The 144,179-nt window shown below is 34.6% G+C and overlaps 1 long non-coding RNA gene across 1 annotated transcript; it reads left to right on the top strand.

Annotated features, from left to right (window-relative positions):
* Positions 1-50,397: 50,397 nt before the first annotated feature.
* Positions 50,398-120,766, top strand: LOC140153417 (uncharacterized). Its single transcript, XR_011859106.1, has 3 exons — positions 50,398-50,612; positions 79,304-79,356; positions 117,650-120,766. It is a non-coding gene; the product is annotated as an uncharacterized lncRNA (long non-coding RNA).
* Positions 120,767-144,179: the final 23,413 nt, after the last annotated feature.

Genomic DNA, 144,179 nt, shown 5'->3' with positions numbered 1-144,179 from the left:
GTGTTCCAAATGTGTCCAATAACGCTTTTCTCTATGAGAATATTATATATTTTGTTAATTTTATTTCGGCAGAGATCAAAGGTAATTGGTGTGAATTCTGAAACAAATTCAAACGCTCAATAAAAGGCAACTTGATGGAGTGCCATCCATGATTAGCAAAATCTTTGTGTCCTTGTCCTTTTTGGCTTTCTCGGTCTGAGGGTAATGGGGCTATACAAAAGCATAAATATATATATGTGTATGTATCGCATGACCTTCCCACTTCTATACAGATTTCCAAGATAATTTTTGTCTTGTTTCATACAGACTACTTTTAATTTTATCATGTAAAGTAATATGTAGCATCTTTCTATAAATCTTTAAAAGTTTTCATTTCAGTATTCTCACTCTGGTTGTTCCCTACCTTATCAATGAGCACAAAAATATAACAGTACATTAGTATTAATAAGTTAAATGTGTGTTAATTAACTTACCAGTTAAAAGTCATAGATTGAAAAACAGGAAATATATGCTATAAATATACCAATAAAAAGTATTTTTGTTGAAAATGTGATACATAACCTAGAAAATGTAGGTTTCATGTCATACGAATCTAATGATCTGACTGATCAATTTATACTTAATATGAAGAAGACTACCACCTCAAAATGCATAATTAGATCTGCTTGAATTGATCAGCGCTGTGCTGTAATGTAATGAAAATGATGAAAACCATAAATTTTGCTATATCATGTGGAACGAATGTGCATTTACCAGAGACAGTGTATCAATAAACACTAAAAGATGATGCGTACCAATCATTTAGATATAGATTAAGGTATACTAATGTATACAAATTGGGACAAACTTATTACTTGTGCAGACAAACAAACACACAACTTTGGCTACACAACTGTCACCTTTTCACCTCTTCACTAATACACATTTTCCAAAAACATTAATTAATTCTATCTTAATGACTTCTTAGAACGCTGCAAAGAATGTTCAAATATTCATTAGATATAGTACCTTCAGGTTACAGTACAGTACCATGCTCAACAAGCATTCCCAAAGAATGTCCAACCTTCAAACAAAATTGATATGCTCATCTTCACTGAAAGTGTAAATTATATGTATACAACTCTTCTAGCTGCTGCCAATGAATAACTTTACTATTTGTAGTTGCAATTTTAACAGTAAAAAGCCATTTATTCAAGAATACAAATACATGTAACAGCTTCATACTCAATAAACATCCCTTTGTCTGTCAATATCTATCACTGCTAATGAATTTTACCATTGATTTATTACATTTCAATGTATTTACATCATTGAACATTATACCTTAGGAATTAAATGCATTTAATGTACAGAGAATGGACTGAGATATATTAATAGCTATGTAACAATGACTAACCCCTATTAGTATCGCATTGACAATGAAGTGATGTCTACATTACAGGTGACACTTAGACGACAGGTACACCATGTTTATCACATCAACAAAATATACAGATTTAATTTAGAGTTTAAATGTGTTGAGAAATTAATGACAACAGGAGCTGTATAAAATCTGAAATATAAAATGGAAATGTTCCACCTACACTGCTCTAGAACTTTGTATCAAATAATTCAAATCCTACAACATGAAAGTTCATTATAGACGATGTATGAGATGTGACACCACATTGTAGATATTTTCAATTTGGTTTTAAAAAAATGGGAATTGTTAAATATATACACTGACAAAATAGCCCCCAAAGGCAAAGAAATAATATGAATGCAATATTTTTTTCACAAAGATAAAGATTCATTTCTAAGGCTAAAAGGTGGTAACAAAAAATGTAACTTGCAGAAAGAAAGCACATATCATCTCTGAGAAAAAAAATCAAAATGTATCAAAAAGTGGCGGGAATAGCCCCAGTTTACGGTACCCTATTCACGATACATACGTACAGTGTCTGATGATGAAAATATACCCTTTTACGTGAATCTTTCGTCACGCCTGATACCCCTGGTCAATGACCAGTAGCCCCCCTGGGCCTTATGGACAGGTTCTCCAATGGTTCTACACTGTAACGAATCAAGCAAGTTGCCATGCATGGACCAATAGTTGGTATCTAATTTCTGTAAATTATCCTGATACATTTATTGATTCTACTCAGAAGCTGAGCAGAGCAGTAAGCACTAATTGACACCAATAGTCTCACTTACATCTGCCGGCTTACTGCTGATCAGGGACAAAATGTCATAGCCAATCACAAGTCCATTCCATTTATTCTATTTTTCATTTGTATCTATATCCTTATACTTGTATTTGCTCTCTTATCGAGCAAGCAATCAAGTAAGCATGCAACATAAAATACATTCTTTTAAAGGATGAATTCTGATGACTCTAAAAAAGACAGCAAAATAACTTGAATGAATATGAAGTTCTAAATGTCATGGCAACTTTACAACTTCATCAACTGAACTGATTACCTTTTGCAGGTTTCCCTTATAATTGGCAACTTATGCGCCCTTAAAGAAAGCATCACTGACAAAAATAAACAAACAAAAAAGCAAGCAAAACATAATTGAACATGAGAGATGAAGTATCAATGCATAACTATTTTTGGAAATTGAGAATCATAGGCTGTTCTCTAGAGATCGGTACATGTGACAGTCATAAACCAACTCAATATTGACTTTCTATTGTAGAAAAAGACATAAATCTGATGATGTTTACCATCACAGGGCACTGAATATAACACAAAGATGTGGGTAGATGATTACTGACATCAACCCTGCAGGAAGTTAATTACTTTTACATTTAAATATAAAGCCATTTTATTAAAGAACATTTGAGCAACATATTTGCAATAAATCTCATAGCAGAAGCATTCATGATCAAAAACTGTGTGAAGTTTATCTTGCTAATTCTGCTACCATCTTGCACAAACCAACTATGACCCAACACTGTAACAGATGTCAATGTCAGAAACAAGGGTCTTTTTAAGACCAGTATTAACACAATTATGAACATCAAAGGCTTCTCCATGGTGAAACAAGAACTGAATTTATGCATGGATACACAATGTGATCTCCTCTGCCTACAAGAAACAAGAAACACCCGGCAACCTCAGAACATATTCCTGGTATGACCATGGCAACTGAACAACCCCACAAGCAATAATATGAAAGTAAATGTTTGTTGACAAAACAGCCAACTCTAACAAAGACTGCTGTAGAGGAACCTACAAAGAAAAGGAGCTCCAGTGGCATTAATGTAGGAACCTGGAATGTCAGGGCCGCTTAGGACGGAAGGTCATTGGCAAATCCTCCTTGATGAGGTTAGAAGATTTGGTCTTGACATCCTTGGCCTCTGCGAAACACACCTGATAGAATCCGAGACACCCATCAACAAAGATGAATACACCATCCTTCTAGCATGTAGGAAAGATGGCATTGGAAGAGAAGGTGTGGCTTCTAATATCACAGCAAAGAGGTTGTTCCCTACCTTATCAATAAGCAAAAAATATAACAGTACATTAGTTTTAATAAGTTAAATGTGTGTTAATTAACTTACCAGTTAAAAGTCATAGATTGAAAAACAGGAAATATATGCTATAAATATACCAATAAGAAGTATTTTTGTTGAAAATGTGAAATGTAACCTAGAAAATGTAGGTTTCATGTCATACGAATCTAATGATCATGGCTGATCAATTTATATTTGATAAGAAGACTACCACCTGAAAATTCATAATTAGATCTGTTTGAATTGATCAGCGCTGTGCGGCAATGTAATAAAAATTATGAAAACCATAAATTTTGCTAATAAAATCATGTGGAACGAATGTGCATTTACCTGAGACAGTGTATCAATAAACACTAAAAGATGATGCGTACCAATCATTTAGATACAGATTAATGTATACTGATGTATACAAATGGGGACAAACTTATTACTTGTGCAGACAAACAGACATACAACTTTGGCTACACAACCTTCACCTTTTCACACATTTTTCAAAAACATTAATTCTGTCAATATCTATCACTGCTAATGAATTACCAGCAGTTGCCTCCAACAAATGTTCTTGTTTGTTATATAAAGGAAGCATTCCCCGATGCAGACATTTCTTATGTGGCCAATTTGCAGACAAATGCATTTCTCTTCTATTTTTCTATTAGTCAAGTAACAACTAATAAGCCACGATTAAGATTACATCACAATACCAAGTATTGACAATTCTGTACATTTCTGCATTATAATTAAATCACAAATTATGTAAAAGTTCGGGTCAAAATGCTCACTAGATCTTGAGTCAACAGTCAAACACAAGGTAAAACCCGTCACCTGGGTGTAACAACCTTGAATCAACGTACCATTGCACACATGGCTGTTCTTCAAAATATTAAATCTCATTTACAATAAATCCCTTAGTATTTCAAATCAAATGTAATGTAACTCTAAAGTATAGTTTGAGCTGTACTTTGCTTTTACTCTTGCTATAACCTTATATGTGCCACTTCCTTGTTTTGGGAAAGTCTGAAAGAGCTTTTTTTATTGAGTTGGGCTGTCCCATTTGAATCGGTTAACTCAATGATAGATGAGTAAATATGCTGCTTTTGTTTCTTATATTTCAGGTCAATGGCACTCAAACACAGAGTAGAAAGTACAGGTGTGGTGTATATGTGACTGGACGCGGCGAATCAGCCGTAAAGTCGGCCCCGGTCAATTTTGTTTTATTTCGTGTTTAGAAAATATATACCATAAGCTTTCAAATGGTATATCATTTGACTTCAAACGATATCCAAAAGCGGGGTTATGATTTGTTGAACTCTGTTCCTTCGACAAAATTGTATTTTTTATCGGTTCTATATGTGTCTCTTTTTCTACATTTCTGGTAATAAATATCCAACAGTCATAATTGGCGGTCATTTCAAATCATCCCCAAGTCAACGAGGTTCAGAAGTATCCTCTCATTGTTCATTGTTGATTATGCATACCTAGACAAAATACAATGCTTTGTTATCTACCACTTGAACAGGATTTAGCCAAAGCAAACAAAGACAAGAACTATTCTATAGAAATAGGTAGAAGCTTATTATCCTCTTCAGCAGTAGTATTATTGATTGATTTAAACAGCGTTTGATAAGATACTTGTTGCAACGAATTGATACACCTATGAATACGACCTTCACATACATTTTACACTTTAACTCAGAATACAATTTGCCGAGTTTACGGCTGATTCGCCGCGTCCACTCACATATATGCTGGAAGACAAAATGCACCAGAACAAATTGCTGTTTCAAATTGAATAGTTTCAGCATTTTTCAATTTTCATCTGCTCTTCTTTCTATACCTAATTTTCATTTCATACTTTTTTCCATTTCATACTTTCATAAATTGAATAGTTTCAGCATTTTTCAATTTTCATCTGCTCTTCTTTCTATACATAATTTTCATTTCATACTTTTTTCCTTTTCATACTTTTTTTAAAATTTCTGTGGATGTTTTTTAATCTTCTATATTCATCTTTAGATGTTAATTTCCCACTTGTTACCCTACAGCTATTACACTAAATTGGGGAGCTATTAATAAACAGACATGCGTTGTCACGAACTGAAGTAATTGCTGCTATGAGGAACAGATGTAAGTATTGTCAATTTTGTGACATAACAACCTTTAACTTTATCACAGGAATTTTTAAGTAGAGTTATTTAATATAGGATACCAGAAAATGTGAAGTTTGTGCTCATTATACATTTGTGTTATAGATTAACATATTGCTATTGTCATTCCTTTTGATAAGTATTTTCTTATTTTATGTCATTAAGACACATCATGAATTCCACTTTGAGTCGAATATGCAGTTCTTACTTTAACTCATTTAGATCAAACCAATCTGAATAAGAAAATAAAATTGTTTATTCTTATGCCTGCTTGATGCTAATACCACTGCTTGTTTAATATGTATTTTCCTCATTTATTCATCTTTTTCTAGAAACCTGCACTCAGATTGAGGCCATATTGGTAATAAAGATTTCAGCAATACAAATTTCTGAGAAGAAATCCAATACTAATATTAACACCATGGAGTAGTGACCATACATCAAATTATACCGAGAGTAGCACGGATGTTTCCCTTGAGTTTCATAGCTATTCTAACCATTTTTGCTAACATCAAATATCTGCATTGTAACTTGATCTGATCCGCTTTGCGACATCCAACAGGGATTTTATCTAAACTTAAAGCACAACCCTCAGGAAACAAATATGCCACCTGGAAAGGGAAAAAAGTTGATGTGATATGCAAAATCTTACTATAAACAAATGTTATTTTCAAATATTTATTTTTAATTGTGAAAAATTCATTCAAATGGGTACAACCAAGCCGACCATACCTAGTGTTGACCCATAGACCCTGAAAAAGCAATAAAATATAAAACTTAAAATACTTCAGTAAAAGAATGTTTTAAGCAAAATAAGGCATGCATACAGGAGGACTGCAGTCAGTCACAGTACATTGAACATCTTGGTGCTTAAATCTGCAGTGATTTACAATTTCAAATAATATCTCCTTTTGAAGCAACTCAGTGGCATGTACCATCATCCTATTATACTGCAGTCACTGAGGCAGGCACAAAGGTATTGCCAAATGGCATGAACCATATCCACATTAAACACACAAGTCACAAAGGCAGATGTGTTCAGGGAGTATTGCAGATACCTGTTTCATTCCATAATTCACACCAGTCACTGAAGCAGGCACTTTCATCCGATTACACACACCAAAATATGCCAGGTATTGCAAGAAATGTCAATATTCCAAATGACACATATCATTGAGGCAGGCCAGGTATTGTAACAAAGTGGCATGCACCTTCATCCCATTACACAAACGTCACTAAGGCAGGCCAGGTATTGCAAGAAATACCAATATAGCAGCCAATTGGCATATACCTTCATCCAAATTGCACAGACATGTCACTAAGATGGACCAGGTATTGCAAGAAATTATATATATGGCAGCCAATGTACCTTCCCCAGGTACTTTCATCCCATTGCACACACATGTCACTAAGACAGGCCAGGTATTGCAAAAATATACCAATATGGTGGCCAAGTGGCATGAACCTTCATCCCATTACAAACACATGTCACTCAGGCAGGCCAGGTATTGCAAGAAATGCCAATATATTAGCCAAGTCACATGTACCTTCGTCCCATACATACACATGTCACTGTAGGCAGGCCTGGTATTGCACAAGATCCCAATATGGTAGCCAAGTGGCAAGTACCTTTATCCCATTACAAACATGCTACCAGGACAGACCAGTTATTACAAGAAATGTCAATATGGTAGCCAAGTGGCATGCACCTTCCTCCCATTGAACACACATGTCACTAAGGCATGCCAGGAATTGCAAGAAATACCAATATGGCAACCAAGTGGCATTTACCGTAACTTCGTCCCATTGCACACAAATGTCACTAAGACAGACCAGGTATTGCAAGAAATTCCTATATGGCAGCCAAGTGGCATGCACCTTCATCGCATTGCACACACATGTTATTAGGGCAGGCCAGAAAGTGCAAGAAATGTCAGTATGTCAGCCAAATGGCATGTACCTTTGTCCCATTAAACACACATTTTACTTAGGCAGGCCAGGTATTGCACAAAATGCCAATAAGGTAGTGGCAAGTACCTTCACCCCATTACACATAAGTCACTAAGGTAGGGTATTGCACAACGTGCCAGTAAGGTAGCCAAGTGGCTTGTACCTTTAACCTAGTCCACACAAATGTCAGGGCAGGCCAGGTATTGCAAGAAATGCCAATATGTCATTCCGTTGTACACATCAGTCACTAAGGCAGTCAATATGCTCAGGGAATTTACTGCAGGTATCTTCACACCAGTCACTGAGGCAGGCAACTGCATCTCAATAAACACACAAATGACTGGGCCAGGCAAGCAAGGTATGGTCAAGTGATATTCTATCCAATTATCAAAACATGTAACATATATTCATCTTATTAGTCATAATACACTGAAAATTTTAATCATTAATGTAGCCCGCTACAATATAAAAATAACTCAAATATGATTTGAAATGTTTGCTGTGGTCACTGAGATGCTATACACCATTGACATAGTTATTGTCTGTTAGAGTCTGTCCACCTTTCATCTCCTATGAAGTCAGGAAACCAAACAATTGGGATGTTCCTATTCTATAATGTCAAAATAACAAAAGCAAAGATTAATGGTGTTTTCTATTAACAAATCATGAATTATGAATTCTTCAATTTTCATCATCCTAATGCCAACACAAATTGCTGCAAAAGAGACAATTTTCAGCACGTTTTGGGCCCTAGACACACAAATAATTTAATCATTAAAATGTCTAAGGCCGGATCATACACCCTCAGGTCTTCTGAATTCTGGATAAACTCTTTACAAAATCTGTTTTAAATGAATGGAAATTTGTTTTGCAACATATGGTCTACATGGAAACTATCCTCATCCTGTCACATTTTATGATTTTAACACATTCATTTTGTTTCAAATATACATATAATGTACAATTGATATCAAATCAACCTGGGTCAGTCCATGTCGAAACAGATTGAGTGTACACCCACCCTCTTGGATTTTGCTCTCCTCTGACTCAGGGTACCTTTCATGGATCCCTAGGTGAGGTCACAAGAAAAAAATTCAAATTCCATTTCGTTTGCGAATGGCAGGCAATCAAAGTTTGGCGACCTCGACCAAAATTGTGAATTTAAGGGTCCAAATGACAAAGTGCTCTCTTTGAGGGCACTTTCTTCTTAATTGAATCAGTTGATATCCTCTTTTGAATGTGGTCACTCACTGGCTGTGTCTGAAATACCTAATGCCAAAAAAGATAGATTTGAATTTCGTTGGGATTTCAGAGGGGTCAAAATCAGCACTGCGTACTGTTCAATCAAATTATCTTGATTTTGAAGGACCCATGATAATGTCACAGTGCACTTATAGGTCCTAATTATGTTCAGAATGGATTAACCATATGCCAATGTCTATGAGCAATTAAAAAAAAAGAGAAATTTCTGGACCCCTACAGAATTTTAGGCCACCCTAAAGTGGTTCAGCCACAAATGGCACTTAAAGTCGGCAAATTTTGACCCCTAATAACTTTAGGTGTACACCAGATATGAATTTCTAGTCTTTTGCATCTGAAAGAATGTAGTTTAATGTTACTAGGAACATAAGATTTGTTTTGTATTTTTTGTGTTTTAGTATTAAGTTGACGCTTTCAAAATAGTCATTTTTGCCTAACATACCATGCATACAGGATACGGTACAAAATGCCAATTTTAGTATGATATTTTTTATATTTTGATCACTTTATAGCCATTTGTATTATTTATCCTGATATTTCAAGTTGCTCTTGAGTCAAGTAATAAGAAAAAACTACTTTCTAATCCTCTGTATGGATTTTTAAGGGGTCAAAATGCACTTCCTGGCAACGATGCACATGCAAAGTACAGGTTATGGGGGTCAAATTGTCAGAATGCTCCCAATTATGTCAAGTAATATATCAAATTACTCGTATGGTCATGAGGATTCCAAAATGTATAGTTTGTTATGTGTCAGACCTTTCAGGAGGGCGCTATGACAAAAAATGTTCATAAATCAACGACCTTTTTGAAAGTATCAAAACACAAAAAATACAAAACAAATCTTATGTTCCTAGTAACATTAGACTACATTCTTTCAGATGCAAAAGACTAGAAATTCATATCTGGTGTACACCTTAAGTTATTAGGTGTCAAAATTTGCCGATTTTAAGCGCCATTTGTGGCTGAACCACTTTAGGGGGCCTAAAATTCTGTAGGGGGTCTAGAAACTTCTCTTTTTGAATTGCTCATAGACATTGGCACATGGTTAATCCATTCTGAACATAATTAGGACCTATAAGTGCACTGTGGCATTATCATGGGTCCTTCAAAATCAAAGATAATTTGATTGAACAGTATGAAGTGCTGATTTTGACCCCTCTGAAATCCCAACGAAATTCAAATCAATCTTTTTTGGCATTAGGCATTTCAGACACAGCCAGTGAGTGACCACATTCAAAAAGAGGGTCACAACTGATTTAATTAAGAAGAAAATGCCTCTCAAAGAGAGCGCTTTGTCATTTGGACACCTTAAATTCCCAATTTTGGTCAAGGTCGCCAAACTTAGATGGCCCGCCATTCGAAACGAATTGAATTTGAATTTTTTCTTGTGACCTCACCTAGGGGTCCATGAAAGGTACCCCTGAGCCAAAGGAGAGCATAATCCAAGAGGGTGGGTGTACACTCAGTCTGTTTTGACATGGACTGCGCCACCTGTTTTCAAGGTAAAACCATTAACTCTAATAGAAAATCCACTAGGAGGTGCAAAATTAATAGACATTTTATATTCAATGCAGTAATAATCTTATTCAGATGACAGAAACCACCAATTAGAGAATATATTCTAGCTGTAGATATGAATATATTTGATACAAATTTATATTTGAAGCATGTCAAGAGTATAATAGCTAGACATAGTGGCTAGCTTCCACTTAAGAACAACATCTGAATTAATAGCCTCTTTCAGACATATAAATAATTAAACCAATATAAAACCACAGTTACACTCCAACAGGTTTGTAAAATTGGTGATTCTGGAAAAAAACATAATGGTCAGTTCTTTCCTGCAATTCAAGTAGTGCAGTATCAACTTTGTTACTGAGTCAAGATTTAAAAAATAAAAAAATGACCACAGGTTACTGTGTGTTACATATGTGTATGTTTGAAGAATATTAGGTCTGATTTTGATATGTGGTCTTTTTTGGTCAATTAAAAAGGCGCTTACATGTACGTCTAAATAGATAGTTGCCATTGAAAATGCTATAACCTAAATTTACAATCAATTAAATGCTTGTAGCCAAAAAAGTGCACCTACTTATTTATTTGTGATGAATATTTCTATATTCACTGAAGTATTGTTGTGTTGTCCAAAACACTTTGGGGTCAAAATCATATTATTTGTTAAATTTTCTCCAAAACTGAGCATTTCTGCATCAATCTGACATCATAGCTGGATTCCTTAAATCATGCCATATTTATTTTTAGTATTTAGATTCTGGTAACATCAGCAGTATTTCTCGCTATTGTTATTTTGAAGCATTTGTAGCATTTTCACCTAAATACTAGTTTCCTAAGTAAACACAATAATAATTTCTGAATGAGTCTCAATGGCACCAAATTCAAATGTTATCAAGCAATCACCATGATGCCTCAATGCAATATTCAATCCATAAAACTGGTTTGGGACTGATTTTTATTCTGCAGAGAAATCATCAGTAACACAATCAAGTGTTGAATGCTTAAGAATTATAATTGCAAAAATGGCTAAACAAAATTACCTTTCACTCCCAATTAACCGTGGAAATAATTTTAAAAAAACAAAAAACAAACAAAAAAACCCATCAGTATTGACCTGGCAGTATTGACTAGGATTTGAACCTGGGATCTTTACTTGGAACTCTACACCAATGTAAATCTGCCTAGGCATCAAGCACTAATGATATTATTGATCTGTAAGATTTGACTCTATGAGCCCAAGGCTCTTTATCAATTTTCCCTATCTTTCTACTGATAAGCATATTTCAAAGAAATAATATTTTCAATCTCAGCAAATCTATTTTTTGTAAATAAACATGAGTGTATGTAACCGGAGAAGTCCAACAAATTAAGAGTAAGCAAGTAGCCAGCGGGTGTAATCATGGATATCTATTATAAGGCTGGGTGGGAGTGCATAAATCATGCCTACTGCTTACATCACCATTTTTTGTCTAGAAAATGCAAGACCATCATATAATGGAAATGTAAAGGCATTTATAACCTTCTTGCAGTTTGCAAGTAGATGAGATGCCCTGTTTGAACTTATATTAAGGCAACTATGTGAGGCAATTTACCATAGATTTAAACGTAATGACATGCTATGAGAATATTACAATCATCCGACATTATTTGACTTTGTTGTTGTTGTTTTAGAGGGACTAACCATAACCACAGTGCTATATAAAAGTTAACGGCACACCTATGGAAATTTTGATAGCTTCCATCCCGCCAATCAATGTTGGGCAATAGAAGAAGTCGTGCACGAGCAAAATTCGACATGGAGAAATTTAGGTGACTTTCATAGTGCCACATAGGAATTTACAGTCAATTTGTGCCTGCTTCCATGAAGGTGTGACCCAATTAACATGAGAACATTAAAAGTACCTTATAAAGATCAGGGACAAAAATACACCATTTGACTAGGTTGCCTATTAGCCATTCCAAGAAATAATCATTGCCACCAACATCCAGCTGATGACTCAGAAGGTATGTGAAATTTTGAGGGGAGGGCAGTGATATATTACCAGTAGCATTATATTTGAATTAAAAATTTAAAAAAAAATGGTCATAAATGTATTTGGCCACATAAAAAAGCAGGTGAAAACTAAACTCAATGTAATTTTCAAATAAATTAGAAAAGGTATAAATATACATTTCCATCAGTTTGTCATCACCATTTGTGATATCTCAAATGAGTTTGAGTACTTGTGGCATTACCTTTAGGTGACAAAAACCCCTGTTCTACAGGCAGGCAGACCTTTCAAGTAAGGTCGGTCAATTGAAAGTTTTTTTTTTTTGTTTTTTAGCAAATGACTCTAAAAATCACAAAACTCACCCACTGAGACATTATGTTATCTGACTAGGTTACCTATTTAGCCATTCCAAGAAATCATCATAGCCACCAACATCCGGCTGATGACTCAGAAGGTATGTGAAATTTTTTGGGGAGGGCAGTGATATATTATCAGTAGCATTATATTTGAATTAAAAATTTGTCATTTGTGATATCTCAAATGCGGAAGTTTGAGTCCTTGTGGCATTACCTTCAGGTGACAAAAAAACCCTGTTCTACAGACCTTTCAAGTAAGGTCGGTCGGTTGAAAGTTTTTTTGGTTTTTTTAGCAAATGACTCTTAAAATCACAAAAATCTGTAAATAAATTGAAATTTTTCCCCTCGCTTGCCTTTTTCAGTCAAAATAAACAGCAGATTTTAAATGCATTCATCAATTAAACTCTTACTCAATCTACTTTTGGCCACAAAACAGCTGATTTTAAATGCATACATTAAAAAAATTCAAAATGGAAAATCTGGGACCCACTGAACAGGGTTTTTTTTAAATAAGTCACCTTATGTACTATTTATCTTTATTACTTTACAGTATATAGTGAAAATACAGTTTTATCTTTTTCAGTTAAAGCATCTTTAATAAACATGGCAATTTGTTTTTTATTTATTTTTGTGGAAAATTTACAATAGAACTCTTGAACATAAACTTAGTATAGTATAAACAATTTTATGGTTATGTTGAGTGGCTTAAACTGATCATTTGCACAACATACTACTGATGTGATCATAACACCTGAGCTGTTACTACAACATAGTATATAATGCTACAATTGAAGGCATGATGAGTGAAGCAAGTTGCAACCAATGTGACAAATGGTCCATGGAGATAGCTTATTGATAGCTTAATGAAAAGTGACAGCAATCATTTGCTCTGGTTGTGACTATTGCGTTTAGATACCAATGTACGGGCACATCTGCAAATAGGTCTATTTTAATACTAGGTTAGTGATGTAGTGGTTACATTGAATGTGTGTCACATGAAGGAACATTTCTGGGTAAAATGTCACTCTTGGGGTTTGGAGGGCACATAGTATGCACAAGTAAATGTCATATCCCTACTAAAAATATTCATGATGATCAATATTTGAATTTGGGCAAACTCATATTTTAGTATAAATTTAATTTCCTACTAAATTTGTCCTGAAAATGTCAAATTTGTGCCAGTAACTTAGCATTTCCTAGACTGAGTCATACCCTACAGTATGGTGCCCTCTTTACCATTTCCAATTTACTTCTTGTGCCTTCCTGTTTATGTGGTACCCCTGTAAGATTTTGTAATCCCATCTACCTGCTTCCACTTTCCTTCCTCCTTATTCAAGTTCTTGGCAGTGTTTTATACTCAGAAGTCATATGTCCAGATTTTGGTCCAGTGAAAATTGGAATTGCGTAAAAGGGTGTGCAATTCTGCATTACAGTTAGTCTGTTAATTTGAGGATTTTTTTAAGCCAAAATTAGGCTTAAGCCAAAATTAGGCCAATTTGGGGAAATTTGACACACCCAATTTCCAGAAAGGGTAAACACAGCTTCTTGGCTTCTTTTTGATGATAAAGAGTAACAAGCCATTTATTCAAGAATACAAATACATGTAACAGCTTCATACTCAACAAACATCCCTTTGTCTGTCAATATCTATCACTGCTAATGAATTTTACCATTGATTTATTACATTTCAATGTATTTACATCATTGAACATTATACCTTAGGAATTAAATGCATTTAATGAACAGAGAATGGACTGAGATATAGTAATAGCTATGTAACAATGACTAACCCATATTACTATTGCATTGACAATGAAGTGATGTCTACATTACAGGTGACACTTCGATGACAGGTACACCATGTTTAACACATCAACAGATTTAATTTAGAGTTTAAATGTGTTGAAAAATTAATGACAACAGGAGCTGTATAAAATCTGAAATGTAAAATGGAAATGTTCCACCTACACTACTCTAGAACTTTTTATCAAATAATTCAAATCCTACAACATGAAAGTTCATTACAGACAATGTTTGAGATGTGACACCACATTGTAGATATTTTTGAATTTGGGTCTTAAAATGGGAATTGTTGAAAATATACACAGACAAAATAGCCCCCAAAGGCAAGAGCTATTTTGGCCACCCATTTATCAAAAGAAACTAGAGCGGTTCTCGGCTTTCGCGGTTCTCGGCATTCGCGGTTCTCGGTAGTGTGGGTTGGTCCGTATGTGACGTTTCTGTTCAGAACCTTGTGTGACCCTTCCCCCAGAAAAAAAAATCATCCGCCACCACTGGTTATAACAAGGACCTTGTAAATGCAACTGGTGAGACAGAGCCTCGAATGACGTTTGTGTTTTCAGTCTGATTTCAGTTCCCTAACAGGTGCAACGTTTACGCATTATCATTAGGCCTACCAAGTATTGTATGTCCTATAATCTCTTATGTATGACATGGATCTTTACCATGATTGTGCAAGCCAAAAAAATATCATTTCAATACCCCAAACATGCGTTAAAAAAAGACCATGTTTTACACATGCAACCTCAAGTTTAGACATATAATTTAATTTTCCCTAAACCCTCATGCACGGGAAAATCATGCCGCCACCATTGGTTATGACAAGGGCCTTTTAGGGTGCACACCAGTAAATAACCCCCACTGACTTTCTGTACAGACAGGGGCCGGGAAAACAACTCAGTTCTTCAAAACTTCCCCTTTCTGCAAGCTGAAAGTCAGATGACGACATCCATTGTAAAAATTAATATAATTATGGATTTCAGGATTTTTTCCAGAAATATTGTAAAAAGTTCAACCTATAACCCATACAGCTAACGCCACCTCACAAACAGCTTGGTGTTTCTGAAATGTAACACATTTTGAAAGTCGTCATAAAAAGTCGGATCCTGCTAAATTTACACAGACAATCTAATTTACAGGCCTAAATGATGATTAAATATGAATCAGGGCCTAATAGTTGCCTTTTAAGCCTTTTCTAATGTATTACATTAAGTCATATTGCACATTTCCTCGTTTCAAATACTGTTTTTTTCCCTTCCAGGGTGTACATGTAGCTAGACTTCTCCGTACTCCACTTGCCAATTGTGCTTCTGGCTATTGCATTTAAGCTTAAAACTCTGATTATTATTTGTGCACAATTGATAGATTTTCACATCTAATCTTTTCAGTCACCGTACGCCCTCTGTTTGTTACACTCTTATTTCGCCAATTAAAAAAGTCTTAAACAATCTTAATCAATCTTAAACTCGTGTTAGTTACGTGGTCCTCTCGTCGAAATATTGGTTAAGGGCCCTTAATTTTCTTGTTGTTTAAGGCTCAAATCAATAGTTGGTTAAAACTTTTAACCAATAAATGCATATAGCACTTTAACCAGCTTCAAGTTTAAGTGCTTAACCAACTAGGTTGTTTAAGGTCTTTTAATCAATATTTGCTTAATAACTCTAAACAGATAATGATTTATATGTTCTATTTTATCTAAGGATTGTTTAAGAAATACAACTGCTTAATCAATGGTTGTATTGGATTTAATTATGATTGGGACTTTCTTTCCTTCTTTTTTTAAAAATTTTATACTGAAACATAATTCATGATAGATTTGAAGTCATCAGATCTTGGTCAACTGTGAGATTCGTTCAAAAATACAATTTCATGCATAAAGTGTTTTTTTATCAGTTCAACCCGCTATGTATCCGGGCAATGTATCCGAGTAAAAATTAAAATCTAGTAAGCCTTTCTCTCTACGCATGCATTACGATACAATGCTAAAATACAATACATCAACGCTAATAAATTCACACACTTTCGATACGGTAGCCTATCCAGCATACCGATACTTCAATGCATCTCGTCTACATTGTAAGCTATAATTGTGCGTATGCCCAAAACTGAACATCGCGGTACACACATCATATACATGTACCGTGCACGTAGAACAGTACAGTACAGTATCGCTAGAATGTCAATCCCAATGACGTTGTTAAATCTAGCAAATGAACGCATCAATATCCATCCTTTATGTCTCAATGATGTCTATGCATAACGTATCAAACGAATCTCGAGTTTGGTGCAACCTGATTGACTCAAACCTACCTATTTGAGCGAAGTTTCAGGATACCATAAGTAGCACGACCAGCATTCACTCGTGGCACGCCATTTGCTTTTGTCATTTTAAACAATAATTGGTTAAAAGTCCGTGGCGCGAGATGTATCGTTAAACAGGTAAAGTACAATTCCACTAAACATTACACAGTTTAACGCCTTTTAACGTAACAAAAAATAACCACCTTTATATACGCTCGAGTTTAACAGTCTTTTATAACATACGTTAAACTTTGCAGATTATGCGCAAAATCACGCCTTTGAACATTAATTGTTTAAAAATCTTAAACTTTTCTTCTTATACTTGGCGACTGTTAACTGCCGGAACAAGAGTGTAGCTTCCCAAGTGGACTACTGACTTTGGATTGCGGATAACTTTTTAACACGGGATTCTATGGAGAGTTAGGCCAATTTCTGGCCTAACTAAAATTGGTCATGATGTAATGCATCTTTAAATGAATCTGGCTTGTGATTGGTCCCCAGATATCGTTATTGATTGAACAAATTCATCAGGATCGGTAGAGTAAACTAGTAAACCAGAGTTCGTAGTATCTGATCCAAGAAAATGCACTTACTGTGTACGTTTCAACAACCACTGTTGTCTTTGTCAACACTTGATGAGGAGTGACTGCAATCTACTGACAACCAACGCTAGAGGATATGTAAAATCAGGCGGTTTTGGCGATTTTAGCCATTAAGCCCCCCCACCGCATAAATCTGAAAGCCCCTCTGAGCCCCCCCTCCTGGAGACGCTTATTGCAAAATCAATGGAGAGAAACTATACTACCTTGTTTCTTAATAAAATGTAACGGGTACATCAGGCAACTATGAGAGCCAAAAAGGCCTCAAATTGAGCAAAGAAAGACATTAATTTTCACGTGCATTTCAACCAAGGCGCTTCATTAGTGGTGTTAGCCCTTAATGTCATATTATCATGACCGTTTTATTTTGTTTTATGTTAAGGGCTGGGGTATGAACGTTTGGACAGTATTTATTGTGGGACATTAGAGCACATCAGACATATCGAATTGCATTCTGAATACTAAGAATGTCCTGATATCAAATAATTTTGATTTTTGAAATTACAATGTAATACACATTTTATGACAAATCATTAAAATTGATATTTTTGATATATAACAGTCCTCGAAGTAAATTTTATAAATTTAATGATACATTCTTTAAGTATATGTAGCTGGGAGGAAAGGCCGACGATCAATTGAAAATTTTGACCTTTTAAGTATTGAAGATATGGATTTCCCCCAAAATAGGTCTTTTTTGGGAAATAAAATCCATATCTTCAATATGAAAGGTCAAAATTTTCAATTGATCGTCGGCTTTTCCTCCCAGCTACATACACTTTAAGAATATGTCATTAGATTTATAAAATTTACTTCGAGGACTGTTATATATCAAAAATTTGAAAAATATCAAATTTTAATAATTTGTCATAAAATTTGCATTATATCGTGAATTTCAAAAATGAAAATTATTTGATATGAGAAAGACATTCTTCAGTATTCAGAATGCAATTCGATATGTCTGATGTGCTCTCATTTCCACAAAAATACTGTCGAAACGCTCAAAACGCTCATTCAGATCCCTTAAGTATATGTCATATTACATGTTTCACATTTGTACGATTTTAAATAATTCTTTATCATGTTTATAGGACATGCTCTGTTATATTTTTATATCCTCTTTTCATTCTTGAAAAGATAGATCATTCTTTTTATTTCACCCATTGGGTATTTCTTTATTAATTTGTGTTTATATGGCGATTTCAAGTGGGATAATAACTCCTGGATGACGTAAGCATAATGTTGATAGATTTAAATATCATTATAAATAGGCACTTAATAATAATGATATTGAAATAAATTGATAAATAGATAAATTAATAGATAAATAAATAAAAGATATATAAGCCTAGATAAATAATAAATAAATGATAAACTAGGAGTAAATTGCAAACATTAAATATCTTAGAGCAAATGAGCATTTAATAAGTTTTTGCGACAAATATTTTGCCCCTTCGTGTACGTTTTATCATTATTTTATCTTTTACTAATTTTTTTTGGTACATGCTCGCTTATTTATTTTTCATGTGTTCCTCTTATCATTTGTGAAGTATTTCTTTATTTTTGTTTTAGTACAAGTGATCACTGAGTATGTTTAACTGTGGAAATATCGGTAGATAAGGTGTTTTTGATTTCACCCTTGAGTATTATTTATAAGTGTATCAACATACATTTCACATGTCATGATTTTTCATTGTTTTATTTTAAAGCAATTCTTTATTGGGGTGCATGCTCTCATATATTAGGTGTTTTTTTTTCATGTTCCTCTTGTCATTCTTGATATGGCTGTTTATTTATGTCGCGTGTTAAGTATTTTTTTAATTTTTGGTCGAAGTGTATAATTATCATCACATGCTGTACGCTGTTTATTTATTTCGCTCTCATTTTCTTTACTTTTGTTTTTAGATCTTTAGTTCTTTATTTTTGTTTCTGTGAATATCATCCGAAAAGTAGGCCTTCTGCACATTATGATTTTTCCTTGCTTTATTTAACTCTTTACTGGGGTGCATGCTCTCTGCTGGTTTTTTCATGTTCCTCTTATCATTATTGACAAGATAGCACCTGCTGTACGCTGTTTATTTATTTCGCCCTAAATTATTTCTTTACTTTTGTTTTTAGATTTTGAAGTTGATATCATGATATCACACGCTATGTTTTATACCAACCGCATTGTCTGGTTAAAGACAGTTCTTGTTTTAAATCCTGAATACAATGTCAACATTCAGTTCGTTCACCTCACAATGCGGTGCGATGTTATATAACTGTATATATTGCAGGGTTGCCAAACCCGCGATGTAATAGGCCTCTAGGTCAATAGGATGAGTTTTGAAGATTTTCCTCGCGACAATTTCCTGTCCTATAGACACCAATTGATGGTTAATAACTGTATATATTGCAGGGTTGCCAAACCCGCGATGTAATAGGCCTCTAGGTCAATAGGATGAGTTTTGAAGATTTTCCTCGCGACAATTTCCTGTCCTATAGACACCAATTGATGGTTAAGAAAAATATTGCATGACTTCTCAACATTGGCTTACGCGACTTCTGGTAGTTTTTATCTCATAGAAACCAACGGTTGATAAAAAAATATTAGGCGACTTTTCAATGATTTGACCCGTGGTTTGCCCTCATTTGGTTGGCAACCGTGTTCTGTGTTAAGTGAATATATTTCGTAAGAAAATAATTATCATAGACCATGTAGACAGAACGGACAATAGTCATAGGCGCTCTCCTCCATTTTGAGAAATATACTTTTACACACACACTACATTTATAATTAAAATGATCAGCCTTAAAGTTTTACCTTTTAGTGGGTTAAGCCAAACCTAAGTGGATGAAATATAAATCAACACTTCTGGCACTGATTGGTTTCCGTAGTTGTTATATGGAATACTGAGCTGTCTGTAGCTACAAAATTGTATGCAAATCGGCTTTTGCCGGGCCTCTCTTTTCAGCGTTTTCTCATTAAATTAGGATCCCGTTCAAATAAAAAATAAACTGGTGTTTAGATGTAATCACAGTTAACACACCAGGAAAATTATAGAATATACAACAACCTAGTTACACCTGTAGACTGCGAACAAACATGCACCTGGCCAGACCTGGCCGTAAAACAAAGTGTTCTCCCTACGGATACCCTTAAGGGTCACACAATAATATGAAGGCAATATTTTTTTCACAAAGATAAAGATTCATTTCTAAGGGGCTAAAAGGTGCTAACAAAAAATGTAACTTGCAGAAAGAAAGCACATGTCATCTCTGTGAAAAAAATAAAAATGTATCAAAACGTGGCAAGAATAGCCCCGGTTTACTGTACCCTATTCACGATACATACGTACAGTGTCTGATGATGAAAATATACCCTTTTACGTGAATCTTTCGTCACGCCTGATACCCCTGGTCAATGACCAGTAGCCCCCTGGGCCTTATGGACAGGTTCTCCAATGGTTCTACACTGTAACGAGTCAAGCAAGTTACCATGCATGGGCCAATAGTTGATATCTAATTTCTGTAAATTATCCTGATACATTTATTGATTCTACTCAGAAGCTGAGCAGAGCAGTAAGCACTAATTGACACCAATAGTCTCACTTACATCTGCCGGCTTACCACTGATCAGGGACGAAATGTCATGGCCAATCACAAGTCCATTCCACTCATTCTTTTTCATTTGTATATATGTCCTTATTCTTGTATTTGCCCTCTAATCAAGCAAGCAATCAAGTAAGCATGCAACATGAAATACATTCTTCTAAAGGATGAATTTTGATGACTGTAAAAAAGACAGCAAAATAACTTGAATGAATATGAAGCTCTAAATGTCAATTGTCATGACAACTTTCTTATTTACAACTTCATCACCTGAACTGATTACCTTTTGCAGGTTTCCCTTACAATTGGCAACATATGTGTCCACTTTAAAGAAATCATCACTGACAAAAATAAACAAAAAAGCAAGCAAAACATAAATGAACATGAGAGATGAAATGTCAATGCACAACTATTCTCGGAACTTGAGAATCATAGGCTGTTCTCTAGAGATCAGTACATGTGACAGTCATAAACCAACTCAATATTGACTTTCTATTGTAGAAAAAGACATAAATCTGATGATGTTTACCATCACAGGGCACTGAATATAACACAAAGATGTGGGTAGATGAATACTGATATCAACCCTGCAGGCAGTTAATTACTTTTACATTTAAATATAAAGCCATTTTATTAAAGAACATTTGAGCAACATATTTGCAATAAATCTCATAGCAGAAGCATTCATGATCAAAAACCGTGTGAAGTTTATCTTGCTAATTCTGCTACCATCTTGCACAAACCAACTATGACCCAACACTGTAACAGATGTCAATGTCAGAAACAAGGGTCTTTTTAAGACCAGTATTAACACAATTATGAACATCAAAGGCTTCTCCATGGTGAAACAAGAACTGAATTTATGCATGGATACACAATGTGATCTCCTCTACCTACAAGAAACAAGAAACACCCGGCAACCTCAGAACATATTCCTGGTATGACCATGGCAACTGAACAACCCCACAAGCAAAAATATGAAAGTAAAAGTTTGTTGACAAAACAGCCAACTCTAACAAAGACTGCTGTAGAGGAACCTACAAAGAAAAGGAGCTCCAGTGGCATTAATGTAGGAACCTGGAATGTCAGGACGCTTAGGACGGAAGGTCATTGGCAAATCCTCCTTGATGAGGTTAGAAGATTTGGTCTTGACATCCTTGGCCTCTGCGAAACACACCTGATAGAATCCGAGACACTCATCAACAAAGATGAATACACCATCCTTCTAGCATGTAGGAAAGATGGCATTGGAAGAGAAGGTGTTGGGCTTCTAATATCACAGCAAAGAGGTTGTTCCCTACCTTATCAATAAGCAAAAAAGTATAACAGTACATTCGTTTTAATAAGTTAAATGTGTGTTAATTAACTTATCAGTTAAAAGGCATAGATTGAAAAACAGGAAATATATGCTATAAATATAGCAATAACAAGTATTTTTGTTGAAAATGTGACATGTAACCTAGAAAATGTAGGTTTCATGTCATATGAATCTAATGATCATGACTGATCAATTTATATTTGATAAGAAGAAGACTACCACCTCAAAATTCATAATTAGATCTGCTTGAATTGATCAGAGCTGTGCCGTAATGTAATGAAAATTATGAAAACCATAAATTTTGCTATATCATGTGGAACGAATGTGCATTTACCAGAGACAGTGTATCAATAAACATTAAAAGATGATGAGTTTAGATCATTTAGATACAGATTAATGTATACTGATGTATACAAATTGGGACAAACTTAGTACTTGCGCAGACAAACAAACATACAACTTTGGCTACACAACCTTCACCTTTTTACCTCTTCACTATTACACATTTTCCAAAAACATTAATTAAATTTTATCTTAATGGCTTCTTAGAGCCATGCAAAGAATGTTCAAATATTCATTAGATATAGTACCTTCAGGTTACAGTACAGTACCATGCTCAACAAGCATTCCCAAGAATGTCCAAAATTATTAGTCCTGTATATACAGTGATAATGTTAACAAAGCAACCTTCAAACAAAATTGATATGCTCATCTTCACTGAAAGTGTAAATTATACGTATATAATTCTTCTAGCTGCTGCCAATGAATAACTTTACTATTTGTAGTTGCAATTTTAACATTATAACAAATAAAAAAACAAAGAGTAACAAGCCATTTCTTCAAGAATACAAATACATGTAACAGCTTCATACTCAACAAACATCCCTTTGTCTGTCAATATCTATCACTGCTAATGAATTTTACCATTGATTTATTACATTTCAATGTATTTACATCATTGAACATTATACCTTAGGAATTAAATGCATTTAATGTACAGAGAATGGACTGAGATATATTAATAGCTATGTAACAATGACTAACCCCTATTACTATTGCATTGACAATGAAGTGATGTCTACATTACAGGTGACACTTAGACGACAGGTACAACATGTTTATCACATCAACAAAATATACAGATTTAATTTAGAGTTTAAATGTGTTGAAAAATTAATGATAACAGGAGCTGTATAAAATCTGAAATAGAAATGTTCCATCTCCATTGATCTAGAACTTTGTATCAAATAATTTGAAACATATAACATAAAAGTTCATTCTAGATGATATTTGAGATGTGACACCACATTGCAGATATTTTCAAATTGGGTCTTAAAATGGGAATTGTTTTAACAATATACACTGTATATATTTAAAAATATATACAGTGTATATTATACACAGACAAAATAGCCCCAAAGGCTGGAGCTATTTTGGCCACCCATTTATCAAAAGAAGTAATATGAAGGCAATATTTTTTCACACATATAAAGATTCATTTCTAAGGGGCTAAATGAAGCTAACAAAAAATGCAACTTGCAGAAAGAAAGCACATGTCATCTCTGTGAAAAAAATAAAAATATATCAAAACGTGGCCAGAGTAGCCCCGGTTTACTGTACCCTATTCACGATACATACGTACAGTGTCTGATGATGAAAATATGCCCTTTTACATGAATCTTTCGTCACGCCTGATACCCCTGGTCAATGACCAGTAGCCCCACTGGGCCTTATGGACAGGTTCCCCTATGGTTCTACACTGTAACGAATCAAGCAAGTTGCCATGCATGGGCCAATAGTTGGTATCTAATTTCTGTAAATTATCCTGATATATTTATTGATTCTACTCAGAAGCTGAGCAGAGCAGTAAGCACTAATTGACACCAATAGTCTCACTTACATCTGCTGGCTTACCACTGATCAGGGATGAAATGTCATGGCCAATCACAAGTCCATTCCACTCATTCTTTTTCATTTGTATCCTTATACTTGTATTTGCCCTCTAATCAAGCAACCAATCAAGTAAGCATGCAACATGAAATACATTCTTTTAAAGGATGAATTTTGATGACTGTAAACAAGACAGCAAAATAACTTGAATGAATATGAAGCTCTAAATGTCATGGCAACTTTCCTATTTACGTATAGGATAATGGCCAAGATTAGAATCGTGAGTGGGTAAGAATGGCTGAGCAGCTGAGCGGCGAAGCCATTCTTACCCACTCACGCTCTAATCCGCTGCCATTAACCGACTTAATACACACCTATGACGTCGGCTATTGTTTTACCGCTCCATTATTTTTCACGAATGGAGTGTTATTGAAATAGGTTGCTCTTTACAAATTGATCAATTACTCATTGATGCCGGACAATACACTAATATAATGATCGTACTAAATTTTAGGTGCGAGTGCAAAAATAGTCCGACTCAGCTTTATGTAAAATTTCTATAGAAATACCCATCATATCACGATCCAGGTGTTTAGTTCAAATCATCCGTAACCACCTTCTTGAATTATAAAGATTTAAAATGTTTGTTACACAAATTGAATAAACGTAGATTCGTAAAATCATTAAAGTGATTAGACCATCAATAGTTCTTTATGCCCACTTCTAATGTATTAACTGTTGAAGTAGTTAAGCGTCATGTTGCGTTTAGGTCTCTATTTTGCATAATAAGGAAAATTGGCAAAAAGGTCACATAGCATGTATAGGCTCATATGAAATGGTCATTACAGTTGTCAACCTCAAGAAAACTACACCTATCGCTATACCTGAGCAATGATACTCTTCTCTGTGAATCGAGTTTACGATTTTGGAACAACCATGCAATTATGGACACTATTGTTTATCTTGGATAATTTTGTGATGGAATCATTCCGAGGATATATATCGTTGATTCGCAGCAGAAGGACCAAAATCAGGTACGAAAAGGTACGAAAATTTTAAATGTACTACAATACATTTTACCTAGGCCTATTATTGTCCTTGAACTTTGTCGGCAAAAAACAAGCCAAACGTCCCCGCCTTCGACGCTAAATAAAAGCCACCTCAACTTCCAGTCCCCTTCCAAATCAAATGGAGCGTCCCTAACATTGTAATATTTAATTACCGTAAAATGGGGGTAACTTCGGTAAGCGGGTAACTTTGGTCGTCAAATATATTTTTAAATGGTCATATTTCCATACAGCAATATTGTTTTTAGTCATATTTGGTCTCAATTTGTTAAGAAATATATTTGGAAGAAGTCGCTCATGTCCAATTTCTTTGAAAGTTACGAAAATATTGGCATTTTGACCAAAATGAGCATTTTTTACATTTTTTCAGACAAAATAAAATCGATATTTGTGAGCAAGGATGCGTGCTTGCTTAATTTTGCATGGGGATAAATGTCACAAAAAACAAAACCTTGCCCATATACAGCGAAGATCAATTTTTTCATTTTCTTTTCTTCATGGAATGTAATACTCTGACCAAAGTTGCCCCAAATGCGGGGAAACTTTGGTCAGGCTATTTTCAACCCCTAGGGCACCCTTTCAAAATTATTCAAAAATCTTTTTCAACTTCAAGGTGTAGAAGGGAACCCTAACGTCATAAAAAAGAGATAATTAGAAATATATTTGGTTTTGTTTGGAAGCAGTGGTTTAAAAACTCTGAAAAGTGCCCAAAGTTACCCGTTTTACGGTATCGGATAGGCCTACTGATCGATGTAAGTAAATATTCAAGCATGCCAAAATACCATCAGATGAAACATCAGATATACTAATGACAAATAAAAATTATACAGAAAATAGACCTACTGTGGCTTTTATCATTATTAAACATGCCCGAAGAGAAGATTTGAAAATAAACAGATTCATAGGCCTAAATACATTGATACAGAATGTGTATTATGTATATGTAGCAATGTTGCCCAAAATTATATGTAGGGCCTAAGCCACTGAAAACGTATAAAAATATAAAGAAGGAAAAAAAATGTTATAAAAAACAGTAAGCGTAGAAAGAAAGGTCCAAATAAATAAAAGTAAAGGCCTACAAGTAAAGCCTAAGTGAGGGTAAAACACATCTTGCATAATAAGTACAACGTGCTTAGCCAACAATTTAACCTGCCCGTTTGATCTTGACTTGCTTTTCACAGATTGCATTGTAAGGGCTCGGATAGCGACGTTTTTACGTATTTTGTTTGTGGCACCTAAGAGCAAATCAGACACATCCTTCTGATATCATATAATTTAGATTTTTATTAAATTCGCGATACAATACACATTTTAAGGCAAATTATTAAAAATTGATATTTTTGAAATTTAACAGTCCTCATGCAGTAAATAGTAGGAAGTTGGGTTGAACAGCCGTCAATCATATGAAAATTGTGACCTTCATTATTAAAGATATAGATTTTTTCCTCAAAACACTAAAAAATGTAGGTCTTTTTGGAAACAAATGTTTAAGTTCTATATGAAAGGTCAAATTTTCAATTGAGTCGGCTTTTCATCCCAGCTACATAGGCCTATAGTTTAATTACATATCATTAGATTTATAAAGTTTACTTGAGGACTGTTACATTTGGAAAAATATAAAAATATGAAATTTTAATAATTTGTATTATATCGCTAATTTCACAAAATCAAAATTATTATTATTATTAGATATAGGGACAATCCTCGTATTCAGCATGCAATTCGATATGTCTGATGTGCTCTCAGGTCCCATGACAATACTGTGCAAATGTTGCTATCCGCTTCCTCAATTTATTGTATTAATGAAAATCATTTTCTTCTTGTTTTTCGTATCATTGTTTTGCATGAATGAAGTGATGATAACAATACCGCACTTTTCGCAAATACTTGCTTTTCAAAAGTGCAATTGATATTAACACTACATTCAGTAAATGCCAGTACTTTTTCCCTGAAAAGTATTTGCTTTTCAGAGAAAAGAGAAAGGCATTTACTGAATGGCGTGTTATTGATCATCGCTCCATTAAATGGAAAATAATGGAGCGTAAAACAATAGCGCCACGTCATAGGTGTGTATTAAAACTTCATCACTTGAACTGATTACAGGTTTCCCTTATAATTGGCAACATATGTGTCCACTTTAAAGAAATAATCACTGACAAAAAAATACAAACACAAAAGCAAGCAAAACATCAATGAACATGAGAGATGAAATGTCAATGCACAACTATTTTTGGAACTTGAGAATCATAGGCTGTTCTCTAGAGATCGGTACACGTGACAGTCATAAACCAACTCAATATTGACTTTCTATTGTAGAAAAAGACATAAATCTAATGATGTTTACCATCACATAGGGTACTGAATATAACACAAAGATGTGGGTAGATGATTACTGAAATCAACCCTGCAGGCAATTATTTACTTTTAGATTTAAATATAAAGCCATTTTATTAAAAAAAACATTGGAGCAACATACTTGCAATAAATCATAGCAGAAGCATTCACGATTGAAAACTGTGTCAAGTTTATCTTGCTAATTCTGCTACCACCTTGCACAAACCAACTATGACCCAACACTGTAACAGATGTCAATGTCAGAAACAAGGGTCTTTTTCAAGACCGGCATTAACACAATTATGTTTGTGAACGTGGAAGGCTTCTCCATGGTGAAACAAGAACTGAATATATGCACAGATATACAATGTGATCTCCTCTGTCTACAAGAAACACCCAGCAACCTCAGAACATCTGCCCCTGCTCATATTCCTGGTATGACCATGGCAACTGAACAACCCCACAAGCAATAATATGATCATCGAGACCACAGCAATGACTGATAAAAAAATCCTCACAATTGATATCAGCAACATCATAGCAATATCTGTGTGTATATATAAAACTCCTGTTATAACCTTTAACTTCCACAACCCACAGTGTATCCCTTCACGGAATACTGGGTGACTTACCAGATATAGAGAGACCAACCCAGATGGTGAAGCAGTAGAAGAATGGATAGATACCAACATACTTAATAGCTCTTAATCTCATCAATGATCCTGAGCTACCTAGCTGATTTAACAGTGGTTGGTGAAAGATCAGGGATACAATCCTGACATCACCATCTTTGTGCAGCTTAGACATCGCTGGCCTATGTAGAAAGATTCTATGGGATCCAATACCAAGAACACAACACCGCCCCATTGTCATCCAGGTCAAGGCAGCAGTAACTCCTACCACAGTAGCATTTTGTCGCAGGTTCGATTTCTGAAAGGCTGACTGGAAAAGCTACTTGGAGGATCTCGATCATACAGTGTCCGACTTGAAACCAACGGCAGAAAACAATAGCCTTTTTGCGATAACTGTCAGAGAAGTATCAAGGAAGCCGTACAAAGTAGATTGCAGATCTGACACAAGAAAGTGCAAGCCTCTATGAGGAATACAAAGATATGTTCCAATCTGACCCTTTTGCTGAAGAAACCATTGCCCTGGGTGAACAGACGGTGGCAGCTATCTCTGCAAAACACTGCATATTATAACAGATTTTGGTGGAATCCAGACATGACCATCCACAGACAAGACCACCAACAGTAAAGCTGACCAACATACTAATGTCACAGCCTATCAGATCAGCTGCTCAAGAATGAAAAAAACTTCAAAGACCATCAGGAAACAACCCTAGCTGAGGATACACTAATGATCCTGGATTCACAAAGGCATTTACTAGGACGAGAGGAGTTGGAATCAGCAATAAGCACACTTAAAACTGGGAAGGCAGCACTGGATGATATATCCATTGACCAAATTAAGCAATATGGACCAGAGACACAAAAATGGCTTCTGCAATTCTTCAACTCATGCTCCTCCACCTCGCAGGATACCTAACAATATCAAACGCTCATAATTGCCCTACTCAAGGACCATTTTTTGGAAGGTCATCCTTTCTTTCATTATTTGACACAAATATACCTTTTGTCACATTAGTTTAATTTATGTGAATTGCAAATGGAAATTGATTTAGGTGTTAGCTTAGGCAGCCATCTTGTGATTGATACACTGAACTCAACCTGCTTATCAAATACATCAAAAACAACAGTCACTTGAGTAAATGGAGGAAGTGACATGTTTGTGTTATCAAATTAAAAGAAATGATGACTACTATTAAACCAGACATTACTATTTGAACTCACAAGCTTCCCAATGTGTTGCTTCAATGCATCCACAAGAATATCATAACATCTTCAAATTTGTACAAGAATGATACTTGAAAGGGAGAAATTGACACAAATTGTATTAATATGATCAAGGTACCCAAGTGATGGTCTGTACATTCTATAGGTTTGGGTTAGCTTCATGAATCTATCAAGTAGTGTACTATTTGGGTGCAAAAGAAAAGATATATAGGTCACTGGTCATATGAACATTGGTGTGTTTGACTTTTGCAGACATTAACTCCCTGCTGATTAGCAAGAAGAAAGATGACTTAAATTAAAATGGTCAGATTATTTTAATAATCTGGTCAGTAAAACTCATGCCACACGAGTACTTTCAGATACTGATTGACAAATAGAAAGTGATGTATCATACAAACCAATCAGTGAAGCTAATATCAATGAAGTGTAGTAAAGATATCACATCAAAGTCAAACCCTATCTGACTGACTGACAATACTTAGTCAACGCATCACAAACAATAATTACCCCCCCCAGACATTTAGTTCTGCAAGTTTTGATACTTCATTTGTCTGGAAAGCTGCATATTTGTGGTGAAAATGGTGATGCCTGGAATGAAAAAAGATGCATATTTGGAAGTTGCACTAAAAAACTACTCAAGTCAGTGTATTATACATTCTCTATATGACTGGTGAAGGATAACCCACAGTGACCAACCAGGCATTCTAACAACATTGGAACTTTTAAATCTACATCTTTTTCATTTAAAAGGTCACCATGGCAACAAATCTTGGCAAAAATAAATGTACCTGATACACATGATGCGGTGATCTCAAAGCATGCATTGTAGGCTATTATATAGCTCCATGCACAATTATCCCCAGACACTGAAATGACGAAAGCACTTACACCAAAATTTGGGCCTCTGGTCAGCCATTCAGAAAGAACGCATAATTTATTCAAGCAATGTTTTTAGAAAATTCCCTGGAATCAGCCAAATAATAATGATTTCTGGACAACTTTTTCGCCCAAAGTAAATACCTGACCGAGCATCCCAACAATTACTGGGAAGCTAGTTGCACCTATAACCCAAGAGTTCCCCTTAACACACTGGGAACTATTTCGCTAGGCACTCATCTAGCGATCAACTCCTTATTGAGGAGGAAAAGCTCCATATACCAATGGACAAATATTTCGCTAGGCAATCCTCTACACGATCATCTCCTCGGAGGAGGAAATAAATAAAGCTCCATAATACCAATGGAGAGAATATAAAATGCAGCGGACTTACATGAATTAAGCTAGGCAGTCATCTAAGCGGCAAAAGAAATTTAATGGCTGATACCTTTCTCATTTTCCTATTATATTCATATTCAGATTACATAGTGGACATCGGTAAATATACCCATGCCAAATACCCAGTAGGTAGATGCCTACGGATATTGGTACTAAATAGAATTTATTAATGTAGTACATGTATAATTCTGTACATTAAATCGATCATTTTAGAAAAATGATCCAAAAACTGCCACCCAAGTTCCTTGTCATAACATGCAAGGAAATTGCCAAACCACCCCCCCCCCTCGAGATTTGTATGCTTTACAAATAAGGCGAGCTCTTGACTGTCTTTCCTTCCTTGTTTAAAATCTCCCTATAGTGTTCTTAAAATAGTTTGTCCCAACTTATAAACCTGCCATTGTTGGTGGTGACGAATGTTGGTGCTAAAAAGTTTAGGATTTAACTTGACTGATTGGATCAACAGTCCTACCTAGTGAGCATTCTTATGCAGTACACGTGGAAAAGAATGCCTGCCAATGCTTTGTTTTGGCCATCTGGTACATTCACGTACGAGAAAACCCCGAAAAGAAAACAACAAAACTACTGACTATTATAACTTCACAAGGATTGTTTTGAATTATTTGAATTTCCTTCCTTCTGAACATGTGAGATGAGATAATTATGCTACTGTCGAGTGAGTGTCTACTTCTTCTCATCTTTTGACCACTGTCAATTATCATGAATGAGTGTTTTAGAAGGCCTACTATTACTTATTAACGAGTTACCATTGTAAAAATTGTGAATTTCCTTCTGCTTCAGGAGTAAAAACTAGGTGATAACCTATTTAAAACACTGACATACATTACTATAATCTATGAATTTCCATCTGTTTCGGACTACACATAGCCTATTTGTACATACCGACTATGACAAATGTTTTGGTGTCCAATTTACCGATAAATGAAACTATAAGGTCAATTTGCCATACATGGTGAACGAATCTGTCCTACAGTACGTTTAAAATCATAACTTTGATTTACCAAAGTTAATAATGATGAAGAATTGTTCTTTGTTTGATAGGTACAAAAAGAAAACCATTTGTTTTACCAAACTTGATAACACTCTTATAGCAATGTACATTAATTATGTTATATGATCTTTTTGCTTCTTTAAATGACTACCCCTGGTCTATCAGTGAATATCTACTAGGACAAAAGGTGCTTAATTTAACTGCAATTTAATAATAATACATGGATTTATAAAAGCGCCCTACGATGTAAAAACATCCTCAAAGGCGCCAAGTAGCTGCATAGAATCTTAAAATACACCTACTAAATAAAAAAAATAAAAAATAGGGCCTACATGCTGAACAAAATAGTATACATAAAAAAATACGCATGATAGAACTCATATACACACCTTAATATACTAAAACCATGAAAACATAATAATAATGTACAAGAGTTCTGGACTTCGTTTGATAGATACGAATAAGAAATCATTTACCATGAATTTGTTTTGATCATTTCATAATAATCACTCTTACAACTCAATGTAGCCATATATGTAATATGTTATATGCATATCCTTAAGCCTCTGTTAGTAACTACCTACAGTCTATAAGCGAAACTTACGAGGCGGTGAAATTATAAGTATGCCATAATAGATGATACTGTAATTCAATTAATGACAAATTATTCTCTTTGTTTGATAGATACAATTATTACAACATTTAATCACACACAACTTGATGATAATGAAGATCCTGTCTTTGTTTGATAGATACAGAAAAAAAAAATTATTTGCCTTTGGTTTGTTTTACCAAGTTTGGTAATAACCGCTCGACTAGCCATTAACAATAGGTAATATATTATATGCATTTCCTTCTGCCTATGTTAACAGACTACCCCCAACCTGCATCGGAGAATAGTTAGGTGACAAAAAGTATAGTGTAAAAGGTAATTTGATTGAAAACATTGCCAATTTGCAATAATTTAATTGATGAATAATTTTTCCCCCAGTAAATAAATTTTATTCGGACTCTGCACCTGCGCACCCCTATCTGCAAATACACACATTTCCCTTGTTTTATTAATATGAACATCTATAAAAGTTTGATATGATGAGCAATATTTCACTTCAATTTGAATTCTACCCCATAGAACTTGGGGTTATTTCTCCAACTAGCAAAAGTTTGCCGTTATTTCTCCAACTAGCAAAAGTCAAGTTGTCTGATGTGCTATGACACCTAAAAGATAATTCATGCAGCAACGAGTTTGGTTAATTAGCTACTCCGAGATAAATCCACTCACTTCAATTGCCTTCAGATCGCTTCAGCATTTAATGTATGACATTTTATCACTAAAATGATCCATTGATGACACCAAGATAATTCTGCAGTTTCCTGCAACCGCTTCCTTCATCTGTTTCTTGTATTATTTGACATGGGACATATTGCCCAAGAATAATATAAGCCCAATCAGTGGTACAAAATAAATTTTGGCATTTCCATCAAGCTATGGAATGATCTTCCTCTATCCTTTCCTGCAACCGCTTCCTTCATCTGTTTCTTGTATTATTTGACATGGACATATTGCCCAAGAATAATATAAGCCCAATCAGTGGTACAAAATAAATTTTTGGCATTTCCATCAAGCTATGGAATGATCTTCCTCTATCCTTTATTGCAGCTCCATTCGTAGAAGCATTTTTGACATGGACTTGTTAGCATACAGCTTCCATAATTGCTTATGCTATTTTTTACTCGCATGAAGAACTGTATAATACATAATCTTCCGTTCACCACTAGCATTTTGGTTCGCCTCCTCGCCATATTAAGGTGCAACAATACTCCATTTGAAGGATACACTGTATCTAATGTAGATGAAGATTCTTCGTTATCTGTACATGCTCTAAATGTAGTTAGCTGTTATACACAATAAAAATTTTCACCATTAGAGAAGTTACCGTTTCCATCATGCTTGTGCTCTAACAAAGATCGTTCCTCCCCATAGAGCCAGGTTACGATTCAAAATATACTCCATCCACTGTCATAGGTTGCGATTGCGATAAATTGACCATGAAATTCACTCATATTATGACTATTATTATAATTTTACCCAGAGAGAGCATCACGTGTCTACGCCCATCATGATTGCGCTAAACGGATTGGAATTAAAATCACTCATATGGTTATTATAATTATACAAAGACAGATTTTCCAATTCAGAACAAAATGTTTGAACCATGTTGCCAAAAGATTGAAATTGACAATTAAATTCACTCATATGGCTTTTATATACCAAGAGTGAGCATCACGTGTCCAATGCCATGATGATTGCAATACAAATTTTGAAAATGACGATTAAATTCACTCATATGACTAGGCCTATTATAATTTTACCAAGACAAAGCATCACGTGTCCATCCCATGATGATAACATGTGCTAAATTCACGCATATGGCTATTAAATACCAAGAGAGATTTTCCAATTCAGAACATAAAAAAATGTCTGCATCCGTTCTTGCTGAAAAACTGACAGAGAATGGCCTTAGCCAACAAAATGGCCACCGACGGCTCCGAGCAAGGATGCCCGTGATTGGCCCGCCTAAAACCAAACAAGGCACCCAATTGGCTCCCCATGGAAACATCGCGTGACATCACGAGGGCGATTCCATTTCAGCAGCAGGGATAATTTTAGGTTTCATTTGATTTACAAATTAAACTGCATTTTGTTGGATGTATTGATTTGTGTTCACTACACCATGATTTATGCCTTTTTGAAAGGGTGCTTTGAACTAAAAATATGTTTATGATCTCAAAATCATTCAAAAATCCAGTATTGGGTACTCTTTTGGGGTTGTTAAAGATTGGGCTACTTGAAGTCATTCACCACGGTCTGGCAATGGCTAGTTTGCCGTACCTTGGTACTGAGACGTTTTGGCAACACTGTAACCAAATGGGACGCATTTGTCCCTCTGCCTGAACCCTTCCCCACTGCTATCCACCCACTATGAGCTATCATTTTTAAAACATTAGTTTGCATCATGATATTGGGCGAGCAATACTATAACTGAGACTACAGTTTATGAATATTCAACCACATGCATAAACTACTCTCATTTAGGTTAACACAATTATAATTCTGAAGTCTGAAAAAGTGAAGTGCAGAACAGAATTTACACTAACACTAAATCTGGACACCTGTATCTAGTGTTCTTCTAAGTAAGTATGGCACTCATGTACAATTTCATCCTAATAACGTTATTAATGTGAACAATAGGGGAGTTTACAAATGTTACAATGACAACAGCATCTATTAGGGGATTAAAAACAACAACCTGTCCTATAGGTGGAAAAACCTTTCAAGTAGGGTTGATTGGTCGGGCATTATTTTTATAAGAATCACCAAAATCTGTTAAGAAATTACTTTTTTTTTGTTATTTTACCCATGTTTATTGCACATAATTTTTCCCTCAAAATAAATCTACTTTTTGGCCCAAACAGCTGATTTTATAGGATCTTTAAAACTTTATTTGTCTGTTTAAAGCTCAGTAAGTACATCAGAATTGTAATAACAGAATAATTAACTTTGTAAATCATTATTTTGATGAACATTTGAGGCAGCCATCTACCTGCCAAGGTATGCTGTGCTAGATTTAGGTCACGGTAAATTGCAGTGTTATAAGTGTGACAAGACAAATTAGCATAAAGCTTTTAAACGCACAATTGGAGATGATAATTCAGGTTAAAGGGGCATTTCGTGATCCACAGCCTCATCCCCCACTTTTCTCAAAAAAGTTGAGATTTTTATATCACTGGAAACCTCTGGCTACATAATGTTTATGTACAAAATATTTCTTGCAGATTAATTCGTTTAGCAAAGATATCGTGAAATTTGAATTTCGTTCTGGTGCACCAGAACGAAATTACAACGTATTGTCTATGGAGCAGTGTAATAATACACATAATCATGCATAACTCGCGAACGCAAAATCCGAATCAACTGAAATTTTGGGAATAGGTTTTTTTCGTGGATATCTAATGAAAAATGACATAAATAGAGGATGCTAGGATCACGAAATACTCCTTTAAGTAAGGGCAACTAAATACATCACATTACAAAAATCAATTAACCATCTTAAATTCAAGAAAATGTTATTGCAGTTCTCCTTTTTTCCTCTAGCCCATGTGGCCTAATTAAGACTTGAAGGACCCCTAATGTTTTGTGAGTTGGCACACTTTTTTTTTTAGAATGCCACTGTTTTTACAAGTTGGTGTAACAAAATCATCTAGTTAATTAATGAAAAGCAAAAGAATGCATAACAAACTTGGCAGACATTTTAGCGATTTGGATCATTTTTACCAAATCTTCCTAACCATTCATATTTCATATTTAACTATTGAATAGACAATGTGGTTGGTGATCAATATTACTTACCCAACCAATATCTAAAGTGCATGTACCCTGTTTTACGCCTAAAGGTTTGATTACCCTTTCCCGACAACCCAGAAAATCAAAAAATCCCAGTTGATTTTTTTTTTCAAATTTTGAGCTGAAAGGGCAAACAAAGCTTTTTTAGCCTTACATGTAGTTCCCAGGTAAAAAAAATGCATAGAATTGATGGAACATTAAAAACGTGCATTGCATTAAATGGGTAACCAAATGATCCTTCTGAGAAATATCTCACAAAAGTGCCATGGTTAGATGCCATCTGCAGGCATGAGATTGTACTTTCCTTTAAAAATTTGAAAAAAAAACCTAGAAATACCCATGAAACTGGGCAAAAAGTACCAAAAACAGGCTTAAATTAAATAAAGTTGCGGAAATTTTGACCAAAAACAACTGAATTCAGTTTTAAAACTGAAAATTCTGATGCCTGCATATTTGACAATTTTCAAACAAATCTTAAACAACATTGTCTCTGAAAATTTGCCCCAGGACCTGCCCCAGGATCAATATGCTGCACACCCATTCGGTACCACTGGACACCCATCTAGCATATGAACAATGAACACCATTTAGTTCTACAGCACATTGATGTAGCACCACTGTACACCGATAGATTGCTAAAAATAGTTCAACAACCACATATCCATCAATTTATGACGTACATCCACACTTCAAAGCATCAAATTACCTCTGCATTCCGTGACTTATTTACATTTATCCAAGTTTCAAACTAACTTTCATTTCATTATTATATTTTACTTAAACTGTTGGTTGTGAAATGGCTTCACACAATCTTGTTTTCTTGATAAATACTTGCCCTGTCTAGGAACACCTGAAAATGTGTAGAGTTGATTTGTATGCATATGCATGTGTGAATGCCATAATGGAAACATTCCATTCCATACACAACATCTTAGGCCAAAAAAAAAAAAATTTGTCTCAAAGCTCGCACGCGCATTTGTAAATTTGTGAGATTTGGAAAAAAAGAAATGCGGAATTTTTTTTATTTCAAAACTCCCCTATTGTTCACATTAATACTCTTGTTTTAGTTTTTCCGGAAAAATTCGGCGAAAATCAGATTTTTTTCTCCAAATACCATGAAAAAAGTCGGGAATAAATAATTTTTTTTTTAATCGCATTTCGCATTTGTTTTCAAACCACTCGTGAGCTTTGAGACAAACCAGTATTTTTTTTTGGCCTTAGTTGAAGCACATCTCTATCATCAAGATATTCAGGTTTTGAAGAATATCAAATGCAGAATTCCAACACAGATGAGAGTTTTGGCAAAAAGAACATATTTTGAGTTATATTGGCAAGTTTAAAATTGTATGTTTACCTGCATGTGTTACATCTAATACTCACTAACTGCAATAATAAAACCATGTTGTACTGTACTAAAACATTACATTTAAAATAGATACATGACCAATTAAAAAAATGTGTGATAAAACAAGTAGATTGATATCATATAGCCTATCTGTTGAAGAGGACACAATTATCATGATTACATTATGTGGTTCATTAATGTGGGGTACCACACCATTTTACTTGCAAGTATACAGCACCAGAACTCATCATGCTCTATAACCCTTCCAACTTTAAAGTTCATGGGTTGTTATATTTTGTTGGTAGAGTTGATTATTACGTATTTAACAACAATAATGATTCAATTCAATATTCATGAATACACAGACACAACTTGGAACAATGCTTTACAGCATCATAAATCACCATGCTCTATCACCCTTTTCAAATCTTATTGGCTACTTCTTTTTGTGGTAGAGCCAATTAAAGCTTCAGCACATATAGCCTATAATTATGGCAACCATCCATTCACCCATAAAACTGACCATGTGAGCAAGTTGGACCAATCAGTCATCTACATGATAACATGGCCCTGAATAACATACAGGTGTGGGACCAAAAATCTTCCAATTGCTTATGCAAAAAAATAAAATAGTATTCCAGAGCTTGTGAAGATTTTAAAATCCAGTGCAGAATGCATCTTCCAACCCCTTCAAAATAAGCTTAAGATACTCAAAACTTTCAAAACTTATATACCTATGTACACATAATGAAATATTTTTAACTAATTTAAAGTGTCAATGAACATTACTTCTTATAAATGCCTTTAAAACATATATGTGACCATCCACCACAACTGAGCCCGGATGTCTCCAGTGCCACTATTGAGATATGCTACAATGAACTTAACAATAAACAATAGGAAACAAAGGATTTATTGACTGTTTTATTGATTTTTCACTACTTAAATGTCAAGTACTATAGACATGATATACATCATTTTAAAGCTAATTTCAAGCAGAATATTTTGGTTGAATATCTCAAAAATGATGATTGGCGACTTCAGGGCTCAGTTGTGCTGGATGGTCACATATTTACAAATATGATATTTGTTTTAAGGAAAAAATTATAAATTGGCCCATTTCTCTGAGCTCAATACACACTGTGAAGCAAACATGTCCAGCAGCTCTTAAACATACCTTTTCTATTTACCTTATATCAACATGGCAAAAGAGTACCTAACATCATAAAGCAAAATCAAATACCTAACTTCATCAATAATGAATTGAATATAGGCGATCATAAACAAAGAAATGATATGATTATCCAAAAAGTATTTTACATGTACTAGGATTACGTACCGATTTGATTTTAAAAACATAAAAGCGCCTCTATAAAAGATCTTACTTGCCATAAAAACTTGTTTTAGGCATTGTGAAGTTTAAATTGTGATTTCTAGGTTGCAGGCTAGATAGTTATTCAAAGGATAAGAGAATAATTTACTAAGATAATTTCCCAGATGTATGATTCAGGATTTTATTCATAAAAACTGCAGTGTTGAGCTCTTGCCTTTTGGCAAACCTGATCCTGGCTAACATTAAAGATAGATTGTGTCCCATGGGCCATTATATGCAGACATGAAACTGATCATATCATAAAACACTTGAGGAAAAATGAAAACATTCATTTTTTAGAACCATTTTCTGTGATTTTGATGTAGAAACACTGACAAGTGAGACAAAAACACTAAATCAGCTGAAAGCAAATGCGGTACAAAAAAGAATACAGACTCTGCCATGTTTGCATGTTAGTCATGAGGGGCAAAGATAGAGTACATCAAAGTGTGTTGTTGGTGCGCTATAAGCGGTGAGAGACCCAAATCTTTGTTACACCCAGTTTCAACATCATAGCACTAACAGATCTCAAGATAACACGTTCACAAGCTTTTCAGTTGAAGCCTTTGGCTAGCATGAAAAGCATTAATTGATAATAATGTCTTTTTGCTGTGACAGTTACATGTATGAGAAAATCATGCTTAAAATTACATATTTTCCATTCAAAACTGTGCTATTAAGAATTAGTGGTATTTAACCAATTAAGACTAACATGTCGTCGGCTGTATTCCATAGTGGCGTATAGTGATTTTTGGTCATTTTTTTGAAAATTGGCACATATGTCTTTAATGATGTTCTCTTTCATTTTTTCTAAGTCTCATCAGTCGTAATTAGCTAATTAATTAGTAATTAATTAATTAAATGTGGCGTATAGTTACAAAGTGACATTTTTCGTATTCCATAGTGGCGTATCGACCATACGCCACTTTTTATACACATTTTATAATTATGAAATATCGGCAAAAATGAAAAAAATCGTATGTCATAGTGGCGTGCAGCGTGTCGGCCTATCGCCACTATGGAATCTGAACGACGAAAATAACGCCATAGGGATTACACGGCGACCGAGGTGGCGTCACGTTAACGTAAGGTTAGGGTATTGCGTTTTGTTCGTTTTCCATAGTGACGTATAGTTTTATTGTCAGTTTGCCAGCAATTGTATGTATTTATTTCTTTTGAAAAATATAAACAATAAAATCTATTTAGTTTACTACAGAAATTTCACATCATTTACAAAATGTAATGAATGTCTGATTTACACAACTCGATTTTAAATTGGCATTTCTTCAAACCCGATTTTCTCGAAAAGTTGTTTATTCGCGGCGCCCCACTATACGCCACTATGGAATACGGACGACGATGTGTTATTTTAAATGTATAAAACACTGACCCAATATTATTAATATTAAATTTTATGTAAAGCATAACAGTGAAAGCACACTAGAGCACAGTGGGTGGAGAAGAAATGAGAAGAGAGCATCAAATAAAATGAAATCAAATGAAATCAAAGAATGGACAGGAATCAAGTTTGCTGACTCTCAAAAGGCATTGGAGAATAACGTGAAGTGGAAAGAAACTGTCACACAGTCATCAATGTTGGCGCCCCTACAACCAGACTGGTGAAGGGAACACTAAGTAAGTAAATAAATCCAGCATTATTTAGTTTAACATAACAAAATATCAAAATGTAGTTAGGTGACCAACATCTTGGAAAGGAAATACACCAAGTATCAAGATACATCATGTCCCCATTAACATTTTGTTAAGAGGCGGATCACATCTGTAAAATACTTTTCCAATATCACACTTTGGTCACCACAGCTTATTACTGTTTCTTTTTGTCTCCAAATAGCAAAACGCTGTACATATATTCTAACTCACTTTGTACTGACTAACACAGAACTAAGTGATTAATTCTAATCACTTTGTTCTGTGATAGTCCTGCACATTAGAAAAGTCAAGCATTTTACCATCAATATTTCCCTGGGCATGTGCTACTCTCTGTCAATGCTGCCTGCACATCCAGCATGTGGTATACACACTTGTACTGACATAAAGGCAGGTTTGTAATTCTGACTAGATAACAAGCCTTCTGGGGTTTTACATTTTGAAGCCTGCCTATAACATACTTCAGAGAAACTCTAAAGTTGTCCAAAATTTGGGTAAAGTTGAAACATTTGCAGGTAATTTTAATCAACTTGCAGTTGTATCAAAGAGAACAAATCTTTTCTAGAAATCCCTTAGACCAATGGAATATTATAAGATTATTAAAATTGGTTGTTTCAGATAATAACTTTGAGCTTTTTCACAATTTTATGCTTTATTTGTTTATCTATTTTGTTTGTAAATTAGTGTTTCAAAATTGTTCATGTCATATATAACCTTTTACCTCATCAGATTGAGAACTCACACAAATCAATACAACTCTCAAAATCAATACATGAATATATTGACATCTTTCTGTTATTTATACTTTCCCTGCAAAGGTAAATGTTTGGGGACCCATCACTAAGAGATTTCTTCAAAATCATATTTGATCTTATTTTACTAAGTGACTATTTATTGTCCCAGGAAGTTACTTTGTATTGATTTATTCACATATCAGGGGTGTCTATTCTTCCAGAAAATCTAAATTATTCCCTCACCCTACCGCGGTGTGTCACATCCTTCCCCAGATTCTTCCCCAACTGGAATCCCACAAAAATGGACCCGAAAGGGAACATTTTTAATATGCTGGTTGCTATCTACATATGTACTTTTCCTCATTTTGTTTGTTACCTCTCATAGGCAGTGTTCTAAATCGGTAAGTAAAATAAACCCCTGGAATTTTGCCCGGTAATTTTCAGTAAAATACTGTAATTTACCATAAAATTTGGTAAAATAAAAGACATCAAAGGAAAAGATATTTTTGAGTACAAGTCTTAAACATGATACATGGTTAGAGAAGTGAAAGGTTTCCTTCAGAAAATTCTGTTTTACTTGGAATGCATATTAATTTATTATACTAAATAAGATTGATCGCTACTAGTTCTTAAAAACACGACGCATGGTTAAAAAATCAAAAGGTTCCCTTCAGACAATGCTGTTTTACTTGGAATACATATTATACTAAATGAGAATTATTGCTACTAGTATTCGGAATATCTTAATGTACCTTTTGTTTTGATCAAAATTAATAGTTTGCAATGCAATATGTGAGGCCAAATGGTTCAAAAAGGTCTCAAAAACATGATGCATGGTTAGAAAATCAAAAGGTTTCCTTCAGGAAAAGGTCTTTACGTAGTACTTTTATTCATTAAGTTTTTACAACAAAAGGTTTTGAGGAATCAGATAGCAACGTTTGCACAGTATTTTTTGTAGGATCTGAGAGCACATCAGACATATCGAATTGTATTCTGAATACGAGGAATTCATGTCCTTCTGATATCAAATAATTTTGATTTGTCGAAATTCGTGATATAATACAAATTATTAAAATTTGATATTTTTGATATTTAACAGTCCTCAAAGACAAAGCAAACTTTATAAATCTAATGACATGTACTTAATGAGCATGTAGCTGGGATGAAAAGCTGTCCATCAATTGAAAATTGTGACCTTTCATATTGAAGATATACATTTTTTTCCCAAAAAGATCAACCTATGGCAAAATCTTTATATTCAATACAAAAGGTCAAAATTTTCATATGATGGACAGCTTTTCATCCCAGCTACATACACTTTGAAGTACATATATCATTAGATTTATACAATTTACTTTGAGGACTGTTAAATTTCAAAAATATCAAAAAATGTGTATTATATCGCGAATTTAAAATAAATTATTTGATTTCTTGTATTCAAAATGCAATTCGATATGTCTGATGTTCTCTCCAAAAATATGTAAAAACATCGCTATGATACATAGCTAGTATGACCACTAGTCGGGGAAGGGAAGCATTACTGACCCATGCTAATGCTATGTATCCATTATAATTCTTCCCCAAATGACACTTGATGAATTTACCTACCCTGTAGACCAGTCACTGCCAGCCAGTGACCATCTATTTCATGCTTCAGTTATACACTTTTTGCCCAAATTAGTTCTTCTTTGAATCCTGTTGATTTCTGTTTTCTTTTGTTCTCTTTTTTTTCTTTTTTTTTCAAAACACAAAATTCTTCCCCAAAGGGGTAAAATTATTCCCTCCCCTTTGGGGGCGAATAATGGAAGAATAGATGCCCCTGTCACATATATATTCAATTGTTTAATTTTTTTATGATATAATGCCATGCTAATGTTAATAAATACAGAAAAAAGTAGGTTTTATTACACTTGTTACATACCAAAATAACTATTAACAACCTAGAACTGGCTCAGTTCCTCGGACTATGAGGCAGCTGGCCGCTTTCAACGAGGCCGCTGGCGGCCGAGAGGGCGTGCTACTGCGCCAGCGAGGCCGCATGGCGGCCGAGAACTGTACTTTGCCTCACCATTTTATTGCCCACCGATTTAGCCTGAAGTTGTGCTCCCTGTCATGCCAATTTGTCATCGTAATTGGCTCGTAAATCGTCTTCCTGCCTGACCAAAACAACAAATCCAGACGTGTACCAGACAGCCCCCACGTGGGCAGTTAAGCCCACCGAGGTCGCATAAGGACAAGAAATGTAAACAAACCTCAGTTGCAGTCAATCCGGGTCAGGAGGTCAATTATCTCACACACTGACTGCATGTACTGTTTTCGTAGTGGGCAAAATGGCAGCGGCTAATCCAAGACGTTGTTGTTCATGCTCCAAGATGTATTAGTGACAAAGAATTGTTGTACGATATCATGGACATCTTCTACGCCTGCGGATACAATAACCAAAAGAAGAGAAACCATCCACACGTTGGAAAAAGTTTTGGATATACAAATTTCAATTGACGTGAACTCTGACTCGCCAATATTCATCTGCCGTAAATGCAAAAGGTTTGTGGACAATATCGTTATGAATACTGCAGGCCTCCGATCTCGCCATGTGCAAGAAAACGAGGAGAATGTAAATTCCAACTTGATGGGCACACCGAAGAAGGCCGGTGCCGGGAGGGCCAAGAGAGTAAACCCAACCACCCCAACAGCTCCGCCATCAGCACAGGGTCGTAGCCCCAGTCAGCGATTGGCAAAGGCTCGACGGACGGCGTTGAACTTCAGACAAGACAGTACCGCCCGAGTTTCTGCCGAGGTAAACTTTTTCATTTTATCTTTCAGTATCGTTAATGTTCCTTTCATGCTTTGCTTGCAATATTCATGATGTTAAAATATCCCGGGAAAATATCAGATATTAAATCTATGTATTAAAAAATGTCATTGTAACTTGTAAGTGGCATGGTGAATTTAGTCATTGTCTGTTGTTGTCAGGCCTCATATGTAATAATATTGTAAAATTATGATTTAAATCAAACGCAAATTGGAAGAACACTGATTTTTATGCCGGGATTTTCTTTAAAGTGCCATTCAGAGGACTACTTCCAGCGGGTACTGGTCACGGCACTGGGTCCAGGGCTATTAACAACCCACAAAAAGGCAAAACCTGTAGCATTATTTGTGTGGTGCCTGACAGTGCTGCTTTGCCTATATTAGCTAGAGTACAAAAATAAAAATTAAACTACAATCAAGTGCAAATTTCCCTGGGACACTTGTTCATATTTGCGCCCTCTGTTCAATAAAACCGGTCATATGAAGTTCACCATGTGATATTTTATTTGTATAGTTTCCAACCTGTTTCGAACCCCCTCCCTCCCCCACCAACCAAAAAAAAAGCAAAAATATAGGCCATTTAAAGAATGAAGCGTTTGGTATACAACATTGAATAAGGGGTGCGGGGGAGGTCATTGAACTATGAAAGTGTCCCAGCAAATTTGCACTTGATTGTATAGGGATGCGAAAAAATAATCTATTAATATCAATAAAATCGCCATAACTCTCGAACGCGTTGCTCGATTTTCATAATTTTTCAGTGATGTCAAGATAATTTCATTATGCATTACATGATTAGCCAATTTTTAATTTTTTTTATTAAAAATAAACATTTTTTTTAAATATCAAACCCTGCAATGCATGCATTTTTCAAGGAATATTTGACACATTGATTGCTTATATTAGAGTGGACATATAAATTCTCCTTTGGAAGAATTTACAAACATAATAAAAGCAAACCAAATAAGAAATTAACAAAATATAGAAATAAATAGAACAGAATCATGATGTTTTTACTCATCATTGATCTTTCAAACTCATTACCATATTTCAAATGCTATTATCGGAATGCACGTTAAACTCTTTAATATAGGCCTTCAACTACCCATCACAGACACGCTAATTCAACGTAACAATGCCATGCCAAAAAGTGTATATACAATTGTATACAATTACACATTTTAAATGTGCTTATTATTGGTATTCAAAAATAAAAAAGAGATAAAGAGCAGGATTTAAAAGTAAACATATCGGCGACAATGAGCTGCGAACCGTAGCCCTCATGTGCAGAAGGCAGTAAGCAAACCACTACACTATGGTTGAGCTGTTGTTATTCATGCGAATTTATTTATAACAAGGATAGCAAAATTAATGGCGCAATAACGGTCTACCAGAATAATATAACTTAAAAAGTAATATATATTTATTTAACATTATGGTAGACCGTGCTCATTTGGCTTAAATGAAGGAATAATTACCAATAAACATATCAAAGTTAGGAAGGTATGTATAATGTGACCGTGTATATTCAAAATATACGTTAGATAAATGCTGAATACGACCAAAACATGAGTTTTAATGAATGATTTCATTGGATCGAAGTTCGATAACACAATACAGTAGCATTGCAATGATAGGATTAAATACGCTGAAATCGAGTGCAGTTGTCATCAGTCTCCCGGTGGCATATAGTTACTGGCCTTGCTTCTCGCCCCCGAGATCTCGAGTTCGAATCCATGTAATGCTATTTTTCTTTCTTTCTTTCTTTCTTTCTTTCTTTCTTTCTTTCTTTCTTTCTTTCTTTCTTTCTTTCTTTCTTTCTTTCTTTCTTTCTTTCTTTCTTTCTTTCTTTCTTTCTTTCTTTCTTTCTTTCTTTCTTTCTTTCTTTCTTTCTTTCTTTCTTTCTTTCTTTCTTTCTTTCTTTCTTTCTTTCTTTCTTTCTTTCTTTCTTTCTTTCTTTCTTTCTTTCTTTCTTTCTTTCTTTCTTTCTTTCTTTCTTTCTTTCTTTCTTTCTTTTTTTTTTTTTCCTTTATGTTGCCAATTTACATTTACATTTACCAATGAACTAAAGGGAAACAATTGTTTTGTTTTATGATTTTTTTTTTTATTTCAGTAGGTATTTGTAACTGATTGTACTCTATATTTCCAATATGATTTAATTTGGATTAATTTTAAATTGTTTTGAAAGTGAATGTTGAGATAATGCGCTTATAATAGCAATCATGTGTCAAATATGCCTTAAATAATGCATATATTACAGCGTTTTGATACCTAAAAATATCTAGTTTGACAAAAAAAGACAATTAAAGTAACCAAAAAATGCGCAATGTTATTTGTTTTAAATTAGTGAAAAAATCATGTCAATCGAAAGCAACGCGTTTCATGAAGTTATGGTAATTTTACTGAAAGTAATAGATTATTTTTGTCTTCTTCAATACAATCAAGTGCAAATTTCCTGGGACACTTGTTCATATTTAGCGCCCTCTGTTCAATCAAACCGGTCATATGAAGTTCACTGTGTGATATTTTATTTGTATAGTTTCCAACCTGTTTCGAATCCCCTCCCTCCCCCACCAACCAATGTTGGAGCAAAAATATAGGCCATTTAAAGAATGAAGCGTTTGGTATACAACATTGAATAAGGGGTGCGGGAGGGTCATTGAACTATGAAAGTGTCCCAGCAAATTTGCACTTGATTGTAGAATAGCCAATTGTAAAATGTCACATCTACAACAGATACAATTTCACATGAAATTTATTTATCAAATATTTGTTTACTTATTTTAAATTAAAATCTGTTTACTTTTAGCCACAGTTACTGTGTTTGAATTGTGAGGTAACCAAAGCAAACTACATCTCAAGAATAAATCTAGAAACTACAGATTATTTGTTCACATATAGTAATTGCTATCTTCAAAAGATAGCAGATAACAGTATGCTATGTATTTTGCAGTGGAGTACTACATAGTAAAGCTCTTCACAAACCCATGCTCTTTATTTTAGTAAACATAGATTTTAACCTTATGATCTGCATTTGAAGTCACTCACATAACTATCACTTCCACAAGTGAGACAAAAACACTAAATCAGCTGAAAGTAAATGCCTGAGTTCACAGTCGGTACTCAGGCAATCTCAACTTAAGTCCCCATGATAACTCTCTCATTGTGTCTCAACGGCCAATTATATATTAAATAATGAAGAAGGAGGTGGCCTATATGCTTCACCCTAGCACACAAGATCAAATTAATGATTCTTAACAGTAATTCTTAATATATCAATTATATACAAGGGAAAGAAGAATCCACTTCGCATATTAGGCTTTAGCACATTTTAACATGAAATTACAATGGAAACATAACATGTATAGGCAGATAAGCCAGAGAAAAACTCCGGACACATCTGTCTGTGCAGGGACTTGAACCAAAAACCTTTGAACGCTACTGCACCCATTTCAACGTTCCACCAAAAGGAGGGTGCACTGCAAATTTATGGTATTTACACTTCAGTGATTTCAAACAAGAACAGTCTCCGGTCATCATAATTATGTTAAATATGTGGTTATTTGGAGATTCAAGCTTTTCCATACAGGTGTTGACTGCAGACGAAAAATTTTAAATGTTTTTCAAAAAATTCAAAAATTGCAGAATTGTTAATTGTCATGACCATATTTGGAATTAGCATGAAAAATGTATTAGAATAAGTGCAAGCACTGAAGCATATCATATAATTGGTTCAGTGGTTCTTAGTATAGCTCTTGATTTTGAGAAGATCAAAGCTTGGTACTCTTTTTATTGAAGCCTATGGCAAGCACACAAAGCTTTAATTGATAATAATGTCTTTCTGCTGTGAAAGTTACATGTATGAGAATTACCTATTTTCCATTGAAAACTGTGTTATAGAGAATTAGCAGTATTTAGCAATTAAGACTAACATGTGTGATTTTTAATGTATAAAACACAGACCCAATATTATTAATATTAAATTTTATGTCAAGCATAACAATGAAAGCACACTAGGGCACAGTGAGTGGATCTGGAAGATGAAGCAGGCAGAAGAAGAAATGGGAAGACAGCATCAAATGAAATTAAATGAAAAAACATCAAGGAATGGACAGGAATCAAGTTTGCTGAATCTTAAAGGGCAGTGGAGAATAACATGAAGTGGAAAGAAACTGTCACACAGTCATCAATGTTGGCGCCCCTACATCCAGACTGGTGAAGGGAACACTAAGTAAGTAAATAAATCCAGCATTATTTAGTTTAACATAAAAAATATCAAAATGTAGTTAGGTGAATAACATCTTGGAAAGGAAATACACCAAGTATCAAGATACATTATGTCCCCATTAATTTTTTTACGAGGGGGATCACACCTGTAAAATACTTTTCCAAGATCACACTTTGGTCACCACAGCTTATTACCGTTTCTTTTTGTCTCCAAATAACAAAACTCTGTACATATATTCTAACTCACTTTGTACTGACTAACACAGCACTAAGTGATTAATTCTAATCACTTTGTTCTGTGATAGTCCTGCACATTAGAAAAGTCAAGCATTTTACCATCAATATTTCCCTGGGCATGTACTACTCTCTGTCAACGCTGCCTGCACATCCAGCATGTGGTATACACACTTGTACTGACATAAAGGCAGGTTTGTAATTCTTACTAGATAACAAGCCTTCTAGGCTTTTACCATTTGAAGCCTGCCTATAACATACTTCAGAGAAACTCTAAAGTTGTCAAAAATTTGGGTAAAGTTGTAACATTTGCAGGTAATTTTAATCAACTTGCAGTTGTATCAAAGAGAACAAATCTATTTCTAGAAATCCCTTAGACCAATGAAATATTATAAGATTATTAAAATTGGTTGTTTCAGATAATAACTTTGAGATTTTTTCACAATTTTATGCTTTATTTGTTTATCTATTTTGTTTGTAAATTATTAAAATTGTTCATGTCATATATAACCTTTTACCTCATCAGATTGAGAACTCACATAAATCAATACAACTCTCAAAATCAATACATGAATATATTGACATCTTTCTGTTATTTATACTTTCCCTGCAAAGGTAAATGTTTGGGGACCCATCGCTAAGAGATTTCTTCAAAATCATATTTGATCTTATTTTACTAAGTGACTATTTATTGTCACAGGAAGTTACTTTGTATTGATTTATTCACATATATATTCATTTTTTTAATGATATAATGCCATGCTAATATTAAATACAGAAAAAAGTAGGTTTTATTACACTTGTTACATACCAAAATAATTATTAATAACCCACAAAAAGGCAAAACCTGTAGCATTATTTGTGTGGTGCCTGACAGTGCTGCTTTGCCTATATTAGCTAGAGTACAAAAATAAAAATTAAACTAGAATAGCAAATGCATGATTAGCCAATTGTAAAATGTCACATCTACAACAGATACAATTTCACATGAAATTTATTTATCAAATATTTGTTTACTTATTTTAAATTAAAATCTGTTTACTTTTAGCCACAGTTACTGTGTTTGAATTGTGAGGTAACCAAAGCAAACTACATCTCAAGAATAAATTTAGAAACTAGAGATTATTTGTTCACATATAGTAATTGCTATCTTCAGAAGATAGCAGATAACAGTATGCTATGTATTTTGCAGTTGAATACTACATAGTACGCTCTACACATACCCAATGCTCTTTATTTTAGTAAACATAGATTTTAACCTTCTGATCTGAATTTGAAGTCACCCACATAACTATCACTTCCCACAGTCTTGCGTAAATGCTTCAGCCATAGGGAGAAACCTGACGTGTGTTTCTTGATGTCTCCCCCAACCAAATGTTAGCTTGATGGCGCAGCCTAATTGGTCGATACCATATATCAATAGATCACTTCAATCTAGTTACACTTCTCAAAATTCACAGGCAAAAGAGACTTGATTAATTCACTATTTTTGAAGGCCAAATGTAACACAATATTGTGGACAACAATTCTATTCAATACACTTTTTTTACAAAACTCATACGTAGGAATCCTTAAGCTATGACGTCATTAATAATTACCCACAATGCATTGCAAACCATAATCCAATTATTGAAAAGCTCTCAAACACTCTTGTCCAATGATTGGCCATGGTTAAGAAATACCCTTGTTAATATTCATAAGCTACCTATGATGTCACTGCATATGATTTCTTTTTCCATTAATGCTTTTAGTTCACAGTGACTTAATCCACACTAGTTCTGTGGGTTACAACCATAGCAATATGCTTGATTGACTGACTGCCCAATGAATAGGTAATGAGCAGAGAAAGAGGCGTCAACCAGTGCTGCCACTTACAGATATATGGTTGGTAAGCGTAACTTACTGTTCACTCACATATCAGGCAAGATAAGAAACACACACGGATACTGACTGGATAGAAAGTACCCCGCTTCACGCTAGTTGGCTCCTTAAACTGATTTATTTTGGATACGCTTTGGACTTTTGCTATAAGTTGTGTAACAAACAAAAAACATAAGGTAAGTCATTTATATCTTTTAATTTCTTTCCATGATACTGGATGATACTTTTATTTCATTTTATTTCATCACTAAAAAGGTTTATATTTGATTTTAACTTAACTAACTAAAAGAAATTTATTGAAGAGGTAGGAAGAATTTTAACCAATCTCAAAGATACATTAATTGATTTTTAACAGTAAAAATTGCTACTAGGATAATGTGTGATATCGGTGTTAATGGTTTAAAATGTCAGTGGCATTAGCAAAGTTGCTTTTAGTTGGCAGATGGTGTTTTTAATTCATTTTTGCAGAAGCATAATATGTTTATAAAAGCAGGGCAGGAAAATGGATGCTCTTTATTAGCCTGTCAGCAAGACAGGAATGCTCTTTATTATTATTAGCCTATTAAAACCATCTAATATGGCAGAAACACATATTTTAAGATTCAATTGGTGATGAAATTTGTAAAGAAAAATACACAAATCTGCCAGCAAATACGAATTCTCAGTCATTAATAAATTTTTGTGGAAGTTAAAATGGTATGAAACAAGAAACCATTTACTTAAAGACCCCTTACTTAGAAATAATTAGAATTGCTGAGACACATTCAGTGGTATTGATCAGATAGACTAATATTCTAATAGATGAAAATGAAGTACTGGTTTCAAAATACTTGAATTTCAATTTGTCACAGAATGCTGATTTTTTTTCTTAGTTCTCGCCTTTCAATAATATGCCTTATGAATAAGAGTGTACTTACACTACATCAACGATATCAAATTCATTACTAATACTGTTGGTTATAATATGATCGTTATAAAGACAACTTTATTGGACTGAAATTGGTTGACAATGTGATTTGTGTTCTTGGGTAGTGCTAGATTATCTTTGTACCATATTCTATGAAAGCATGGACATAATACCAGTTATCCGGTCCTGATGTTGACTATGTTGTTGCAGTATACTGTCCAAGGGCATTAACAGAAGCAAGATGGACAGTACCAAATGTTTAGGAGAACTTGGATAAATATTGCAAAAATCAGGAATATCATACATTGGAATTATTCTTGAGAGGAGTGAATTCATGCACAGTGCAAATAGTGTTCATGGGTAGAGAGGTTGCTTTATTGAAAACTTTTACATGATTATCATTAGATTGAGAAACAGTATGAATAGCAAATGTGCAACGCCATCGTCAACATCAACCATAAGAAGTTCTTGTCATGACAAGAAGACAGTGGCATAGCCAGGGGAAGCCAGGGAGCAAACTGTTCCACTCAGAAATTTCAGTGATGAAAATGGGGATGGCAAAGAGCAAAGTGTCATTCAAATTACTAGAAATGGGATGAAAAATTGACAAATGGGGACGAAAATTTGGCTTTGCTGCAAGAAGAGTAATTTCAACATTAAAAGTACCACCATCACTTGCATTAGAGCACCTGTTAGCGATAACATATGTCAGTGTAAGAATCAAAGTATATCCATTCACACAGGGGAACCCACTATCAAAAAAGCTGGTAAAATGTTAAATTCTAACGATAATATAATGAATTTGTTTAAAGTATTGTTGTCTTCATTGCAAACCGTCTCTGCAATTTTAAATTGGTTGTATAGCATGTAATTGATTACCAACTGCTTGCATTGTTCACCATCATTCACATACATATATTGTAAATACAAGCTATGCTAGCATAAAAAAATTAAAAGTTTATACATTGAATTAATTTCTGTACCTTTAGGAATGAAATAATAGAGGGACACTTGTGTACAATCATGAACAATAGCTCTGGCAATAGTACTGCAAATTACTTGTATTCTTGATTTGATGAAAAAAATGTGATGAATTGATGAAATCCAAGGCTATGAAGATGAATTACAATCACTGCCGCTACCGATATACATCATATCACTAGGTGTGAATTTTTCATTTCAATAAAAGCATGTTTTATGGATTAAATTATAGATTAAGTTTCACAGAAAAGTTCCATTCAAAACATTTGTAACTGTTTTTTGAAATATAAGCAGCGTGACGGGGAAAAAAGACCATGTGGAAAACTAAAACGGCTTATTTGAAAGATCAGAAATATGCAATTTCTTTGGTGATTTGATTGCAACAGGTGCACTTAATCCCACGCAATCTGTTGATAATATGAAACAATTGAAACAGAAAAGACAAAAAGCTTAAATATCTACATCAATTATTTACTGATTCAATTGTTTACATGTTTTTGCTTCTAATAATACCATATAAGGGATTATACACTGTTAGATGATATAGTCAACTTCTGGGCATATAATATCACTTTACTTTTTTTACTACAGCTGATACTAAACTATAAGGCCAAATGAAATGATTTTCTTGAAATATTGATTGCCACTTGCAGTAACGTTATCCAATGTTTTTACTGATATAATCCCAGCATTCCTCATATTACAAAACCTCATGGATTATTCTCTTCAGTCTCACTTTTCTATCATCTCAAATTTGAAAATGCTATGGAAAATGCCACAGCATATTGCGCAACATATTGAAAAGGCTTGCTTTAAAGACTGATTCAAGTACTATTCATCTTATGCTTGGGAGCCTGCAATGCGTGGTACTCACTTGCTATACTGGTGTCTGTTAAATTATCTACAGTACATTTTTGTTCTGGTCAAAAATAATGTAAAACTATTGCACACCCTTGGCCTTCAAACTTAGCACTGGTACTAAATTAAGTTTTAGTCATGAAATATACTTTTTTTTTCATACAGTGCCAGATAAAAATTTATAAATAGGAAAATGCCTTTCTTATAAAAGGCTGGATTTGTCTAAAATGCTAGTAACATTGATCAGTGATAAATTTCTCCATTCAGATGATTCAGTCAATCACTCACTCATTCAAATATGTCATTAGGGAGACCCCGCACACAGATTTTAACGAATAGCGTGTGCCGAGTGAAGCTGCTGTGAGCTGTAACTACTCCAGCACGGCTACACCACAACACCGCAATGCTGCCACCCCACCAGCACTGCAAGATTGTGTGGCCTTATCATGCTTATCACACACATTGCAAGCACAAAGTCACACACTTCCATACGTGATGAACCACTGAGTGATACACAGCTTATTTGCGATACTGCTGGTACATCCTGCAATATTCACAATCACTTCTAAATTAACACCAATTTTTTTTAGTGCCATTCATATGAGTAATAAGCCATTCAAGTGTGCTTGAGCCAATGTACTCTCAAATACTCCCCCATAAAAATATGAAAACTGTTCCGCATTAAGTTTAAAACAGATTACTCTTCATTAATGGTTAACAAGCCGATTAACCTTCTAAATAAAACAAACTTTTAACTGTTTTATTACTTGATAAAGGCCAATTTATTACCGTAACCACCCGGGTATAAGCCCACATTCGGCTAAAAGCCCACCCCTATTTTTCAAAACATTCTGGGAACAAGGGTGCACTCAGGTATAAGCCCAGTACTAAATTTTGGCAAAGTTCCTAAATCAAATCAATGCTTTGCTCTCATATTTATGAACAAATAAAAAAAAATATCAGTTGATAATTAACATTCCACACTTATGATTTTAAGAAATTGACATAGATGATAGAAATTATTGGTACATTGGGCATATTCAAATGGGGGATGATTGTTTTTATTTTTAAATTCATGCACTAGCCCTTCCCCGGTTATAAGCCCACCCCCATTTTTGAAGTGAAATCTGCCATCTAGGGGGGTGGGCTTATACCCGAGTGGTTACGGTAATAGCTAATATCTACCACACTATGTGCATAGGCATAGGTGGTGCATTCTGTTGATAAAACCTCTCTCCTGGATCTATGCAGAATTACATATAATTCTCTCACCCAAATTATTCAGTGATCCCAGAGAAAGTCTATAAGATTGAAATTGTTTATAAATTGCCTACTAAAAGTGCAGGATAAGTCATCAAAATTGTCATTAGGTATTTTTGTATTTTTGAAATGAAACATTTGGCAAAAAACGAGAAAAATAGCAGTGTTGACAATGTTGAAGCCCTATTCAAATACATGTTGCTATTTTCTCTACTGAAGTTCAGAAATTACACAGATTCATGAAAAATGTCTTATTTTATCTTTAATACACAGCCTTAGGCTTAACCACTAGCAATCTATGAAAGCACTTTTATCACACTAACAAAGGTGTCAATATAAGAATTTTTACGATTTTATGATCCTCCAGATGAGCAAATCACCGAATAGGTGGTTCTACTTCAAAGAGATTAGACCCAAAGAGTACCAACTCAAAATCACACCATGCATAATGTTATGATAAATCCGCTATCTTGGTTTGTCATACACGGAGAGCAATTTATCAACAAGAGCTCCAAATTGAACGATAATTTGCATTTTTAAGCTTAAGCGTTACAAAGGTCTTAGCACGTACACTAATAGACAGCATTATTGGCATTATGCATTAGATGCAAAGAAGCAATCAAAGTTTACCAACTATGTGGCAAATTAATTTGGAGATACACGTCCCTCCTTTGGACATACACGTTTGCATGTTCCTCCATGAGTGACAAGCAAACATGGAGGGCGGGTTAGTGTAGTGGTCTTCTCACTCGCTTCTCACCACTGTGGCCCGGGTTCAATTCCCCGCGGTGCCACATGTGAGTTTGGTTGCCGATCCATGCTCGTCCTCGCAGGTTTTTCTCCGGGTGCTCTGGTTTTCCTCCTGCTTCTAAAATCGGACCTCTTCCCATATCCCTGTCCCATCATATCTGGAGGCATCCCTTGAATTTAGTAGCCTCTGAGCACTATTGGGTTTAGCCTGGCTTCGGCCGAATGTTATAAATAAATAAATGGATCTATTTATCAAGGAAACTTCACCCTTTTAGGTACATAATATAATACCCATGTAACCAACTAACACCACCTATTTACTTCCCTCTGCAAGTGCAAGACTCTAAAAAGATCAGCAACTGTTTTTAATTTAAACAACTTGTGCATTATATATACATGACTATACTTGGACAACAGAAAGATGACAACACCCTAACCCACAGTTTGCCGCTCTATTTTCCTGCCTCTCTCAAGTAGAAATAAATGAGAATAACTACTGCTACTATATTACCAAATTCAATGACACACAAAAAATAATATAGAGATCATTACAAAACCAACTATTTATTTTACTGCAAATTGGTAATTATAAGTAATGAAATCAAATACTAATTCAAATCAAAGAAACTGTGATGACTATAGCAGCTTGTAATGCATTAACATTTACCCATAGGATACAAAAACAATCAGCGGAAATTTAATTGTCTAGCTGAAATATGATCCGTACCTGCTCCAGCTCTAGGATATTATTTAGGTGACCACTGTAGCATAGCTTTGTTTATCAAAGAACGCTTTATTAAAGATTAAAATTAAAAGCTAGTCTTTCATATCCAAGTGTAATCAAGCTAGGCCTAAGCAGATAGTAAAAAAAAAAAAAAACACACTCAAATGATGAACCTCGAAAAATTAGTAGACAAATATTTCCATGCTAAATTGAGTAGAAATTCATGAGAAATGCTTGTTTCTGGTTGTTACAATCTACCTACAATGCTGAAGGCACACCTAATTCTATAGATTGCAAATCTGTATCAATGCTAGATGGAAGAAGAGGCGGAAATATTGATTTTACCTATTTAAGACCGTAATACCGAAAGCCGCTTCGTGCACTTGATTTTACTCCTACATTTTCAAATACAGTCAAATTACACTGAAGGCGGGGCACATGCCAGAGTACCTGATATAATTCCTATTTGGAGGTAGTATTTTAAAAACACCAAACTGTCTTTAAAGGATTTTATTTCCATACACACTAGTACCATCTTGCTACTACTTTGTATTTTATGAAGCGCATGTGCACCATTTTCAACCCTCGTAGCTCAAGGAGTTTTATTTTAACACATCTTTTTAAAATGGTATTGAACCAAAACAACTATTAGGTTACACTAAAGAAAATATGTTACTTTAACTGAAGTATAACCTGCGGAAACACCCAGACATCACGTACTGTAAATAGTCACAAGGGTGCAGAAGATAACATCAAACAAAATGATTCACTAAACTATTCTGTTAGGGCATGATGAAGATAAGATTTCATTCCATTCATGCCTACTGCATATACAACATATCATGTTTGTGAGCCAAGGCAATGAGGTGTTACAATTATCATATGTCACATACAAAACATGCAGCTTGTGAATGGGTCTGAAAATGTGGGAAAGTGATGTAATTTTTATTCAAATCTGTAAATTTGCATTTTGAGCCTTTTTATTTGACTATTTTCATCTTAGAGTAAAGATAAAAAGTAAAAGTAAAAACAAAGTGAATTTCCACTTCTTCTTACCCAATTACCCATGCCCAATAATACCTTTCAAAACATGAATCAATATTAACACCAAGCTTTCAAACACAGATCTATAGACACACATGCATATATAGGGTAGAGTGGCTTTTTCAGCCAGCCAGGTGGGATCACAACATACCTCAAAATGGTTCCAAACCAAGCCACCCCTCTGGGGATCACAACATACCTCAAAATGATCCCAAACCAAGCCACCCAAATGTGATCACAATATACCTCAAAATGGTCCCAAACAAAGCCACCCATGTGTGATCACAACATACCTCAAAATGGTCCCAAAGCATGCCACCCAGGTGGGATCACAACATACCTCAAAATGGTCCCAAACCAAGCCACCCAGATGGGATCACAACATACGTCCAAAATGGTCACAAACCAAGCCACCCAGGTGGGATCACAACACATCTCAAAATGGTCCCAAACCAAGCCACCCAAGAGGAATCACAACATACCTCAGAATGGTCCCAAACCAAGCCACTCAGGTGGGATCACAACATACCTCAAAATGGTCCCAACCCAAGCCACCCAGGTGGGATCATAACATATCTCCAAATGGTCCCAAACCAAGCCACCCAGGTAGGATCACAACATACCTCAAAATGGTCAAACCAAGCCACCCAGGTGGGATCACCACATACATCAAAATGGTCCCAAACCAAGCCACCCAGGTGGGGATCACAACATACCTCAAAATGGTTCCATACCAAGCCACCTAGGTAGGATCACAACATATCTCAAAATGGTCCCAAACCAAGCCACCCAGGTGGGATCACAACATAACTCAAAATGGTTCCAAACTAAGCCACCCAGGTGGGATCACCACATACATCAAAATGGTCCCAAACCAAGCCACCCAGGTGGGGATCACAACACCTCAAAATGGTTCCATACCAAGCCACCAAGGTGGTATCACAACATACCTACAGCGTCCAGTTCATAATAATACTAATGTGTACATACTAAATGTAACAACATTTTACTCAAGTTAGACTATCTTTTGAATAAAGTGCCCAATCCCAAAAGGGAGAGCGTATAAAAATTCAAAGAACAGACCTTCCAGAATAGGTAGTCGTTAAATGTATATGTACTATTAGAGAAAGTACTTTACTTTGTGGTCAATACTGAACACCCACTTGTTTTTTTTTAACTGACCTACTCTGTTTTACTAGACTACACTCACAGAATTACACAATGGTGCATTTGGTGTTCTAATTAAATGCTAGCTCGCCGTTGTACCTTTTATTACCTGCCTGTTTTACCTGATAACAGATATCACAACCACCTAACATGACCACTGGTGACTGAATGATGACTCTAATTTAGAGAGGGTTTTGTTGACAGAAACAATACCAAGGTATTTCTTAAGCATTAGCAGTTTCTTCCCCGTACTTCCTATGAAAACAGCCTTCAGGAATATAGCATTTGAAGCAACTCTTCGTGATACTTTTTGCATTCATTGAGACCATCACACTCTATCATAGAGTAGCTAATTTGGACAATTAATATTGCATAGGTATCTTTTTGATCTAGCATGTTTTTGTAAAGCTTTAAACCTGCATTGTTAAGTGTTTTTCATGTCTGATTAATTCACCGCCTACCCAAGGCATTCCGGATCAATATAGTAAAATATGAATACATAAATAGATAAATATAACTAAAAGGGAATGGTGCCTTGGTGTGAACTAAAACTATAGCAAAAATACAACGTAATAATATATCATTTTTACAGAATTCCTGGTGAATATTGGTGTGACTTTTATAATATCCTGAACACACATACAACAAATGCTTTGCCACCATATAAGAAACATACCAAGACAAATGCACAACTGATCAACTATATGCTCCCTCCCGCCTTTTTGACTATTCGCCCATTGCATGGTTCCACCATATGCAAGGAGAGCATCAATTTGGCAGAATATAAGAATGGGAATTGAACCAGTCATATAACATTACATAATGTAAATTAAGTAATTCTTCCTTGCATTTCTATTGCCAGTTTGAGTCTCTTGCATATGGCGGAACCATGCAATGGGCAAATAGATTTACTGGAAAGTCACAAAGATGCCTGAATAGATTGGTCCCACACTACTGGCATGCCATAAACAGATGGAATCAATGCAATATTTCAATTACATAAAGTGACATCTTACCAACTGGAATATCCCATAACCCTACTTTTGATTCAAAGATATAATTTGGTACAAATATGCAGTTTGGTGGAATTGTTACCTACCATTATGTTTTGTTATCTGGAGAGATTTGATCATGTCTCACCTCCTTTTTCAACCAAATCGACGGTAATAACTCTTGTAGTGAGGGATCACGTTTAACCACAAATTGCCTCAGGCAAAACTCACTTCCTGGGAACCAAATACCACACAAGGTCATTTTTATGTAACTCATTAACCATTTGTGTTATAATGACATCCTTGGGATCTGGTCAACTCATTGACAGATACGAACCTCAGGAGGAAATTCAATTTTTGATTAATTCTCTCCAGGTAGTGAAATGTAATGCGTACTCCACAAGGACTATGTATTTACAAGTAAGGTTTGACTATCACCTGATGAAACCACAGACGCTTTTCATATATTAGTGATTCAAATAACTTCCAATATTGTCTAGTGAGTTGCAATTTACTCTAATACATGTTGTATATTTGGCATATTCACATGTCTAAAGCATCTTTATATTCTAGACTTCATGATGCGATGCATCAAAGCAATAAATTGTATTCAATATGGGAAAAAATATTGTATTCAATTAAAAGCTACACCAAATACATTTGCCGTCAGAGTAACAAGAACAGAAAATTACACTGATATGTCATGAACATACAGTAATGTTGTTGACATGACATCACAGTATCTTCTTATCACACAATGTGACTCTACCAAATGTACTTTTTTGGTGTAACTTGGAGTGTCATCCATCATTTCCAAAATCTCAAGGTATTCAACATCATGTGAACAGACACAACTTATCTAATGCACCACTTCTAGATGAAACAAAGCCATCAAGTTGAGTAGTTTTCTCCTAGTTAAGGTCAAGAGGATACCATAATGGGATGGAATTTTTCATTAAAAGGAACTCTTGCTCTGTTCACTTACTGTAAGAAACACATGTTGTTCAGATTCTTGCCATGGATCTACCTTGTGTTAACCTTTTATTACTTCTATTCATATAATTGCAATTTCAAAATGTTTTTTCAAAATTTCAGTTTCCAGTCTATTACATATAAAAGCACGGATACAAAATGATAAAGGAAACATTGTATTAATTGAGGCTATTACAGAAAGGAAAAGAACATTTGTAAATGAAGCAAATAGCTTAATAGTATCTAGCATCTAGTAACAGATAGTCTACATGCTACTGAAGTGAACAGCACCTTTAAGGTTAGATGCCACTAATTAGACCTACAATCTTGGAAAATTCTTGGAATACTTCTGTGTAAAGAATGGAAAACTATCACCCCTCTCTTCCATGCAGTGTTATGAAATGTCAATGTCTTCAGCAGTTTCCAATGTGTTCCAACATTGATTGGCGAGGAAAAGGGGAAGGGTAAATCATTGTTGTAGATGTCATGTTTGTTTCTAAACACAATTCATCTCATTTCCATGATCAAAATTAATTATGCACATAATATTGACAATGTGTGCCAAGTGTTCCAGGTATTTTTTCCAATATTGTAGGTGGTATCAATTGAAAGACTATCTAAGTTACAGGTCATGACTCAAAGAGCCACCTAATAAAATCACATAAAAATACTAAGGTGTTTATAGGCTATGCATCTGCAGGAGCCCAGGAGCCACTTTGAAGAAAAAAAATTACTGGAAAATACTGAGATACAAAAATTGCTCAATTTGGGATTAATGCTTTGAAAAGGTATATTTTATTTGGTATTCATAACCTCATGAATACATGCAGCAATGCACATGCCCACACGATGGATGCTGTTATGTATCTCTGATTGACAACTTTTGTCATGTCGCTAACATCTTATTCCACCTGATTGATTTTTGTGCGGCAAGTTATAATTGAAACTATTTATATTTAGCATTTTATGGCATAAAATGAAATAATATGCTATTTTAATTTGTTTAAAATGTCAGATATGACTGTTACAAATGACAGTAAGTTTGCACCATCTATTTTGAGTTAATTGTTCAAAATTTGTTTTGTTTTGGGCCTTGATATTTTTCTCCTTTAATTTTTTTCCTTTCACCTATATGGTGAAAAACTATTAATTAGGCAATAATAGTTGTGCATCATCTTTTTTGAGGTCATTTTTTTTTAAATCGGAGGGTTTTGATTTGGGCCGTGGTATGTTCCTGAGGGAGCAAGTATTTGTTATAAATTTTGTGTGAAAGAATTGTTTTAACAGAAAATCTGTCCAATGAATATCACAACTTTATATACTGAGTGTACAAGCTCCTGAATATTGATTAGCAAATTAACAAAATTTGCCAATTTGTCAGCCCTCTGTGTCAGAACAATAGCTGAATGGAAAGGTGCGCATCCATTGACCATGTACCTTCTGTGATTCTTTGATTTGATGTCATGTGGTAATTCCTCTCTCTCTCTCTCTCTCTCTTGGTCAAAATACACGGGAAAAGTGATGTAATAATCAGATTAACTACCATAGCAATAGGTGAAAACAAATTTGAATAAATCACACTGCAGTGGTACATTCATGCGGTACCTCTGCATTGAACCATATCATGCTGATCACTCGCACCTGTAAGATTAGTATCTTTGAAAAGACCGGTATTGTATTCAATCTATGATTGCAGACATACACAGGTGATGAGTGCAAACTACTCGTAGTGCAGCATGATGTATTCAAAAATTGGTAGTTAATATATAATAATATGGTAGTTAATTTGATTTATTACGTCACTTCACCAGCGTATACCACATGTGCAGGTGTGACTATCAGTAGGGTACTCCATCTTGTTGCAATGAGCAACAAATCTGGTGGTTACCATGGCTCTTTAACGTCATCTAGCCATCCTTGGCCTATCATGTCTACACCTTCCCTCCGCCATACCTTGCTGCGGTAGCTGTTTCAAGCATGGATGATTAATGATATGGCCTAAGAAACCCAGCTTCTGTTAGAGATTTCAACAATCAAACCCCTTAGACATTTTTCACTACGACACATATTGTTTGCAAGTATCATCTATTTCATAAGCTTCCTTCTCAAACCAGCTGGTTTGTATCAACTCAGCTTTAAAAGGATTCAGTAACAAGATATATTCAGAGCCTACCCAATAATTGATTCCTTGATGTCATCTCAAGCATTTATCATACTTACAACACTGCAAATATACCCTAGACTGTATTTGTAAATTAAAATTTGAACAGGGTATCAATAATTCAGCTTGCATAAAGTAAAGCTATTGAGAATGGAACAAGATAAATGTCAATCTTGAAGGCAACTGTTGCGACTAATATTACATGTATCGGCAGATAATTGCTGAAATAATTTACATACTGATGAATTTCAAAGTAAATCAATCAACTTGATATAAACATTATACAATCACTTGATATTTATGCAGCAGTACTGTAGCATTTAAAATTCATAGAAACAAAGCATCTATTCTAAATTGCATGCATCAACTTCTTATTTTATAGTTGGGTACATATTTATAAAAGACCACTGAACATTATAGTTTTATACAAATACCAGAATTTGTTTTTAGTATCCATTTTCAATAATTACATAGCTTGCCTGGGACTACAATTTTTTTGTGTGATTTTCGCTCTTCTGGAACAAGCAACATGTAATCAGCCATAAAAATGATACATATTCTCTATTTTTAGTATTAATTTTGAGCCACAATAAATCTCCAGGTAGTAAAAGTTTTCTGCTCATCCTGTTTTGATATCGCTTCTGTTTGTAGTGTCTGGATCTATAACATCAGACATTTGTTGTCCATGGCTACATAGCCAAGTATGTTGTGTTCTTTACATTGATTTGCTCATTTCCACCCATGTGGTGATGGTTTAATGCTGGGAAGGTAAGAGAGTAGTTGAGTAGGAGACCTTATAATTCGAGACCAAATTAAAGACTAGTTTGCATCTTTTTTAATTCAGTCTTAAATTAATATAACATTGATGAGTCTGGCCCCAATCCCTTGCAGAGAAGACATGATCACTCCCAGATGCATAGGCGTAGATCCCGGGGGATGGGGGGGGGGATTTATCCCCCTCAATATTTTGCCAGGGGGATGGCCCATACAGTCATCCCCCCCCCCCCGTGTTGACGCCTGTATATGGGTTTCCAATCAAATTAACCCCATATTTGGCCATTTCAACCTAAAAAGTGCTAAATTTTTCGCGCTCCGCGCAAATTTATTCAACTTTTGTACAATATTTCACCAGTTTAGCTTTAATATTGCAAAATTTTTCGCGCGCTTTGCGCGCACTTTTATCAAAACCTTATTTTGTCGCCAAAAGGTGCTGACTTCAAGAAATTTTTTCTAACCCCATCCCCCCCATGGCGAAAAGAAATCTACGCCACTGCCCAGATGTACTGATAAGAGTGATCACCCAATTAACCTAATATTCAATTATTCCATAAATTCTCCAACAAGAAACATTCTATACTCTGATAAGCTCGTAATCGGCAGGACTCATAACATCGTAGACTGGTATAAAGTGGCGTACACACAGCTGGGCGCAGCACCTATGACAACTGAGCTTTACTTATTGCGTGATTGATGCGCGCTTTTATGAATTTATGCAGGCGTAATTTGGGACTTTATTCACTCATGCAGTAACAACACAACATAATTCTTGCCTATTACCAAGGAATAACAAGGAAAAAATATATTTCTGGATGAAAAAAAAATCTCTCCTTGCACATTTCAAAGATGACGAATTAATGAATATCACTATCCAATGTCATTTACCTTACAATATCAAACTTTTGCAATGTGTTCAAAATGTTAAAAAACCTAAGTCTGTAATATACTATTATAATCACAAATCAGCTGACCAGTCACCAGATTGGCAATCCTATTAAACGAGAATGTAATGTGATGATTCCAAGAGAAATCAATGGTACATTTAACTGCTAATCAGGAAGCTTGTGAAGCTACGGCAAGTGTCTCTGCAGCTCATTGAGTGACTGAGTAGCCGTAGTTAGCTTAAGGCACACTCAATAAATGCCATCCTATACTACCCGCCTACTTCCAGTGTTGAGGAAGTTGACTTGAATGAGCAAATAGTTGACATGATATATACATGGAATATAAGCAATCAATTCACAGGTGGGACGTTACCGCCTAGAGCCAACTTTACAGCTATGTAATATCTATATAAAGCATGGTGTGCGCATCTATGTAACCGAGACAAAATCACTCATTTAACATGGTATGATAAATGAAACATAAAATTGTTTCTTTTTCAAACAAAAACAATAATTTGGCATCTATTTCAATACAATTGTTATTAACATGTGAATTGCTGCTAACATAAAACAAACACTGGCAAATGAAGGAGGAAGCTTTGTATCCTTGCTCACTATTTGCTCAAAATATACATGAGAGTGACACAATGCTTACAATAACAATATAACAGGGATTTCTTGAACAACCTTTATTACAATAACAGGGCAATATACACCTTGAAACGAAATACAAATACTGAGGAAATTTGAATCTTACATTTTTCTTTTATGCTCTATATAAATCTCATATTTTGGCAATATTAAATATAAATATTGATAGTAAACCACTCAAAGGTTTCATCTTTATTACAAGTGAATGCTGCAGCATTTGACGTAACAAATACAGCTTATGCCCGTATCATATAGCAGTCGCAACAAGCATGGACCTTTTTTGTCACACATTTCACTTCTACATCTGCCGTTTGATCAACAACAAAAAATGATTGATGATATGTGACTGTACACCACGAATAAGCTGTAAAGTCTGCTCCTGGTCAATTTTGTTTTATTTCATGTTTAGAAAATATATATCATAAGCTTTAAAATGGTATATCATTTGACTTCAAATGATATCCAGAAGCAGGATTATGGTTTGTTGAAACTTTGCTGCTTCAACAAAATGTTATACCTTTTTCGGTTCTACATGTGTCTCTTTTCCCACATTGCTGGTAATAAATATCAAACAGTCATATTTGGCGGTCATTTCAAATCATCCTTAAGTAAACAAGGTTCAGGAATGTCCTCTCATTGTTAATTGTTGGTTATACATACCTAGACAAAAAATACAATGCTTTGTAACCCACCACTTGAACAGGATTTAGCCAACGCAAACAAAGATCGACAAGCGATATTTAAGAATTCTATAGACATAGGTAGAAGCTTATTATCCTATTCAACAATAGGACATTTACTGCTCATTCGTCGTGGTGTACGGTCACATATATAGACAGAAGTTGCAAGCATAGTCTAGCATCAGATCACACCCAATTGACAGTTGCTAGCTACAATTAAAACACTGTTGGCGTTATGCAATCCCTACAGACGTATTTGATCACTAGCGTTTTTTCCGTCACTTGCTATAATAAAGGCATTAGGGTTCTACTAAGAGCAAAGTCAGGAGGTGCAGAATTAACACTCCTAAAATTGACTTTGTTTTGGCTATTTCGAAGAGTTTAACATGAGAACATCATACAGCAAATTACCTGAAGTGAAGTGCTACTACTAGTCTATCAAACAACAGATGACCTATGTAGCCCATATTTTTACAGGCAGTGCTACTACAAACAAATGATGATGTGGCTCATATTTTACAGGCAGTACCGCTATCATACAACAAATGACTTATGCAGGCCATATTTTTACAGGCAGTACCGCTATCATACAACAGATGACGTATGTACCCTTATTGTCTATCATAACACAGATGATCAATGCGTGTAGCCCATACAGTGCCACTATCATATAACAGATGACCTATGTAGCCCATATTTTTACAGGCTGTACCACTATCATATAACAGATGACCTATGTAGCCCATATTTTACAGGCAGTACCACTATCATATAACAGATGACCTATATGTAGCCCATATTTTTATAGGCAGTACCACTATCATACAACAGATGACCTATGTAGCCCATATTTTTACAGGCAGTACCACTATCATACAACAGATGACCTATGTAGCCCATATTTTTACAGGCAGTACCACTATCATACAACAGATGACCTATGTAGCCCATACGTTTGTGAAGATTATCATTCATCCAGGTAGTAAATAATAAATTATTTTGAACTACAATCTAGGCAACTGGACTTACGTTTTTGAGTGGGAAATTTTCACGTTCTATCCTGAACGCATCATCAGCCCGATTGATCTTCTGGCGGTAAAAGTTCATTGACCTGTGAAACGGATGTTGTAGTATCACAGGTCACCTTCGAGTTCAACCTCTAGCGAGAACGCAAAGGAACAGGAACGCGAACACCTACATAAAGCACTGAACCGTTGTGGTTATCGCAATTGGACCTTTAAAAGGCTCTCTCTCAGACCAAATCCACGAAAAAGACTCCGCCGCTTTCGCAAGACCCAAGGTGACGGAGAGGCAAAGCGTGGTAAGAACATCACCATCCCCTCGTCTCTGGACTGTCAGAAAAACTCCGCCGGATTTTTTCGAGACAAAGGGTACCGGTGTCTTTCAAGCCCAAGAACACGCTACGTCAAGCGCTAGTCCACCCTAAAGACAAACAACCCAAGGATAAGCAGAGCAATATTGTTTACGCGATCCAATGTCAAGACAGCGGTTGTGAAGAACTGCATATTGGTGAGACAAAACAAACGCTTGCAAAACGCATGTACCAACATAGACGAGCCAGCACTGGTTGTGGAGACTCGGCCGTCTATACTCACTTGGACAGTTCCAAACATTCCTTTGACAACAAGGATGTTATGATCTTGGACAGAGAAAGCAAATGGTGCGAGAGAGGAGTCAAAGAAGCAATTTATGTGAAACGGGAGGAGCCTTCACTGAACAGGGGAGGCGGCCTACGTCACAACTTGGCCGGGGCCTACAGTTCAGCGATTAGGAAGATCCCTCTCAGGTTGAACTCGAAGGTGACCTGTGATACTACAACATCCGTTTCACAGGTCAATGAACTTTTACCGCCAGAAGATCAGTCGGGCTGATGATGCGTTCAGGATAGAACGTGAAAATTTCCCACTCAAAAACGTAAGTCCAGTTGCCTAGATTGTAGTTCAAAATAATTTATTATGTAGCCCATATTTTTACAGGCTGTACCACTATCATACAACAGATGACCTATGTAGCCCATATTTTTACAGGCAGTACCACTATCATACAACAGATGACCTATGTAGCCCATATTTTTACAGGCTGTACCACTATCATACAACAGATGACCTATGTAGCCCATATTTTTACAGGCAGTACCACTATCATATAACAGATGACCTATGTAGCTCATATTTTTATAGGCAGTACCACTATCATACAACAGATGACCTATGTAGCCTATATTTTTACAGGCAGTACCACTATCATACAACAGATGACCTATGTAGCCCATATTTTTACAGGCAGTACCACTATCATATAACAGATGATCTATGCAGCCCATATTTTACAGGCAGTGCCACTATCATATAAAATATAACCTATGTAGCCCACATTTTCAGAGGCAGCGTCGGCTGCTATCATACAACAAATGACTTATGCAGCCCATATTTTTTACAGGCAGAAATGCTAACATACATGAGATGACCTACCATAAAAACTCTATAGTTAGCAAATATGCTCACTATTGAGGGCTTTTGAAAACATGAAATTGTACCAAAGTCTTTACCAACTGAGGTAATGGGATTGAGACACAAATTTGCAGGTTTACTTAATTGTAGATAACTCTGTGTGTCGATGATTTACTCAAAACTTTTTACACTTTTGTGGATGGGGCTCTTCATGTTTGCATGTTTCAAAAGCGTTCGATAGTAAACACATATGCTAACTATATCGATTTGTAAAAGTATATGTTGCCCAGATTGGTACCGCTAATATACAAGAGATGACCTATGTAGCCTATATTTTTACAGGCAGTGCCACTAACAAACAAGAGATGACCTATGTAGCCCATATTTTTACAGGCAGTACCACTATCATATAACAGATGACCTATGTAGCCCATATTTTTCACTTCACATCTCTCTCTTGATGTTAACAACTACAGGCACATATATCATTTTAAAATTGTTCACACGACTGAAATAAAGTCCCTATTATGCCTATAGCTACAAACTGAAAAAAAAAGAGTAAAAGGAAAAAAACCAGATAACAGAATCATGTTACCGACTTCTATTCCCTGTCCATATAACCCTCCAAACAAGGCTGAATTGTCAGGCATGGCTGAATAACAAGGAAATCTGGTTAATCTAAATCAAGAATGGTGGAATATATAAGAAAACAGCTAGGAATAATGAAAACATAGATCCAGCCAACTCATATTGCAATTTGTTTTGTTCCACCCGGGGGAAAGGTAATGTTATTAGTCCTGCCACAGGTCTGTCAATAGTACAAGATTATGAATCAAACTTGCAGATTACCTGTATCTTCCTTGGGATGATTGGGGTCTTATCTCTGGTTTGTACTGGTTGTATACGGAAGACACCTATTCATAAAAATGTACAACATCTTTTCTGAGATTTTGAGGGTGCAAAAGTGATTACTGGTTCAGGTTTTTATTATGGAAGCGCTATATAACACGCATAGGCAATTCATTATTTTGTGATTTTGTGTACTCTTTTATTTGGAATGGTTTGATGGTAAAGATCACCTGCATGTGTTGGGTAGAGGAAAGAATGGGATGAGAATAGAGTGAGGTGTAGAAGACAGAATTAGAGTTGATGAGAGAGAACATACAGACTGACAGACAAACACACAGACACCCGGCAGATAAAAAAATACAAAAGAGAACAAAAGATAGGAGAGCAAGGTAATCAGCGGCAGCACTGCAGAAAAAGAGAAAGGAAATTGGTAGGAGAACAAGAGAGAGAGAGAGAAAGGAAAAAGAGAAGTGATCAATGAAAAGAGAAAGATTGACACATGTAATATATTTTTAATTAAAAACCTGCGTTCAGTATTCAAAATCTTGCAAACAATACAATCTTATATCAACACAATACATTTTGTATTAAAAATATATGTTCATTCAACATCTTGAATACAATACAAGTTTGTCATTGAATGTATCAAGGAAATGTTAATATTACTTTCATTTACACAATAAAGGAAAATTCAATATTTGTCACATTGCAAAAAAATCTCTTTTATATCAATCTACATACACTACATGAAGAAACCAATCATATTTACTCATATTTCTTTATAATTATATTTTCTACAGATATTTGGAAACCGAATGATCTGCAATATTAGTTATTACCATTATTAAAAACTGCCTACTGGCAAGTAGTGGTTCCAACAAATATTTGGATTTCTAAAAATCTGCCATAGAACTGTGCCTTAAAATGTGTTGCTACTGATCAAGGGGCTGGTGGGTGGTGTGGGGTGATGCATGGTAATGTGTGGCAATAGTGGGTGACAGTCCCAAAAGAAATGGATCAGGTTAACAGTTAACACTGGGTGATTAAGGGTAATATTACCCTCAACTGTCTTGATTACCTGCCTTTTGTAGAGCAGTAGACAAAATGACCCACTTGACAGTGACACACATCAAAAATAAGGGGACTAAAAGCGTGGTGATGCAAGGTGCTCCCCTGCAAACACAAAACGCTTTACAGAAAACGTTTATGTGTCAAGTTATTAAAAGGTATAAAATGTCTTAACAACATTCAGAAAACATTTTTAAAACCTTTTGAAAAACATTTTGACATAATGTTATTAAGTGTTGCCAAATTATTTAGGGAAAATATTTGCTAAATTTTTTGTTGTTGCAATATATACCTAATGGGTTTAGATTAAATGGGTATAGACCAAATGGATATTAGACCAAATGGTATTAGACCAAATGGCAAATCCCCATATGATACTGGTACTTTATAAATCAGAAACTTGAGTCTTCACAGTTATTTAGTCAATACTGTTCAAACTCTCATCAAAAATAGCTAAACCAATTGTTCATTATATTTTGTAACCTAACACTAAAGGGTGGTTTGGATTCAGATGGCATATATGTTGTCAGTTCACATTAAATAAAGATAACAATATGACTTTGCAGACATTAGATATGTAACAGTAGTGTCTGCTAACATACTGTAAATGTCATCTTTGAATACATATAGACCATGGTCTTTACCATTTGTATAATAGCTGTTACATTTGTCAACCAGTCAATGACTTTAACCATGCTTACAGACAAATAAAGCCACAATTTATATGCATGGGCAGGACTATGGTTCACCAACCTGTCTGTTCACCTACCATTGCCTACCTATTTATTATGTGTCTGCAGGTGCTAAGATGACAACTAACAACCAAGAAACATCAACTCATTCAGTATTTCACAAATAAACATCACAAGTCCATGACTAGACCTTCCTTCCTGATGCAGCTTGTCAATGGTCTGTGATGTAGCACATACCATAGATGATATGTTCTAGTCAGTCTATGATCAGATATGTGTGCAACACATTCCAATCAAACTTGTTGTTTGTCCACACATAAAAAGTATCAATTACATTACAAATATTAGAAAATTGCAACTTTGGTGACTTATAATTCAATAATATCAAAAGCTTTTTGTTTACCTATGACCTGATGTGGCAAAGTGCTATTTGGTTGTAAGGGGGTGACATCCCGCTATCTCTAAGGTCCGCTATCTCTAAGGTTCGCTATCTCTAAGGTTCGCTATCACTAACGTGTAAAGTCTATGGAGATCAGAATCCCGCTATCTCTAATAGAGAAAAGGGTTCGCTATACCTAAAAAAAGGTCCGCTACTTCTAAGGTTCAATATCACTAATTTAGAATAAGGTTCGCTAGTTCTAAGGTTTGATATCACTAATTATAAATAAGGTTCGCTATCACTAATTTAAAATAAGGTTTGCTATCACTAATTTTGAATAAGGTCCGCTATCACTAATTTATTGAAGTTTCGCTATCTCTAAGGCTCGTTATCACTAATTCCAATAAAGGTCCGCTATACCTAAGGTTAAGCTATTTTGTTTCAGGTTCGCTATCCTAATTAATTAAGATTAAGCTATCTCTAAGGTTCGTTATCACTAATTTCGATTAAGGTTAAGCTATACCTAAGGTTAAGTTATCACTAATCTTAAATAAGGTCCACTATCTCTAATTTTAAATAAGATTCCGCTATCTCTAATTTCAAATAAGGTCCGCTATCTCTAATTTCAAATAAGGACCGCTATAGAGATAGCGAACCTTATTTAAAATTAGAGATAGCGAACCTTATTTAAAATTAGAGATAGCGAACCTTATTTGAAATTAGTGATAGCGAACCTTAGAGATAGCGAACCTTAGAGATAGCAGACCTTATTTAAAATTAGAGATAGCGAACCTTAGGGATACCGGGATTGTTAAAATTAGAGATAGCGGACCTTATTTTAAATTAGTGATAGCGAACCTTAGAGATAGCGAACCTTCAATAAATTAGTGATAGCGGACCTTATTTAAAATTAGAGATAGCGAACCTTATTTAAAATTAGTGATATCGAACCTTAGCAATACCGAACCTTTTTCAAAATTAGTGATATCGAACCTTAGGTATAGCGAACCTTTTCGTAATTAGTGATAACGAACCTTAGAGATAGCGAACCTTAGAGATAGCGAACCTTAGAGATAGCGAACCTTAGAGATAGCGAACCGTAACCGTCTTGTCACCTTTTTTCTTCCTGAAGGTTTGAGTGTAAGTTGTGTTAAATTACTGACCAGTATTGAAGGATATGAATAGTGGTCTGTGGAAGGAAATAACACACTTGATGGCTCCATTGGAATCTTTCCCTACACTTTTCAAATCAAATTTACAATGTTTGAAAGCTTAAGTTATACAACACATCATATTATGAAAGGTATTTCAGAAAGTTGTCACACAAAATATAATTTTACTTTGGAATGATACATTTAGTTAGAATATAAAGTGCATAGGTTATTTGCCACAATTTGGGGAGAAAAGAGAAAGAGAACAGGAGGTAGGACATGACATCAGAAAAACATTAGAAACAACATTAGCTAACATTGAAAAGAAAGTTAATCTTCACATGACTACAAACTGTTCACATTGAGATTGCAATGCACAAATCAACAACCCTATGTATAGCCGGCCGTAATTGAACAACCACTGCAGACCCTGATTGTCAATACTTGCCAGCATATTACACTAACCTTTCAGAATAAGTTTAAAGCCAATTTGGATCAACAAGTGATTACTTTGGCTGTCGGGGCTATTTCATCTGTAAGTCATCTTTATTTATTGAAATTAATCTCTCCTTCAATGGATAAATGTGCGGGTAATAGGATGATATATTAATGCAGTTTATAAATAAATAGAATCCAAATCTAGGATTAAACACAATAAATTTAAAGTAGAAGATTTGGACAATGGCATTGCTGGTTTTTTATATTCCGTTAAATTTTTCCTTTGGATGCTGCAGGAAAACTATAAAGTGAGCAATACATCACTTGCTCAATGTGTTGTTCCCAGTAGGATGTTGAGATAAAGAGCACTGACGAGAAGGCAATCCAATTCATTATACCCTAATACCTATCAGTAAGACTTCAGGGTAATGTAATCTTACCAATTCCCACATAAACCCAACAGCACTGTCATGTTATAGGTTTATGATGACAAATATCACTCATTCTATTTATATTACCACACTGTTGAGAAACATAAAGATGAAATATTTATATTAATATGAACTTCCAATTCAATAAATTAACAGGATTCTAAAATTGATAAGAAGATAAATAAAAAAGCAATTGATCAGGTTCTCATCTTACACGATAATAAATGCTATTTCCTGACAAATAGTGCAGTAATTCTCCTGATATTTGGCATGCCGTAAGCAGCTTGTTCATTGTCGATTAAGCAATCAAGTTTTCACAGAGAACAACCACAGTGGTTAGGTCTGTAGAGATAGCAAAAACATCGGCCATTTACCTTGTTACTAGGCCTTGTTAACCCGAGTTCAGGGTAAAAATCAATACACACTAGAGAATAGAAGCTAGAAACTTACATCAGCAATGACAAAAAAATATATGTTTTTTCGTGTGCAAATTTGCACTTTTTATGCTATCCTTTTTATATTTAAATTTCCTGCACTCACACATCTTTTAGTTTTGCTATAGGCACAGGAGAACATAAATTTAATTAACAATACACAAACTATGGATCCAATGATAGGACTACATTACCTGTTTTAGCCTTGCTTAGGGTTCAATATACTGGAAGTCATTTACTTCAAAATGACTACCAGATATTGAAGACCCATTCAATGATCCCAGTGTAAGTGTAAAAAAAATAAAAATTTGGTATAAATTACTTGTGAAATTAAGTGATGCAAAAAATTGAGGACAACAGCAGTACTGACAACATAGAAGCCCTATTCAAATACATGTAGCTGATTTCTCTTGTAAAATGTCATATTTTGTCTTTAATATATGGCTTTCGGCTTAACCACTTGTAGGCTATGTTAGCATATCAATGCTACTAACGAAGGTGTAAAACAGATTTTTGAAATTTGTTTACAAATTTCTGAATGAGGAAATCACTGAATAGACCTTTAAGCTCATCTTAAATTCACCTAAATAAGGTTTAGGTAAAACATTACACCATTGTATATGGTCAAATGATTTGGGTTCCAAAGATGTCTCTCTCTTGTGTCTGTCTGTGTACCTAAATGTCCGTCTTTCACTGGTCTGTCATGCTCTCTCTCTCTCTCTCTCTACCTTTCTATTTCTCCCCACCTCTAAGGTTAACAGTTTCTCTCTCCCTCTCGACCATGTGTCTACATTTAATGTGTTTTCTCTCTGGACATTTCTCTCCTGCCAAGGTTACTGGTCAAATCAAGAAACTGTCAGCTGGAATTAAGCCTTGCTTTTGTTCTATAATTTAAAAGACACATCTACTGTTATGCCCATTCTACTTTCTACATTCTAACATGTTTCAGAGACAAGTCTTGTTCATTGCATGTTCCATCAACTATGTCATGCTAGTAGCGTCTATACTAACTGTTAATAAAGTGATGATCCAATCTGTATCTCAGCTAGTAACCCATTAACCAGCCTTTTTGGACAGACAGTTTGAGACGGATAAGTGAAATGAAAATGTGTTAACAGATGCTCAAATACAGGGTGTTTCTCAAAGATTAGTACTGGAGTTTGATTTCCTTTGCAATATCCAAATTGAACTTGGTAACTTAAAGTATGGGGTTTACCAAAAGTATCGTTTTTTAAATCATTGAATTTACTTGCATTATTTAGGAAATACAGCAAATTTCTGCCAAAATTTACAATACTGATTTTTGTCCACATATGCTTAACTATTACACAACTTACTAGTGTCATAGGGGTGGGGTAGGTGGGGGTGTGTGTGTGTGGGGTGTAATGGTTAATCATCCGTGGACACAAATTAGTATCATGAATATGGGAGAAATCACTGTATTTCCCAAAAAAATGTAAGTAAATTTGATGATTTAAAAAGGATGCTATTGGTAAAACCATTTACTTCACATTTCCTTGTTTCAATTTGGATAGCTATCCTTGTAGTAAGCAGTAAGCTAAGGAACCCAAAGTAGCTCCGGGAACAGTCTGTCAGAAACACTCTGTAAAGAGAGTAGCCACCAAATTAATGTTTTGAACATCAAAAAAAAAAAAAAAAAAAAAAAAAAAATGCTAGGCTTTATACCATACATTGAACTTTTGAAACAAAACTTCTGTTAACATGCACCCAAGCTGTTCAAAATATGTACTATATTGATTAAAATTTATAATAGAATTCACTTGTAAAAAGTAGGACAAAACTAAACTCAAGTAAAACTATAAAATAACATGTAACTTCCTACAGAATTGTGTAGAATCATATTCAAATATAAAATATGAATAAAAATACTGTTAAGTGTAAATTATGAATTATGAATGAAAATTATGTCAAGTGTGTATTGGGAATAAATAAAACAAAATAAAATAAATACATAACAAGTGTATTATTTTCATAAACCCTCGTTTTATAGGTAAGGATTTGGTTATTATGGGATAATTTCCATAACTAAATAAGATTGTGGCTTCTTGGAGTAAACATGTTTCCTATATCATTACACTGTCAAATATACATGTATAATATTAAAGCATTGCTCCAAAATGATTCAACAAGAGTTAATATTTTTGTTGCTGACAGCACACATGTAAGAAAACTGCATTTTGCTGATTTGACATTTATATAAAATATGTTATGAGTGTTTCTGCTACTTTGATGATCTACTTTTTAAGGTATGTCCTAATTGGTCCAAAAATATTTTTCATAATGTTGCATACTTGAGTTAAGATATCTTCAGTTGTATGGACACAACTGGACTGGTAGTAACAATGGGCGCATCCAGATATTTTTGGCTCTCCCTCTAAAGAAGACATGGGAAAATCTTAATCTTTTTTAAATCATAAGACAAATGAAATAAGAAAAAACAAAGGAAACATCATAGCCAGCAGTAGTACATAGAGTATCATGTATACGGATTTCATCACAGTCTTACCTTAGCACGCTGGTAAGCAGCGTTTGAGATGGTGTTAATCGATAGTCGATAATCAATGATCAATCAGCTATGAATATTTAATTGGATTCTAAAAATAATGATCACAGACTAGGGTGTTCAAGCGTGTGTGTGTGTGGGGGTGTATACCCCTTCAGCATGTTGGTGCTCATAATTGCTGAGGACGGCTTTTTACCCCTAAAGAAGACATGGGAAAACTCAAACTTATTGGGAATCCCATGTCTTCTTTAGGGTAGGTGCCGTTAATTTCTGGAATAGCCCAATTGAAATGGTAGCCATCTTGAGAGAAATAGGCAATGTTTGATTTTATAATGGACAACTAAATCACCAATTCCAATAATGTCTGATATATAATTTGTTCTCTGGAATCCTTCTGGAAGGAAAGTGCTTTGATGACATACTATCTTATTATGCTATTTACAGCAGGAAGCCCTACACATTGCCATAAGCCATAACAAGAATTTGAATTTGTCTTTAAAATAGATAAGTTCACGTATCAGGTGTATAGTACATGTACTTTGAGCTACTTTGGTCTAACATTTAATATTCATATCTAACATACTCTGCACTTATTCGACAATAAATAAGTGATATTATGAGGCTTAATAATGATACCCGCGTCTTGACCCTGGAAAACAATATTTTTTAAAAACCTCATTTTGCATTTAGTTTTTTGAAGAGACTCTTTGCCGGGTTTAAGGGCTAAATAGTAAGTTGTCATATGGGGCAAGATTAGATAAAGGCATACAAACTAGGGTATGAGATATTAGGAATTATTTCCTAGCCTCTTAACCACAGGGTTGGTGGGCTATATGGCTATTCAAGACACAGGATATGTAAGGGATAAACTGTGCACATGAGATGTGGGGGCAAGTGGCATCATTTCACTGCCGTTATAAAAGTAGCTAATTATATCATATCAAATATCATACTTCCCAGGACCAGCACAGTTTGACGTTTGGTACGCCTTTTTCCACTAGAGTGCATGCTGTACAACATAGAATTAATAATATAGGTTGCATACATACATTAACAAGCACCTGCAGCATAAAAATCACATAAAATGTCAAAATGGCCCTAAAAGGACAAGGACATTAGGTACTTACTGTATATAAACCCCAGGTACCCTATGCCCACAAGGTTCAAAAGGCAGTAAGATGCTTTTAAGAAGATTGTATTTTAATGCAATTTCAATGAGTATGTGGGATCTTATAAAGCTTTATAAATAATCCCCTATGAAATCATCAATGCTGGTATGGTAGTATATGCCAATACAAAACAAAATTACTATATCAGCATCAAACATATGTGAGAATAGACAGCTTTAATTAAAATGATATTTATTTAACCTTCCCTTATAAAATTAAACCCAGAAGGAAATTAAACTTGTCAATAACTGTTATTATTGCTATTTGAGGGGCTTTTTCTCATCTATTGCAGAGAAATCCACTTTCTTAAAATAACACTTAATAGTAGTATGACTACGGTACACTTGAATAACTTGGAATGAATGTCACACAAACCGATGATGAACATCTTAAGGCAACACAATTTTGCTATTCATTTAAGTAAAAACAATTCTGCTCTGACCATTTATACATGTTTCTTGTTTGTGTATTATTTCCGTAATTTCCATGCTTTTTATGTTCATTAGAAAAGAAACTTTGATTTATTTGAAGACTATCCACGCAACTGATTAACTTTAGGTGGACTTTAAATGCTAAAAGTTGTGCATTTCAAACATTAACATGGTTTCAGTCATTTTTTCATAAACCAAATACAAGTAATGCATTGACTAGCAGAAGTAAGAACCTGTCAAGGGCAGTCTGCTGTGACAGATACTGGTATACTCCCGGGGTATAGTTTGTAAAGGTATTTAATAAAATTAAAAGTTAATGGACAAGATAAGGGTGATCAAATGGCCCTTTGCAGCTTTTGCACACACCGCTATCATGTTGTTATCTGTGAGATTTCATGGAGTAGTAATTTTAATGTGGCTATGGTTCAGAGTGGATAGTGGTTTAGATTGCCAACTCAAAGTACTCTTTCGGTGACACAATTCACTACAGAGATCAAGTTTGAATAGGATTCCCAGAATAGACGTAAAATATAAATTGCATAACTTATATCCACCAAAAAGGCAATGTTGTGAAGCCCAATTTAATGTAGCTATAACACAACAAGGGGAACTGGATAAAATGAGACACAGATATGAGAATAGGTCCGATTTTAAAATGCAGGAGGAAAACCAGTGAACTTATTGACTTTGCAATGGAACACATTTTCAATTGAATCACCAAATCACACATTTATTACAAGCTTCTACATAGACCATCACTTATGATATAGGTTAAGGATACGATACATGATTTACCGACAAATGACTCATTTCGGAATGCGATCATGAATTTTGAAGAAAAAAAAAGTTTTCACAGGCTTAGTTGGGATTCGAACCAGCGATTCTAAACTTCCTTTGATTACGGGTCTAGTGCTTTACCACTCGGCCACGGTGGCAGTTGAGCGGAGGAGTGTAATGATAAAAGATAAATCTCATAATACCATCTTTAGCCTTTTGTTTACTAAAAAAAGACGCGTTTTGTAAAGATAGATTAGCCGTTTTATGCATAAATAGCATGAACATTTGGGAAAGGTTTCAAACAAATAATAAAGACACTGATGTGATGATGAAATTGCGTAAGTCGGGAAATATCGCAATGTTGTTTTGGTTTTAGGAATTTGACCTTAAAATTTACGACTTCAAGACATTATCATTTGAAATCAACAAAAGATATTTCAACAGTATATGGCCTCATTCTTTCTCTAGAATGTTTTGCACATGTATGTGAAATAGCTTCAACAATGGTTTGCTGCATAATGGTAAAAACAGTCTCGACCTTAAAAAAAGGCGAGAGGTACCATATTCTGATTCAGGCTAAATTTAAAATTGATATAAAACGTTTGTTTTTTGATCGATTACAAAAATTAATTTTTGTCATATAAAGAAATTGGGTCTGGCGTGAATTACACTACAGTTTTTATTCTTAGGGCTCTTTGACTTCTTCAAATAATTTTTTTTAATGATAGAGTGAATCCCCTGGCCCTCTATAATTACGCACAAAAGATCGAGTCCCCTTAAGAGAGTGTCAAATGCCCACGGTCAGTGTGACCACAGCTCTTGCCACAGCTTCTCTATATGATTGTACTCTGGCATATTAGTGATATCAATAGGAATTCCTCCATCTACCCTTTTTTTTTTTCGACAAAAAAAAAAAAAAGAGTGGGCGAGTGGGCAAGTAGGCAGTGTAATGGCCTATCTCTGAACAAGCAAGGTATATTCAATTACACAAAGGCAAAAGAGAAAAAGGTAATTCTGTCTTCAGTAAGCTGAAAGTGGAAATATGATAGGTGTAAAAGTGGTTTCTATGGATTGCACCTGTACAACAAGAGTATTCAAAGTACAATTTTTAAACTGTTCTATTACACACAAAGTAACATTTAAGTGTTCTATCTATGCTACTTATAAAATAATAATCCCCATCCATCATGCTTCTAAATATAGACTTTGTTCTCAACGCTATATTTGTTTCTTTTTTACTTGCAGATAAGAAGAATTTTATACTGCAAAAAAACCACCCCCTCACACATATTTTTAAGGTAAGTTTTGAAACTCAAGCTGTAATTTCACACAATAGTTCAGCGCGACAAAAGTTGAATCACACAATTTTCCCTCTCCCTAAGCTCATCCTGCAGAGGCCCTGTCATTCTTTTCAATACATTGTGTAATATTGTGACAGTCAGATTCAGTTACCTAAACAACCTTCAAAGAGAACATTTCAAGTTTCAAGTGTTACTTTTATCCCCTTTCCTACTAAAAAAAACCACTTCATTATTCTACCAAATTTCAATTCACTTAATTTCAGTCAAAAAAAATGGCTTCTGGTTACAAGGATACATAATAGATGTGACTCAATGAACTATTGGGATTTGATTGGGATTTTGTTAAGTAGAGCCATAGGAATGTATGGGAATGATTCAATTTACACAATACATACCACATTATGACATTAAGTAAGAACTCAACATATTATTTTCATCAAACCAATAACAAGTCTAAATGTACCTGAACGATCTACAATTTCATGGTATCAAGCATTTCCTTGATTGTTAGCAATCGGATATCTTTGAATAGGAGATTTTTTTCTTTAGGAGAGATTTTGTAAGGAGAGATTTGGTGATACAATATATATTTTGTAGCCTTGATAGATGGAAGTTTAACAAGATTTGCCAATTTAGGGAAACAATATATTTTAATCATTGGGCAAAATGGGTGTTCTCTGCAGCAAATTTTGAGTGAACACATACCAGTATCTTCTATAGTAAAATGGTAACAATACTAAATTGCCAAAGAAAAACCTGAATAAACTGCCTGATTTGGGGACAGTGAAATTAAGTAATAGTGAACAACCAGAATCTGTTAAAAATGTACAAGTGCATTGAGACATGATTAAATAAACTTAATTTGCAATATGAAGGTTTTCTTTCATCCTTCCTGCACACTTTGCTTTTATTCTGTACACCTAATGATCAACATCCGTAAACAGATGCATCAGTAAGATTGTAGATAAGATTAATGCTCTGCGTGCTAGCCATGCACTTCAATGGAAAAAGTTCAAGTTTTGAAATATTTTCTCAAAATATCAAGAGCTATCTTAAGAACTACTGAATCAATACTAGGCTTGTTTGTACTCATTTTATTGCATTTTTCATGCTGATTGCAAATATGGTCATGAAAATTTACATTTCTGAAATTTTTGAATTTTAAAAAAAAATTTGAAACTTGTTGTCTGCAGTCGACACCCGCGTGAAGAGAGTTAATAATCAGTCATGTATATGATACACTGCTAAAGAAAACTTTGATCCAAAGAAGTGTGATTGCATCCAAACACTGCAGGAAATGCAGTGGATGGACCAGATCACTTGTGATCAAGCCATCAGCGTGGATGGCGAAAGCTCCAGTCAGTGAGTAAATTTTTTTGTTTTGAATTGGCAACAAAAAATCAAATTAATGATCAAAATTTTTGTTCACTTTGGTCAACACACATGATAACATAGAAGTTTGACAAGTAAGACACTCCAATCTGAATAACATAGACATTAGGTGTGCTTGATGACCCTCAAGTCCATTAGACAGTTTAAATGGCAGGTTGATAATACACACATTAGTGCGATTATGTGAAATTTTTTTTTGAATATTCACATTCATTTCTGCCATGTAAGATGTAAAATTGACAGAAATTCAAATTAAGATAAAATACAGGGACTTAGCCTTGACAGTGCTTCTGCATTTGATACAGTCATCAAAAATTGTTTTTAATATCAAATTTAGAGAATATATTTCATTTACCTTATGTGGATAGGAATAAAACTTCTCACAAACATACTGTCTAGTATCACTGACATAAAACTTGGTAACATAGTAATATTTAGAAGAGAGAAAAAGAATGGGTTGATATTAAAGAAATACAATCTAATTGTCTTCTAAACCAGTTATTACTTGTGACATCGGGATAGTTACTGTTCTGTTTTAGTATAAAGCTGTCTGTCTGGTACACAGCACGTGATTTAAAAAACAAACGCACTGTGTTAACACTTTAGTAAGAATCACTTCTGGGGACAGGCAAATATCTGTTAGGAGCTCAGTTCATCACTGACAATCCAAAAGACAATGATGATCTTCCCTTGTGGCTATGAGCAAACTGAATAGAATGTGCATTTCATTTTTCTTCAATTAGCCAACATTTGTGCCACATTGAACACAGTAGCTTAATTCTATTAATAGCACATGGTTCCTTGCACCAAATGTCACTGTTTAAATCTTATCGTTAGATATTCATCTCATTATCAATTAATGTTTCTGTTTAATTCTTCAATACGGATGCACCTGTTGTTATCTTCAGGCTCATATCAATTGTATTTATTGTCTTCAAACTAGCTCTATTCTCTTCAAATTGTAAGAGTGCACTACAATTCACAAATACAGTTTCTATCAACCCAAGTGTTGCCTTCATATTAGATTTCCAGTCTTAGTTTGAGCTGACAAATAACATTTGATATGAATTTCTTGGGGACATAACCTGTCACAATTGTTTGGTTGATTTAGATTAAATTGGTGTGCAATTTGAGACAGACTGAAGGGTGGCAAATGAAGCTGTTAATATACAAAATACAAAGGATTAGTTTCATAACCAAAAAATATGGAACAGACAATCGGATCTTATATATGATGCATTATTACAAAAACATTCTACGAGATTTAGAGATATGGTAATAAGGAACGGAAGGAAACTTTCTCAGGACTAGTAGATTTTATTCTCATTAAAATTTCAATCCATGTCTGAAAATTTAGTTTGTCTTTTACTGATGCAAATTTGTATTTATTGAGAGAATTCTGAATTTGGAAGATTCAAAAGGAAATAAAATGCTACGTCCAATTTTATCATTCATAAACATCCATAGAAAGCTATTTTTTTCACAGTACATTACTTTAAATATGCTATTTTTGGACAACAAGCAGAATTAATATTTCTCATACATGAATGGCAATAATTGCTTTTGTATTATGTTTTATATATAGCCATGTTTTATATAGCTTGATAGTACGTAATTGATTGATATAATGCCTCACTAGCAAATAAGTGGAATTTTTAGCACAGGATAATAATAATAATTATTATTATTATTTTATTTGAACAATGCTTTTATCAAAGTAGCCGAAGGTGTGTTCTTGTACAATGATATTACAAAATATAAGAAAACATAAAGATGTTTTGATATGGTATTGATTGATATAATGCCTCACTAGCAAATAAGTGGAATTTTTAGCACAGGATAATAATAATGTAATTTGAACAATGCTTTTATAAACACAGTACTTGTCTCCCCGATGGTGTGTGTCTCACCGATGGTGTGTTCTTGTACAATGATATTAAAAATATACGAAAACATAAAGATGTAAAATCAACCTTAAAATAACAACTAATAAAACGGTATAAATTAATTAAATTAATTTGACCACCATCGACCTTGAGACACTGTGCAAAAGGTATTCCAACATTGGAAAATACCTAAGGCTACCCAGCATGCCAGTTGGTATTTCCACAACCAATTTTGTTTTTCACAATGCAAGAAGAATATAGAATCTAACCACAATTTCTTTGAGTGCATTACAAGATATTAATGTGACTTATTAAAACCATAATATATCTTAGCAGTTAATGATTAACAGTACAAACTTAATCAGGTATAAGTCAATACAATAAGTCAGAGTAGTTTCAGTTCAAATATTGAACTTTACTTTCATTGTTGACTTATTGTCATATACCATGTTACAGTTTAGTGATAATGTGAGTGTTAACACACATTTACTGTCACCCATTTGCCAGCACCGTCACATCAAAGCAAATATTTGACTGTGCATTCAATATGCTGGTTATCAAAACACTAAATACCAATTTTAACATTCCTGGCCTCGTTCTTCTCAGATTTCATTTGGTTTGTAAAGAAATTCTCTCTTCTATCACCCAATGAAGTACATGCTTTGAAAGTTAAAAAGGAATAGCTTTATTTTCAAAAGCAACATCAGCAATATGATGCTCTTGCTTACAAATCTCAGAATCATCTGTTTAATACTAACTACAAATATTCAATCACAGCTAACTTTATTGAGCCACTGAAAATAATGCTTTTTCTACTATTGTACTATTTAAATTATTTTGATGCAAAAAAACTAGTGCAGAATCCAATGATTAAGAAATGTGAGGAATTTGCTAGATGTATTCAAGTAAATTGTATTCAGTGTCATTTCTTTATTGCAACATTAATTTTCGGTAGCAGGTGCAGGCATAGTGTACCACAAAACTTCTATGATCCAATTAAACACATTGAACAAAATCCATCTACGAAACATCAAGAAACAGTATGTGCCATTATGAAGATGAAAATCATTCTCATTTTTGTGTGCAGGTTAGCTCATATTTCCTGACTATATTTCCAAAGACTTTTATCTTTTCACAATAGAGCTATCAAATCGCTTATATATTTGACCCTATGAAAAAGCACTAATCCTGATATTACAAATTAAGCTGGGTTTTTTTTACAAAATAAAATCGCTTATATACTTTTCACTACACATACATAAATTATTCATATTGGTGTTAAGGAGCCTACATTAACAATTTAGCTCACATGTGTATTTGGATAATAACCTCAAAAGAATTATTCTCTCCTTTAATTACCAAATCCCTCAGTACAGTTGAAAACAGCCTGCTCTGTCATACTATACTGGCTTGGTTTCTTTTGAAAATCTTTTCTAGCCTTCAAATTCATTCCAAATGAAGAATCTGGTCTTGGAAAATATTGAATTTAATTTGCTTTTGGCAATGTACCTCAAAGTTGTCCTCTCAAACTCTCAAATATAGTACGCTTATATTATTTGGGTTAATGATGGTGTTGTGAAATGTGTGTGTATATTTGAAGTTTGCATAATTTCTTTAATGTTTGTTTATAGGTAATGATATTTTAATATTACATTAAAGGAACAGAATAGTATATTGGCTTCTACACAAGATGTAATGTAAAATTTCAAGGTTGATTTCATTTTTAATTTACACTTAACGTCAAGCTAAATCTAGAGTAAGTATAATGTTCACACAAAATACTGAAAATCCTTCCTTCATTTCCCTAACCTTATAAATACTCCGCTTCTAATATTTATGAGTCCATATATATTCAATCCATTACAATCTTGTTCGTGTTAATCAAATACATTTAAGTTATACCTCATTTCGATGAGTATTTTTCATGGTTTGACAAGAGCAAACATGAGAATTTAGCAACCTATGGTGATTTAATTGGAGTGACATTTTATTTTGCACACACGCCATGTCATTCCCTTTCCTGATGGTGATCAATAGCTAAAAAACCTACGTCTTGAACCACCAAGATCTGTGGGATGTGCATGGTACTAATAGAATCAATGTTGAGATTAAATAATTTCTCTGGATTTATACTAGCAAATATACTGTCATCAATAATTCAAGTGAAACATAAGTGAAGCAAAGAGAGAGAGTGCCCAACCTTTTAAGCAAAGAATTCAATATTTATGTTTTGAGTTTCAAGTCAAATGACACAAGTGAAGCCTACAATGACAGAATGGTATATCAACTTCACATTGGATATTCTATTATTCATCATTTATATATACAAGGTAGATATGGTACTACTGTGCCTGCTAATGTTAAACAAACAAACCCTCTGATCCTAAGCTTTGACGGTCCACGACATCAAACATTGTCAGTTATCAAAGATCTTTTGTATCATCTACAGCCTGTATGTGGAATACTCTCACTGCACATATCCATGTAATCAGACCTTAGGCCAGCTTCAGCAAGGAGGTTAATAGCTATCTGGGTGCCAACCTCTATGCAATCTCCGTACAAGATAATCATGTTGTGGACCGTCAAAGCTTAGGATGAGAGGGTTTGTTTGTTTAACATTAGCAGGCACAGTAGTACCAGAGCTACCTTGTATATATAAATAAAAGAACACTGTTGATACTGTGATCTTTGAAACATATTCAATATGTAGAACACATGTAAATCACGCAAATACTAATTACCCCAAGACAAGAAAGTGACGATTCAAGCTAACCCGGGAAACAACGTCACAATGCACATACTAAAAGGAGAACGCCCATTGGCTGAAATGAAGAGGCCGATTTGGAGCCGATTTGCAATGAATACAAACCATAACAAACATGACAAAGGGCTCAACCATTCTCTGCTGAGGTAAATTGGTTCTATTTAGACAAGCTAAATAAAACCGTATTTTCTGAATTGTGGGTCTAAATTTGAAAAATCATTACATTTTTCTTGTATCATTAGTAGTAAAATGTGCAACTTAGAAAGTCAGCAAATGTGCAAACATGCTATGGAGACACCATCATTACATCATCACCTGCTCCTCAATCTTGCAAGAAATATGAATTGAAATTGTCTCAAACAGTTTTTAATACACTGCAGCTTCTTTTGTTATCTTACATATACAATACATTGCACTCAAATAAGTGACAGCAAAATAAGAAATGTTTTTGCATTAATATTAATGCAACTTCTGTTTTTGAGTAAATTATTAAACTTTATCTTAAATGTAATGTGTGATGAAAGAAGAAAGTACAACTTTTTATTTAGGTGTACCCAGGTTTTAAGAATCTGGCATACAAAGCAATCTGTGAATATCTAGAAAACAATTACTTCAAAGATGCTACATTAATACTTTTTTATTAATACTGCAGTGAATGGCAATTAGAGCATTTTGCCGTTTTTATGAATGGGGCTCTTTTATGAATGGGGCTCATTCATACAACTGAAAACATGATTGAACACACTGGTCTCTCAAGATCAATAATGGGGCATACATGGTGGAATAGAAAAAACAACCTCAAAGCTATGTGTACCATATGAAAAGCAGTAGAATTTCAATCATCAAGTTTGCCAAATGCAGAAACCAGGGCAAAAGGAAGTGCAATGATTTTATAGTCAATTCAAGATAACCCTATTTCTTTGACCAGAACCAGAGGGAGTACCCTGTACTTGCCTGCCTCTTGGTCAGTGTTAGCCCATGTAACTAAATAGGTACAGAGACCAGGGCAGAAGGAAGTTCAATGAGTGTGAAGTCAATTCTAGATAACACCCTGTACTTGCCTCTTGGTCAGTGTTAGCCCATGTAACTAAATAGGTACAGAGACCAGGGCAGAAGGAAGTTCAATGAGTGTGAAGTCAATTCTAGATAACACCCTGTACTTGCCTCTTGGTCAGTGTTAGCCCATGTAACCAAATAGGTACAGAGACCAGGGCAGAAGGAAGTGCAATGAGTGTGTAGTCAATTCTAGCTAACACCCCGTACTTGCCTCTTGGTCAGTGTTAGCCCATGTAACCAAATAGGTACAGAGACCAGGGCAGAAGGAAGTGCAATGAGTGTGTAGTGAATTCTAGATAACACCCTGTACTTGCCTCTTGGTCAGTGTTAGCCCATGTAACCAAATAGCACAGAGACCAGGGCAGAAGGAAGTGCAATGAGTGTGTAGTCAATTCTAGCTAACACCCTGTACTTGCCTCTTGGTCAGTGTTAGCCCATGTAACCAAATAGCACAGAGACCAGGGCAGAAGGAAGTGCAATGAGTGTGTAGTGAATTCTAGATAACACCCTGTACTTGCCTCTTGGTCAGTGTTAGCCCATGTAACCAAATAGCACAGAGACCAGGGCAGAAGGAAGTGCAATGAGTGTGTAGTCAATTCTAGCTAACACCCTGTACTTGCCTCTTGGTCAGTGTTAGCCCATGTAACCAAATAGCACAGAGACCAGGGCAGAAGGAAGTGCAATGAGTGTGAAGTCAATTCTAGATAACACCCTGTACTACTTGCCTCTTGGTCAGTGTTAGCCCATGTAACCAAATAGGTACAGAGACCAGGGCAGAAGGAAGTGCAATGAGTGTGTAGTCAATTCTAGCTAACACCCTGTACTTGCCTCTTGGTCAGTGTTAGCCCATGTAACCAAATAGTACAGAGACCAGGGCAGAAGGAAGTACAATGAGTGTGTAGTGAATTCTAGATAACACCCTGTACTTGCCATGCCTCTTGGTCTGTGCTAGCCCTTGTAACTAAATAGGTATTGGTTTGTAACAACTAAGGCATGTCAAATCAGTGCGTGCCAGGTTGACCGTATACACCTTTACTTACGCAACACATAATGTAATGTGATTTCAGCGTGATGTAGTAAAACCTCACCGATTGATTTCAACACATTCCTCCGCAATTGCCGATATTGTCAACTAAACTCGGGTGTAATGTTACTTTATTGGCTTTTGGGTCCTTTCAACAATGTTGGTGTAACATGATCAACAACTAAAGCAAAAAAAAGTAGCAGTTTGGCCCTTGCTAGTATTGAACCGAAATGGCTATCGAATGCTGTATATGTTACTGATACCGCGAAATGAAATTAAATCAAGTATATGACGCTTATTTGTTAATCCCCTGAGCTATGTTCCAGATTTTTGCAGTATCGCTATGACTCAATGGCTGACTATATTCAACTTGTTTTCAATGATTTCTGGACAGTTAATGAAAATTCCATCAAAATTCCCCAATGGTGTGATTTATTAGTTCTGAGATTTCACTGTTCCCATTTCAATTTGACGAGTTTTAATTAAGCATATAGCCCTGTAGATGTATGAATACGCACACATATAGAGAGATTTCTTTCACTTTAATGGTCTTACTGAACACAAAAAGGATGCCTTTCTATAGCTACGATGAAAATATTAATTGATTTTAAGCAACAGATCGTTGTAAGTGATCACCATGAAGTGAGCATTTTGCTACCTCTGCAGACACTGAGGGGAAAATATGGCGTGCTCATGCAAAATAACTTGTTTGTCACTACAATTAATGGTAAGGTGTAAAGGCAAAAAGTATTCAATTTCTTTATTATCTGATTACATTCTACAACTTGAAAATGTTCCTATCTAAATAACCCTAGGTCAAATTTAAATAGGATCCACTCTATATTGTAGCCTAATAAATGGGTACAAATATTACTGCTTTTTTTACACAAGTAAGTGGCTCGTTTCCTTTCATCATATTACATCTAGAAGACTGACAAAGCAACAAGTTATATGTAATGCAATCAAGCTTAATGAGTCTGTGTCAACTCAAATTACACATTTCTATATTTATAATATTAGGAAATTTTTAGCTTGATTTCACTGAAAAACTATGTTCCTAGACAACTTTCTTGTTAGAAAGTTATTCAAAGTTTATATTAGTCATTGCAAAAACAGAGGGGTTACATAAGCGATACTAACACATTCTTCCCCACGCTGCAAACTAAAATGTTCACTTTGATTTCTAATAAACTGTTAAAAGGATTAAAATAATTCATATCTTAAGTAAAAATGGTTTTACACATGACCCCTATAAAATTTTATTTGGGAGTTTACAGAATAATCCAACTACATTACTTATTCATGGTTTCAAGGCAAATAAATGCATCACAAAAAGTAATTGCCCCCTTTATTATGAGACAATAACTCAAAATCTATGCATCAAATTAAACTGAAATACCAGAAAAAAACTCTATTTAGTTCTGCAAATTTGGATACCTCATTTGACTGATAGCTCAAAATTTGTAGCCATTGTGACTCTTTCAATTAATAATAATGAGGATTCAAATTGGCTACTAAAGTCAGTAAACCATCACATTCTCTACATGACTAATCAAGGATGACCCACCGTGACCAGTGACAACTAGGCACTCTCAACAAAAACAACATTTTCAATGGGTTTAGGTGCAACTTTTGAATCTGTATCTTTTCTATTCAAAGGGTCACCATAGCAACACATCAATGAGACATTGACATTTACAGGACAAAATTGGGTTTCTTTTTGCTATTTCAGTTGTAAAATGTGATGCATAGATTTTGAGTTATTATCTCGTAATGAAGGGGGTAATTACTTTATGTGATAAGAACCCATGTCCCAACAGGGATAAGGATAGGCTAATCTACTAAAAAAATCTCCAAAACCTGGTGTACCTTTATGTGATAAGATTTCTACATGTATATACATGATGTAAGCAATTCTTTAAATGTCGATTTATCTATCACTTGTGTGTCAAACCTCATATTGTAGCCAATCTAACATAAAATATCAATGTATAGTAGCAACCCTTCAAATGGCAGACTAAATCAAGTATATTTCTCCGGCTTGTACTTAAAAGGGCCCAAAGAAACAAAATATTCTAAGGTTAACTGAATGAGGCATACTCAATATGTTCCTTCCATCTGTTCAGCAACATGTTTGTCTGTGCTCTTTAGAATCCAAGAATTGATGACATGTTACACAGGTATTGACATACAAGTAAGAATGCTTGAAATACAATGTACATTTTCTTAAACTTCATTATACAAAACACGCTGCAAATAGATTTAAATGGGCCATTAGTAGCAACCCCCAAAGTTAACTTTTAATTAAGCTTTTCATACCATGCATTTGCTTTCAAACAGGGTTAGCTTATACAACATTTTTAACACTATGACCTGAACACACTTTTCTAAAATTCGCTTCACAATATTTATATTGCTGAAACACTACAACACTACTGTTTCCTCATACACACACACAAAAAAATCCCCCTTAGGTAACCGACTAGCTAACACACATACCTAATGTATAATCAAGTAATAATTAAAATGAGCATTCATTTAAAACACATTAACAAAGCACATATCCTAAATGGGGCTCACTTTGTTACTTACAATTAATTTCAAAATTAGTATGTACATGCTACAATTAAGCTCCTAGTAGGCAGTACATTAAAGCTAGGGGGTAAGATAACAGCTAATGTCAGATCTGATTACATGTAAATGAGACTCATTAATGGATTATAACACTCAGTGCCTAGTTTCATTTAGGATGAATCATTGACTACCGCTGATAACTAATAAATCAATGTTTCAAAGTGTGTTGCTATCCCAGTGGATATATGTATGTGATGCGATTAAGCAAATTCAGTCGGAACTTGGAAATATTAAATTTTCACTTTCTTATAGGACAGTAAAAAGCATTTACAAAGCTACATTTTGCAGAAAACCTCATTGAAATTGAACATCCAGTTCAAAAGATATGAGTAATTAAAGAGTTTCCAAAACAGCAGGAAACAGAAGGAAATGTTTCCTTTGTTTGGCTATATCTCAAAATCAATATTTCCAAGTTCCGATTGATTTTACTTGATCACATCACATTTATGTATAAGATTTTAACATCCACTGTTAAGGTTATACCTAAAATATTACAGTCATCATTTATCCTAATTTTAAGGAAGTTCGTTCTCTATGTGAGTTCGTTCTCTATGTTAACAACTCAAAACCATAAAATTATTCTATCATACAACATGCTCAATCTTTTGTAGAGCACTTAACCTGTACTCTTCTTCATATAATAATTATGACATTACTTATTTGTGACCGTACGCGACGAATGAGCCGTAAATTCCTCCCCCTGTCAATTTTGTTTTATTTTATGTTTAGAAAATATATATCATAAGCATTAAAATGGTATATAATAACTTCAAACGATATCCAGAAGCGGGGTTATGGTTTGTTGAACTTTGCTCCTTCAACAAAATGGTACCTTTTTTTGTTTCTACATGCGTCTCTTTTTCCACATTGCTGGTAATAAAATATGAAACAGTCATAATTGGCAGTCATTGAACCCACCACTTGAACAAAGCAAACAAAGACCATGCAGAGCTATTAAGAATTCTATAGACATCCAAGCTTATTATCCTCTTCAACAATAGGATTATTGATTGGTTTAAAAGGTGTTTGACTATCTAAATGAGATACTTGTCGAAGCAACTTGAGGTACCAATGAATACAACATTTGTGCACATTTTACACTGTAACTCAGAATACAATTTAGGACATTTATGGCTCATTTGTGCTATACGGTCACATTTTTCAATGCCATTCATAAATCAAGGTTATTGTGAATACCTGTTCACATTAATATTATATCACTTCAGAATCTCAATGTTCTTTCAACACAGTTGTCATCACATTATTAATAAACACTAAAGCACTTGACATTTCCCTTGCGATGTCTATGATGCCATATGCTAGCACACTTTAAAGTTAAATTCAAACCACTTTCAAATATCACTAAGTAGACTCAGTAGTAATATGGCAACAATTCATCCAGAGGCTGCATTTTAAAATTAAATTACCACCATAAAAGCAAACTGCTTCGAGTTGATTTACTTAAGTGAGCTTTAAATAATACAATATGCCATGATGCATCAGTACGATTTCTGTGCAGATGATGACTGAAAGCTACATAAACACAGCTCAAGATGAATGAGCATTTCACGGAAATGACGTTTTTTTTTTCTGCGAGGCAATTTTCATAGGTGGTGTTATCTCACGGTTTCCCTCTATTTTCAATCATACAATATTACTTCTATATATCAATTGTTAGGGCTGGTCACAAGTAAACAGCCGTTTAATATTGGGGCAATAATCACCACAAGCAATGCGTGAAACTCCTCATATGACTTGTGATAACACTACACAAAGCAAGGTACACAGCGAGTTGGCACTGGCTGCTCGATATATCAATATTTCAAACTTCGGTTGAGAGAAGGTACTTCAACCAGAATTTCTACTTCTTGAAGTCTGTTTGCCTGATTGCTTGCATGAAAGAAGCAATATTGCACAGACTGGTGCTATGTATTTCACACAGCAAACTTATTGACCTATATGCTAGAGTTGATGGCAAAAGTTCATATGATTTACTGTTGGTATCTTGCTAATAGCGGGTTCCAAAAAAAAGGTTATGTAGATTTTTTGAAAATAATCCAAGTTAATTTTAACAAGTATGAGTGTCCTTATAATGGCATATGTACTATATCACCTAATACATCAGGAGGTTCATTATGTGCATTTGGTGGGGTATCTCAGTAGCCCTATAACCTAGAGCATGGCAGATGCAGTATTTTATTCTGATGAATAGCACACCTTGTACATTACAGAAAATATAATCAGGTTGGTCACATTTGGTAGTAGACCCAAGAGTGTTTATCATCATTTACTTAACTTGTTCAACTTTATGTAAAGAATTCAGTCAGAAAATAGACAATATTACTATACAGTGTATAACACATATATGTCAACCAAAATCCAAAAGATTGTTATTAATTTCATTATGTTCATTAATGAAAATTAATATCTTCACCAAAAAGGTGCTCCACTCCAATAACCATATTCCTTTATTTGTTACCAACAGAAATCAAGAAGCTCTAAAACTGATTTATTTTCAGATGTGCAATATTTAATTTGTCAATATGGTTTGTGCATTAAGTGCAACCATGAAAAAAATAAAAAGTAATAAGAAAAAATAAGAAAACAAAGAAGTACTGGTGTGCAACTTTCTCAGTACGATACTTTGATGGTCACTCTTGACACACCTGTCATCTTGCGCTCAAAAGTTAAGTTGCTTTTAAGATATGGAGTTGAAACTTAGCGGATAATTAGAAGAAGGGTGAATAAATCATATTTGACACAATGAGTGTTTTGTTGTACCATCCCAAGATGCAGCAAAATGCAGGCCATTATCTACATGTTTTATGGCACACCTTGTGCATTACAGAAAATATAATCAGGTTGGTCACATTTGGTAGTAGACCCAAGAGTGTTTATCTTCATTTACTTTAGGTTAGTCAAACCCAAATGTGATATGGTTGTATTGTTGATATATGCTTAGCTATAAAGTCAGACTCCCAAAGGATATTCTAAATGTGTGGCTGACAGTAATGGTGTCTTATCTTAGCCAAGGTGCACAGCTCTGACCAAGATGCTTAACCTAAAAACACAAACAAACTGTCACATCTTGCCTATGAACAATGTATGATCTTTGCAACAGGACTATCACATGAAGTGTATGATATCAGACCATAACCAGAAACACATATCTATATAAATTTTGTTATTAAATTTTCAAGGTTAGTATGATGATCACAACTATTTTATCTCTTGAAAAATGAAAAATACATTTCCTTCACCATGATACAAACCTAATACCTACTTTTAAGTAGGAACATTTTGAAATTCTTAAAAGAATTTCAAAATGTTCCTATTTATACCAGCTGAGTTACCAACAGGTGCCAGCATAGATGTGCACAGTGGAAGCACAAGGCTCAAAATTCCAAATCACATTTCCCCAATTTCTGTACATGTATAACATTGGAAATCTCAAGAATTCCTTTCTTCAACTGTATTGATGCAACCTTAAGGGATGGGGTATGAACGTTTGGACAGTATTTATTGTGGGACATTAGAACACATCAGACATATCAATTGCATTCTGAAAAGCGAAGAATGTCCTTCTGATATCAAATAATTTTGATTTTTTGAAATTGCAATGTAATACACATTTTTGGCAAATGATTAAAAATTGATATTTTTGATATTTAACAGTACTCGAAGTAAACTTTATAAATCTGATGATTTATACTTAAAGTGTATGTAGGTGGGATGAAAAGCCGATGATCAATTGAAACTTTTGACTTTTCGTATTGAAGATATGGATTTTTATTTCCCAAAACACAAAACAAAATTACGCCTTTTTGGGAAAAAATCCATATCTTCAATATGAAAGGTCAAAATTTTCAATTGATCGTTAACTTTTCCTCCCAGCTACATACACTTTAAGAATATATCATTAGATTTATAAAATTTACTTTGAGGACTGTTATATATCAAAAATGTGAAAAATAATTAATGATTTGTCATAAAATTTGTATTATATCGTGAATTTCATAAAATGAACAAAATTATTTGATATCAGAAAGATATTCTTCGTATTCAGAATGCAATTCGATATGTCTGATGTGCCCTCATGTCCCACAAAAAATACTGTCGAAACGCTCAAAATCCTCATTCCAGTTCCCTTAAGGCAAAGTCCTTTCATTCCAATATATCACAACTAAATTGCAATGCATATCATGATCCTAATCCTCATTGAATCTAACCTTGAAATATGGAATGATATCTGAATGCCACAACTAACAAAATGATGAATGTAATCCAGTTGAATTTCATGTAATAATGTTATAACAGCCTGCAGGCTCAATACCCACATATGAGTTAACTTCATATATAGTATATATTTTTGCTAAGCAATGTCCTGCATAATTTATATCACCTGTTAGTATGCTTGATCTTTGCAAATTGAAGATTTTCTCATGAAATTGCACAAGATCAGTGAAAATCCTTGCCTGAGGGATGCTTGATGACCTATGAGGAAAGCAATAGTGGATAAATGAATTTGTCACAAATAAAAAATAACAGGATTCAATATAACATTTATTTATAAAGTTATACAATACTTCAAATCCTGCACTGCTCTAATCATTGTATCATTTTGATTCAACATGATTTGATCTAGTTGTGAAGAGAGAAATAACTTTTGTTGTTGTTGTTGTTATTGTAGATATTCTTGTTTTCCAACAAAATAAATTCCTTAATGATCAATTTACTTTAAATGCTCCAAAAGTACAGAAAAAAATCATAATAAGAATGTCAAACTTGCACTACTTGGATTTTGTATTACTACCTTTTTTCACAAGAAAAGAATTACAATATAATTCAATAAAAATCACAATGTACCTGTTAGACTTCAATATAGCATTTATCTTTCAATGTCAGTCTCAGTATTGAGCACACACACAAAATTAGCAACCTTTCTAATGGTTTCTACAACATTCATCATATTTATCCTCCTGGGATGACAGAATCTCCCTATAACTCTTCACAGCACAAATCCCTAGTGAGAAAGCTGTCATCCAAACTGCTAGTTTAAGCACCAACTTGTAATCATACGCTAATTTGCCACCAAGCTATCCCTCAATGACATCCCCCGTTAATAACGAGATGGAGATCGGCACACCACTGCACGATGCATGCCAAATGAATACATGATGAACTAGCAAACTAGTAAGCTGAAATTATACTTCACTATAAACAAGAGTGATTGATTTTTTGGCTAATAAATAAGATTGCACTTTCTTGCCAACTAAGATACGGTCCATCTGATTGGCCAATGACCATGGTCAATGACCAATCATGCATTGTTTGCCACTTAGTTACCTGTAACTCAATAAAGACATTCCCATAGATGCAGCTTGAAACTGATTGATAGTAGAATGATTAGGCATATCATCCAAAAGGCAAAACAATAGGTATATATTCACCCACCTCATGCTTAATTTGATATTACTTGTCTCATAGTACTGATTTAATCAAGGGCAATGGCCCATTCTATATATTAGAATTCAATGACAGGATTGATGCATAAAATACACACTTTCTATTCACTCATGATTACTATCTGATAGGTACTTGGGCACAGAGATGATTCACAGTGGAGATATGAGGGATGGTCAATATGTAATGTAAGTTGACCTTTGACCCCATATATGGATGATTTTGAATAAATTTCTTAATGATCACATAAATTATGAACCTTCGTCTTTCAAATCATACGTGTATAAATGATATCAGATACTTGATTATGTAACATCATTAGCATAAAATCATTAGGCTATAGACAAAATATGGGCAAAATCACCCAAAAATGTTGGCCTTTTAAATTGTTGTGAAGGCACATGTTCAAATCATCATAAAACAGAGGACCTACATTTTAAACAGTACATCCCTGGTCTGCCTTTGGTAAAACCAGAGACACTCCACTAAACTTGGGTGGAAACAGGATGCCTTTGAACTTCAACAACTTAGGACTTGAAGGGATGATGCAACACAAAAAGTGTGAAAATACAAAAACAGTTGTTAAAGCCATATTGTAACGTTTGCCGAGGAGAACGTTACATTGGTCAATGTTGTGGTATTCTGATCAGAGATCAATGTTTAATTGCATCCAATATTTTGCTTACTTGATCTTAAGAAGGCATCTCATTGGAAGACATAAGAAGGCAAACCTTCTGGCATGTTTTTAAATCTTGAAGTAGCATCATGCGGGCAGTGGGACATGGTCCAAATGGCAAAAGTCTAAATTATGCGAGTATTTTTGGATTTGTCAATCAAAAAATCTAACCTGATTTAAAATCTACAATCCTACAAATGCATCTATTTCATCAGTCTTATTTAGTTCCTTGATAAGGACAGGTTTATACCATGACGTCCTCTTTATTTTTCGCAAAAGAAGTCAGCACTTTTCCACAGGAGTACATGGCTGCGTGCGACTCTTAAGCCATTTAACATTGTTTTGGGCTAAGAATTCTGTGAACCTTGGTGTACACATTGTCTGCTTGATACTGAAGTTCAAACTAGAGCCGATCTTCTGAACTATATAACTTGGTCATGTGAAATAATTGTATGATTAGACACTTCACATGATTGCACGTTGGATGCTGTTGTTGTACTCCAGGTCCTATTTCATAATCATTGTGACCTATTTCATAATCACGTTCTACTAGGAATAATGTCCTCTCATTAGAAGATACCATCACAGATCATGATCTTGTCCTCATTTTTCTTGGAATGGAGTTCATATCCATATTGCTTTATATTAACCCCTTTCCATTTGAATTGGGTTGGCAAATGGCCCATTATCATAGAATTAGGGGAAAAAGTATTATATTACAGGCACACTATCAGTAACATTTGGTACTACCCTTAGGCAACAGAGAGTCATCACATGAATCTTTCATTTTTAAATGTACTCCTTCCCTCCCTCTAAATAACACTTCTTCTAAGAGCTTTTAATGAAAGTACATGAATACTTCATGTAGTATGCTTAAAATTCATGACCATAATCTATTCAATCCATCTCCTTTAACTCCTAACCCTATAAACTCCATGAAATTATACCTTTCAAGTGACTGTTGCAAGTCTCCAGCAGTTGTATGTGGTTGCAATGCTTTACCAACAGACTTGTTGTTCATCAATTGATTTATTTTCACCCATGGATAGACATTAGCTATTGCTCCAACCAGCTTGTTTGTAGGAAGGTAGCTGTGATATCACCTTTAAATACTCATGTCTCAACATATGACAACAAGCACTTCCTTAACCATTTGAATGCTGTATGCTTAACCTAGATCAAGTGTGAAGAAAGTCACTTGCACTTTGTTGACAAAAATGTTGTCACTGACAGTTGCAATGCTAATACTTTTGAGAGTGAGAATGTTTTAACAAAAATGAATTACTTGAAAGTCATAAGTATCATCTGCATTGCCTTCTTAACCAATGATATTCTAAAAGGTTATAGACAGAAAAGTATTGTTTGGAAAAAATGCAGTACAATCATCATACCCATTTTGGTTTTCCCTTAAAAACAATTGTTTGAAGTATGGGATAGAAAATATAACCAACAGCATCAATAGTTTGTTGTTTCAAGATCAATCAATTGTCCTTCTAGACTAGATATGGCAGACACTACAGTAAATAATTCACAAGTTATAAAGTCAAAGCCCTGTAATATGGTACAATATGTATGGTAATACAGAGGATGTTGGTTTGAAACATGCCGTTAAGTGTGTATTTTCACAATGAAAGTAAAGCCATAAAGCTAGACAAAAGTGTTTTGAACACCTTACATTGTCCTTTGACTGCATTTATGTTATTTTTTCACATGACGTACTGTCATTTTCTTTGGTAGATTCAAATAACCATCCAACTAACTTAAGGATTAGGATTTAGATATGTTTCATTTGACAAATGAAGATAATATTTTTTAATCCAATAAAGTTAATGCTGCATTTTTCTGAAGTCATGAGTAGTTGTTGACTGGCCTATTTGTCGCATGCGTAACCACAAAGTCATCTTAGAATTCACTGCAGTTCTCTTTTGACTTGCATCATCTAGTAGCCTCATATGCTTTATGAATTTAATACCAATGTTCCTACTTTTACATGTTTTTCAAACCTTATCCTTTGTGAGGAATGTTTGCTTTGACCTACTTTAAATAAATTTGAAAATGGGTAAAAATAACTATAAGCAGAATATACACTGCTAAGAATTTGAAATCTCTAGCTAACCTACTTAAAATGATGTTATTTTTGTAAAAATTTCTAGTTTACCACATCAAGTATAAAATATGCAAGTAAAAAAGGTGTAGTATGAGCGATCACTTGCTATAAACATCACACCCTGTTTCAATGCAGTGGCAGCAGCAGCAATTATGTGACCAAACACCAGTAAATGAGGCTCAGCTTGTTGAGAGGGACACAATTGAGATGTTGCTCATAAAATTGCATGTTTTTGGCCCATTTTCCCTCAACTGCAAAAATATTAAAAGTTGACTTTTATTGCCAGTTACTAAAGGATTAGGATTTAGCTATGTTTCATTTGGCAAAACAAGACAATATTTTTTAATCCAAAAAAATTAATGCTGCATTTTTCTGAAGTCATGAGTAGTTGTTGACTGGCCTATTTGTCTCATGTGTAACCACAAAGTCATCTTAGCAGTTCTCTTTTGATTTGCATCATCTAGTAGCCTCATATGCTTTATGCATTTAATACGGATGTTCCTACTTTTACATGTTTTTCAAACCATGTCCTTTGTGAGGAATGTTTGCTTTGACCTAATTTACATAAATTTAAAAATGAGTAAAATAGTAAGAAGAATATACACTGTGAAGAAATCTCTTGGTAACCTACTTATAATGGTGTTGTTGTTTTTTGTAGTAAATTTCTAGTTTACTAAGATATGCAATATGCAAGTAAAAAGGTGTAGTATGAGCGATCATTGCTATAAACATCACACCCTGTTTCAATGCAGTGGCAGCAATTATGTGACCTAACACCAGTAAATGAGGCTCAGCTTGTTGAAAGAGGACACAATTGAGATATAGAAAACATATAACAAGAACACTTTGATATCATGAGCAATTTAATATCTCAAGGTCACTTCTTTTGTCATTCAAAAGTTTAACAAAAATTTGCACTGTCCAAATGTGTTGAGTTAAAGTTCTTACTGTTGTTAGCAGTTAAGAGACAAAACACTTGGCAAACATCTACATTTTCTCTTAACCTGATCACCCATTTTTCTTATCAAAATTGAGATTTTAGTATCAGCAGAAAGCTCATATTTTTCTCATTATCCAATTGAAATTTCAATGCCCAAGATAAGTTAATTTAAATGGTGAACAAAAATGTAGTGATTTGTGGTACACCGGAAGGTGTACTATCCTAAATTATGTGGCATTGTTATACACACTTTTGCTTCTTATATCAAAACCGCTGGAGCAATACAACTCAAAATTTGGAAACCCATTGTTTTAATGGTAGGTCTCTATGATAGAAAACAGAACATTGCAGGGAATAAATCATGGACCCCAAATAATAGCATGGGTATCAAACTTCACCTTACAGCATTGCTGTTAAAAATTGTCCAATTTGGACCCAGTGACATACTTTGTTCTCTTAAATCGCAACTATAAGTACTGACTTCAGTAATACAACTGGATCGCAATATCTTTAACAGAGGTGTAAGTGAGGTAACAATCCACTCCCTGAAAAACATGCAAGCCTAAGGCGAGCACCTCGCCAATTTTCCGAATTCCATGGGTGCAAGGGGCTTGTCCAGGAATAGGCTGCAGGGTATCACCCCTCCAAAAAAGGTGGGTTTTTTTTTTGCTCTTTATATGACATATTATCATCATCCAATTCCGGAAATGTAAAAAAAAAATTAATAAAACATTTTTTTTTTTTTTACATTTTTGGAATTTTTTTTTGTTGCCACATTTCCGAATTTTGAGAAATTTCCGGAAGACTTACATCTCTGCTTTAAAGTTGGTAGAGTGGAGCTGTGAAAGATAAAATTTTGGTTCCAGCCATGCCACGACATATCATACTAACTTAAGACTTACCTAAACCTAGAGGTGAGCTTCCCCAAACCACCATAATGATGATGTTGTTATGCTGATTGATTCCTTTAATTTATTTGGTCTCTTGGGTAACCAAATTAAAATACTAAACCATTGGATGCAGGTCCCTTTCAAGATAAAGTTAGCTTAACATTTAATCAGTTTACAGACAATTTACAAAAAACCTCTACCACTTTATACACAGTTTAATTACAGGTAATCAAATCAGCAGACATACCTAGGGCTTTCCCTGTCCCATTTAAAAAGTCTTGCAGCAAGTGAGAGTAAGTCAAATGCTACTAGTATCTGATTAAACTGTGGTAATCTACTGGGCTTTCCATATAGTCCAAATGATGACATTACCAAGTGAAGATGGCAAATTTAATCATACAATCCATATGTTGCTTCCTAGTTTATTGATCTATAAGATGTGGTCAGTGTAAAAGTGCACTTAGATATAATTTGAGGGTCGAGAACCAGAAAGCCGTAACTCACAATGAAATTTGTTGTGAGTTTTGGTTTTCTGGGTCTCATCGCTCGACATGTATCCCAGCTCAGAGAATTACACATTACTTACTGCGGAAGGAAATTTATAAAGTGCTGTGATTCAGAAAACTCAGGGGACAGTTCTTTACTGTTTTCATTTACAAATTCTTTTAATTTTACATTTGGAGTGAGAGGTTAAGTGTAGATGTAGGTAAATGTTCTGCTGCTGAAATATTATTTTCTTTCAGATGTTGGTTTAGCTAGGGAATACTACCATTATATTATTAAAAAAAGGATATCAGGGGCAATTAGGTGGAATGCAGCACAGCAATCTCCACATATCAGATATGAACTCTCATCTTAGTTCTATCTTAGTAAATGAAAAATGGCAACTCCAAATTATTGCTGCTCAATTCTGAACTCCAGTGAGCAAAATTACATCAAATTGTCCAACAAATGTATGTCAGATGAAAAATTCCTTTTTATAAAAGGTTGAAAATGAAGAATTTCAGCTAATTCCTTTGATACTTTTTAAAATACACGCACCAATTGTGGTTTGCATTGAAGCATGGAGATTGCTCCAGTCTAGCTAGTCGCATAGATCCATTATAACAGTGTGAGGGAGACAAATTGGGATGTTTTTGTCAAGTCCAGGCATAGACGGTGTGAAATTGACAGCACTGATAGAGACCAGTCAAATTAAAGACCAACTAGGGGCATATTAAAGATACAATTTCACCCACTTGCCATTAAACACAAAACAATTTTATGCAATTTACCTCAAGTCTGTCTGCCACATGACAGTTCTCACATTTTATGTTTTGTTTGGTTAAACACATTACTAGTTCTATAAATGTCTTGTTTCCTACCATTGTTGATTGTCAAAAATGACCCACAAATATAACAATTATAGTCGTATTTCCAACTGTGTAATCAATTTTGTCAATTTCAGTCCATATTGTATCACTTGCTATCATATGACCACAGGAACTTGTAACTATGTAAGTGTAGCCTGGAAGTGTAGTAATCAATATACAGGCATACCATTACAGAAAGAGCAACCTGCTGCTTACTGCTTTCGGGTGGTTTTCCCAAAACACAACAGTTTTCTATGTCTTCCTGTCCTGCATCCCCATTCCCAGGTCAGATGCTTCCAGTCTAGTGTCCTGCTTGAGCATATGGTCTACCAGGGTTTCTTGTTTGGGTGTCCAATTGATCAGATTTGCGACAGGTTCGCTCTTACTCCTAAGGCAGTGTCCAGTGAATCATATCTTTCTCTGATCTTCTCTGAAATCTTGGAAAGTCTCTTTGTTGCATATGTGCTGTTTCCAGTGTATTCTGCATGCTGTCCTGATCATACTTAGTAACATTTACTTCAAATTTACATGAGAAAATGATTGGATACAACTTACAAGGTTGCAACGTGTTGCACTTGCTTTGCTTTTGTCAAAATAAGTTGAAACCGTAACTGATTTATTGCAACATTTAATATAAGCATGATATATTTTATGCCACCTGAATTGATATTGTAAAAACCTATGCATTGTAAAGATCAAAACAATATATATTTAAAAAAATAATATGATCTATGCTAAATTTTGTGTAACTTATCTAACAATACTGAGGAAATAACAATGCAAGGAATATAATGTAATTTAAAAAATATTGTGAGAACGATACATTCTAGAACACAACTCTTTAACTTAACTCTGAAATAAAATATCAAATTGAAGTCAAAAATATAAATAATGGAATAGTTTCCTTATAGCATTCATTGTTATATCTTCCACCACAGTGCAGACATGAGAGTATAGTCCTAGATTTATGAATAAGTTGAATATAAATATAAATATAAATAATGGAATAGTTTTAACAATCTTAACCAAAAATGGATTATAACCATCTTCTATATACATGTTCACATTACTATCAGTTAGCTACTACTAATGACACAGCATAGAAAACGAGGACACAAAATTGCACTGAACATTGTAGACATCACTAGTTGTCTAAGACAGGTGTCAACGCAATGATGAGTAACTGACTGAGTCTATATTATCTCCAATCAGAACCATATACTACATTTTCTCACCTTTTAATATTCACTTGATACCTTATCATTCAACTTGTTCTTAAATCTAGGACTATACTCTCATGTCTGCACTGTGGTGGAAGATATAACAATGAATGCTATAAGGAAATGAAGTGCAATCCCCAAGTGTTTCTAAACATAGTTTTAATATTGCATTTGTGGTTGATATTTGTAAGAAAACATTACCCGGTAATTTGATACGTAACTTTTGATGTTTCATTGAGCACATTTTGTGTGACATCAAAGATAAAGCGTATAAAAGGACTCTTGAACTTTACCTACTTATTACACCACAACAGGATTACACAAGTTTTTCAGCTTCTTAAAGTGTTAACTGTAAGTCATTAGGTGCCACTGCCTTAATAGAATTGATCACAAGGTGAATTCCCTCCTGTCAATGAGGTGACCAGATCACCAGGCTGTCATTATAGCTAGAGGCAGTATGTGACACAGATGGTCAATGTTTTCCAATAGTTGTGTTCACATTGTCAGATGTACGCGCAGCGGAACTTGGTCAGTGCAAGTTGCTAGGAGTAGCTGTAGGCGCTGCCAGGAGTAGGTGCAGTGTGAACAATGCTCAGCGTAAGTTCCGCCAGGCGTAAGTTCGACGATTTACTCCTGACAAAAGTCAGGAGTAACAAGCTGGGTGTAACGTCAGGCGTAAATTGCATTGTGAACGCTGCTATGCTTAGCACCCGTTGCAAGTTTGACCTTTTGTTGGTTGGAAATAAGAAATTACATATCGCGTGGTTGAAAAAGGTCACAGAAACACCGGAAGTGGTTCACTTCTGGTCGGCGTAATGCTAGGAGTGGACACGCTGTAGGAGTAGGTATTTGTGGAATTGTGATCAATGTTAGCGTAAGTTTAGGTCGGGTGTAACTCAAAATGTGAACACGACTAATATCTTCACCAGGCTGTCATTATAGCTAGAGGCAGTATGTGACACAGATGGCCAATGTGTTCCAATACATGTGGTTACATAAAAATGGTCCTATTTGGTGTTTAGTTCCAAGGAAGTGAGTTTTACCTGAAGCAATTTGTGGTCAAATATTAACAGCTCACTACAAGAGTTGTCAAGGATTTGGTGAGACATGATCAATTCTGTTAAGGCAGTGGCATCTAATGTTAATTATGATACTGATCAAGCATATCATTTGCCCAGTCCTTGCATCCACTTTTCTTACCTCATGCAAATGACACAGTAGTTTATTTTGATAGTGGTATATAACTGCACACCTACTTCGCATAATTAGTTTCTAGTGTTTTCATAGTGATGAATAAGTTTGGTTCACTTATATTCTGTTGCTTCCCCCTTCAAAACTACTTTGCTATCTCACTTTTTAGTAGGCTTGCATTTTAGTGCATTAAGGGGTCTCATATAGACACCTTTTTCAGGTTAGTCCCTTTTTAAAAAGTCTTTAAAAGTAACATGATCTACACCCAACTGTCACATGTGATAAATGATATGGGTCAGTATGTCATATATGTTATTTGTTCACAAACTTTTTATATCTGGTAAGAATTTGGGGGTAAATTAGAGTAAACTTGGTATTTTGCACATTTTCTATATATGGTTCTAGTACCGGTGAGTTTCACATTTTACTGTTACACTCTGATTTGGTCCCCCATTTTACAGAGATGTCAACAAGTCATTTTTTGCAAGTCAAGTCCAAGTCACAAGTCCTTTTGTCCAAGTCCCAAGTAAATCAAGTCATTTTGCAAAAGTTGCAAGTCAAGTCAAGTCACAAGTCATCAAATCACAAGTCAAGTCACAAGTAAGTCACAATTTGTCACAAGTCACTACAAGTCTATTCACCTGTTGGTCATGGTGTGATTTGTTGATGGGTATTCAATATGGCGGAAATCAAATTGAGTTTCGGAGTACAGTAGGCCTACTAACAAAGTCTGATAGACTAATCACTATAATACTAATAGTGAAGCTTATTATAATTGTAGGGCCTATACAATGGTCACATTGGTAGTTCAAGAACAAGTTAATTCAACTCAATTTGTTTTTGCCAAGTTTTGTGTTTCATATTTGTAGAAAAAAATATGAATTATTTAATATGAATATGTTTTCCCTTTCCCAACCTCAGACTTGCATTGGTGACAAGTCATTTTTGTCCAAGTCCAAGTCCAAGTCATTTTGTCTAAGTCACAAGTAAGTCAAGTCATTTTGCAAAAGTTGCAAGTCAAGTCACAAGTCCTCAAAATAGTGACTCGAGTCAGACTCAAGTCCAAGTCACACGACTCAAGTCTACATCTCTGCCATTTTACCATTTTCTATCGGTTTTACACATGTTCTCAGAATAAGAATCATTTTCCTAATGGCATGGTCAAACATTCTCACACTGCCAATCTGAAAAAAGGTCGATATGAAACCCCTTAAGACATTTTGAAAACACAAATGATGTTTAGCTAATATTCAAATCAAACATTGTTACAGCACATTGCATGTATTTGATTGTGGAACAAGAGCGTCCATTAGCATCACTTACACAGACATTCAGAACTTGGTAATTAAGGCGCTTAATCAATACAAGAGGTGTAAAAACAACTGGTCAAATGTTTATATTAGAGTGCATTAGTGACAAAAACAATAATGAGTCCATTACACCAATTACACAATATAAATGCATAATATTGATTACATATGGGAGGAAGGAAGCTCAATTTAATAGGCACCAGGTAAATCAAACTGGAGGCGGAAGCTACAACTAAGAGGACTTTGATTTTACAACAATGGTGTAAAAATATTATATAACTGCATGTACATACTGAAGAGAATGTAAATGAAAGCATAATAGTATATCACTAATAGTGTTTATTTCTTTCGCTTAAATTTATAAAGACCAACAAATCCAAAGTCAACAGAAATGTCTTAAGTGCTTGAAAGTAATTACTGCAGTAATGTTCATCTTAAATTACATGTCACGTGCTTACAACTTCAAACAAACAAAAATAAGTTCAATTTCATCTCTACAAACTAAATCTGTTGAATTATGCAACCTGTCAAAAATTGTTTCAATTTGGGATTCAATCATGTTTCACCATTGTTCATCACCGTATAAGGGTGGTCTTAACCCTGGAATTATGAAACTTCTAAATTGTTGGTCTAAAGTATATAAAAGCATACATATTTAAAATGGAAATGACTTGATGAATCCATCTGTGAGGTCAAAATTTCGGCAAAAATGCTCAGTTCTGGAGAAAATGTAAAAAACAGGTTTTTTGGTCCAATTTTTTTTCGGTCACAGTAAAAAAGAATGTCTTGAGTATAAAAAAATGATTTTTTTTTTCTTTACTCAAGACGCTTTTTGTTACGGTGACCGAAAAAATTTGGGACAAAAAACCCGATCAACAATGGTTGGCTCCTGTGCAAAGGTATAGGAAGAGTTGCTGAATACCATAATGCAACATTTTTCAGACAAGGGATTATTCAAAGCTGTTTTGCTCAGACATTGCGACATCTGGCCTAATTTAAGAAATTATACACCAGCATTGATGGAGTTTATAATTCACGAGCGCCATGGTTCTGTAAGTTAAGACTAGCATCGATGGACATTTATTGGCACACACTGAAAAGTGTACCCCAGATAGAGTATTGATATAATTTGTTCTATATGAACACACCATGACACTGAAAAGTGAATGATTGCATCTAGATTTTATAATTCGGGGACTTGGCTCTGGATAGTTTTCACAAGCATTGGTAGAATTTGTAATATATGAACACACACTGGCTCTAGCAACTTTTACCCTGGCATTAATAATTTTGTAATCAATAGACAAACTCTGGTTCAAGAATTTTTATAGGTTTATTGATAGAATATGTAATATAATGGAATGGAATTTGTAACATATTTGCCTATATGCACCCTGGCTCTGGAAAGTGTACACAAAATATTAATGGAATTTGTAATATATAGATGCACCCTGGCTCTGGAAAGCACTAGTATTAATGACAATTGTAATATAATATATATACACACATCCTGGTTCTAGAAAGTATACACTAGTATTAATGAAAATTAATGAAATTTGTAACATATAGACACACACTGGCTCTGGAAAGTGTACTATTAATACTAAAAGTTGTAACATAAAGATGCAACCCTGACTCTGGAAAGAGTGCACTTAGCATTAATGAAATTTATAACATATACACACACCCTGGCTCTGGAAAGTGTACACTGGTATTATTGAAAGCTGTAACATAAAGATACACCCTGTCCCTGGAAAGAGTACACTTAAAAGGGCATTTCGTGATCCACAGCCTCATCCCCCACTTTTTTCAAAAAAAGTTTGAGATTTTTATTATACCACTGGAAACCTCTGGGTACAAAATGTTTATGTACCAAAAATTTCTTGCAGATTAATTCGTTTAGCAGAAATATTGTCAAATTTGAATTTCGTTCTGGTATACCAGAACAAAATTAGAACGCAGTTGGAGCAGTGTAATACACATAATCATACATGACTCGCAAACGCAAAATCGGAATCAACTGAAATTTTTTTGGAATAAGCTTTTTTCGTGGATATCTACTGAAAAATGTCATAAAAAGAGGATGCTAGGATCACGAAATCCTCCTTTAAGCATTAATGAAATTTGCAACATATTGACACACCCTAGCACTGGAAAGTGTACACTGTACTAATACTAAAAGCTGTAGCATAAAGATACACCCTGGTTCTGGAAAGAGTGTGCACTAGTATTAATGGAATATGTATGAAAATGTGCACTAGCATTAATGAAATTTGTAATTTGGGAAGTATATGCTATCATCAATTTCTTTCACAACATACATCCATACATACATACATACATACAGCGTGGGCAGGGAAAGTTTACACAAGTTTTAATGAAATCAGACTGGACAGAGATACTGGCGCTGAAATGTGTACACTTGCTGCAGCGAAAATTGACAGTCTGATACAAATGAAGCACTAGGAAGGATTTCAAATCATTTCCCCTTTGAAGTCAGATATTCTAGAAGTGCATAGGCATTTTAACCTGACACTGAGTAAATTTAAATAACTCAGTGGTATTACATTAATATATATCTTTTGTACTCTAAACAGATTAATTGAGCACAGAAATTCCAGACATTCATCATGTGATCTATAAAAATAGAACAAAATTACACATAAATGTTTCTGAAGATTTTGTTTTTCAAAATCAATTTATCTGTCTACTATGTTAATCTAAAAAATACAATAAAGAAATATGATATTCCCAGATGAAAAAGGAGGTTGAATCCCTTAAACCCTCACCTCTACTCTGAAATACTTCAAAATTGAACAAGGTTAATAGTTTACCAGGTTACTAGTCTAAGTGTGTTTGTATGATCCACTAGTTTTTTCTTCTAATATCGCAAGAGTTTGAACAATATGAACCAAAACAGCATAAACCATTTCAGCTCATCTGTGGACTCATATTCTGTGCATTACGTGTTTTGGGATATTCAACATAATGATGTCAACGAGAGAGAGAGAGAGAGAGAGAGAGAGAAAACGTCTTTGCTCAATTCTGTATTGGATTATCATCTTTCATCAACAGAGATGTGAATTGAACTTCACTCAACAATAAAGAGATATTCAACTTCATCCATCCTTGCCTCTTCCTTTACTGCAACACAAATGCTTATTTTTAATGGGTACCCCAGCTTTGAAGAGTGTGCATTAGTATCTATTGTGTAAAGCAGCTTTCTCACAGTTACTGACTCAAAATGTAGCGTGATTAGACTATATGAGGGAGATTTAACAATTTCCATGATTGCACAAAGTAGCTTCGCTCTGAGCTTTTCATCTTGTTTTTTGTTGAATTGTTCATTTTTCTTGTCTTTTTTAGTTTAATATTGATTTTTAGAGAGAGTAATCATTGTATTTTTTCTCATATTTATTCATTTTCCTACAGGCAAATTATCTGTTTGTTATTCATTATGTGTAGATATGATCACAACAAAATAATGATGACAAAAATATCTTGATCAATATCAATAGCTGGTTATTACTTTTTTTACTTAGCACGACATTACTCCTTCGCCAGTTTAATCAATTTGTCAGCTTTTACTTATGAACACAATTTATCTAAGCTGATCTGACAGCTCCCTTTGACCTATTTATTTTCATTTGGATTTAATTTTAAAAGATATAAATATTTCCATATTTATCCAATTTATTTAGAATCCACTCCTACTCCTGCTCCTCCTGATGACCACCTTGAGGTTCATTGTTATTTATCTTCTGTTTTTCAGATTCAATAGCTGCCCTGTGCATATGTGTCTTTCATGGCACTTGCCTAATACTTATGCTAACTCCATTCCTTTTTACATCGACCAAATGAAGTGACTCAATACAGCTTTTACACTTACACATTACCTGCATTGGGCTATTCCATTTAATATCCACACTACCCCTGTGGAAGATTTAGCTAAAGTCTTCCACAGAGGGAGTATAAATTTTGAATAGAATAGACAATTGGGTAACTTCCATTTGAAATACTCACTCCAGTTGTTGAAGATATGGGTAATGCCATAATACAGAGGGAGTATCAGTTCCAAAGTGATTATCTCTGACCAATTACATTTGAAAAACATACCCCCTCTGTAGAAGATATTTCCAAAATCTTCCACGGGGGGAGTATGGATTTTAAATGGAATAACCCATTTACTGAACAAACTCACCTTCCCCTTTTTCTTTAGCTGCAGGTCTCACATTTGTCTCAAAAGGTCACAACTTTAATTGGATCCTCACCTTTTCATACTCTGTGCCATATTTAACTCCTCTTTCAAGCTACTCCGCTGATCTATGACTATAACAATAACCTACCTTGCTCTAAAAAGAACTGTCCAACAGAATAATAATCTAAGGTTCTTTTGAACATCCTTAACTTAGACCCATAATATGTGATTTGCTCCACAGCAACACTCTCCATTTTTCCTTGAATTTCTACTTTTTGCATAATTGTAATGCCCAATGGTATACTAAAATACCACGTGAAAGGCTAAGCCTGAAGTGCTTAAATTACAGCAAATTTTAAGTTTTTATAAGTTTTTTTATATCTTCCATTTATTCTGAGTTCACCGATCAAGTGATGGCTGACCTGCTTGTGCATCATGTGAATCAGTGACATATACACTGTGTGTATATAGCTATTCATCTTACGTCTTATTTATAAGTCCCAGCAATGTGAAGCTTAATAACGATTGGTGAGCTAAAACACACAATAACAATAATCCTATAGGCTCAAAATTAAAAGTAGACATAATGTGATCAATTAAACTAACATTTTGTGGAAAACAAATAAGAATATATTCTTTAATGAAATAGCATATTATTGCTTTAATAAATCTATCAGATTTATGACTCTATTACTAACAATTGAAATCATCATGCATTTATAATACATTTGGGAGTTTGTAAACTTTTCTGGATAAAAACGTGGGAGGGTGGGTAATGCTATTGCCAATTGCATTCCTGAAATGTCAATCATACACCAGGTCATACACTGCATATGATCTCAGTTTTTTCAACCAAGATAATTAGGGTAAAACAATTAAGCACAAATGTCCTAAAACTAAAAGCCAGTATAAGGTACAGATAATAATGGAGCCACAAGCCCAGTGGCGTGCGCAGCACATTAAAAGTGGGGGGGCAGGTTGTTCAGTTCCCCCAAATGGAGTCTAATTATGAGTATAAACGAGTGGAATGACTGATTTCCCCTGAATTTCCCCCCATTTCCCCTGAATTTCCCCTGATTGACCACGAGTGGCCTCCCCCTTTGCGCACGCCACTTCACAAGCCCACGTCATATACTCATTAAAGTAATACATTGAATACATTGTGTAATGCATTCAATCATAAATGAATTGAATTAAGGCAGAGCCAAAATTAAAGCCCATATAACACTAAGCAGATGCAATGAAGGTAACGCTGTTTTTCAATGGTGTACACTGTCAACTGACAAACGCTGTCTTCATCATATATAGTCAAATGTTTGAGACTAACTATTACATTCCTTAGTCAAATGTTTGAGACTAACTATTACATTCCTTAGTCAAATGTTTGAGACTAACTATTACATTCCTTAGTCAAATGTTTGAGACTAACTATTACATTCCTTAGTCAAATGTTTGAGACTAACTATTACATTCCTTAGTCAAATGTTTGAGACTAACTATTACATTCCTTAGTCAAATGTTTGAGACTAACTATTACATTCCTTAGTCAAATGTTTGAGACTAACTATTACATTCCTTTGGGTAATGCAACTAATGAAAAACAAATGCAGAAATCCAAGTTTATGTTTCTAACATAATAAAAGTTTGTAATTCAAAATAACGCCATTCTTCATATTACTCAAAGCAAATGTAACACTGAATCATAAGGTTAGCTACAAAATTAAGAACCTAAAAGCTTTGCACCCTTACAAGAACGGTTCCTGAAAGAGCTCAGCAAACTCCGCCAATGTGCTAGCTCAATACAACAGTGATTTTGCTTGAAGCTGTGTGTTGAGCCTTCAATTGGCCAGCTATCTTATTAGTAAGCAAATGAAATTAATTTGGCTTAATGCAGCTCAGTGGGGCTTTTCAAAGCATCCATTTTGCATTTATGTATGAAGCTTGGGTTTGCTTTGTATCTTAAAGGCAACACTATCCAATAAGGAGCCACAAGCCAGCTTTGTATACTCAAGATAAACCTTTTAACACAGCTAGACAACAGAGCAATAGCACTATGTTTTGTCAACCCCCCATAGATGTGGTATTAACCCAGGTTTTTGATATTGAACGTATTCAATATCAAGGATAGATATTTATATACCCCAAGTATTCCATAACCAGGTTAGGTTACTTTATTAAACTCATTCTTTTATTGCTCTTGCTATTGTTTACATTGTTAGTTTTAGATTCACATTTTCTCCCATGACTTCTTTTCTTCTCCTGGTTTATTTCTTTGACTTCCTTTTTCAATTCTTTCAATACCATCCAAACTCTACTTTGTTACCTCCATCTGCCTTTTTCTACAACACTAGGATGAAATTATCAGATGTTTATAAAGATAGATTAGATGAGATTAGAATATTTATTTGTTAAAATCACTTTTGCCTGTATGTAATAACACCGTAACACCATACAAGCCTGTGATGTGATGCACTATTATTGCACGAACCCTTTTGAAACTTTAATATGACGGCGGCTTATAAGAATACTCTAATAACCTACTTAATGCACCTATTGTGTTGATGTTTATTATCAAGGTTTTGCTTGAGGGTAATTTTATTTATCTTTGTGTCCATTTAATAAGTTGTCATGTACAGTATCCTGGCATCATCTTTGGGTGAAAAGGGTCCAATTGATGCTGCTTGTTATTTAATATTTACTGCCACATTCGTCACTATCCTTACAATTATTTTTGATATTACAATTTATTTGTATTAATCTATCAATGGGTGTATGAGTAATATTTGATGCAATCTAAGTAGAGCAGATACTAAACATCTCAAAAAAAGTAACTAACCCCCCTTAAACAATGACCATTTATTCAAAAAACGGGTGATTGTATTACAAATCTGTAAAATGCGTTGGAAGCAGAATTTATTTTTGCACATTTTGACACCTCATTTGCAGAAATTGACTAAATATTGACGTCACAGCGTACATTTAAATCAATGTAACCCAAAATTTGAAAGTTGCGGTAAATTGTATTGATTTTGTATTCAGTGTAATGGAAGGAAATCTGTGTAATGATATCTGAGTGTTTCTGTATTGCAAAAATTAGTATGTAAGTGCAACTTTCAAATCTGGACCTCACTACATTAAATTGACCGGTGTTTTATTGTTTTCAGGGCTATCGTATCAAATGAGGTGTCAAAATGCGCAGAAATAAATTCTGCTTCCAACACATTTGACAGATTTGTAATACAATAGTCCCTTTTTGAATAATGGCCATTATTTAAGGGGGGTTAGTTACTTTTTTTGATATGTTTATTTAATGCGAAAAGGCAATGTACGCTCTTTACTCAGATGAGAGAAGAGTGAAATTGTGTAGATATGATTGATTTGCTATCAACTTACACACTACACCTCAAACTGGTTTCATGCAAACTTCCACCATGTACCCTAACACAGACCTTAGAGTAAGGTGTGGCATGAAAAAATAAATAATTTAAAACAAAAAGGATAATTAGTAAAGTGTTTCAATCTGCGAATCTTGCAACACATGTGATAAAAAAACAGAATACACAAAGGCAACTCAATATCATTCATTAGTACCTCAACAAATAATAAAATGTGATGCGATCAAGCAAAATCAGTCGGAACTCGGAAATATTAAATTTTCAGTTTCTTATAGGATAGTGAAAAACATTTACAAAGCTGCATTTTGCAGAAAACCACATTGAAATTGAACAACCAGTTCCAAAGATATGAACAATTAAAGAGTTTCCAAAACAAGAGGAAACAAAAGGAAATAGTCCCTTTGTTAGGCTATATCTCAAAATCAATATTTCCGAGTTCCGACTGATATTGCTTGATCGCATCACAAATGAGTTTAACATGACACAAACTAATCTATCATTTCTGTCTACTCAAGCCAATCAATCACCCTAGATTTGACGGAATCACTCATTAACATAATACATATATCATTCTAAAAAGTCTATTTCCGGTGACTTGAAACAGTTTGCATCTTTTGTGAGGTGCTGCTGTCAGTTGCTCCTGGTTTCAATTTGACAGCATTAGACAAATCATTAAATGTGTTATTTGGGTTGCACCATTGCTATGTACTCTTTCCAGAACCAGGAGGATCATGTAATATCAATTTTGTCTGCAACAATGGAAAAAGAATTTCATAAATAATTCCTGAAAGAATTCCAGAACAAATTCAAGAAATAATTGCAGAACAAATTCCAGAATGAATTCCAGAACAAATTCCAGAAAGAATTCCAGAAAGAATTCCAAAAAGAATTCTAGAAAGAATTCCAAAAAGAATTCCAGAAAGAATTCCAAAAAGAATTCCAGAAAGAATTCCAAAAAGAATTCCAGAAAGAATTCCAAAAAGAATTCCAGAAAGAATTCCAAAAAGAATTCCAGAAAGAAAGAATTCAACAAAGAATTCCAGAAAGAAAGAAACAAAGGAAGGAAGGAAGGAAGCAAAAGGAAAGAAAAAGAAAGAGAGAAGGAAAGATAGAAAGAAACAAACAAACAAAGATACAAACAAATATACAAAGATACAAACAAAGGTAACCTTGACTGAATGTCCAGGTTTCTTAATTAACATTACTTTCATACACAATACTCACCCTTCTCAACTCTACCTTTCCTCACCTCAAAGTTTTCACATCTCCGCATCCAACACCGATGGTTGCTATGGGTATATCAGTTGACTCCCTCCCCTCTGTATGTAGGTGTAACAATCCATACATTGGATCTGATTTCATTAGTGAAATACTACATTGTTTTGACAGTTTACAACCAATCCCATTAGCACGATTTGTGTCTTACATATTATCAAATTCTACACTTTTCTCACTAAATGGTGTTTAAATGACAGAAACACTGCATTCAATAATCACTTGGCTTTCAAAGGTAATGTTCATATTTGATTATGTATACTTTAATCAGAATCAGTACACAACAACAACTACTGTCTTATATCATATTACATGTAATGTAATGTTTTTCTTAAAATCCTCAGAGAAAATATCACCGGCATTTTAAGTATAGGTATTACAGTAATCATAATAGACATCACTGTTGAAGTCAACTATCTTGGTTATTTTTATGGGCTGGTCCTCTGTGTAAATAAACCTACACCTACAGGTACTTAAAGTGTAACAGAATGCCAAGTTTTGCTTGTCCAATGAAGCGTTCGAAATAGGGCCGGTCAGCCGGCCATTGGCCTGTAACTTTTTGGCCTGGCCGGTAACTTTTCTGACTGGCATCTAGTTGCCGGCCCGGCTGGCCGGTAACTTTTTAAGGTCAAGCCCGGCTGGCCTGTAACTTTTTGAGGCATATGTCGAACACTGGTCCAATGTTTATTCTACCCATATTATTAATTACTATTAGAGTCTTTATTCAAAGACAACACTACATCGATTTTTCAATAGCAGATGAGTGTCTTCTTTCATTTATTTGCAAGTGTAATGATTTTTATAGTTAGTTTTAGTCATGTAAATAAGAGCTCCATGCTATTACTTTATTTGCAAGCATTACAGGTTCAATGGTTTATATTTGCTACTTGATTCTGAATATCATAAATGCTTGACCAGCTGAAGTGTCTGTCTACTATATTTCAAATGTCTTGAGTAAATAAAACATTTGCAATATCAAATCTGTAGCTACAGCCATACACATTAAAGCCAAACTGTAACATGTCCATAAAAATAGATTTGCTATTTCTTTTCCACAAAATGTTAGTTTTTACTGTCACATATGTCCGCTTTTGAGGTAAAACAAAGAAAATCATAATTTAATTCCAGCGTCAATGTTACCAATAATGCATGTCACTCCATCGATCATGACTTAAGCTCAGTACTGTTGATGAGAAAAACTGATTTGCCCTACAATCACTATTCCCTGTCGAAATGATGTAATAATCGGATTAACTATCATAGCAATGGATGAATACAATTTTTGACTATATCGCCTTGCACCACAACGTTCACGTGGTACCTATGCATGGAACCATATCATTCTGATCACTAACACCTGTAAGACAAGTATCTTTGAAAAGAGCAGCATTGTACTCAATCTATGATTGCAGATAGGTGATGAGTGCAACCTGCTTGTAGTGCAGGGCGATATAGTCAAAATTGCATTCATCCATTGCTATGGTAGTTAATCCGATTTATTATGTCACTTCTACAGCGAACTAATTGTACAAATGTCTTGCCCACAACCTATTGTGCCACCCACATTACACAGATACTTTCATCCCAATGAATGCACAGGTCTGGTTAAATAAGCAAGATAGTGTTAAGATGTGCATAGTCATGCTGCTGGTTTCTGTGTGATGACAATAAGAGCCTATTTCTGATTAGCTTGTTAGACTTTGAATGAAACATTAACCACAAAGGCAAAATAAACTGGGCTCAAAAAGAAATTTATAATTTTTCACAAGGTCACATCTTAAAATCCTGTCCATAAAAATGAACTAAATTACACACATGATTACTTCAGTACTCTACTCTAAACACATGTCAGTAACCAAGCAGTTGTCCAACTGACACAACAGCAAAATGCACTGACACAGAACAGCTTCCTGGACCACATTCACAGGTGAATAATTGGCACCCAACAAAGAAATCTGTGAGAATGTGTACAAGATCCTTACACAGGTGATAATTTCCAAAGAGTAAGTGGAATAGTATGGAATGGGGCTGCTTCTGCTTTTCACACACTTTCTTTAAGAAACAGGTCTTGTTCCACACTATTCCACTTACTCACAGATTTCTTGTGTTGGGTGCCAATTATTGGGCTGTGAATGTGGTTCAGGAAGCTGTTCCATGTCAATGCATTTTGCTGTTGTGTCAGTTGGACAACTGTTTGGTCACTGACCAGTGTTTAGAGTAGAGTATTGAAGTAATCCTGTGTGCAATTTTATGGACAGGATTTTAAGATATGACCTTGCGAAAAATTATAAGTTTCTTTTTGAGTCCAGTTTACATATTATCTCTGTTGATGTGTGGGAAGGGGGGATATGGTTGAGAGTGACGTTCAATAAAACTCATGAGATTAAATGGTATTTAAGATGACATCATTTGAACACATACATATTATTCTACATACACATTGATAACCTGTTGTCAATTTCCTAACCAAAACAGGTGACAGACTGTCTGCAAACTCATGAACTTTACTTTAAAAAAACTCAAATCAGAAATTACAAAAATAATGTGTAATTAGTGGACTGATCACAAACTTGCTGCAATCAATCAATTGAATGCAATCTCCACCTATGACATTTTAGATGAATTTGAGTAAATGCTATTCATCACTTAAGACATGATTTAAGTTAAATTCCAGGCCAATTCATTCAATTCTTGTCCTTTATATTGATCTATAATTCATCATTTTGACAAAACTCATTCCCTTAACCTGTTAACTTACTTTAGTTTCTCACTGTCATCTTCTAAAGGGACTTTGACAGGTCTGTCAAGGGTTCACAACTGTAAAATTCTCTGAAGTCACTTAAAAATGATTTATTAATTAGCAAAATACATTTTAACCATTTTCTTTTCAGATATTTTAATAAAATGTGAAGAAAACTGAAAGGTTGCTCTTAAATTGACCAATTAATGTATTTTAACAGTTGATGATAGGAATCAAACTATTTTTAAGGAATCAATCTAAATAGATTGAAATGGATTTTTGGATTGACTCTTTTTGTAGACTGATTTCATCATCCAATCAAGTGTGAACTCTACTTACTGCCAAATGGCATGTGTTGCATATGTTTGCAATGAGATTTCCAAAACATTTGGAGTGAATAATTGCAATATTTTTTTTCAATTGGAAAAGATTTGTCCCTATCTTCAGTCAGTGAAAGATTGAAAAATGTAAATCAATCTTTTTGACTGAATATTCGGAAAAGATGTGCCTGTAATTTAAAATGCAATTTGATACAATCTAGTAACCTCGTCCAGTAACCATGAATATCCAGGGTTCCTGTGTGTCAATTGGTACACACAGATTTCTCATGTGAGTGCAGGGGTGTTCATACCCTCCGCCCTCCTACCACCACACACACCCACATATCAGAATTTGTTATTTTGCTAGAGTTTGTGTTAAAATGTATTTAGAGTATTTGTCACAATGTGGAGCAAGAAATCTGAAAACATTTTTTTTTTATCTTTATGTTGTGTACAGATGAAGACAGTGATGGTATCATGCTTGGTCTTACTACTCCTTGGAGACACATTCGTGCTGCACTATTAGATGACGCTTGATGAAAATGATGCCGCCGCCTTTGCATTGAATCACTTAGTACAACAAAGGAGTGACGGCCAACAAGAACTTATGGAGAGAGAAAGGAGACGCAAGAACTGCTTGGTAGAATGTGTTACATGTTCGCGATACACACTGTTACCGACTACAGACTGCTATGAGGGATGTCATAAACCAACAAAGAGCAAGCTGGCACTCAATACATGGACAGCATGCAAAGGAATGCTGGGTAGCAAGTAATACAACAATTTGGATTTTAAATTTTAATAGATGGTATACTATTTTTGGATGTTAAAAGGGGGGTGGGAAATGGTTTGTAATAGGACTAAATTAAACAGGTAAAAGTAAATTGAATGATTGTGACCAAAGTTAGGTTTAATTAATTTGCTAAAATTATTGATAATGGTATTAAACTAATTAATAGTAAGGGGAAAGAGAATATTTCAAGAATTTCACTATAAAGAGTGAAAAAATTAATTTGGGTAAGAATCCTTTTATACTTTATATTACTGAAATGCAATACAATATTTTGAAATTTAAGGTACGGCAGCCCTTATTTAATTCATCTTTTTTTTTTCAAAAGTATGTGAAATGTGGGATATAAGTATTGAAAATGTATTAAACCAAAGCCCTACCTGAAATTTGAAAAGAAACATACATTTTAATTTCAATACTTAGTGTGTGTAACAAAAGTAATATATTTATTTCTTGGCTTTTAAATGTAGATGTACAGAGAGAATAGTGATTAAATTTGAAACCTAGACACCATTTCAGTTGCCGCACAACCAGCAAGTGTCTTTGTTGGTCATACAAAGCATGTAAATACAAACAAACAAGCAAACAAACAAACCAATATGTTCCAGACAAAACCACCGTGCAAACATTTGCTTCTTAATACACTCTGAATATCAATAAATTCAGAAAAAAACTGCTTGTAATCATATAACTGTACTAACTTGTCAGGCAATGACTGTAAGAATCAAATTCCATTAAAGGTTAACATCTCTCAAGTTATGACCTGCAAAAACACAACTATTTTAGATGATATAAGTATCTGGAATTTACCTGAGTTTTATTTTGAAAATAAACTTTAAAAAGCTTAATGGAAAGTAGTACATGAGAATCTTCAGTAATCACAAAGAAATACATGCAACTGAGCATGGCTATAAGCAATTTATCACATAGTGGGTGTGTAAGCTTAGCATTACTGTCATTATAGTAGTGTGTAAGAGACATGTTTGTCCATACATGAGTGTATACTGCAAAAATGTGGTTTTAAAAGATCCGAGTTGTTTAAGTACCAGGCTTATACAACATGTAATCAGGCTTAAACAACTTGTTACATTGTTTAAGCAGGGCACCTAAGCAACCCTGGTTGTTTAAAAGTTTTAAACAGCATTTTTGCAGTGTATGGACCATGTTCCATACACATAATATGAAAGTGCATTTCATTTATCAAATTAAGTTAACACTGCTATATATAATTAACAATGCACTATTGTTTTAGAATAATAGTGTCAACAGCACTTAAGTTAAATCAACCTTTATGTTGACAGATGGTATTTGTTTGATTCAAACAAACTCTACCTGAAAGTCATGTTGAATATAATTAAACTAATCATAAAAATGTTAGTTACTTTGTACTGTGGTGTAAAATAATATGTGATATATGTTGATTGTAGAACCAAATGGATAACATAATATAGATCACTTCCCTGTCATAACAAGTAAAGGTGGGGTGTGCAGATAATACAAATGGTCTAACTTAAAGCCATATTGTCAATCTATACGCCCTATTCTGTGTTCTTGTCTCTTGCCTAAAGCAAAGACATATAAGTGATATCCTGGATACGGTAAAGCTATTCAATTTCGCTAGTACTTAATTTCGCTAATTACCAAAGACCACCATTTTCGTGGGTATTTAATTTCGCTAATCCAGCAATTCATGTTTACAATTCAATGTAACACTGTCAAATGTGTGGGTATTTAATTTAGCGAATTAAGACTTCTAGCAAAATTAGCCAAATTGAATCCCTAGTGAAATTAAGTAGTTTAACAATATATAGTAGACTCAAGATTCAAGTGGACATACTCATAGCTCTCCTGGATGGCTCTATTACTATTAGCCTTTTAATTTTGGCTTGCAACTACCAGGCAGGAATAATACTACAAAAGAACTTCTTTAAAATAAACACACAATGCACTTTTCCTTCCGAGAAAGATTTTTAACACAAATTTCTACTCTTCCTTCTTCTCCTTCTTCTTAAATATGGTTCTGTGAAACAATTGATTTTTCTAATTACAAATATATAATTTAAATTAACAATTTTATGTCATCCTGTTTGAGTCTCCATTCTTTCATCATACAAAAAAAATCTAATTAAATTGCAAAATTTATTTGCTTTGAAAAATATAGTTGTACTGCTACAAGTGTATAATTTGTGGGTATCTAGCCACTGAAAAGTGCACACTAGTAGCCTCTCAAGTGCAATGTCAACAAAATGTTAGCACAATCAAGAAATCCCCCAGTGAAGTGTGTTCACTTGCTTGAAATCATACTTATAGTCTACTATGGGACAACAGGTGTAACAAACCACTGGTTTACATTGAAGCACCTGTTCACCATACCTTAAGTGGGTCCTGTGAGATAGCTTATATTGTATCCCTATACACAGACACCTTCAGCTCAAGTACTTCTCGTAACAAAATGTTATCCATTGCTTACTTAGCAACTCTAAATCAAATCATTATTATCTTGATATAAAGCGGAAGGGTGTCATTTTATCAACAGGTGGGAAAACAAATTATATTTTTCATTGTCACCATGCAAATCACCAAAATTATATAAATGTGCAATATTGTACAAAATGAAAAAAAAATGTGTTGATCAATGGATTTATATTTTAGGCAGATCAATAATGTATGATTTATTTATTGAAAAGTATACGCTTACACAAAACATGGACCATGTTGCTGCTGTAATAAAGTGCTGTAAAGTAGTGAGAGTGCTTGTAATAAATATTGCCATGAAGCTTCCTATTTGAATAGTATGCATTCAATCATTTATTGTCATTTCTATCAAGTTTATACACTATATAGGGCGATTTCACGAAAGGTCATCAGTTCAAATCTGCCTCCAGAAGACATGATGTGTGCATAAAGCACAAACGAAATCTCCAGTTGAAGTAATATAGAGGTTATCCATGTTCTATAAGCTGCATATCCTATCAACGACTGCTATACCTTGTTTAGGACTTTCAAAAGAAGTACTTGCATGTGTAACCATGACTGTTTCAAAATAACCTGCCAAAGTCATGCAGGTAACTCCGAGGTCATTCATTGAATTGGTTTGAATGAGGAATACTACGGGAACCAGCACCTTTTGTTAGAAGTCACACATGAGTGAAGTGGATAACCTCTTTTGGTCCCCAGTTGAAGTGATATTGATTGACTCATTTGCTTTGTACTTGTTCCATGCATCATATCTTCTGGAGGCAGATTTGAACTAATGACCTTTTGTGAAATCGCCCTATGCTCCTATTAAGCTACTTGCAGGTTCCGCCATTATGCACTATGTGCGGGAGAGCCTCGAACTGGCAGCATACATGAATGGGAATTGAACTAGTCATAACGTTCTGTGTAAGGTTACATAATTCTTCCTTTCATGTATGCTGCCAGTTCGAGGCTCTCCCATATAGTGCATAATGGCGAACTGCAAGTAGCTAATAGTGCCCATTTCTATTCACCGTTATGTATCCTCTGGTGCATTATATTTTATGGACTATCCTTCATACATCCCTAAACAATATTTCACCCTGATGTGGCAGTGAAGCCAGTTCGTATTTCATTGGTGCAGGTTCAAATCGCTAGCGGTCATTCAAAGTGTTGGCATACACATACACACGTTTTAAGATGCCGCATAGATGCACACACGAAACAGCTGCCTCAGCATGTGATGTCATTGCCACATCAGGGTGAAAAATGGGTCGATCCTTCATGTAATTATTTTGTGTAATCTAATCCTAACTCTAACCCTAATCCTAACCCTAAGCCTAATCCTAATCATAACCCTAATCCTAACCCTAATCCTAACCCTAATCCTAATCCTAACCCTAACCCTACACTAACCCTAACCTTAACCCTAACCCTAACCCTAATTTCGTGTAAAATTACATGAAGGAATAACCGAAAAATGGTACAGAGAAATATATATGGGAGGGACTGCAAATCTGATCCCAGCCAAGTTGAAGGTGGCAATTCTCGCGGTTCAAAATATGATGCGCCACCAGCGATTGTTATTGCCATGAAAAACATAAGACAACTGGGACCAAAACTCTGTATGAGTAAGGGTGTCAAATTCAGAGACCATGCATGCTCAAAATATGTATCATGGGCTGGCAGATGGTACTATAGGCCAATGGCACTTGCAAAAGGAATTATATTGAACTTATTTTCATGACAAGTATTAGCTATGAAATTGACCTATTTATGCTCATTGAGTGACAAGATTTAAAGAAATAGGTTTGTTTGCCCTCCAATGCTTAAATAAAGAGGATTGGTGGGTCATTTTTTTAGGCATATCAGACAATGTTGGTCATTGTTTATTTCTAGATTGCACTCTCTTGCAAATTCAAATCACCCAACTGAATATACAGTCAAAAATGATTTGTCCCTATAATTTGGGATGGCAAAAGATTGAAATGAAAATTCAATCTTTTTGATTGAATATTCAATTTAAGAGGGCAATTCTTCAAGGAAACCTTTAAATGCCAATTTGTTCAATAGAGGTTATCCGTGTTCTATAAGCTGCATATCCTATCAACGACTGCTATACCTTGTTTACAACTTTCAAAAGAAGTACCTGCATGTGCAACCATGACTGTTTCAAAATAGCCCGCCAAGAGTCATGCAGGTAACTCCGAGGTCATGAATTGATTTGTTTTGAATAAGGAATACTACGGGAATCGGCGCCTTTTGTTAGAAGTCACACATGAGTGAAGTGGATAACCTCTATGTGTAAAAGCCCCATGTCACTGAAAACATATTTTGTAGCATTTCTGCTCATTTAGCACACTTTTGTAGAATTCAGCACCATGTTGCTGGTTCATAGCCTATAGTGCAATTAAAGGCAAATTTAGCAGATTGATCAGAATTTGAAGTCTTTTTTTTTTTAATTTACCATATTTTCCTGTGATTTATCAAAATTTAACAAGATCTTTAGTGATAGATCAAAATTTAACATAATTTTATGCAAAGCTATTTTTCACTATATACTGTGAATAACAGGAATTTGGTCAATGGAGATTTACCATTTTCCCCCATGTGTGTCCAACAATTTCACCCAAATTTGTAATATACACTCATCATGAATTTGTCCAATGTTTTAAGATTTACGTGGGTTTGATCAACTAACACAATTCTTGCAGGAGCCTTTAAATACAGGTTTGTTCAATGTGTGTCAAAAGTTTCACACTGACCTATAACACATATGAGAGATATCACACATGAGCTGAAAGCTTCAGTGTCATCTCATTTATAGTGTTCTCAGGGGTTTTAAGATTTCCCTTGGATCAAGGAAAATACCATTTTACACTTTAAAAACTTCTATTTTGGCAGCTTTATCCATTGAAATCACTTCCATGGTTTATCCAATTCTGCTTAACAGCCCATATATCTGCATGCATGTAACCCGTCCCTACAACCTGTTTTTTTCCTATCATACAAAAATACAAATGTAACCTAGCTGGCCACCATATTGTATCCAAAGGTTAGCATTTCCAGTAGGTTTCAAGAAAATCAACAAATATTTACTTATTTTACCTTAAATGACCTCCCATAACCTTGAACAAATTGGATGTTTTTATACTCTTCATATTCACCAAGTTTCATGAAAAAAAAAAACAATTATATTTTGTTATTTGACCCCATATGATTCCTAATGACCTTGAAATGACCTTCAAATTTTGTTAAATATTGATATTTACTGTCACAAAAGTTCATCACAATAGGATAAATTGGTAAAATCCAATCAACGTAACTAAATTGGAAACATTGGGCCGCAGGTGACCTCAGACAACCTCTGATTACTTTGAAATGACATTCAAATTGCGTGAGACATGTTAACTAAACCCAAGCTTCAGAGCACAAATGCAAGCAGCCACCAAAGATAATAAGCACAACTCTCTCAAAACTGCTCCAGATGAAATAATGAAGCGCAGGGTAGAACACTTCAGCAAACATCTGAGCACTGAATTCCACAGAGATGAGGAAGAACAGCACTCCATCTCAGGACCTACCAATCCAAATTCAACAGGTATACCCAATAGAAGAAGTAGAAAAGGCCACCAAGAAATTGAAAATAAAAACAAAACAAAGATATGATCACCCTTATCCAGACACACAATGACAAAGTGGATGACTTTTTGTCTTCCATGTGCACATCAGTTGAGGAGGATATCAAGAGGCATACAAAACTGACAGCCTGGACATTTGGTAGATAAGACTTAGGAGTATGTACCATATGAACCAATCATAACATCACAAGACCAGTTAAAGGCCTAGTCAGCAATTGTATATATAAAATATTGTTGTCCAACTGAACTACCGACCTATCAACAATTACATGCATTTGGTCACAATGTATCATGTCTATTACATAAAGCATGTAAGTTACCCACTTACTATCCTCTGTGTCTACTGCTAGCACTGTACCATGCTAAATTTGACAGCCTTACTGGAGCAAAAAGAAAGTATGGAATAAACATACAAACTACTTTAATTTTATTTTCCTTTTCTGTCCGATTTTGTCTTTATTAGATTGCATGTTTTCAGTTTTGCCATTTGTCCACTTCAGTAGCATATTCTGTGCTTGGTTCAAAAATGCACACATATTTTTTTAGGGTGTTCTGGCTCAGCAAAAATAGGCCTTTGAGTCGAAGAATATGCCAGTCTCTTATACTTCAATTGCCATTTATGGAATTGAGTCATAGGTAATATATAAGATGGACTGCCAAAAATTGTGATCCTTTGAAGTGAGATGTTATTCTGAGTTAAATCTTCTGGAACTTCTGAAATTAGAAACTAGACAGCATCTTAACATCACAAACACTATCACAGAACTAGTTTCCAGAAAGCGGCTGAAATGGTTCGCCATGTTGTCAAGATTCCACAACACTGACGACTATACCAAGCCTATATTCAAGACTTCAGTAGGCAATGGCAACCAGGATGACCTACAACAAGATGGGAGGACCAGATCCCAAAGGCCACAGGCATGGATCTCCAAACAGGTCAAACACCAGGCAAAGGGCAGACAGGAATGGAGGAGGAGGATTACTTGGCAGAAGGAAAGAGACATCCTCGCCTATGCAAATAAGTCAAAGTAAGTCAATTTAATTTTTATCAAAAATGGATACAAAGATATAGAAATACAAATATGATGGGAAGTTTATATGGTGGAAAGTAAAGCCTCCCAGCAAACACAAATATTTTCCTAAACATTCTCCCTGGGCCTCAAGGAAGAAAAGATGATTAATTGTGTTTTCAACTGATTGAGTGTCCCAGGTTAAAGAAGAAATAAAACAAACAAAAACAAAAAGGTAGAAAATGTTGCCACAAAATGTGTGGTTATATAAAGGGTATACAAACATAATAATGGTTTAAAAACAAGTTCCTACGAAATCTTCTAACAAAATGTTATTAAGTGTTGCAAAATATGGTTTTATATGTATAAATATATATATCAGTCAAGGTTAAAAAAAAATGGAGATCTATACACGGAGATTTGCATTACTGCAGTTTCTTTAATCGTCAGATGCAAATAATAAAATTACAAATACAAAATACAACATACAAAAGAATTACATTGATGCACTCTGCGTAAAATATGCGTTTGCGTGCGTGTATAAAATATTCGCACACAGTGACGCGCAAACGTTAGTGTCGCACTGCGACCAACATGACAAGAAAATATGCACGTGGAAAATATGTATAAAAATTAAATTAATATTTATTTAATGTTGGGTTAAAAGTATTAATCAAATGATTTTCAATGTTAAGACGTTTTGCTTTGTCATCATTTGGAACTTTATATAGAGGCACAACAGAGAATTTGGGTATTCCTTTTGTTTTTTTCGTGCACTCGTCAATATGTTCACTCAGTTTGATTTGGCGAGTGCTTGGATCCCGAATTTGTTGTTTATGAACTCTAATGCGAGAACAAAGTTTGTCCCCTGTTTGTCCAATATAATTTTCATTACAACCATTACATGTCATAACATAAACAAGATTTTTACTTTTACATTTCATACTTTCCTTTATTTCAAAAGACATGCCGTTTTTGAAAGTGAAGTTGGAACATTCAATAATGTGCGCGCACGTCCCACAGTGTTTATCTTTACACAATGTGCTTCCGCCATTATCTTTGTTATTAAGTGCGGCTCTGGTTAGGAACTTTTTAAGATTTGGAGTTTGGCGTCTGCTCATTATTAGCTTGTTATCAGTAAGAACTTTAGACATTCTTTCACTCTTTTTAAGCATATGAATAGAATTGTTGATAAAAAATGATAAAAACAAGAACATTTTAACTTTTGTTCACTCGTACAATCCTAATAACATCAATATATGTAGATCTCCATTTTTTTAAACCTTGACTGATATATATTTTCCAGTGTTGAAGATTTACTTACCTTGAACATTAAATATATACATTTAAAATAGACTTGGTGGTTTATTAAAGCATTATTTACAACATTGTTTCATGCAGGCCAGCCAAAGCCGACCTATACTCATCATCGGCTTTGGCTGGCACGCGTGAAAAAATGTTGTAAATAATGCTTTAATAAACCACCAAGTCTGTTTTAAATATATTCCAGCTCCCTTCTTGGTTGAGTACTTTACTGTGGATGATTTACCTTACTTGGATTTATTTATAAATATATATATTATATGTTTGCAAGAAATATTTTACAATAAAATTGTGACCTTTCAAAAATGTTATTTTCATACAAAACCTTATTTTCATACAAAATGTTTTTTTTAAATGTTTGCAAGACTTTTGTACAATACCACATTTAATTAAAACCTTTTAACCGAAAAAAACGTTTCAAAAACAGTAAACAATTCGCATTTGCTGTTAGTACCGAACCTCTTTTACAAGCAAGTTATGCAACAAAAACAAAGAACTGTTACACTGCAGAGAGAACTATAGTCATGTATAACATAATAATAACTGCAGTCAATCATTAAGACAAATAAAGGATTTAGATCAGCCTACAGCTCAATCAAAAACATCTTATGTGACAATATTCTCATTTGACTTCATCAGGTCACTTTAATATATACAATAATATAATACAAAGATTACACTGACAATTTTTGAGTAGAGATAAGCCAAATCCCAAAAAGTGTTAGGCATCATTCCACTGGGAAATTAATACTGGGCGATGATTAAAAGTGATCTACGACAAAACAGTTTCATCACATAGCCTCACATGCCCGTTTTAATCAACCATCTGAGCTAAGGAAACTCAGTGTGACTATAGGGAACATTTGAGAAGCACCAATTTCACATCAGCATCAATTTCAACTCGACATCATTTTTTTCATGTATTGGCAGACAATTGGTAATGATTGATATAAAGTGTGGTTCTGTGTTGCCACCGCCGCTGAGAGACACGTGCAATCTTATCACCACATCAATTTTATCTTTGGCAACCGGGAGAAAAAAGGTGAGATCCACATGAACTTGAAGCAGTATCATTGCTCGATTAAAAACTACTTGTCCCACATAAGGTAGCATAAATATTGCTGATATATAAGAACAAAGCAAAATAATGTAGAGAAAGATCAATTGCAGTTCATATAAAACATCCTAGAAGTATTTGGTTTCCTTGATGGGCAGTTTTCGGTCAATTCCACTGCTTTTTGGGTCTTAAGTGTCGTAGCCATTTCAATAACACCGGATGGCACTTAACGAACGTGTGACTTGACTTAAAGATGGCACAAAATCAAATAAAAGTGGATTTAGCTGTGAGCGATGTAATTGCCCAGAATCAATCAAGTGTTAAAAAGTGTCATATGTGTATAAATAAAATGCACCAAATGGTTCCAGGAAAATAAGGCATAATATAGGGGAAATGCCATAAGGTATATGTCACATTACTAGTTATTTCTGACGGACAGTCACTCAATATCCATTTGACTGATTACTAGATTCAGTGACCTAATTTGATGCAATAGCAAGCCACATTTCATTTATTGATGTATTCATTACCATATTTGGCACCAAAGCTGAAACAATGAAATATTTAATGTGCAATTACAAGCTGAAAGAAACCCAATTTAAGAGCACTCCGCTGCCTCCTTCATTCTGAAAGAGACAGTGAGTCAACCATTCTTGATTCAAATTACTTTGATTTAAATGAAATGTGGCAGGTGACCGCAGAGGCAATTCGCACATTGCCCACAATTCTAAAGCCATACTATCTTTTGAGTGAAAGTGAAGGATAGGTCTTAAAAATTCTTATTGGGTATTTCTTACATGAAAACAATTGACAAAAATACAGCAGTTCATAAAGCCATGATGCACTATTTCCATCAAATTTTAATTTTTTTAGCCATGATGTACTATTTCCATCAAATTTTAATTTTATTATTCTGTACCCCCAAATGCTGAAATAAATATTAGTAATAACTGTCAGAAAGGGTTTCTGTTCATTTTAAACCAAAATATTTTAGAATGGCAAAGACTTGATGAATTCATCGGTGACGTCAAATTTTGGCCAAAATGCTCATTTTTGTAGGAAAAAAAACCAAAAATTTGTTGGGGCCAAATTATTTCGGTCAACGTAACAAAAAGATTCTTGGGCCAATTTTTTCTTATTAATTTTTAAAACTAGATAAAAATATCTAGGAACTGTTTTTTTAATTTTTAAAATTTTGACCTACTTTGAGAAATTTGCACCAAAAATGGTCAAAAATGCTCAATTTTCAAAAAAAGCCTGATTTTTTGCCCCAATTTCAAATATTTAGACAATATTTCTGACAACTTGGTAACAGTTTTTGGATTTCTGCCAAATTTTCCAGTGTCCATAACAAAGTAAATAAATGTCCTGGCTGACTAGATGCAAAAAGCAAGTGCACTGAAACCTTGTGGATTTGGCACATGTCACTTAACCCTGTGTAATGTTGCTACTGATGATTCTTCTTCTTCCTGTCAGAGGTTCTTGTTGCTGTCCTGTGTGTTGTTGATGTTGTTATTATTTAAAAGTTATATGTTAATTAGAAAAACAGTACAAATCTGGTTATTGGTGTTAGAAGTTCTGAATCAAATTAAACCATCTTTATGAACTTTCATGATAGTTAAACCATCTTTATATCGTTTAAACCCAAACTGTAACATATGTGCATTTTTAACCCCAAAACCTAAATACTTACCAAATAACAGTAAGTGTACATGATAACCCACATGTTTGACACACGGTAAAATCACAGCCAAAATACAAGGCAAAATTAAGATAGCACATGATGTGAGAAGGTTGTAGTAAATTGAATTCAATCAATACATGGTATGAGTATCTTCTACCCATGCAATACCAGGTGCAGCTCTATAATTTCACTTTGCTATGAATACACAATGATTTCAAGTCTAGATTTGTATATATATAGCTGCATCCTTACTTTTGTATGTTAATTACAAATAACAAACAAATAACAAAATTAAACTGAGTAGAAACAATACAAAAAATCTGCCAAGAAATAAAAAGCAAAATACTGCAATGAACATGTGCTGAATATTTAACTCAAACATCTACATTGAGAACCATTACATCATTTCTTTTCACACTGCTAATGTGAATAACAAATCTAAGGTTTAGGACCAGAAGGCCCTATCTGCAATAGCTGCTAGGTGTAATATTTTTACATGAGTACAATGTAGAATGCAGTAAACTGTCAAAATGTATATAGGGCAGCTATTGCCGATAGGGCATCTTATCCTAAACCCTCCAAATATCCTAAACATTACAAAACTGAGTTACAGGTTAACATCACCTTCACATGTTCTTTATGGGGAAAACCTTTGAAAGGGCAAGGAGAGTATATTATGCCTAGAGCAATACAAAGCAATACAACTAGCATTGTTAGGAATTGAGAAATTTTTGTCACCCGGGAATTATTGTCAACCATGTTTAAGAATGACAATAGCGTATCTGAGGACAAAATGTCATCCTATACAAAGGAAAATAATGCTTTTTATATTTTACTCTTCTAAAATGTTACAATCTAGATTTTAACATTTTATGAATATATTATGACTTTCAAATCAAGTTGAAATTATGCCTTAACCCTAACCCAACTGAATCTCGGTGATCGTGTGCGTGGCATGCGAGGGGTCCCGGGTTCGAACAAGTGACTTCTTTCTTCACCTTCTCTCCTTTTTTGTTTCTTCTTTCCCTTCCGATTGCAAAAAAACCACGGGTAGGGTTAGGGTTAATCTTTTATATTGTTTTTACAGATCAGATCAGCCTGTAGCAGGTGCCATTAAAATGGCACCTGCTACAGGCTGATCTGCCAATTTGGAATCAAGCATTATATGTTTAATTCAACAGTTATTATTAATTCTGCTTTATTGGGCAAAATTGTGTGACATTAAACAATACCTCATTTAAACTCAATAAGCAGACATAATAAATATTTATCATGTACATGTTTGTTGTTGATGACAATTTTACTATATACATAGATTATCTGTCAAAGTTGACCAGAAAAGGTAATCATACATTGATGAAACACCATGCTGACGTCAATAGTAAATCTCATCAAGCACTCATAGATACCCTCATGGCCTAGTTGTTTTGGTACGTAGGCTGGACATCTTGTCATATTAAACCACCAACTCCTACTACCTGTGTGCCAATATTACCCCTGTTCTACACTCATATTTGGTTTCCATAAACAAGCCAATATCTACCACAAGGAGATTTGGAGTGTTTCCTGTGCACATCAGTGCTACCTGCAATAATACATTTGGATAATGCACTCACTCTCAATTTACTGTTTTTTTGCCTCAATTTTACGTCATCACTTCTGAAATAAGTTTATCTTCATCTAAAGCTCAGCTGCTAAACTTGACAGCTACCGACCAACAGGTGATATAGAAGAGTGCCATTAAACTTGTATTTATTTATTTATTTGTTTATGGAGAGGAGAAAGGAGGCATGTAACCCTTTTCCCTAATATCAATTTATGAACAGCATTTATGCCATTCCACAGAATCGTGACCACAACTTGAACTTAGTAAAATTAGTTTTGAATTATAGGTTAATACATGTGCTTGTTTCACTTGTTGGGAGTGAAATTGTACAAAAATAATGCATGCGTACTGATATATTGATGCATCGGGGGAGTGCATTAGAAGCATCAACATCTCAATGAAAGTGCATTATTTTGTACAATTTCTTGAGCAACAAGTGATACACATATATTAACAACCTATTTCATCAAGACAAAATTTCATGATTTTTGCTATTTTAATAATAAAATTGTCACTAAAAATGTTGTAAAATACAACCAAATATAAATGCATCAACCCACAAGAAATATGAACACATCTGAAAGCACTGTGCATAGTACGATGAGTGCACGCCCATGCATTATACACAATCAACAAATTCAACAAATAGGAAAAGCAGTGCCAAATCATTTATTTTTGGATGGGTGGTTTTGAAGGCTCCTTGGGTTTTCCATCCAATGTGCTAATAAAACAATAATTAAAATAATTAATTAACAAATACCTTCAGATTGGTAACTATATGACCATTCTGTTTTAATTTTAACTCGTACTGTTATGATCACAATGACCTTTTACCCTAAATGAAAAGTATAGTACGCAGTATAGTACGGTTCTTGCATAACATGAATTACAAAGATACTTTTACAACATTTACTTATTTGGCAGTCTTTTTCGGTAAAATAAAATCGGTATCAAAATTATGTTTACATTACCTTATATACTAAACAAAGTGGAGTTCTGATATTATTAAGAGCTCACTACTTCACATCCATAATTTTTTTTTTAACATGTTGCAATACAATGATGACATTGTGTCATATGGTGATTTCCCAATCCATAAATAGACTTGACTGACTTTGTTATTGTGATTACATGTGAGGGGATTCCCATCTTTAATGAAATAGCTTTAATTGTAAAAAAGTTAAAAATCAAATTAAACTAGAGCGGTTCTCGGCTTTCGCGGTTCTCGGCATTCGCGGTTCTCGGTAGTGTGGGTTGGTCCGTATGTGGCGTTTCTGTTCAGAACCTTGTGTGACTCTTCCCCACAGAAAAAAATCATCCGCCACCACTGGTTATAACAAGGGCCTTGTAAATGCAACTGGTGAGACAGAGCCTCGAATGACGTTTGTGTTTTCAGTCTGATTTCAGTTCCCTAACAGGTACAAAGTTTACGCATTATCATTAGGCCTACCAAGTATTGTATGTCCTATAATCTCTTATGTATGACATGGATCTTTACCATGATTGTGTAAGCCAAAAAATATCATTTCAATACCCCAAACATGCGTTAAAAAAAGACCATGTTTTACACATGCAACCTCAAGTTTAGACATATAATTTAAATTTCCTAAACCCTCATGCATCGGAAAAATCATGCCGCCACCATTGGTTATGACAAGGGCCTTTTAGGGTGCACACCAGTAAATAACCCCACTGACTTTCTGTACAGACAGGGGCCGGAAAACAACTCAGTTCTTCAAAACTTCCCTTTCTGCAAGCAGAAGGTCAGATGACGACATCCATTGTAAAAATTAATATATGGATTTCAGGATTTTTTTCCAGAAATATTGTAAAAAGTTCAACCTATAACCCATACAGCTAACGCCACCTCACAAACAGCTTGGTGTTTCTGAAATGTAACACATTTTGAAAGTCGTCATAAAAAGTCGGATCCTGCTAAATTTACACAGACAATCTAATTTACAGGCCTAAATGATGATTAAATATGAATCAGGGCCTAATAGTTGCCTTTTAAGCCTTTTCTAATGTATTACATTAAGTCATATTGCACATTTCCTCGTTTCAAATACTGTTTTTTTCCTTCCAGGGTGTAGCTAGACTTCTCCGTACTCCACTTGCCAATTGTGCTTCTGGCTATTGCATTTAAGCTTAAAACTCTGATTATTATTTGTGCACAATTGATAGATTTTCACATCTAATCTTTTCAGTCACCGTCGCCTCTGTTTGTTAGCTTCCCAAGTGGACTACTGACTTTGGATTGCGGATAACTTTTTAACACGGGATTCTATGGAGAGTTAGGCCAATTTCTGGCCTAACTAAAATTGGTCATGATGTAATGCATCTTTAAATGAATCTGGCTTGTGATTGGTCCCCCAGATATCGTTATTGATTGAACAAATTCATCAGGATCGGTAGAGTAAACTAGTAAACCAGAGTTCGTAGTATCTGATCCAAGAAAATGCACTTAGGCCTACTGTGTACGTTTCAACAACCACTGTTGTCTTTGTCAACACTTGATGAGGAGTGACTGCAATCTACTGACAACCAACGCTAGAGGGATATGTAAAATCAGGCGGTTTTTGGCGATTTTAGCCATTAAGCCCCCCCACATATAAATCTGAAAGCCCCTCTGAGCCCCCTCCTGGAGACGCTATTGCAAAATCAATGGAGAGAAACTATACTACCTTGTTTCTTAATAAAATGTAACGGGGTACATCAGACAACTATGAGAGCCAAAAAGGCCTCAAATTGAGCAAAGAAAGACATTAATTTCACGTGCATTTCAACCAAGACGCTTCATTAGTGGTGTTCGCCCTTAATGTCATATTTATCATGACCGTTTTATTTTGTTTTATGTTAAGGGCTGGGGTATGAACGTTTGGACAGTATTGATTGTGGGACATTAGAGCACATCAGACATATCGAATTGCATTCTGAATACTAAGAATGTCCTCCTGATATCAAATAATTTTGATTTTTTGAAATTCGCAATGTAATACACATTTTATGACAAATCATTAAAAATTGATATTTTTGATATATAACAGTCCTCGAAGTAAATTTTATAAATTTAATGATACATTCTTTAAGTATATGTAGCTGGGAGGAAAGGCCGACGATCAATTGAAAATTTTGACCTTTAAATATTGAAGATATGGATTTCCCCCAAAAAAAAAATATGTCTTTTTGGGAAATAAAATCCATATCTTCAATATGAAAGGTCAAAATTTTCAATTGATCGTCGGCTTTTCCTCCCAGCTACATACACTTTAAGAATATGTCATTAGATTTATAAAATTTACTTCGAGGACTGTTATATATCAAAAATTTGAAAAATATCAAATTTTAATAATTTGTCATAAAATTTGCATTATATCGTGAATTTCAAAAATGAAAATTATTTGATATGAGAAAGACATTCTTCAGATTCAGAATGCAATTCGATATGTCTGATGTGCTCTTTTCCAAAAAAATACTGTCGAAACGCTCAAAACGCTCATTCCAGATCCCTTAAGTATATGTCATATTACATGTTTCACATTTGTACGATTTTAAATAATTCTTTATCATGTTTATAGGACATGCTCTGTTATATTTTTATATCCTCTTTTCATTCTTGAAAAGATAGATCATGCTTTTATTTCACCCATTGGGTATTTCTTTATTAATTTGTGTTTATATGGCGATTTCAAGTGGGATAATAACTCCTGGATGACGTAAGCATAATGTTGATAGATTTAAATATCATTATAAATAGGCACTTAATAATAATGATATTGAAATAAATTGATAAATAGATAAATTAATAGATAAATAAATAAAAGATATATAAGCCTAGATAAATAATAAATAAATGATAAACTAGGAGTAAATTGCAAACATTAAATATCTTAGAGCAAATGAGCATTTAATAAGTTTTTGCGACAAATATTTTGCCCCTTCTTGTTCGTTTTATCATTATTTTATCTTTTACTAATTTTTTTTGGGACATGCTCGCTTATTTATTTTTTATGTGTTCCTCTTATCATTTGTGAAGTATTTCTTTATTTTTGTTTTAGTACAAGTGATCACTGAGTATGTTTAACTGTGGAAATATCGGTAGATAAGGTGTTTTTTATTTCACCCTTGAGTATTATTTATAAGTGTATCAACATACATTTCACATGTCATGATTTTTCATTGTTTTATTTTAAAGCAATTCTTTATTGGGGTGCATGCTCTCATATATTAGGTGGGTTTTTTTTTCATGTTCCTCTTGTCATTCTTGATAGATGGCTGTTTATTTATGTCGCTTTTTTAGTATTTTTTTAATTTTTGGTCAAGTGTATAATTATCATCAGACACATGTCACATTTTATGTATGATTTTGCATTATTTAATTTCAAATTATATAATTTTTTAAACGTACTAACGTAGTTCTTTATTTTTGTTTCTGTGAATATCATCCGAAAAGTAGGCCTCCTGCACATTATGATTTTGCATTGCTTTATTTAACTCTTTACTGGGGTGCATGCTCTCTGCTGTTTTTTTTTCATGTTCCTCTTATCATTATTGACAAGATAGCACCTGCTGTCGCTGTTTATTTATTTCGCCTAAATTATTTCTTTACTTGTGTTTTTAGATTTTGAAGTTTATATCATGATAGCACACGCTATGTTTTATACCAACCGCGTTTTCTTTTTGAAAACAGTTCTTGTTTCAAATCCTGGTCCGCAATGTCAACATTCAGTTCGTTCATAAAATATGGCTATTTATTTATGTCGTGTTAAGTAGTTCTTTATTTTTTGCTCGAAGTGTATAAATATCATCAGACACCTGTCACATTTTTAGGTATGATTGTTCATTATCTAATCTTAAAATATATAATTCTTTAAACTTATTTCTTTTTTTCTGTTTCAGTGAATATCATCCGAAAAGTAGGCCTCTACACATTATGATTTTCCTTGTTTTATTTAAACTCTTTATTGAGGTACATGCTCCTCTTATCGTTATTGACAAGTCATCACATGCTGTACGCTGTTTATTTATTTCGCCCTCATTTTCTTTACTTTTGTTTTTAGATCTTTAGTTCTTTATTTTTGTTTCTGTGAATATCATCCGAAAAGTAGGCCTTCTGCACATTATGATTTTTCCTTGCTTTATTTAACTCTTTACTGGGGTGCATGCTTTTTTTTGGTTTTTTTCATGTTCCTCTTATCATTATTGACAAGATAGCACCTGCTGTACGCTGTTTATTTATTTACCCTAAATTATTTCTTTACTTTTGTTTTTAGATTTTGAAGTTGATATCATGATATCACACGCTATGTTTTATACCAACCGCATTGTCTGGTTAAAGACAGTTCTTGTTTTAAATCCTGAATACAATGTCAACATTCAGTTCGTTCACCTCACAATGCGGTGCGATGTTATATAACTGTATATATTGCAGGGTTGCCAAACCCAGCGATGTAATAGGCCTAGGTCAATAGGATGAGTTTTGAAGATTTTCCTCGCGACAATTTCCTGTCCTATAGACACCAATTGATGGTTAAGAAAAATATTGCATGACTTCTCAACATTGGCTTACGCGACTTCTGGTAGTTTTTATCTCATAGAAACCAACGGTTGATAAAAAAAAATATTGGGCGACTTTTCAATGATTTGACCCAGCGGTTTGCCCTCATTTGTTTGGCAACCGTGGTCTGTGTTAAAATGAATATATTTCGGTAAGAAAATAATTATCATAGACCATGTAGACAGAACGGACAATAGTCATAGGCGCTCTCCTCCATTTTGAGAAATATACTTTTACACACACTACATTTATAATTAAAATGATCAGCCTTAAAGTTTTACCTTTTAGTGGGTTAAGCCAAACCTAAGTGGATGAAATATAAATCAACACTTCTGGCACTGATTGGTTTCCGTGGTTGTTATATGGAATACTGAGCTGTCTGTAGCTACAAAATTGTCTGCAAATCGGCTTTTGCCGGGCCTCTCTTTTTCGGCGTTTTCTCATTAAATTAGGGTCCCGTTCAAATAAAAAATAAACTGGTGTCTAGATGTAATCACAGTTAACACACCAGGAAAATTATAGAATATACAACAACCTAGTTACACCTGTAGACTGCGAACAAACATGCACCTGGCCAGACCTGGCCGTAAAACAAAGTGTTCTCCCTACGGATACCCTTAAGGGTCACACAATTATTCAGGACACATCACATAACCACCACTATTTAATTTTACTGGACCCACAATCTGATAAAGCCATTTGATTCATGATATTTTTGCTACTTTAATAGGAGAGAACAACTTTATACTTGCAAAATAAAGTTGCTGGCCTTGTATAAAAATAATGTTTGACAAAGGCCCACAGTCAGTGACAGTGTGTCATTCACACATGTGTCCTCCTGGTGATAAAATTCACACAATATAAAGAAAGGCCAGATCTAAATAGAGCCTGTGTTTTGCTGTCAAAGCCAGAGGCCTTTCAAGTCACTTCAGGTCAGCATGAACATTCTATTATAGTACTCATGATTTGAACTTCTTAGCCAGTACTGTTACAATAGAAGCAATTCATAAACAGGACATGGACTGTTATAATGAACTAAAAATAAGCAAATTGATCACAAGACTTACCTGATTTTAGAAGGTTGAGTTATACATTCCCAATATACATGAAAGAAAAAGAGAAAACAAGAATAGTTTTTAAAGTTCAGGTTCCTGATAGCAATTTGTAAAAACACTTGAACTAACACATTTGTGGACAAATTTACAAGAAATGTCACCAATACCATATAGCTTACTTGTTGCTTTTTTGCTAGTTTTATGAGTAATGATGTTTCAGATATACTACAAGATGATGTAATGTCAATATAAAAACCTTGTTTGGTCAAATAGCTGACGACATGACAAGTGTGAAAATGCTTTACATCCCATCACACACTTCAATCACAATAGTGTCAATTGTACAGTCAAAAAGAGAATGATAGTAGTCCGGTTGCTAACTGTAATTTTTCGTAGAAGCTTGTTTTAATGGATTTTGCTTCTGAAGACAACCAATTTCAAAAATGTATTTACTGACCCTCAGTCAGCATTTGGCAATTTCAGTTGCAGACTGTCAAAGTTCAAATGGAGGTCAAATCTCAGAATTGCTTTAAATGTTAATACAGACCTCACCAAGTTATCCCGGGGGGTAGGCACGATACGCGCGTATCGTGTTTAGGGTGTCAAAAACATGAAAAATTGAAAAAAGGGTAGTAAAATTGCCATTGCTAATATGCGGAAATGAAATTTGATGCAAGGAATAAAATCCCTGTTTAGGGTGTGAAAACAGGCCCGTGTTACCTGTTTAGGGTATTGTTTTAGCCAAGGGTTAAATCCTTGTTTAGGGTGCTTTTCAAAAGTTGATTATCGCGGATGGTGTACAGGCCACAATGGGAGTGACACACCGGGCAAGTTATACCTCTGGTCATAAGGATTCAGAAAAAAGTATAGTGTACCTATCTTTGTTGTACTGTTCTGGAGTTATAAACAGAAAGGTTGAAGATCACATTTAGATTGCAGGGGGGGGGAGGGGCAAAACTTGAAAATGCTCAGATGACTAAACTAATCTCAAATATTGTTCATCATAGAAAAAGCAATTCAGAAAAATAATAGTATATATTGTGTGGAATGTTTTGTTACATGGATAATATCACATAAAAGTTTGTCATTATATACGCCATGGGTTGTGTTGTTGCTTTAATTTAATTGATTCTTGCCAGTGTTATATGAACCAATAGACAACAGCTGGGTGTGTAATGCAACTGCGTGTTTGCATGTAACATGGTATTCGCGCAGTGACCTCGCACGTCGACGCGGTGTGCTATTTTGCGTCCATGTGTGAATGACTCAATTTCATGCACAGGAGTGGCGGGTTGAATTTGATAAAAAATCTCTGCAGTTCAAAACAGAATGGCTCAAAGCAGTGCATTTTCCTCCATTTTTATAATTTTAATATCCAATTAGAATTCTTTATGCTTAGTTCTCTATTTAAAGTTACTCCCACAAATTATTTAGCTTTGTATGTTTGTGTGTGGATAAGGAGTGTGTGGTGTAATGGTTAGCATGGTTAGAGTATTGGCTTGAAAAAAGTCTGAATTTAATTGGCAACATCTGTATATTAAATTCAGAAGAATATTGACCCTAATTTTGGAATTTAAGAAAATGTTTTTTGTTTTCAAAATTTTTGACATCCTGAAAAGTTTTTTAAACAATTTCCTCACATGAATCAAATGATGTAGTAGAGAAATATTTCCATTTACACCTATATTATTTAACACCATTATTTAAACTAGCCAATTATATTAAGCTAATTAGGCCTATACAAAATACATGTTTTGGGGTTTGGCTATGACTTTTTTTTAAATTATTTTTAAACAGTCAGACCCTATCTTCCACAGGGTATATGAGGAAAGCCAAAAAAGATGATAGGTACTATAATAGTGTAGCGGTCTTTTCACTCACTTCTCACCACTGCAGTTCAAGTCCTTGTATTGCTACATGCGAGATTGCCGAACCATGCTTGTCTTTGCAGTGTGTTTCTCTGGGTACTTCATTTTTCCTCCTACTTCTACAATTTCTTCCCATATCCCTGTCCCGTCGTTTTTGGTTGGCATCCCTTTAACTTTGCCTAGCTTCAGCCGAATGTTTTTAAAGAAATGTGGCCTTATACATTCAACTTTTGGTAAGTACCATGTGTTATGCACATAATACTCACTACACCTAGGCCTATTGCATTCATGATTTACTTACACTGTAATTACTGGAATTAGATGGAACATGTGGGTGGTTGTAGAATGTCTTGCCAGTAATTGATCATGTTATCTAACTAATTATCCATTACATTTGCATATGATGCAACCACAGCGGAGAAAGAAACAGAGCGCGTACAACCAGTCAAAGTCCCAGTGTATTATATGATGTAAGATCTCGCATATTCACGAGGGCCGATTGTTTGATCGTGCCGTGTCTAACAATCACACCAGCGCTGTGTGCCTTCGCGTATACGCGATAGAGTGTTGCGTACTTTTGCGATTACGCGATAGACCGTGAAAATATGCAGTAATTGCGTAGCAGTCTCGCCAGTCGCATTTCATGGAACAATCAGCCCTCATTATCGGGTGATGCTGAGACTTTGACTGGTTGTAAGCGCTCTGTTTTCTTTCTCCTCTGTGATTGCAACCAAATTATCCTGTGGTATGAGAAATGTCCTTTCATTCAAAGATCTTAATTTTGTCCACACCTTTAAATCCTTATGTATTTGTGCTCAGCCACAAATAGCAAATATGGCTATATGAACAAATATACCCATATGGGATCAATCCAACTACAACTAAATGGTCAAAGATTTTTTTATTGTTATTTGCCTAGCTCAAACCTATTCAAATGTCAGAAAGTACTTCAAACTAATCAAGATAAAATGTAGGGCACACCTACCATAGACATCCGACACTGATGTGATGTCATGTGGAAGAAAGTCTTACACAATATCTCAATTTATAAGTAAAGCCCAATACCGATTACATCTTAAAGGAGGATTTCGTGATCCTAGCATCCTCTTTTTATGACATTTTTCAGTAGATATCCACGAAAAAAGCTTATTTCCAAAATTTCAGTTGATTCTGATTTTGCGTTTGCGAGTTATGCACGATTATGTGTATTACACTGCTCCATAGACAATGTGTTGTAATTTCGTTCTGGTGCACCAGAACGAAATTCAAATTAGCGATATTTTTGCTAAAACAATTAATCTGCAAGAAATATTTGGTACATAAACAGTATGTAGCCAGAGGTATCCAGTGGTGTAAAAATCTCAACTTTTTTTGGCAAAAGTGGGGGGATGAGGCTGTGGATCACGAAATGCCCCTTTAAAAGGAAACACAAGATTGTTTCTGCTAGTCTTGCTGTACTTCCTTTGTTTCTATAGGTATTTTAATTTCTAATAATGGGCTATTCCAGTTAAACTACATACACCCCTTATGAAAGACATTATCTTTATCATCCACACAGGGAGTGTGAATTTCAAATGGGGCTACCTGAATGAATGACTCCATTTAAAATCTACACACCCTGTGGGGGTGATTAAGGTTGTGTCTTCCATAAGGGGTGTATGGATTTCAACTGGAATAGCCAACTGGTCCTGCAGTGTGCACAATTGTGTAATGCAGTCAGGAAGAATGGGTCGTATGTTGCTGAAAAGTCATTTTAATTATTGCACTTAATATGTTTGGTCATTTATCAGCCTATAATATGCTGAAACATGATTGCAATTGGAGCTACCATTACTGAGATCTGATTTCTTTTATGTTGTAGGAAACAATACAACACACAAATAATTCAATTTTGTTTTTGACTTTATCTCAGAATCAGTTTTAGCAACAAGCAACTCATATCACTTGATTGCAATGTACTAAACTATCAAAGTGCTTGCTTTCAAAATGCTTTTAACCAACGAACTAGAAGAATGGAAACCAAATAAGGATGTAACTTTAGATTAGGAATAATTCGAAACATGCTTTTATACTACTTAATTTGGCCTTTTTTATTTTAAATGGAGTTCAGATTCTATTATACAATAACATTAGAAAACAATGCAGATATAATATCAGTGCAAGACATTCTAAAATCAATTATATGGAAATTGCTGATGCAAGCAATATAAAAGTCACATGTTACTTTCTCTTATGTGTCAAATCAATCTTTGTCCTTACTGTGCAAATTAGTGTCAGGTTATTCATGAAAAGTATAAAAAAATAACAATTTATAGTTCTAATTAAAACCACGAAAATCATTAAAGTGTCAACATAATTGCCTGGTCATGGTAAGAAAGTGGGTCACTTCTGCCCAACCAAGGAGAACTAACGCATCAATATTTAGGTTGCATAAAAATTGCTGACTTAAACATTCAATATTCTCTCATTGATTATCTTATAATTGTCATTGAAAACATGATTTAAGTAACAACTTCTTGCTCTTCTGACACAAAAATTATCATATCATGTTTCAATCTAGTTTCATAGAGTGAATTTGCTATCTTCAACATTTCAGCACTGACCAAGTAGTTTAGTAGCACTCAATAATGTTGTGCGCTTGATAAGGATTGCATTAGAACGTTTTTAGGCATATGACAAATATGCATTGACTAATAAGGAAAAAGAGGAAAGGGAAGATGAGAGCCAAGTTATAACTTAGTGTTTACTCATTGATTCTTTAGCAATGCTGAAGACAATTTCACCATTTGAACCCATGTAAAATATGTCAGAAACAAGCACACCATCCCTGCGGTTTAAAACAATCTATCATATAACTGTCACTGCCTCCTTAATCTAGGTGGGATCAATAACAAGTTGACATCATAATTGTTCTGTTTTTTCCCATAGAAATCACTTCATGACACAAACCACATACACCCCCAAAGAATAAAGAACATTAATGTAGAATCCACAGATAAATTTCAACATAAGCTTCTTCTTCACCACAAACAATCATCCAAATGTATAAACATGTAAGCACCAGTAGACTTCCATAATCATATAGATTAACTAATTGAGAATAACCCACTACAAATCTAACAAACTGTGGAAATAGGAGGAGTATACAGACAGTTAAGGCAGTAATCTAAATGTCATTCTCTCCTACAAACATTCAACATGACATATCCCAGGAGTAACTATTACTTACACTGAGCATTAAGATAATAGCTGTTTCCATATTAGCTATATGATCATGGTTTATGTACTTGAAGGAAAACACATCTTGTTTGTCAAAGTTTCTAACATAAAAAGTATAAGAAATGGGAACTCTTTCTTTTCATTGGCTGTTATAAATGACAATCAACATTTTGTGGCTCTTTGTTGTAGACAAAGTTTGAATAGTCTGTAGACAGAGTTATTATTATACTACTAAGAGTACATCAAGAAAAACTGATTAAGGCAAGTGCAAAGAGCACTTCAGTTCGCCGATCAAAACAGCATTACTCTTATAATAAACTGTTTATGTGGTTCAAAACTCAACAGCCTAATTAAAAAGGGTTTTTTTCATCATATCTCACCTACTGTAAACACATCAATGAATGACTAGCCGCAGTCTGTTGCCCTCACGGATTTAGCGAGCGCGTCAGCGAGAGCAGAGCCCAAAAGTAGTGCTATGAATGACCAGTTGCATATCTCCAGACAATGTAAATGTGTCAGGATGCAATATGTATGCAATGCATAGTTATGTATTAAATATTCATATATCCTTTATTATAGTAAATTACTGTAAACCTTTGATGAGAGCGTACTTCTGCGATGTTGACAAGGCACAACTCACAAGTAAGACGCATAAGGTGGCTGAATTAGCTATGGGTACAACATGTAAAGCACACATGCTATGCTTTGGAGGTGACTTGTTAACATCACAAAATCAAAATACTACAAACATACCATCCCTCTGTAGTCTATATGTAGTGGATAGGACTCTCGATTTGAAGTCAGGATCGATTCCCACAGTCTTTAGAAATTATTTTGCTTTATTTTTAAAAAGGTAACCCACAAAGCCAAGTTCAACTGATTGGAGGCACAGCATCAGGTATACCTTACACCACAACTGAATCCTAAACCTACAGCCTTGGCAAGCAAGGTAACCCACAAACCCAAGATCAAATGATTGGAGGCACAACATCAGGTATACCTTACACCACAACTGAATTCTAAACCTACAGCCTTGGCAAGCAAGGTAACCCACAAATCCAAGTTCAACTGATTGGTGGCACAACATCAAGTATTCCTTACACCACAACTGAACCCTAAACCTACAGCCTTGGCAAGCAAGGTAACCCACAAAGCCAAGATCAAATGATTGGAGGCACAACATCAGGTATTCCTTACACCACAACTGAATTCTAAACCTACAGCCTTGGCAAGCAAGGTAACCCACAAAGCCAAGATCAAATGATTGGAGGCACAACATCAAGTATTCCTTACACCACAACCGAATCCTAAACCTACAGCCTTGGCCAGTAAGGTAACCCACAAATCCAAGTTCAACTGATTGGAGGCACAACATCAGGTATATAGGTATTCCTAACACCACAACTGAATTCTAAAGCTACAGACATGGCAAGCAAGGTAACAACCCACAAACCAAGTTCAACTGATTGTAGGCACAACATCAAGTATTCCTTACACCACAACTGAATCCTAAACCTACAGCCTTGGCAAGCAAGGTAACTCACAAAGTTAAGATCAACTGATTGGAGGCACAACATCAGGTATTCCTTACACCACAACTGAATTCTAAACCTGCAGCCTTGGCAAGCAAGGTAACCCACAAAGCCAAGTTCAACTGATTGGAGGCACAACATCAGGTATTCCTACCACAGCTGACTCCTAAACCTACAGCCTTGGCAAG

The sequence above is a fragment of the Amphiura filiformis genome, chromosome 5 (genome assembly GCF_039555335.1).
Source record: "Amphiura filiformis chromosome 5, Afil_fr2py, whole genome shotgun sequence".
NCBI classification, from domain to species: domain Eukaryota; kingdom Metazoa; phylum Echinodermata; class Ophiuroidea; order Amphilepidida; family Amphiuridae; genus Amphiura; species Amphiura filiformis.
The sequence above is the reverse complement of the archived record's forward strand: the minus strand, read 5'-3'. Positions and strand labels throughout refer to the sequence as shown.